Source organism: Phyllostomus discolor, chromosome 7 (assembly GCF_004126475.2).
Source record: "Phyllostomus discolor isolate MPI-MPIP mPhyDis1 chromosome 7, mPhyDis1.pri.v3, whole genome shotgun sequence".
Lineage (NCBI taxonomy): Eukaryota > Metazoa > Chordata > Mammalia > Chiroptera > Phyllostomidae > Phyllostomus > Phyllostomus discolor.
In genome coordinates, this window is record NC_040909.2 from 70,328,715 (window position 1) to 70,472,893 (window position 144,179).

Sequence of the window (144,179 nt, forward strand, 5' to 3'; positions counted from 1 at the left end):
CCATCTTGACCTCAACCATTGTTATTATACCAAGAACTGTTTGCACAAAATTGATGTAACCTGGCAGCCAAGGAGAGTGCACTAGAATGTACATTTGTAAACAATGATGACTTTACTGTATGAGTCACTGGGGGCAGTAAATGCCATTGAGTGAGCATGTGTACTGTGTGGCCATTGCATTCAAAATGACTGAGCAAGTAGAGCAACAAATCTACAACAAATTTTACATTAAATTGAATATTCCTCCACATAAACCATTTGGATAATTGAGAAGGCCACAGCTATGGGCAACTGGTGATTGGCAGCCTCATCATGACAACATACCCACTTACACATCTCGTGCAGAGTTTTCTGGCAAAACATCAAATTACCCAGGTGACTCAGCCCCGCTATAGCTCAGATTTGGTGGCTTGCAACTTCTGGCTTTTCCCAAAACTACAATCACCTTTGAAAGGGAAGTGATCTCAGACCTTCTATGAGATTCAGAAAAATGCGACAGGGCAGCTGATGATGATTGGGAGAACTATGTGAGGTCCCAAGGTACCTACTTTGAAGGGTACTGAGGCATCATTCTCTTGTGTACAATGTTTCTTGTATTTTGTATCTTCTTCAGTAAATGTCTCTATTTTTCATATTATAGGGATGTATAAATTGTGAACAGATCTCATTGTATTTGCACAAATTATTTAGAATTCAGTACTGAGAGACAAAAAAGTTGAGGCAATACTTTTAAGGGAAAAGAAAAGGCCAAGAATTTCCAGAACGGCTAAAAGAGACCAACCTGAACTGATACAAGAAAAATAAAATAGTAAGATATTTTTTAAAAAATCATATATAGGCACAATATAGGAAACTACAGATAATTAAAAATGCCAAGACATGAATATTAACAATGTTAAGACAAATTCTTTAAAGCAGAGATAAAAGACAGATAACCTTCAAAGGAATATATCTGTTGAGTTTACTTTTCTAGCTACAATGAAAGCTAAAATGTAAACAAGTAACACCATTTTTCAAGAGAATACCATTTATCTAAAAGTATGTAACCAGTGGAGATATTTTTCAGACAGACAAAACTAAAAGTTAACTACAAACAGTCTTTCATTTAAAAATATTCAAAAGGATGTACTACAGGCAAAAGATTATTGAGATGATACATGATTAAAGAAGGAATAATGAGCAGAAAAAAGTATAAATGTGGGAGTAAAGCTAATTAAGCAATGATTTGATCAATAGTAACAATGCATTATAGGGGCTTAAAAATTAGAAGTAAAACACATGATTCACTAACAAATAATTTTGAGGTGATGACTTCAGGGGTCAAGTATTCTAAAGCGCCTTGTATCACTTAGGAAGAAGATAGTGTGAACAACTTTAGACTTGGATAAGTTGGGTGAATGTATTAAAATGTTGAGAATAACCAATAAAATAACAAAAAAAAAGAGTAATGACCAAAAAAAGGGAGAAAAAATAATGAATCTGTTAAAAAAGAAAGCAAAGATCGAAAAAGATGTATAACAAAATATGATTCTGTAGTAATATTTAAAATGGATGTATATGAATGTAATGCTTCAGGTAAAATTTAAACACTGTCAAAAATGTTTCAAGAAACTCAGCTATGTCATTAATAAGAAACACATCTAAAACTTAAGGATACAGAAAAGCTTGAAAATAAACACAGAAAAAGGTACAGTAGATGACTACTAACCATATGAAAACTACAGTAAGCAAAGAATATAAAGAGGGTCTCTACATGTCAAAGGTTCAAAGCACCAGACATAGCAAACCTAAAATATAATATCACTACATCAAAATAAACAGCAAAAATTGAAAGAACTACAAAAAATTGACTTTCCATCTTCAAAGCAAGAGATTTTGCTAAAAACTGATATAGTGTAAGCACACACACAGAAAGATTTTCAGACCACATTAGATTTAAAAATATAATTAAAAACTTGATTCAGTAAACATTTACAGAACATTACACTGAACTGTAGGATATTTATACTTTTTAAGGACACCAAGCCTTTTATTAAAAATGGCTATATAGGGGCAATAAAACAAGAAATAAAGCTGCTCTTCCTGTTCATCATTTCCAGTCAGCACTATACTGGAGGCCCCAACAAACACGCCTAGAAAAATAAAAGGAAAAGATAAACTGTCTCTATTTAAATGTGACTTGATTGTCCATGTAGGAAACTTATAAGAATCATAAGACAGTGTTATATTTAAGTAATGTATAAAAATCAATGAGAGAATATTTTAATAAATACAAAGCACTGAAAAATACAAATAAATCTAACAAAATATATTAGAGACAAAATTGTATAATCTTATTAAGATATTTAATAAGACTTAAATAAAAGCATAGTAGTACCATATTCATGGATTGTAGAACTCCATACCATAAACATGTTAATTGGCACAGAAATTGATCTATAAATTCAATATTATTTCAAAGGAAACCCCAAAATGATTATGTGCATGTGTAATCTGAGAGGTTGACTCTAAAATTTCTATCAAAGTCTAATGGTCCAAGAATAGCCAAGAAATTCCTGAAATGTAAATTGAAGGGACTTGTCTTACTAAATCAAGATATACTGTAAACTTACAGTACATAACATAGGACAGTGTTAGTACAGGAATCCAAAAATTGACTAATAAAAAAGAAAGCCTAAATATATAGAGTAGAAATGTATGAAAACTTAATTTATAACAATGTTAATACTGAGGATCAGAGGAAGAAAACAGAACTTTTCAAAAAATGGTGCTAACAATTTACAATAGTCAAGTGTTGGAAGAAATCTAAGTGCCCATCAGTAAATGAGTGGATCAAAAAACTATGGTATATTTACACAGTGGAATACTACACAGCAGAGAGAAAGGAGCTCCTCCCCTTTGTGACAGTATGCATAGAGCTGGAGAACATTGTGCGAAGTGAAATAAGCCAGGCAATGAGGGGAAAATACCATATGATCTCACCTTTAACTGGAACATAATTAACAAAAGAAAAAAGCAAACAAAATATTACCAGAGACATTGAAATTAAGAATAATTTAACAATAACCAAAGGGGAGGGGGGAGGAGACAATGGGGGTAAGGGTTTTCAAGAACTGCTATAAAGGACACATGGACAAAATCAAGGAGGAGGGTGGAAGAAAGGGAGGGAGGTGGGTTTGGCTGGGGTTGGGGGGATTGGTGGGGGAAAAATGCAGACAAGTGTAATTGAACAATAAAATAACTTTTTAAAATGGTGCTAAAACAATTGGTCAAAAGGTGAAATTAAAAAAACTGAACTATTACTTCTCACCTTACATGAAGATCAATAGCAGGTATACTATAGACTTAAATGTGAAAGACAGAAATCATATGACTTTTGTAAGAAAATATAAGCTGTTTTTTCATGATTTGGGAACTGAGGGTATGGGAAGATAAATCAGACACAATTAAAATTGAAAATGCAATTCATCAATACACCAAAACAGAATAAGAACACCACAAATTGAGAAAAAATATCTGCAATACATGTAACTCACAAAGGATTAATATATTCAGACTACAAAAGAAACTCCTACAAGATAATTTTTAAAAGAAGCTATATAATAAAAACTTTATAAAATACTTGAAATGAAACTTTGCAGAAAGAAAACCAAAAAACACTGCAAAAAAATTTTAAAAACACCATTCATAAGTCAATAAATTTGATTCACCACAAAAACAAAAGGATAAAAAACACATGATTATATCAATAGATGCAGAGAAACTTTTGATAAAATTCAGCACCCAGTTATAATAAAAACTCTCAGCAAAGTGGGAATAGAGGGAACACACCTAAACATAATAAAGGCTATATATGGCAAACGCACTACCAGCATTGTACTAAATGGGTGAAAACTACAAGCACTTCTTTTAAGAATGGGAACAAGGCAGGGATATCCACTTTCACCTCTCCTATTCAACATACTACTGGAAACCCTAGCCACAGCAATCTGACAAGAAGAAGAAATAAAAGGCATCCAAATTGGAAAGGAGTAAAATTAATATTCAGAAATCAGTTGCATTTTTATATGCCAATAATGAACTAACAGAAATGGAAATTAAGGAAACAATCTCATTCACAATTACTTCAAAAAGAATGAAATACCTAGGAATAAACCTAACCAAGTATATAAAAGACCTGTATTCAGAAAATTATATGACACTGAAGGAAGAAATTGAAGAAGATACAAATAAGTGAAAGCACATACTGTGTTCATGGACAGTATTTAACATCATTAAAGTGTCCATACTTCCCAAAGCAATCTATAGATTCAATGCAATTACTATTAAGATTCCAATGATATATTTCACAGAATTAAAACAAATATTTCAAACATTTATATGCAACCACAAAAGGCCCCACATAGTAACAGCTATCCTAAGAACAACAAAGTTGAAGGAATCATGCTACCTAATATTAAACTACACTATAAGGCTATAGTAATCGAAGCAGTCTGGTACTGGCATAAAAACAGACTCAGATCAATGATACAGAATAGACAGCAGATAAATAAATCCATACCTATACAGTTAATAGTGGACAGAGGAAGCAAGCACATACAATGGGCTAAAGATAGTTTATTCAAAAAAGTGTTGAGGAAATTGGACAAATACATGCAGAAAAATGAAGCTAGACCACCTTAGTACACCACACACAAGAATAAATTCAAAGTGAATCAAAGACAAACATTAGACCCCAAACCATAAAAATCCTAGAAGAAATCACGGGCAGGAAAATCTCAGCCATTGCTTGTAGAAATTTTTATTGGACATATCTCCCCAGGCAAGGGAAACAAAAAATAGTAATAAACAGATGGGACTTCATCAAACTAGAAAGTTTTTACACAGCAAAGGGAATCATCAACAAAATAAAAAGACAACCCACAGACTGGAAATACATGTTTTTGCCAATACATCTGATGTGGGGTTAATATCCAAAATTCATAAAGTACTTATAAAACTCAACACCAAAAAAAAAAAAAACAACCCAATAAAATAATGGGCAAAAAACAAAAGGCTAGTAGGCTTCTGGCCAAGATTGATGAGTAGGTAGATATGCTTAGCTTCCTCACACAGCCAAAAGAAGGATAACAACCAATTAAAACAAAACAAAACAAAAAAAAAAAACCCAGAAGTGCCAGAAGTCTCACAGCCAAGGACTTAAACTTTCATCCAGACTGGTAGGAGAGGCAGAGACGAGAAGCCTAGGCAGCAAGGACACCCAACAAGGTGACTTATAGAAGCCTGAGTCAGACAAGACCATGGCTGGCAGACTAAGAGGTCCCACATTTGTGAGTAGATCAGCCAGGAGGAACAACTTGGGATCAAGACAGACCACACAAAACAGGGCTCCAGTGCAGGGAAATAAAGCTTCAAAACCTCTGGCTGTAAAAACCCGTAGGGGTTGAGGCAGCAGGAGAAACTCCTGGTCTCACAGGAGAGTCCGTGCAGGGGTCCACAGAATCCTAGAATGTACACAGGCCCACCCACCCAGAAAATAGCACCAGAAAGGGCACAATCTGCTTGTGGAAAACTAGGGAAGAGACTGAAGGCAGGGTAAGAGCCAAGCAAGTGGCATTGTTCTCTAACTCCTCTCCCACATACGGTGCCACAATGCAACAAAGTGGGTTGCCCTTCCCTTGTGAATACCTAAGGCTCCACCCCTTACAACATAACAGATGTGTCAAGACAAAGAAATATGGCCCAAATGAAAGAACAGAGCAAAACTCCAGAAAAATAACTAAGAGATGAGGAGATAGCCAACCTATCAGATACAGAGTTCAAAACACTGGTGGTAATCTGATCACAGAAATAATTAAGTACGGTCACAAAATACAGGAAGAAGGGAAGGCTATGAAAAATTAAATAAAGGAAAACATACAGGGAACCAACAGTGAAGGGAAGGAAACCAGTACTCAACAATTTGGAACAAAAGGAAGAAACAGACATTTAACAGGAACAGAAGGAAGAATCAAGAATTCAGAAAAATGGAGAAGCTTAGCAACCTCTGGGGCAACTTTAAATATTCCAACATCCAAATTATAGGCGTTCCAGAAGTAGAAGAGGAAGAGAAACAAGTGGGAAAGTTATCTGAACAAATAATAAAGGAAAACTTTCCCAATCTGGAGAAGGAACTAGACATGCAAGATCAGGAAGCTCAGAGAGTCCCAAAGAGGATACATCCAAGGAAGAACACATCAAGACACATCATGATTAAATTACCCAAGATGAAAGATAAGGAGATATACTTAAAAAATAAAGTAGATGGTAAATATAAAGAAAAAAATAAAAAACAAAGGACCTGAATAGACACGTCTACAAAGAGGACATACATCACTAATCACCAGGAAAATACAAATAAAAACCACAATGAGATATCATCTCACACCTGTCAGAATGGCCATCATCAATAAATCAACAAACAACATGCTGGGGCAGATGTAGAGAAAGGGGAACCCTTTTGCACTGTTGGTGGGAATGCAGACAGGTGCAACCACTGTGGAAAGCAGTATAGAGATGCCTACAAAAATTAGAAATGAATCTGCCACCCTGGCTGGTGTGGCTCAGTGGATTGAGCATTGGCCTGTGAACCAACGGGTCACCAGTTTGATACCCAATCAGGGTACATGCCTAGGTTTCAGTCCAGGTCCCCAGTGGGGGGCCCTTGAGGGACAACCACACATTGATATTTCTCTCTTTTTTTCTTCCCTTCCCCTCTGCATAAATAAAATCTTTTTTTAAAAAAATGGATCTCCTTTTTGACCCAGCAGTCCCACTTCCGGGAATATATCCAAAGAAACTGAAAACACTAACTTGAAAGAACATCAGCACCCCTATGTTCATTGCAGCATTATTTGTAATTGCCAAGATATGGAAGTAGCCCAAGTGTCCATCAATAGATGAGTGGATAAAACAACTACGGGCTATTTACACAATGAAATTCTACTCAGCTATAAAAATGAAAATTTTACCCTTTGCAACAGTATGGGTGGAACATTATGCTAAGTGGAATAAGCCAGTAAGAGAAATACAAATACCATAGGACTTCACTCACATGTGGAATCTAACAAACTGAACTGTGGAAAACAGAGATAGACTCATAGATGGAGAAGAGATGACAGCCAGTGGAGGGGAGGTTAGGCAATGGAGGGATTGAGCACAAAAAGGACTAAGGACATGGACAATAGGGTGGTGATTGCTGGTGGGCAGGAGGGTATAAGGGACTAAATGGTAATATAAAAATGTAATAATTACATATATTTTTTAAAAATCTTAGTAAGCCCCTATCAAATAGGTAAAAATCACTACCAACTATAGGGTAAGGAGATGGAAAAACTGGAATATGGAATATTTAAACATTGCTAGAAGGAATATATATTGTTATACTATTTTGGGAAACAAATTTACACCATCTACTAAACATGTTTCATGGCCCAGTAATTCTCCTACGTATGTACAATAAGACTTGCTCACAGTTCCAAAACACGATGGAGAATGTTCACAACTGAGCTGAGGGCACAACACGTCCATCAATGTAGAATTAAAATATAAACTGTGAATGAAACTAACCTAACTATATACAACATGGTCTAATGTCAGAAGGGTAATGTGAGTGGAAAATTGCATTTTAAAAGGATACACATAGCATAATTCCACTTAAAAAGTTAAGCATGCATGAAGTTAAATACTGGGTTAGCCAAAAAGTTTTTTTCCTGTAAGATGGCTCTAGTAGCACTTAGTTGTCTTTTAACTTCATTTGAAATAATTTTGTTAGATTGTATAGTGAGAGCTGTCGTACCAGGGTGCATTTTAAGAAACTTACCAGAATTGGTGAATTTTTATGTAACCACTTTATTGTTGAAGATGGAAGAAAATACGCAACATTTTCAGCATATTACATTTTATTATTCCAGGAAAGGTAAAAACACAAGTGAACCAAAAGATTTGTACAGTGTATGGAGAAAGTGCTGTGACTGACTGAACATGTCTGAAGTGGTTTGAGAAGTTTCATGCTTGAGATTCTCACTGGACAATGCTCCAGTCAGGTAGGCTGGTTGACGTTGATAGCGATCAAACTGAGACATTATGTGAGATTACAACGTTATAGCATGCAGGAGATACTTACATACTCAAAATACTCAAATCAATGTGTTATTGGTGAAAATGAAAAATGTGTCTTTAATCTTATGGAAAAATCTCTATGGACTTTTTAGGCAACCCAGTAATATAATTTACAGATATGGGCACATGTCATAAAACTACTATAGCAAAAATAAGGCCATGATAAACACAAAAGGGTTACCCATGCGAGCAGAGGGATCAAGATTCGGAAGGTACACGCAGATAATCATAAATCAAGTAGTCAAACCTAACAGTAGATACACACACAGGTCCTTGAATAACATCATTTCCTTCAACATCATTTCATGAGGTTAATGAGAAAAAAAAAGGTTCCTGGCAAGGCCAGTCTGTGTACTTGTTATGCTCTTCCCATGTCCATGTAGGTTTTCTCTGGGTACTCTTGTTTTTTTTCTCCACATCCCAAAGACAAGCACCAGGTGAAATGGCATGTCTACATTATCCCTGTGTGTGTGCATGCACATGTGTATGCACAATGGAAGGGCATCCTGACCTTGGCTCTGGGCTGCCTGACTACCCACAGCCCTGAACTGCTTTTATTCATCTTTCTTAAATGTATGTATAACTCACATTTGTTTCAATGCTCAACATTAAAATGTTTTGGGGTTTTTATTTAGAAGTTTACTGATGTTTTTGTGACCAGAAATATAAAGTAGAAACTGTTGTTTTTATCAATTAGCCTAAGGTAAAATTGGTTTCATTATACCTCATTTACCTCAGTTTCAAAGAATCTATCAGTGATGTTAGTGAATCAGTGATGTTAGTGAAGACTTGCTGTATTTACACATACACTGAATTATCCTTGTGCTTTACATATATAAGTATCCTTCATATCTACTGAATACTTTAAAAAATATTTTTTTAAAACCAAAGCCTTCAGATGTGGCAATAGCCGAAAGGAAATTAGATGTCCAAATACAGACAACCATAACTCAGCACATAGCTATAGGTGTATTGAATTTTTCTAAATAAATAAAAAAAAAAAGCCAGGCCATTGAAAAATGTTTAATTATATGCAATTGTTTATTTAAAATAATTTCCAAGTCTTTACATAATTTAACAGATATTTTTCACTTTTTTCCCCCCAGACAGCTAGAAACCAACCTTTACATTTTTTGTCTTTTCTTTTAATCACCATATATGCCATTTTAGCAACAATATCCTTTATCATTACTAGAACCAATATATTAACCAATAAGCAGTATAGATTTAATTATTTTGTTAGTAGTTATGGTGCCATTGACAAATCTCTTGGGATTTACCAGATGCTGGATGCTATTTTGAGCCATCTTCAACTAGCTGATTTAGGAAAATCATGCTACTTCCCCAGGCCTACTTTCTCTTGCAAAATAATTGACTGGATTAGAGTATTTCTATAGTTTCATCTGGCTATAAAATCACATCAATATATTCCTCATCATTTTCAATTGAGTTTACTTGCTACTTCTCCAATTATAAAGCATGATTACCTATACTCAAGTAAATATGAAAGCATTAAAAAATAAATACAAGCCTAACATATTCTTAATCACTCTAATATACAGTGGAATCTTGGTTCTTGAACTTAATTCATTCTGGAACGCTGTTCAAGAAGTGATTTGTTCAAAAACATTATCTCCTTTATTTGTCATCTGAGAGACATGTGACTGATTATACCAGTATCAGCATGAAAGGATTGTCAGGTAGAGAATTGGGACTCAAAGTTTGTTCAACAACTGAGACATTTTTTTCTGTGAACAACTTGGTTAAGAATCAAAGTGTTCAAGAACCGAGATGTTTGAGAACTGAGGTCTGACTATATTCCCATTAATACATAAAAGGTCTTTCACTTGAATTTTCCTTTTTTATTTCTACTGTTTATTTAAAGTCACGAATGTAAAATGAATGCTTTTAAAAACAAAAGATACATTTAAATGACAAAAATAAGCAATCATGAAGATCTACAGTATACTTTGCCAAGGTTGACAGAATAAAAGATGTAAGTCAATCTTCAAATTTAGCCTTAACAAAAATTCTCTCCTGATTGTAAAATTATTTAAGAATATGTACATTTACATATCTGAACATCTGCTCCCAAAATGAGTGTGTGTGCGGGTGCTAGATAAAAATACATGGGCACCAGGAACTCAAGATTAAACTTCTAAAACTAATATTCAATTCAAAATAAGATGAACATTTCTAACAGATGACAATTGTATGAAACCATTTTTCTCTATAGAAATGAGATGTGGCATTTCCTTACAATAACAGCTTAGTAATCATCTGAGATAAATTGTGGAGTAACCCCAGTCTCCAATCACTGGTATAAAAACAAACACTGTCCATGAAATTATCTTTTATGTGACAAAAATATTCTAATTTATTTGGGGTAATTTATGCTTAGATTTTTAAACACTGGTTTTAGATATCTGGAATTACTAGAACTGAGTTTTTTGAGATACGTATGTATTACTAATAGTCGACTACTTACAGAGATAAGAAACCTTTCACTCTACACTGATTGGGTTTCTTCAAGCCTATCTGATCAACTGTTAGCAGTGATGCTGGTGGGAATAAGTGATATTCTCAATTTTTCCTTTCAAAAAATACATAATCCTTGTAACAGTAATTACTAAATATGTTACATTATATAATTTCTTAATAAGGAATGACTGTTTTCAGGCCCCAGTATGATGAAAAGACACTAAAAATCTCATCTACTACCTGTATTATCACTGAGAAGCTACAACTAACACAAATGATAGTTTTAAGTATGTGACATTAAGCAAAAAATGAAAATCATTATAAATTTATCAAAAGAAACAACAGACAATAGGAAGAAATTAAATAAGCACAAAGTAGGTCCAAAAGATTATGCTGTGACTCTGAACTAGATTTTCAAAGCAGAAGGCATCTAAACATAATTCCTGTGAATATTTCTTATACTATGAAAGTAAATCTCAAAGCAGATATAGCCTTGCTCAGTCAAAGATAAATACTCAGATGAACTAGAAGTTCCATTTGCAAAAGTGCACCAGCTAACCAAATCTGCTCTGGTCCTGCTAAGCATGGTCCAGAATTGGCCATCACTCATGCCTATTCATTCACTCACTGTGCTATCAACAGTCATATAGAACAACCGATTTTTTAAAACCAAATTCTTTATACAGTGGACTATAGAAACAACAATCCTAAATATACTATCTTTTAAAACTCCAGAGAGTAATGTAACTTCATTGTTTTTAAATACTGAAAATGTAAAGGGTCCATACAAATTAAGAATTGTATTAAGCATATACTTTTTACTTTAATGTTCACTTGATGTGTGCTCTTAAAATCTCTATGAAAAGCAGGTATTTTCCCCATGTCTTTTGGCAATAGATTCAAAAGCAAAAGTAGCAGTGCTGTTGAATTCCATGGAACTTTTCTTAAAGCTAAATTATTCAATATCTGTATTGTTATTGCACTCATAATCTGCCCGGAATACATCTACAGTAACTCAGCAACAGTGAATGCAAAAAAAGTAAGGTAAGTGGGTCTACAAAGCATTTAATTTCTTTATTAGATAAGAAAGTTTCATAAAGGAAAGGCAAGTAACTGCAATTCAAATATGATTATATATGCTTAATAATTATTTAACCTTATATAAAATGAAGTCTAACTCTCACTACTACAAATCTGTAATGATCAGAAAAAGATTTACAGTACACAATGCCTTGACTATTGTTGCATTCCACTCTTGAAGTCACTCTGAGTTAAAACAGCAATTTTTCCAAGATTTAAAGAAAAATATATTTTATAAAAGGGATTCTTTTTAATCACTGAATACATCATTTTTATTACTAAGACAGAAACAACTTATATTTTTTTCCCTCCACTATAATTCACTCTGATGAAAGAAAGATCTCTCTCTCTTTTAACTTCTAACAAAAGCTACTTTCAAGACTAAAGGAATTATCAGTAGGCATTCTTTCTTTGTGATTTAAGTTATTTATCTCTAAAATATGTCAAGTAAGCTTTTAAAGATTCAGGGAGGGGGAGCTTCATGATTTTTTCTCTCAGTAAATTCTGAGGTGGCTCCTCTGGCTTCATGGCTTCACTGTGATCTTTCTCTTCCTCTTCTTTGTTATCTTCTTCCATTTTTTCATCCTCTTCACTGTCTAGAGGCTGAGGAATAAGCTGATTACCAACAAATACATAAGTGTTAATTCTCTGTTTAACTCTCTTTCTTTTCCTTTTGGGTGGAGCCCTCTGAGGAATCCCCTTGGCTTGCATCTCATCATTTATGAAATTTCTAAGTGTGCGTCGAATGTAAATACGAGCCAAGTCCTGCAGATTCCTTACTGCACAGGGGGCTATAAAACACACACACACACAAAAAAAACATAAAAAGAAAAACATATTATTAATTTCTTCACAGAATAAAACATGTATTTCCTGGGGATGTTAGAAAACAGCAGGTATAAAAACTCTGACTTTCAAACTAACAAAAGATTTCAAGGTGTTTACTATGCCAAGCACCATTCTAAGCACTGAGGACAGTGGACAGTGCAGAAGTTTATATGTATAGATTTGGGTGTGATCCTTTGTATCTTAATAAAAATTCTTTGGAAGGGAAAAATAAGAACTTATAAACAGATTACATGAGAATTAACTAGGTAGGTGACAAGAATAGAGAGATTTTACCCTACATATGTTTTATATTTTTTGATGTTGAAATAAATCTATTTAGAAAACCCAAATAAAGGCATATTTGAACAGATGCCCATCTATAAGCTCTAAAGCTGGTATGTGCATGTACACAAAGAGTTTCTATCTTTCTGTAAATCAATAATTAGAACTGGTTCATATGGAAAGGGCCACCAGAAATGCTGTAAAAAAACACCTGTTAACTCGAAGTAACATTAAAGATTTCTGTAAGTTATTGATGTTTACTTCTACCAAACGAATCAGAATTGGAACATACCCTTTCTGCTTCACTCTTATCTCCCACAGATCTATAAATGCATAAGCTCTAGACCTATATATTCTTCTTGGAAGCCTGCTCCAACATCTTATACATAAATAAATTCTCTAGTCCCCACCTAAAATTCATTTCTCCTAGTCTCCATTACTGTAAAAATAAAACTATTATCAAGTACACTTCTCAAATAGCTAAACTAAATAAAACACAATCCTCCACAGTTGCACAGCATTAAAAAATCTTCATCATTCATTTTTCATTTCTTTACTTCTGGTTCTCTTTTTTCAATGCCTCCCGTCCAAACCTTTTTGTTATAACATTTGAAATCCTGCCATGTTTAGTTATTCATATATGATCTGTCTTTGTCGTTATTCTGTGAGCTCTAGGAGGGGAGGAGCTCCGGCATTTCCTCTTTGTGGCCCCCAAGGGGCCCTGTAGGACCAGCTTTGTATAGTACATCATCCTATACACAGCTCACAGTGTGCTTACTGTGTTCTTATGCCCTTATACACCATGCCCTCATGCCCTGGCCTATGCCCAATGACCAACTAGATACACCCTGTAATAGCAGATACGTTTTTTCAAAAAACCCAAAGGTAGGAGACCTAACTGATTCAAAGATCCCTTAGCACATATCTATTATATGTGAAGAAATAAACAATATTTTAAAAATTTGTCTTTTTTCAACTCTACTGAAACCTGAAATGAAAAAGAATTCCAGAGAGCCATATTGGGTATGTTCAGCTAGAAACCTTTTTTTTACTTTTCCTCTTCCTGTTTGGACCTGCCACCAACTATGTGAGGTAAAATCCGAAACAATATAAAATTTTTGAGTTCAAGTCCTATTTCTGCCAATGATTAGTTTTGTGAACCTGGTTAAGTACCAACAGGTATGAAATATGCTCCCTTATATGTTAAAATGTGTAAAATACCACCTACTCTACCTCCCCAAACTGTTTATCAAGTTACTTAATATTCAGGCAACAACTATGTGTTAAAATATATGCCAAGTATTGGTAAAGAATTCATTTATTCATCATTTAATACATAAGAGAAGATGATTTAGACTATTGAAACTCCTTAGTCTTATGGAGAGTATATATTTGGGGGAGAGGTAGATTAAAAATAATTACTAAAAACAAAGCCTAGGAAATATGAAAAAAAACACCAATGATGTAGAAAATAATATGGGGTATAGCTACTTCCAACTACACAGTCCAAACAGTCTCCCTGTGGAAGACATGTCTGAGCTAGGATCTAAATGACATGAGGAAACAGCCATGTAAATATCTTAAGGCAAAGCAAACATGCTAAGCTCATTTGCCCTAAGAGGGAAATGAGCTTAGCATGTTCAAAGAGCTGAAAAAAGGCTAGTGTAGATAAAGTTTGGAGCAGGAAGAAAAGAGTAAGAGATACGATCATGCATGGTCTTGAAGGCCTTGGTAAAGAATGTGCGTTGTACTTGCCATGCAGCTATTGAAGGGTTTTAAGAAGGCAAAAGTTATAATGCAATGAAAATGACACTATGGCTTCTCTGTGGAGTAGACTGTACAGAGAGGGGGCAGGAGGTCATCTGAAACACTCCTATAATCCAGTGAAATGTGACCACACTTCAATGGACACGGGAGTACCAGAGAGTGGCAATAAAGATGGAGAGAAGTGGACAAATTTAAAATACATTTTGAAGATAGGATGAACAGAGACTGACTGTGGGAGATTTTTGACCAACTAGCAGATGCTAATGCCAATTATTAACATAACAAAGAGGAAGAATAATTTGGGAAGAAGAAAATAAAAGATTTATTTTGTTTTTGTTAAATCTGAAATCCAAAATGGAAATTTTTGGAATAGTAACAACAGTGACATACCAGTCACCATTTCAATGTTTTATATGTAATAACTCAAGGCTAAATGAGGAAAGTGAAGTAGAGAAGAGGTTAAATAACTTGCTCAAGATCATGGAGATCTTAAGTGACATGAGTTAGAATCTGAATGCAAGCATTTGACTGAGAAATCTATGCTCCTTTCCTACCACCACTGATTCAAAAGAGCATAAGCACCCCTATGTTCATTGCAGCATTATTTACAATCGCCAAGATATGGAAGCAGCCTGAGTGTCCATCAGTAGGTGAGTTGATAAAACAACTATAGGGAATTTACACAATGGAATACTACTCAGCATGGACGAACCTGGAGAACATTATTATGCTAAGTGAAATAAGCCAGTTAGAGAAAGACAAACACCATATGATTTCATTCACGTGTGAAATCTAATAAACTAAACTAAACTAACAAGCAAAACAGTGACAGATTCATAGAGAGCAGGATGACATCTAAGTGAATGGAACGGACAGAAAGAATGAGGAAAAAAGGACTCAGGGTGATTGCGAGGATAGTGGAATATAAGAGGACTAAATGGTAATGGAAAAGATACAATTAAAAAAAAAAGATGACTGTGGGACTCAGGGGGAAGGTCAGGGCTGGAGACAGAAGTGTGGGAGTCATCAGCCCACCATGACAGACAATGTCAGATAGCACCTAAGAGATTGCATAAACAGAAAAGAAAGGCATAAGCTCGAGTGAGCTCTGCAGAGGGCGAGGATGGAAAAAAATCTCTAAGAGTTTTGGACACTATAAAGGAGCTAAGAAATAGAAGCTATAATTAGTCTTCTCAGCTGGTCTTCACTATTCAACCTCTCTCACATTACGAATGATGTTCTCTTTTGACACCTTAATTTTGTTCTTCCTCTGCCAACACTAGCTACTATTCCAGGGACATTCTTACAATGATGAACCTTTCAATCCTAAACTGTCAGAATACCTGAACTTTATAAAGAAACAACTAGACCTAGAGCAGAAAAGGATTCAGATTTAACTTTAACAGTTTTTAAAACTCAGAAGTATTAAAATAGCATCCACATTGGCTTCATCTCCAAGTTATTCTGCATGATAACAGTAGCTTATAAGTAACTTTCAACCTTACCTATTCAAAAATCCCCAACATTTTCTACTCTCTGACACTCCCTTGTTTCTAATGCTTCCAGTTATAGATAAGGATTTAATGAACCGAACAATACTAATCCTGAGTGCCATAAAATCTTATTTTGAATTGAAGTTTTCACTCTAGAATCACAATTAAGGTTATCGCTAATATTCACAAGAACTCTCCACTTGTTTCCCAAAAGACATTCTCTCTACAGATTTTATAAGAACTTAGCAGTCAGCACTTTCATCTTCATGGGTAAGCAAAGAGTGAAAAAGGCATTTTATTTAGGTCAAACCCCAAAACCAATTACTTTTGCCATTTTCCACCTATAAAAACAACTTCTATAGCTCAATGTGGTATAGCGCCATAATTTACAAAGTCAATTTTGTGCCTTGTGATACTGTGATTTATAAGAAATGTACATTTAGTTTTCCATTCCTGACACAATTGAAGTTTCCTAAATGATAATATCATAAAGGTGAAAAAAGTATCTTTTGTTGTACATAAAAAGTTCCACCTGAGTTTACATTTATAAGGTAAACCTTATAATAGGTTTATAAGGTTCCTTATAAGGTATTATAGTAGGTTCCTTATAATAGGTTTACCTTATAAATGTAAAAAAAAGCCTTTTGGTAAACCCCTAAAGATGCTGAGCTGGTTGCCAGGGGAAACCAACTATGTAGAAAGCTTCTAGGCTGATGAACATGTGAAGGTGCTAGGAGGGTGGCATACTCTGAGAAGGCATGCTCTTAGTCATTCTCAACATACCTTGCCCTATACACCGATTCCATCTGGCTGTTTCTGAGTTGGATCTTCTTATAATAAGCTAATAATCTCATAAGTAAACTGTTTTCCTGGGCTCTGGGAGCCACTCTAACAAATGATCAAACTCTAGGAGGGGGTCATGGGAACTTAATTTATAGCCAGGCTGTCAGAAACACAGGTGACAACCTGGAGCTGCAATTGGTGTCTGAAGATAGAGGAGTAAAATGTTGTGTGACAAAGCCCTTATTAACCTGTGGGGTCTGTGTGAACACTGGTTAGTGTCAGAACTACAATAGATCATAAGGAACACCCTGCTGGTGTCCGCAAAGAACTGGAGAATTGCTCAGTGTGGAAAATTTCCACATCTGGAGTACAGAAGGATTGGTAGGTGGTAATATAGAGAAAATAGGGTTTTCCTTTAGCTGGCTGGTGTACCATTTTCTCCTTTACCTCTTCTAATGGGCCTGCCCTGAACCTTAAGTGGTGTATCATTATTCATAGAATATCTTACACCAAAATATATATATATATTTGCATATATAAAAATATATATTAAATGTATATACAACAACCCAAAACTTATGGGACACAGCCAAGGCAGTCCTGAGGGAAGTTCATAGCGATACAGGCCCACCTAAAAAAGTTAGAAACATTTCAAACAAACAACCTAACCCTATGTCTACAAGAACTCGAGGAACAACAACAAAGACAGCCCAGAGCAAGCAGAAGGAAGGAAATAACCAAGATCAGAGCAGAATTAAATGACATAGACACTAAAAGCACAATTCTAAAGATCAATGAATCCAAGAGTTGGTTCTTTGAAAAGATAAACAAAATCGACAAGCCTTTAAGCAGACTCATCAAGAAAAAAAGAGAGAAAACCCAAATAAACACAATCAGAAATGAAAGAGGAGAGATTACAACAGATACCACAGAAATACAAAGGATTGTAAGAAATTACTACAAAGAGCTGTATGCCAAGAAATTTGAAAACCTAGATGAAATGGACAAATTTCTAGAAAAATATAATCTTCCAAAACTCAATAAAATGGAAACAGAAAGCCTGAACAAACCAATGACAGCAAAAGAAATTGAAGCAGTAATCAAAAAACTCCCAACACACAAAAGCCCTGGACCAGATGGTTTCACAGGAGAATTCTACAAAGCATTTAAGGAAGAACTAACACCTATCCTTCACAGACTATTCCAAAAAATCCAAAAAGATGGAAGACTCCCAAATTCTTTTTATGAGGCCAACATCATCTTAATTCCAAAACCAGATAAAGACACAACAAAGAAAGAAAACTACAGGCCAATATCACTGATGAACATTGACGCTAAAATCCTCAACAAGATACTGGCAAACCGCATCCAACAGTACATTAAGAAGATCATACACCATGACCAAGTGGGATTCATTCCAGGGATGCAAGGATGGTACAATATTCGCAAATCAGTAAATGTAATACATCACATAAACAAAAGCAAAGACAAAAACCACATGATCATATCAATTGATGCAGAAAAAGCATTTGATAAGGTACAGCACCCATTTATGATAAAAACACTCAGTAAAGTGGGAATAGAGGGTGCATTCCTCAACATAATAAAGGCCATATATGAGAAACCTACAGCCAACATTATACTCAATGGGCAAAAATTAAAATCTTTTCCACGAAGAACAGGAACAAGACAAGGATGTCCACTTTCACCACTTCTATTCAATATAGTACTGGAAGTTCTAGCCACAGCAATCAGACAAGAAAAAGAAATAAAAGGCATCCAAATCGGAAAGGAGGAAACAAAACTGTCACTCTTTGCAGATGACATGATAGTGTACATAGAAAATCCTGTAGACTCCACCAAAAAACTGCTTGACCTAATAAATGAATTTGGTAAAACAGCGGGATACAAAGTCAATATCCAGAAATCAAAGGCATTTCTGTACACCAACAATGAAACAGCAGAAGCAGAAATCAAGAAAAAAATCCCATTTGAAATAGCAAAAAGAAAAATAAAATACCTAGGAATAAACCTAACCAAAGAGGTAAAAGACCTGTATTCAGAAAACTACATAACACTGAGGAGAGAAATCAAGGAAGACACAAACAAATGGAAACATATGCCGTGTTCATGGATTGGAAGAATTAATATCATCAAAATGTCCATACTACCAAAGGCAATTTACACATTCAATGCAATTCCTATTAAAGTACCAATGGCATATTTCACAGACATAGAACAAACACTTCAACAATTTATATGGAACCATAAATGACCCCGAATAGCTGCTGCAATTTTGAGAAAGAAGTGTCAAGTAGGAGGGATCACAATACCTGACACTAAACTATACTACAAGGCCACTGTAATCAAAACTGCCTGGTACTGGCATAAAAACAGGCACATGGACCAATGGAACAGAACAGAGAGCCCAGAAATAAACCCAAGCCTCTACGGTCAATTAATATTTGACAAAGGAAGCAGCAACATAAAATGGAATAAAAATAGCCTCTTCAACAAATGGTGTTGGGAGAACTGGACAGCTACGTGAAAAAACATGAAACTCGAGCACCAACTTACACCTTATACAAAAATAGATTCAAGGTGGATAAAAGACTTAAATATAAAGCGTGACACCATTAAAGTCCTAGAAGAGAACATAGGTAGGAAAATCTCAGATATTTCACGAAGAAACTTTTTTACTGACTTGTCTCCTAGAGCAAGGGACATAAAGGAAAGAATATACAAATGGGACCTCATCAAAATTAAAAGCTTTTGCACAGCTAAAGAAAACAGTATCAAAATAAAAAGAGAACCAACTGTATGGGAAAACATATTTGCCAATGATACCTCAGACAAGGGTTTAATCTCCAAAATATATAAAGAACTTACACGACTCCACTCTAAGAAGACAAGTAACCCAATTAAAAAATGGGCAAAGGACTTGAACAGACACTTCTCCAAGGAGGACATACAGAGGATCCAAAGACACATGAAATGATGCTCAATATCGCTAGCCATCAGAGAGATGCAGATTAAAACCACAATGAGATACCACTTCACACCAGTCAGAATGGCCATCATAAACAAAGCAACAAACAAGTGTTGGAGAGGCTGTGGAGAAAGGGGGTCCCTAGTGCACTGTTGGTGGGACTACAGACTGGTACAACCACTATGGAAAGCAGTTTGGAACTTCCTCAGAAAACTAAAAATGGATCTGCCTTTTGACCCAGCAATTCCATTGCTGGGACTCTATCCTAAGAATACTAAAACACCAATTCAAAAGAACCTTTGCACTCCGATGTTCATAGCAGCACAATTCACAATAGCTAGGTGCTGGAAGCAACCTAGATGCCCATCAGTAAATGAATGGATCAAAAAACTATGGTACATTTACACAGCGGAATTCTATGCAGCAGAAAGAAAGAAGGAGTTCATACCCTTTGCAACAGCATGGATGGAGCTAGAAAGCATTATGCTAAGCGAAACAAGCCAGGCAGTGAAAGACAAATACCACATGATATCACCTTTAACAGGAATCTAAACAACAAAACAAAAAAAAAACTAGCAAAATATAACCAAAGACACTGAAATAGGGGATAGTCTGACAGTGGCCAGAGGGGAGAGAAGAGGGAATTTCAGGGGGGAATGGGTAGGGTTTACAGGAGCAAATTTGGAGGACACATGGACAAAAACTAGGGGTCGGGGGTAATGGGGGGGAAGAGGGGAGGGTTGGGTGGGTGGGCTGGAATGGGAGTAGGGGGGAGAAAGCTGTACTTGAACAATGATGAAAATAAAAAAAATTTTTAAAAAATGTATATATAATGTGTAATATATATAAATTTAATGTGTATTTTATACATATTATACACTAAATATGTAGTATGTATATTAAAACATTTTATATATTTGTATACATAAAATACATATTAAATGTATATATCTGATTTTAATTTGAATAAAAATCAGTGATGAAACTGAGGAACAGTTGTAACTACATTTTAGTTAGCTGTTCATATGAGCAGTTTCATAGCTATAAAATATATTTGGTAAAGAATTTGCACATGTATTTTTTTAAGTTTTTCTGTTTGTACTAACATTTTTTCATAATTTAACTCCCTATAATTATGAAATGTTCTCTGAACAGAAAGCTATTTATTTATTTTTATCCTCACCGGAGGATATTTTTTCATTGTGTTTGGAGAAGAGAGGAAGGGAGAGACAAACACAGATGCTACAGAAAAGCACTGATTGGTTGCCTCACACATGCACCCAGACCAGAGATCATACACTCTGGGATGGGTGACCAAACTCACAATGCAGGGTACATACCCTCACTAGGAATCAAACCCACAGCCCTTTGGTTCAGAGCATTGAGCCACACCATTCAATGTCAGAAGCTATTTAAACAAAAGGAAAACTTGTTCTTATTCTCCATATATCCTATTAAACTTTGATAAATAATTTTCTTTTTTTTTCATTCTGTGAACATTACTATATGAAGTTTTTTATTTCTGATTCATTTTTATAAGTTGCTCTTGGTACCAATGATTTTTTTCTCTTTATTTTAGACTTTCAAGTATATATAAAAAGAGAGGCAATTGTATAATGAACCCCACATACCTGGACAGTCAGCTTCAACAATTATCCTTTATGGCTGATCTTGCTGCATCATCCATTTCCTCTTCCCATCCCCACCCAGATTATTTTTATAAAAAATTTATGCAGATCATTTATACAAACATATTTCAGAAGTATGATGGATTTTTTAAAAATTTACACTCTTCCCCCATTTTATTGTTTTCCATCAAAGTTATTCCTACTTTACATTCGTAGTTACAAATGTGAATCAACCCAACCAGTAGATCTTATCAACTATATTGATCTATTTGTGTTGATAACCTTAAAAATGAAGAACAAAATTGCTCATTTAAAGAATATCATCATCTATGCATTTATAAAATATGTTACTATAAAAACACATTTACAACCAAGACTCTTTTAAAGGAAACTAAACTAGAAAAACTGTCAGATAAAAACAGAAATACTGAGGGTTATAGTATTGTCAGTTACAAAGTAAAACACTTATATAGTTGTAGATTTACAATAGCCAAGTGCTGGAAGCAACCTACATGCCCATCAGTAAATAATGGATCAAAAAACTATAGTACATTTACATGATGAAATACTACACAGCAGGAAGAAAAGAAAGGCACTCCTACCGTTTGCGACAGCATGGATGGATCTGGAGAGCATTATACTAAGTGAAATAAGCCAGGTAGTGAAAGACAAATACCATATGATCTCATCTATAAGTGGAACCTACTCAACAAGACAAACAAGCAAGCAAAATAGAACCAGAAAACACTGAAATTAAGAACAAACTGACAGTAACCAGAGGGGAGATGGGAGGGGAAAAAGGGGGGAAAAGTGAGGAGGGTTTTCAGGAACATGTATAAAGGACACATGGACAAAGCCAAAGTGAAAGCGGGGTAGGATCGAGGGTAGAAGGTAAGGATGGCTGGAGTGCAGGGAACAGTGGGAGGAAAATGGAGACAACTATACTTGAACAACAATAAAAAAAAATTGTTGCAGAAATCTACTGGTAACTATGTAAGTATAGTCATATATGATGCACATTGGGTTTATTGTTAGGCCACTGTAAAACCAAATTATGTCAGAGAATTCTTTCATTACTTCCCTTTACAACTCTCTGAATAGTTACCGTAGGTTACACAAAACTTACAAACTGTAATTCCAAAGTTTGAAAAACAGGATGGAAAAAATAGTTTTATTTTGTTATTATTGTTGCTCTTAGCAAGGAGTTTAAGTTTTCAATAATTATAGTCTACTATAAACTACAATAGTATATATTATACATATATGTGTACATATATGTACATGCATGTGTGTGTGTATAGAGAGGGGTATATACAGTCAACAAGAAATGAAGACTTCAGTGAAATAACTGTGTAATGCATGTGAATATAAGTGACAATTATTTGATTCTGGTGCTAGAAAGAAAGAAGTCCCTTTTGGTGTTAGAGCACATCTAAAATGTATCTCTTTTTGATTAGACTGGGGTGAAATTTAAATTTAACATCCCAGTAAAGTAACTTCATATTTCTAACAGAATGAGTCTTTTTGATAATCCTTTTTTTATTCTTAAATCATGCTTATTTTATTTTAAATTTTCCATATATAACTGTTTAATGCAATTTGCTGTGTAAGTTGACTCAAATCCTTTTTTAAGTAGAATATGTTAAGAATTATATTTGAAAAAAAAGTCGATAACTTTCTGAATTATAAAAAATTTAGTTTTTTAGAACTGAGTACCTAATTTCTTTCTAAATCAGATCAAAATAGGAGTGAGCACTGTGTCAGAATTTATGAATCTTACAACTCCATAAAGTGTTCAATGTGCCTCCTCTGTTGGCAACTCCTGTTGCAGTAGAATGCTGATAAGCCCTCTCCCAGAAGAGACCCCCATGCCAGTGACACTCCCAGAATGTGACACCACAGAGCTATGTGGGTCTCTCTGTACCACCACACTCATTCCTCCCCAGGACAGGAGGAGTGGCTTGTATATAGTTTGTAAGTGTGTAAGAAGCAGCTGGCCATATGTGGCTCCATCCTTTACCTTCCCTTTCCCATTAGGATATGAACTTATAAGTAAAAACATTGGGCTCTGCTCACCCACCTATTTACAGGGTAAGCTCACTTGGTGGAGGTTTGGCCAGTGCTGCCTATAACCGAAAGGATAAGTCTGTCTCTTATTTGAGGGGTCAGACCAAAGCCATATCTTCCAAATACTTTGGTTGGTAATAAAGCTGGCATTTCAATTCTTAGCTATCTGACGTGAAGTTCATCTCTCCATTGGTAAAAACTTGAGCAGGAAAAAAATGGGTAATTTACTGACCCTCCCGAACTCCCAACACTACTCTTTATTACACAATTATTACATGTCAAGCCCTTTATAAAGACTACTTCGTGTAAGTCTTAAAACCAACTCAAAGGGCCACAAAAATCACATAGCTCAAAAGACGGTAAAATACACACTGAAAATAAAATTGAACCTCTCTATAAAACCAGATTCCTATGGAATAAATTCATTTAAAAGCCAAATTAAAGCAATAAGTTTACTATGATAAAGTTCATTTACAATAAAAAACTTTATTTAATGGTGCCTTCTTCTTTCTCAAGGTCTCAGTAACCTTCACCATGTTGATCATTCCCTCCTTTTTGAAACACTTTGCTTTCTTGGTTTTCAACACAAGGTGCTTACCATGTCCTCCCATCCCTTTGGTCCCTCCTTTGCCAATACATCTTTTTCTGTTTTATGTCTGAATTTGGGGGACACAGATCTAATCTTAACACCTCCTCTCTATATTTCCACTCCCCTTAACTTTTCTCATCCATTCTCATAGCTTAAAATGTCATCTTTATGTTCAGGATACTCAACTCATACCTCCCTCATGCAGTAGGTATACACCCAATTGACTATCTGACACTTATAATGCTAAGAGAAACTCAGACATGGCCAAAATAAAATGTCTGATCTTCCTACACCTAGTTCCAAATTATTCTATCTCCAGTTTTCCAAACACCAATAAATGGTATTATCACTCAGCTAGCTGCTCAAGTAAAACTTTATTATCTTTTTTCTTCACCAACATCTATATAACATATTATTTTTCTACCTTCAAATCACCAACTCTAACCACATCAACACTGACTCTCTCCTCAAGTACAAAAGCCTTGTATATAACCAGTCTTTGGTTATATTTCGCTTGCTTGTTCATTTTGTTGATTAGGTTCCTGTTAAAGGTGAGGTCATATGGTATTTGTCTTCCACTGCCTGACTTATTTCACTTAGCATAATGCTTCTCCAGTTCCATTAATGCTGTTGCAAAGGGTAGGAGCTCCTTCTTTCTTTCTGCTATGTAGAATTCCATTGTGTAAATGTACCCTAGTTTTTTAATCCATTCATTTACTAAGGGGCACTTAGTTATTGTACATAGCACTTAGCTGTTCCAGCACTTGGCTATTATAAATTGTGCTGCTATGAACATTGGGGTGCAAAGGTTCTTTTGGATTGGTGTTTTAGGGTTCTTAGAATATAATCCTAGCTGTGGAATTGCTGGGTCAAAAGGCAGTTCCATTTTCAGTTTTCTGAGTAAATTCCATACTGTTTTCCATAGTTGGAAACTATTCCACAGTGGTTGCACCAGTGTGCAATCACACCAACAGCGTACTAGAGTTCCCTTTACTCCACAACCTCTCCAACACTTGTTGTTGTCATTGAAAGAGACCAGAGAGGAGAGGGTAGGGGATTATAGGGAAAAAGGGTGAAGGGTTTGCAGGAACAATTATAAAGGACACATGGACAATAACAAGGGTGGGTGGAAACAGGGGAGGGAGGTGGGGAGGGTTGGGATGGTAGGGAGGAGTAGAGGGGAAAAAGCAGAAAACTATACTTGAACAACAATAAAAACGTTTAAAATAATAAATAAATAAATAAATAAAGTATACACACATGAAAAGAGCAAAAAGAAAAGTGAACATTAGCACCTACCTCCATCTCTGACTTGAAGATAAAAGCAACATAGCAGTATTGGGTAAAAAAAGCTCAATATGCTTTTGTACATTAATTAAGAGATTGTTTTGCTACACTCCCCAAAAAAAGTCTTGTATAATCTATCTTCTACAGCAGTGATTTTCAATCTTTTTCATCTCATGGCACACATAAACTAGTAACCAAAATTCTGCAGCACACCAAAAAATATATTTTTCCTAATCTGACAAAAAATATTAGGTGTAATTCTGAGTGATTCACAACAGATGGCAATTGTGTTGGCTCTTGTTATTTTTTTTTATTTGACAATCTAAGGGATAAGAGGCCAGTGCCCCTGAATAAATAGTCAAGTTTTACATGTTTTAAAAATTCTTGCAGCACATTGGTTGAAAATCACCACTCTATAGCATAGCCAATGAGCTTTAACTAAAACTTACTTCTGGTCTTAATATGACCAAGCTCTTTTTAGTCTAAATAAAGGCTCCTATGTTTGCTGTCCCTCTGCCTGGAAAAGAATGCCACTAAATAAATTATAATTAATAATTTTACAACTAAGATTAAAAAATTCATTTGTCTGACTTGCCCTTTTTCATGTTTTCATGAAGGCAGCTAACAGTGTCTGATACAAGGTAGGGCCTTTATTTAAAAAAAGTGGGCCAAATGGAAGAACAAGTCACAGCTCCAGAAAAAATACAACTAAGCAATGAAGAGACAGCCAACCTATCAGATGCAGAATCCAAAATACTGGTAATCAGGATGCTCACAGAACTGGTTGAGTGTGGTCACAAAATAGAGGAAAAAGTGAAAATTGTGAAAAGTGAAATAAAGAAAAATGTACAGGGAAGCAAGAGGGAAGGAAACCAACAGGAAGGAAACTGGGACTCCAATCAATGGACTGGACCAGAGGGAAGAAATAAACATTCAGCCAGAACAGAAGAAACAAGAATTCAAAAAAATGAGGAGGGGCTGAGGAACCCCCAGGACATCTTTAAACATTCCAACATCCGAATCATAGGGGTGCCAGAAGGAGAGGAAGAGCAAGAAATTGAAAACTTATTTGAAAACATAATGAAGGAGAACTTCCCCAACCTGGCAAAGGAAATGGACTTCTAGGAGGTCCAGGAAGCTCAGAGAGTCCCAAACAAGTTGGACCCAAGGAGGAACACACCAAGGCACATCATAATTATATTACCCAAGACTAAAGATAAAGAGAGAATCTTAAAAGCAACAAGAGAAAGGAGACAGTTACCTACAAAGGAGTTCCCATCAGACTGTCAGTTGATTTCTCAAAAGAAACCTTGCAGGCAAGATGGGGCTGGAAAGAAGTATTCCAAGTCATGAAAGGCAAGGACCTATATCCAAGATTACTCTATCCAGCAAAGCTAACATTTAGAATGGAAGGGAAGATAAAGTGCTTCCCATATAAGGTCAAGTTAAAGGAGTTCATCATCACCAAGCCTTTATTATGTGAATGTTAAAGGGATTTACCTAAGAAAAAGATAAAAAATATGAACAGTAAAATGGCAACAAACTCACAACTATCAACAAATGAACCTAAAATCAAAAACAAACTAAGCAAACAATCAGAATAGGGACAGAATCACAGAAATGGAGATCACATGGAGGGTTGTCAACTGGGGAAAAGGAGGGGGAGAAAGGGGGAATGGTATAGGGAATAAGAAGCATAAATGGTAGTTACAAAATAGACAGGAGGAGGTTAAGAACAGTATAGGAAATATACAAGCCAAAGAACTTATATGTATGACCCATGGACATAAACTAAAATGGGGGGATTGCAAGTGGGAGGGGAGTGCAGGGCAGAGGGGAATGAAGGAACGGGAAATGGGGTAAGAGCATAATCAATAAAATATATTAAAAAATAAAAGTTCAAAAAGTGAATAAATCCACTGAATCCATTATTGTGTATCTATTTAATTCTTAAGCACCAGAGTGGAAGTCACAGTTCAATTTGAAAAGAATAACAGTTACTTACGGAGTCCCACAGAATCTGGTTTGCCATTATCATTCTTACTTGGCTGCACAAGTGGAGCAAATGAAACAGCAAGAATATTTTTACTTTCCCAAGTATTCTGTCCAGTTCGCATAATTTGTGTTAACTATTTAGAGGAAAGAAGAAACAAAATAGCTTAATTCGATAAATGTGATTGCCTTACAGTCACAATTTTCTTTTAAATAATTGCCAATGACTGCTATATAATCACTTTATATAAATGAAACCAAATTACTTTCATTTAAATATTTACTATAAAATAATAGAGAAGGAATCACAAATATTGGCTGTTTAAGATAGATATTTCAATGAAAATGGAATATCCAAATTGGCCAGGTGTCTATGCATATTACATCTGGGGTCTCATGGTTTCTAGATGTATAATTCCAATCCACACTTGCCATTGGCTCCCAAAATACAATGTCTGGAAAAAGTCCAGCCATTGTTAATATAACAAGAACACACCTACACAACATCAACATAAACTGGCAGCCAAGGAGAGTGGGCTGGAAGGAGCATACATGAACAATGATGACTTCACTCTACTAGTCAGTAGGGAGGGGTGGAAGATACCATTGAGCGAGAATGTATACTGTGTGGCCAACACATTCAAAATGACTGAGTGAGTATAGCAATGAATCTGCAGCAAATTTTGTTTTAAATTTTCTTCTGCAGAAACTATTTGGGTGATTCAGAAGGCCACAGGTATGGGTAACTGGTGACTGGCAGCTTCATCATGAGGCAATGCACCTGCTCACGCATCACGTTCTATGCAGAGATTTTTGGCAAAACATCAAATCACCCAGGTGACTCAGCCCCCCTACAATCCAGATTTGGTGGCCTGCAACTTCTGGCTTTTCCCAAAACTAAAATCACCTTTGAAATGGAAGAAATTTCAGACTATCAATGAGATTCAGGAAACTAGGACAGGCAGCTGATGGCAACTGAGAACTGTGTGAGGTCCCAAGGTGCCTACCTTGAAGGGGACTGAGATATTATTGTTCTATGTACAATGTTTCTTGATTCTTGTATCTTCCTCAATAAATATCTTTTTCATATTACATGGCTAGATACCTTCTGGACAGACCTCATATGTCTAACATAGGTTCAGTTGTTTGGTTAAGGCATTATATTAATAAAACTATGTTTTGATTACTGTACCAAAGAGTCAACTTCATGATCTTCTATGATGGTAATAAAAATATAAATTCTAATGCTAATCTCAACTTGGTATTTCACTAGTAAATGTAATTAGTCATAAAGGGATTAGAAGTCGTAACCCCTCAGGAAACACCCATCACCATTCCTTGGCAAAGTATTAGCCCAGTACATAGCTTGATCAACTTAGTGGCATAGGAGACAGACACATTAGTTTAAGAATTGATATTATAAGAATCATTTTATATTAGTATAATAGTATATAATAAATATTTGATAAAACACCAATGGGAAGCAATAATTTAAATGTCTGAAAATGTAGCTTTAAGGGAAAGGAGAAAAAGTTTGTTCATCTGGGAGTCTCAATTCTGGAAACATTCAAGTAACAACATTTTCCCAGGAATACTTTTCAATATATGTTTTCATATTATCTCTTAATAACTGACAAAAATTTGCATAGTGCATATTATTGGAAAATCCATTAATGGATTTGCATACTAAGATGCAAATAATAAAGAACCTAAAAGACACATAAACTTCAAAATGTCATGCTAAGTCCTAATCATCTTAGACAATCTATCTTCTATCATACAAACCACATAATGTTTTAAACATTTCAGATTTGGGTTAATCTATGAATTTTTTTTGAAATGCATTTTTATAAATTTTTAAAGTAATTGAAAATGTATGAAGATTTGAAAGATCCAGCTATTTTCTAAGTAAGTTAGTATTTCATATATTTGTTTTACCTAATAATTCCAAATTACAGGCAGGCAAAGAGCTGAAAATATATATTAAAATGAGTCTATGTAGTGCTAAATGAAAATTTAAAGATTTATTTGTTTCTTTGAGTTAAGCAGTCCAAACCAAACCCTCAATAGGATTTCTTTTATTAGATGTTCAAATAATTTAAAAAAACACTAGAAACTGAGCAGCTAGTAGAAAGCATCACATTCAATTGAACACCTCCAGGTGAGAAAAGTAAAGGAGGGGGCAGCTTGGCAAATGCCATAGTCCCCCCTTATCCACAGGGGATATTCCCAGAGGATGCTTGAAACCACAGATAGTATTAAACTCATACACACTATTTTTTCCTATACATACATAACTATGACAAAGTTTAATTTATAGTCACAGTAACAGATTAACAATAATAAAACAGAATTATAACAACATACTGTAATAAGAGTTATATAAATGTGGTCTTTCTTCCAAAGTACCTTTTTATACTGTACTCACCCTTATTCTTGTGATACTATGAGATAATACATTTTATTAAGTTGAGAACCTTTACCTTTATACTTAAAGGAAGTACTTTATGGCTTCTCTTTGGCGTATCAAAATCACCAGCAGCACTGCCTTACATTCAGGAGCCATTATTAAGTAAAATAAGTTGAACACAGGCATGCAATACCTCAACAGTTAATCTGATAACTGAGATGGCTACAAAGTGATTCAAGGGTAGGTAGTGTCTACAGTGAGAATATGCTGGACAAAGGGATGATTCATGTCCCAGGCAGGACAGAGTGGGAAGGCTCAAGATTTCCTCATGCTACTCAGAATGTGACACAACTTAAAAACTTAGGCATTATCTATTTCCAGAAACTTCCATTTAATATTTTGAGACCATGGTTGACCACAGGTAACTGAGACTATGAAGAGTGAAACCAAGTTTAAGGGGGACTACTGTATCACAGATAATAGCTAAGCTTGGGTGAAAGACCAAGTCTCTTCTAATACTAGTACAGGAATCTTTCCTGTATCTGTTTTGGCTAAATAGTTGACTCCATTTCACTTTTTTTTTCTATGCATATAGATCTATAAAGAGTATTTCTTCCTTTTTTTAAGATTTTATTTATTTATTTTTATAGAGGGAATGGAGAGGGAGAGAGAGAGAGAGAGAAACATCAATATGCGGTTGCTGGGGGTCATGGCCTGCAACCCAGGCATGTACCCTGACTGGGAATCTAACCTATGACACTTTGGTTCGCAGCCCACGCTCAATCCACTGAGCTACGCCAGCCAGGGCTGAGTATTTCTTCTTCTTCTTTTTTTTCTTTTTTGAGTATTTCTTCTTTAAAAATTATATGTACCTTTGCTGGTATTACATTTCCCATCTTAAACTAATGTGTCTGTCTCCTATGCCATTAAGCAAAAAGACAGTAAAGTTACCTGATCTTCTATAGGCATGACTAGAATGCCTCCAACTTTGAGCAATATTTTCATGTAGTTTTCATGGTCTTTCTGGACTCCAGCTCCACAATAAATTCGATCATACTGATGACTGTCAGATGCTATCTGGAGGCAATTGCCAACCACAAATGCAGGTTCACAGAACTCAAATCTGCATGAAAAAACAAATGTGTTTTAATTCATTTAAACAAAAAAAATAGATCTAAAATATTTAACATTATCTAGTTCTTTGAAATAGTGAAATTATCAAAATTAATTCTAAGGATAAAATATTATTATAAAATTCGATTTAAATATAACTTATGAAATTTAACACTGATTATATATATTATTTTATTATCAATGTAGTATAAATACAATATTTTAAAAACATTATTCTATTTTTTTTGCCACACTGAAACAAAGCTTAAGGTTTAAAAAATGAATATAATGAAAAGCCCATCACAACACCAATCTTGTGACACCACACAAATGATATATGATAAGCATAAGAATCACAAAGATCAAAAATGAAAAAAGAATGAGAAAAAGCTTCACTTTCCACTGCCCTTAAAAAAAAAACTGGAAATGGGAAGTGCTGGTGCAGTATTCCATCTGTGTGCGACATTTTTGTTGCAGTTAACAGCAGCAAAGCTTTGTTAGGACACCAGTGTGACCATATACCCTTGCAAGAGAGATTTTCCTAATTTTAGCAGAGCTATGTCACAGGACTGGGACAGAGAGCAGAATAAATAGTAATTTTTCTTACTGCTGCTTTGGCTCCCATGATCTCCCTGTGCAACAAAATAAGAGAGATGGTTTCAAAGCAAAGGCATTTTTACCCTGGCCACTTGTTCCTGGTTACAGTGTTGGTTCATGGTATACACACACACACACACACACACACACACATAAATATGTATTTATATGTGTGTATAGATGTGTGTGTGTGTCTATATATATATATATAGTTGTGATTTTTACAAACTTTCCTATTTCAACTTCTGCTTTATTCCTTAAATTCTGACAAACCTGAAAACCATCCCTAACAAATAATTAAAACCTAATAAGACATGCAATCATTTGTTAAATTAATTAATGAAATATCCTTTCACTTTTACATTGATTAAAGTTAATATGACCACACAGCAAAATCAGGCTATCATTTGAGGACAAAATAATTTGCATTAATGTTGAAGCACACAGTGAAAAAAATGACACTGATTGAATCACAATCATTTATGCTTGTAAAACATTTCCTTCCTTTGGTAATTAACAGACTTATTACACAGTAAGTTTCCATTAAAATTTGTTAAAACACAGACACATTATAATCCCTGTCAGTTAAATAAGAGTTTACCAGAATCACACCCTATCCTCAATTTCCTGTCTTCTTGGTGGGAGCAGGTGAGAGTTGGATGCGAAGGGCTGAGGAGGTTGGAATGGGAGTGAGTAAACAGTGTGTGCCCTACATATATAATCTCTTCTCCATTTCTCCACACTAAGGTAGACTGTGTTCCATTATTTCTTTCACTCTAACTGCCACCTCACTGCTCATATTTTTCAAGTCTCCTTTCCATTATTTTGCTTCTTACAAGGTACTTAGGTTGAAGCTCCTTAAAATGTCATGTGGGCTCTTTATTCTACTGTCAAGTTGTCCTTCCCAACTCATTTCCTGGCTCTGCCCTTACCCACAGAGACAATACTAAGTTGTAGCCAGATTGCATTATCTGCTTCTAATTGCTAGAGGAACTATTATAAAGTGTGTTGAAATACTGTACCTTTGGATGTGCTTGCTGTTCTTTTGATAAATGCATACTATCCCTTCAAGATAGAGTTCACAGCTTTGCAATGAAACCTTACCCAACTTTTTAATAGTATCTCATTTTCTCCACTTGCACACCACATGAAAGTGTAAATTTACCTACATTAGGCACCATGTTTAATTTCTCTTTTATATTCAAGACTATGGTATAACTTACCACTATCTAAAATACGGCCAAAATGTAATTTCTTGGCTTTTAAGTAATGAGATACTGCAGACCAGGTGGTTTAATAATTTTATCAAACACACAGTAAGCATTCTTTAAAAAGAAAAGGTTAAATTATTTTCCATGAAGTCTATCTAAAAATCTTCATTTTAAAATTTTGTAATAATTTAAGTAGGTCATAATTTTCAGGATAAATGTGAACAGGAAATAAAAATTTGACTTAGTAAACCCTTTTTTACCATCAAGTCTATTAAATCAACTTGAAAATATTCTTAATTTTAAAAACTTTCTACTATTTAAAAATACATGATAGCTTATAGAAAAACTCTCACCCAGAAAAACACCATTATAAGTGAACTACTTACAATTAAAATGACTTCTCATATTAATGATATGTTATATATTTTCATCCCAGCAAAATCAATTAGCAATAATTTAGTGCCTGATCTAAAATGAAATGTGCAACTATGGTCAACTTACCTTATTCTAGTAATTAGCAAAATTCATCCTGTCAAATACTACTTATTGAGCACGAGTTGTATACAAAGACAGGAAATACATTGGGAAGCCACCATGCCTACATTTGTGGAAGAGACTAGCACCAAATAATCTAAGTAAAGGTTAATTTACAACTGTGGTAAATGCTCTAAAGCAAAGACGTATGATTCTGTTAAGACTGAGGATGAAAGGAAACAGACCTGGGGAATCAGAGAAGGGTTCCCTGAGAAATGAGAAGCTATTATCTTAACAATGAGACAGGACAGTCTAGAGCCACAATATCCAAGGTGGTACCACTAGCGACATGTGGATATTGAGCCCTTAAAGTGTGAGGTATACTATAAGAATAAAATTAACCTGAGATTTCAAAGATTCAATACAAAAAAGGTAAAATATCTCATTTCTTTTATGTGTGTATATGTATTTATATATGACATATATGTTTGAATAGCCACATAAATTTAAGCAACTGCCATTCTACTTATCACATGTAAATAGGAGCTTCAAAGATTTTCTCCTTAATGCATTCACCCCTTCAAAACATAATCCTGGTTCTCCTGCTATCTTTGAATAGTTCTTCTAAATTAATTGATTTCTATCACCTATTCCAGTCCTTAAAAAACATTTACTGAATAAGCAAACCATGTAAAAAGCATAAATGTTTTGTCAACTTTCCACTTACCAAAGCTGAATGCTAACCCAAAGTTGACAAATTAAATATGTTAATCACAAAAATCTCAGGACTAGAGAGAAACTTGCCCAGAAGTAGATACAGAGAAAAATTATGTGCCTATAGCACTCTCTGTGAAGCAACATGATGATCTTTTTTCTTTTACTAAATTGGTTACTATAGATAACTATAGCTTCCTATTACAGAACGCATGTTTGTTTTCCAAAAATACCAAAAAGAAAAAAAAAGCAAAACTCAAATAGTAAAACAAAACAAACCCTTTCCTTTTATGAATGAATCAACTATTCTGCGTAACTGAAAGGCACTTTTTGGATGCCTTTCTTAAGATTTTAAATAAGCCACCTTTATTCTAGGAAGCAGCTTAAAGTTTTCACTTATAGCACAGATGAAAACAAGTATATTTGCTTCAAAGTAGAAAGTATTACAAAGGATCATTAGAGAAAAACTAGAGCTCTAAATTTATAAATAACTTCTACTAGAGCAAGTGGAACATATACTTCTAACATATACATATGGGGTCTTTAGACTTTCATTTGACATATTTACATTAATTCCTTTACCATAATACTCAAGTTTGAAAGTTTAATTAAATACAAGTAGATATTTCAAAAGGATTGAACTACTGGGTTGGCCAAAAGGTTCATTTGTTTTTTTTCTCTGTAAGATTGGCTATAGCAGCGCTTAAATTGTCTTTATCCTCATTTGAAACAATTTTTGTTAGATTGTATTGTGACAGCATATCAGTTTGCATTTTAAAAATTACCAAAATTAGTGAATATTTGTGTAGCCATTTTAATATTGAAGATGAAAGAAAATATGCAACATTTTCTGCATATTATGCTTTTTTATTTCAAGAAAAGTAAAAACATAAAAAATGCAACAAAAAAAAGATTTGTATAGTGTATGGTGAAAATGCTGTGACTGATCAAATGTGTCAAAAGTGTTTTGCAAAGACTTATGCTAGAGATTTCTCACGGGACAATGTTCCACAGTCGGCTAGACCAGATGAAGTTGGTAGCAATCAAATTGAGACATTAACTGAGAACAATCAATGTTATAACACGCGGGGGATAGCCTGCATACTCAAAATATCCTAATCAATAAAGTTATTGGTGAAAATGAAAAACTGTGTCTTTTATTTTATGGGGAAAAAAACACACGGACTTTTTGGCCAACCCAATATTTCTAGGTCCAACGTAGTAAAAATTCAAGGACAGTAAAATTGGGTAGAAAAGTGTATTATTTTTAAATGTTGGCACTAAAATATCTAGAATATAGTAAGGAATTCGTACACCAAACACCTTACAAAAGAAATGTAACACTATCAATTCAGTAGTTATTTAAAAAGTATCTACCAGAGAGTATCCTTATATAGGAATTATTTATTATACTTACAACTATGACCTTTTCCACCAAATAATACAAAAATCCTTCACATTAGTAAAGAAAACAACTCTCAAATTGTACATATTTACAACATTATCTTTTCCATATATAAATGAGCTATGGATCATCCTTCCCAATAAAACTTTTAGATGAGCTTTGTATTTTTGATGAGGTATATAGTTGAAAATATTGTTTAGATGTTTTGTATTCTGATACTAAAATCATGGTTTATTTTTATAATAGCATTTAATATAAATTCATACCAATTAAACATTTTTTCAAAAAGTCTATGATGAAAACTTCTTAGACAAATGATTAAAGATGTGCACATGTCCATATCATATGTTCATACCATATATATATGTGAAGAATCAATGATTCTTTTAGGACACAGATGATGATTACCATGTTATCAGAGCAAATTGCAACTCCTATTGATTTTTTAATGTACAGAAGAAAATAAATGTTTTCTTCCTTAGGCTTTTACTATCTTCTCAAAGCTGCATCTTACCTAAGTTTCAACAGACATCTATAGGCAAAGGACATAGTTTAAACTACAAATACATTTTCTGTATAATCTGGAAAACTAGCAATAAACTAACCAGAAGTTTCCAGTTCATTACAAAATAGTACTACATTATTTATACAGTTACACATGAAATCTAAGCTAAAAATAGTGAGAAAAAATCCAAATTCCACCTTTTTACATCAACCACACACTAAATGAAACCTAAGCAAGAGAAAAAGAAAAAAACAAAAATGGCAAGAGATCTACCAAAATGACATTCCCTGTGTGGTTCTAATTTTACTCATAAAAGTATGGTTTATACATTCTCTCCCTAGTTTATGTTTAATTAAGAGGAGTTCATTAAAATTTTAAATGTTATTAAAATTAAAAGCAGCAATCATTTTTCATTCTTTGAAGAACATTTCTAAAACAAAGTTTTCCAGACAGAGATGGCTCACACTTCTAAATTACATTAAATTATTTCTCCCAACGAAGTTATCAGTATTAAAAAAACAGTCCTCAAGTGTGTATAACTACAAATTCACTTAATTTAGACATTGATTTATATCTTAAAAATCTAATGAAAGCTTTTTAGACATTCTTATGCAAAGATGGAAAAATATTTGACATACTCTTACTAAAATGTACACTGAAAATCTTTTGTGAGAAAACAGAGAACACACATATATCTAGGTTTACAACATGAATACTTGCCCAAAATAACACCAGGATTCTAATCACTTACCTCGGCAGTGGTTTTCTTTATAGGTGCACACTGGAGTATCTTCATCTTGAGATGGACAGATGACTTCGTTCACAGCAGGGACCTTGCCAACTTGCCCATATAATTCTTTTGATAAGCTGCTAGGAGATCAGGGTGACCTAGCCTTGCCCTGTAGCTTCCCTCTTAGACGGATAGTCTAGGTCTAGGAGCTGACTGAGAGTAGAAAAAACAACATTCCCCTTCAATACACTGTTGACTGGGGGCTGACAATTTGCACACCTAGTTTATCATGTGCCACAGGATGCTGTCATTGAAGTTTTAGACAATTATTCCAATGGCATATAGGATATAAAGGATATAGGAAAAATCCTACCTTGTTCTCATACCTCATCCAAAACAACCTGCCAAATGAATCACAGAAACTTCTTTGTTGTAAAAACACTATGTCAAAGTATACATTTTGAGTTTTAAGAGCTATGACTATTTCATTAAAATATGATAAAACTTCAGAACTTTCCATTGAGAAGAAAAACCAGGGAAATATTAATCTTTTGATCTCCAAATGCAGTTAAACCATTCAAAATCTCTTACATCAATAATTAAGCCATTAAATTTTTAGACTTAAAAAAATCAAGACTTTACCTTTTTGAGTGTTTCCCTTCCAACTGCATCAAACTCACCTCAGAATAATTTAAACATTTTGTAAAGCAAAGTATTAAAAGTAAATACCATAATTTTTCATTAAATGAAGATTTAAGTTCAAAAATAATCTTTAAACTTTTTATAGGAAATATGACAGGTACCTCATACAAACATGAGCCTTCATGTATTTCAACAAAAACTTTTTCTCCTAATAATGTGTTTGAAGCCATTCAACTTTTCTCCATGCCATTTCTAACTGATGTTTAAATATGTAACTGACAGCCCTGAGGACTTGTTAACAATTTCTGTCACACCATATGAAGGTTTATCATGATTAAAAACTGTTTACAATCTATAATAATTGTTATAAAGGTACCATCTGAATATTATTGACATATAAAAATCTTCAAATATCTGAAATATTTTGAAATAATGTTGAATACATATTTACAGATAGCAAAACAACTTCGAGTATGCTATAAATCTCTTAAAGGCAAAGCAAGACTACTCTAGTGATACAGCTGACAAAATACAAAATTTAATTTTTCCAATGCAAATCAAATCACATGAAAATAAAAACCTATCATTAAAAACAAAATCAGGATACCACACATTGCCATAAGTCAACTAAGTCTACCATAATACAAGAGTATATACTACCTCTAAATTTAATTTAAAACTTACATCTCAACCAAGTTTGAAGAATGCATTTTCTCTTCCATTCATCTCTGCCCCCAATAGTAATTCACACCATAAGTCTCATTAATGAACAGGGGAGGTGTGCTTTGGAATAAATATACTACGGTGCCTTTAACCACGTAACAGCATTCCTTAATTCTAATCTGAAGGACATAGATGATGAAAATTAAAGTGCTGCTTCACCATTTTATCTGGGGCTAAGTTGCCAGGTTATAACTCATTAGTAGCAGCTTACTGCTAGGAAAAATATGGGAATAAATCAGTGCTTACACAGTCACAGCTAAATCAGAACTAAATAAAAAGTGGACCAGCTGAGGTTACCATTTGTCTAACTCTATTCCACTTTGGCAAATGTGTGCACTAATACTGCTTCTAGGATTGTGTATAAAGCAGTTAGAATGGTACCTGGTACTTAATGAATAGATAGTACATAATTAGGCACTATTATTTTTCTCATTTCATTATTGTTTCAGTACTCAAATCATAACTCATTTATATGACAAACTATATCAAAACAAATCTGTTCAAATAGAAAGAAAATCTTCAATAAATCAAACTATGCTGTACTCATTTGGATACTGATATTAAAATACTTCCAAATCAGCTACAGTATCCTTGGGGAAGAGAGGTAATAGGATGTATCACCTTATAAAAAAATGGCACTCTCCAAAGCATGAGATCTAGGAAGTCAAGTACACACACGTTTACTTATTATATAAATACACAGAGGTAACTATAAATAAATTTAATGCTGATTCATAACTCATCTGCAAAATATTTACACAGTAAAGGTTTATAATTTAGGCTTCTCTAACTGCCTTACTCTTTCAAGTCCACAGCTGGAGAGATCCTTTTGCTTACTATACATGTACATAAGTCATAAAATTTGACCTTTCCCAAACTTCTCCTTCCCTCATGAAAGTCAGACACCTAAGGGTCATTAAAGCCCAGGCCCAAAGACTTGTCTAGACCAGAAAGGGTTAAAATAAAGGTGTTCTGGAACGCCTGTGAGAAGGGTACAGTGGGGTCAGTGAACTATGAGTAAGAGGCCAAATCCTGCCTTCCACTTTTTTATATAAATAAAGTGCCTGCACTAGATATCCTGGACCACCATAAAGATGAACAAGTGGGTCCTAGATCAAATTAAGCCTGAAACACTGATGGAGGAAAAAAATGACAAAACTGAAGCTGTCCCACTTTGGGCACATCATGAGAAGGCAAGGTTCTTTTGGAAAGACAATAAAATAATGCTGGGACAAATAGATGGCAGGAGGAAAAGAGCAAGACCATATATGAGATGGACTAACTTTGTAGAAGAAGCCATAGGCTGTTTACAGGAACTGAGCAGGCTCTTTACAACACGACATTGTGGACGTCAGTGATTCAGAGGGTTGCCAGGAGTGGGGACTGATTCAACAGCCCATTATACACCAAGAATGTCCCTTGCCCATTTCTTTCCACAGTGTCTATGCCTGCTTATGATCTGTAACAGAACTGAGCAACTACAACAGAGACCATTTAGTCCAGGAAACCTAAATTTTGACAAGGTAGTCCATCCTCTACTGGAAAAGTTTGCCAATGTTTAAAAAGATGCCTGAAATCAAATGTCAGTTTTATAAGAAAATTTCAGTGACTCTGGGTAAACCTTAGATGGAGCAAAGGAATAAACCATACAAGAGATCCCTGCCATCCCTCCCATCTCCAAATACAGTAAATTCAGACTGGCTTGTTCAAATCATTTCATCTGCTGATAGAGGACTAAGGTATAGGAAAAAAGTTTGGAAATGCATGATTATAAGGTTACTTGTTTCTAAAAGAAGGAATATTACTTCCAAGACTCAGGAACCAAGCTTGCTTTATAGAACACACATAAAAACACACACCTGTGTCTTTTAAAAGGTCATCTGACATTATATATTCTAATGTTGAGTAGTTTGCTGATTTCTTCTCACCTATTATATTTGGAAGTTTACTATGAACTCCAAAAGATGTATGTAAGAGAACTTTAAAGATGCAGCTTAGGACTTCCGGCAAGATGGAGGAATAGGTGGACGCACCGTACCTCCTCGTACAACCAAGAATAGAACAACAATAATTTATAGGCATAATTTCACCCAGAACTGTCAGAGGATTTATCTGAATGGAAGTCGGACAGCCAAGAAGTTGAAGTAGACCCCTACATCCAGACTGGTAGGGGACGACGAGCCGGGCGGGCGCGGGGCTGGCGCGGGTTGGCGGCGAGCGGAGGTCGGGGGAAATTTGGCGCAAAATCGGCGCGACAGCCATCCGGGGCACAAGAACGCAGCGGTGATCCCTGAGTATGCAAGCTGCAGCTGGCAGACCCAGAGGGGCAGCGATTGTGGACCAGGGCAGACCTCGCAGCCCAGGATCCCAAGCAAGGAAGTGTCTGAGCCCAGGAGAACGGAATTGCTGCCATCCTTCCCGCCCGTCCCCGCTCCCGCCCCTGCCCCCACATATAACGTCACAATCTAGTGACTGGGGTGCCCAGCCCCGGTGAACACCTAAGGCTCCGCCCCCCACCATAACAAGAGCGACCAGATCGGAAAAGAAAAAAAAAAAAATAATAATAGGAGAGACAGGGAAAGACATAAGACATGTTTCCAGAAGAACAGATAAGTCCCCCAGGACTCATCCTTTTGAGCGACCAAGAAATAGCCAATCTATCAGATGCACAGTTCAAAACACTGGTGATCAGAAAGCTCACGGAACTGGTTGACTTTGGGCGCAATTTATATGAAAGGACGGAGGTTACCATAAAAGAGATGCAGGAAGATATGCGGAGGAGAGCCAATAGTGAAAGGAAGGGATCTGAGTCTCAAAACAATAGTGGACCAGAAGGAAGACAGAATCAACCAAGCAGGAAAGCATGATGAAATAAGAATTCAAAAAATCGAGGAAAAGCTTAAGAGCATCGAGGACACCTTTAAACGTTCCAACATCCGAATTATAGGGGTACCAGAAGGGGAGGAGCAAGAAGTGGAAAAGTTATTTGAACAAATAATAAAGGAGAACTTCCCCAATCTGGCAAAGGGAACAGTCTCCCAAGAAATCCAAGAAGCTCAGAGAGCCCCAAAGAAGTTGGACCCAAGAAGAAACACACCAAGGCACATCATAATTACATTAGCCAAGGTAAAAACTAAGGAGAGAATCCTAGAAGCAGCAAGAGATAAGGGGACAGTCACCTACAAAGGAGTTCCCATCAGACTGTCAGCTGATTTCTCCAAAGAGACCTTACAGGCAAGAAGGGGCTGGAAAGAAATATTCCAAGTCATGAAAGACATGGACCTACATCCCAGATTGCTCTATCCAGCAAAGCTCTCATTTAGAATGGAAGGGAAGATAAAGTGCTTTTCAGATAAGGTCAAATTAAAGGAGTTCATTCATCATCACCAAGCCCTTATTTTATGAAATGCTAAAGGGACTTATCTAAGAAAAGAAGATAAAGAAAAGACATGTATAGTAAAAGGACAGCAAACTCACAATTATTAACAACCACACCTAAAGCAAAACCAAAAGAAACTAAGTAAACAACTAGAACAGGAATAGAACCACAGAAATGGAGGGCACATGGAGGGCTAGCAGTAGGGGGGAGGAAGGAGGAGAGAGGGGGGAAAAGGTACAGAGAATAAGTAGCATAGAATGTAGGTTGAAAATAGATAGGGGGAGGGCAAGAATAGTACGGGAAATGTAGAAGGTAAAGAACTCACAAGTATGACACATGGACATGAACTAAAGGGGAGGAACGTGGGTGGGAGAGGGGGTACAGGGTGGAGGGGAGTGAAGGGGGAAATGGGACAACTGTAATAGAATAATCAATAAAATATATTTAAAAAAAGATGCAGCTTAGATCATAAGTGACATGACAATACTTTCGAAAAGGGAACTGATAAAAAAGATTCAAACCAACAGGATAAACAAGATTGGAAGACTAGTCTTATGTTTGAGCTACCTATTCTCTCTGTGTTACACATAATCAAGGGTAATCTGGTACTAAGGAATACATAAATAGCAATTAACTTTCCTGAGCTACTTTAATTTTTTTAAATAAAATATGTACTTTGATGACCAGGTCACAATTAAATATAATAAAACTGCTTAAAAATGAGATTTCTAAAATCACTTTGCATGGCAAGCTTTTTTAATTAAAAAAATTAAAGCAAGAATTATTATCCACAAACATCATGAAAAACTGCAAGGAAATCATCAAATACAAATTAGATAGGAAAACTACTATATCTTTATATCACTAAACTACTATATCTTTCTGTCACTAAAATCAAGTGACATAAAAAGAGGAAAAGCTAATGAATGACTCAGTAACTCTTGTTTATTTAACCTCTAACTACTTTATGCAAAATAAAACATTTTCCCAGTACCTACTATTCTTTGTAGGAAAGATACTTTTATAATCAGAAATACGTAACTAATATTTCAGAAAACTACTTGAAAACCAAAACAGATAACATTTCCAGAATTTTTTCAGACCAGTTTATTTACATAAGAATCTGTTTTAAAAAATCATGGGAACACTTCAGAAACAACTATTATTATAAAATCTGACTGGTTATTTTAATTAAAATAACTAGCCCTTAAAAATTATAAAGAAACATTAAGATCAGTCACATTACCATACTTTAATTCCTCATTTTATGAATAACAAATCTGGATAATGTAGTAATATGAAATACCAAGGAAATTTCATTGTTTTACAATTACATAAAAATATTAGAAAATTTTAAAAAATTGAGACACAAATACAGAGTCTTCAAACTTATCTATGTTATGGATTACTTAATATTCAAATTACACCAACATAGAAAAATGCTTTAAATAATGACATATTTTACTCTTTCCTAGGACCACGCCTACTTGTCAGCAATCAAATCAAGCCCCCACAGATCCAATATAAAGGCACTTCAATGATTCAAGATACTTCCTTGAGTATGTTTTGCTTAATAACCCAAAACTGAATTATGCTTGCCATCATGTACTGATACATAAAATGTATTACTATCTTACATACATATAATAAAACACCTTGTAATAATAGACTTTAAACATTTAGTTTTACTAAAACATTCCTTATTTTCTAAGTTCAAATGTATTGAAAAGGTCCTCACGTATACAGTTTCAACATCAAAAACTTAGAATAGATGTTCAATTAAATATAACAAAATTCTATAGTTCTAATAAATAATATAAAATTATCCCCACAGATTAAGCACTTAACATGCTACTAATCTAATCATAAAACAGAAATGTGAAAGGATGCTGAAATTGAACCCCAATTTTTTATAAAATTACTTGGGCTAAAAGCAATTTTGTTTTAAACAATGTTATTCTTGGAAATAGAATATGAACCAACACAGTAAGCACTTGAGAAATAATTCAAAATGTGAATTAAATGTTAATTATTTATGAAGACAAGCATAAGCTAAAGAGTGCTATTCGGCAAACTGATGCAGAAAATCCAAGTGGCTTGCTCAAATCCATTAAATTACAGAACAAAATAAAACCTGAGCATTTCCTAACTCTCTCAAGCTTGCCTGATTGAAGTCTTTAATAATCAAGTTACGATCACAGCTAAGGAGACCCAAAACCTCCCTTTCCTCTACAACAGTGAGGTTTTGACTTCAGCATATCAGTTTTCTGTTCTTCAATCAAATGCATCTTGCCAGATTATAAATGCCAAGGGGAATGAAAAGAAAAAGGACAAAGAGAAGGGGAGGAGGGGCACAGAAAGGGAAGAGAAAGAAAAATACACTCTAGCAGACAACCAAAGGGCCTTCTTGTCTTCCTTCTTGGAGCTTTCCCCAACCTAAACTCTAAAGAAGAAAGCTCCTCCAAGTTTCTCACCTCCATAGTCATGGGCAGGGGCTGGAGAAGAGTGAGGAAGGCTCACTCCCAACAAGCCAAGTTGGAACTCTGAATGGTTTTGCATTAAAACTTAGTTGTATAAAATGACTAAGTCATTGGGATTCAACAAGCTTGTGATTCTTACCCTTTTAAAAGCATTCTCTGAAAATATTACTAGTTGAGAGATATACATGCTCTCCAAATTTTACATTTTAAAGTTCATAGATTTTAGCATAAGAAGCCCTTGCTCCATGGTATTATCACAGCTGAATTTTAGAAATATTACACACCAAAAAGACTTCCCTGCCAGCTGAGAACCAAAGACTGCAGTGTTTCTTCAAAGGGAAAGTATGAGTTCAAAACAATGGTTTTATAAACAAATTTTTCAAACACAACCCTATCGCAAGATATATCAATGTATTTCTTGCATAATTCCCTCCAGATATATTACAAAGTAATTGAATGCTTTAAAGAAAAGTCCCTTGTATGCTAACAGGTATCATTCTTATGTTACAAAAGAGGGTAGAACTAATAAATGAATATCCCAAAGGTATATAAATCCTAGTTCCAGAAAAGTATTCTAATACAAGCATCTTTATATCTTCAGAAAAGATACTTGTGTTTAATGAATAAGCCATTACCCTATTAATAAAGTGACAGAAGCATAAAATTAAAAAATAAGTTATTTCATTGATTTATAATTTACTACAGGCTTACATGGAATAAATATTATACCATAGAATAATTATGTTAATTTTTCTCTTATACCACAATGATTTTTGCTACATTCAATTGAGCAATTCAGGGTCAATAAACTAATATTACTGAGGAAGAGACATGCCACATACCTATTTATCAAATGCTTTAAAACCAAAACTGTTGATATAAATACTTACTTATCAAAGCTATCACTATTTTTGATGAAGCTCTCCAGTTTTTCCTTGGCATATTCGACCACATCTGAATGAAGTTCAATCCCATGATTTATTCCAAAAGGACCTGCAATCGTAGCAGCATTTTTATAAAAAAAAATAGTAAGTCATTACAGAGCTTATTTAATTTTTGCTAATTCATCACAGGAACATTTAAAGAGGGCTTGAAATATGTGAATATCTGCTAGCTACAGATTTAAAAAGCTAAATGGAAATCTCAGAATTACCACTGCTTTAAAAAAAAAGTTCATCTGCCAAGACAATGCTGCCAAAGAAATAGTCATACACTACACGAAGTTTTAGTTCTTCACTATTATATCACTGGTTAAAAATGTGGTTTAGAATCCAGAAGCTATATAAAGTTTAAGTTCTTTATTAGATTTTATCATTGGTTAAAAATGGTAATTCTGAAATGTTGAAACCATGGGGCTGACGTAAGTATTATGTATCTCACACCACCTCACCACTACCTAGTAAATGCTAACTTCAAGGACCAAGACCACATTCTATGCCTTTGAGAGCTCCATTGTCTAGCAGAATGTGGCTATCAGTCACTTTTGGCAGGGCTGATTTTATACTCTCGTGTTCCACCATACTTCACACTCTGACTTAGTGTATCTTTTTACACAAAGCCAAGGATAAGTAACATATCAGGAATGAGTAAAACTGGAGGGAGAGCCTTCTTAGCTCCAGATGATTCTGGGATGGCTCCTTTCCCCCACTCCAGTACCAACTTACTGACAGTATCATAACAATTTCATCTAGCTATTATAGTTCCTTTCAAATTTCTGAAATTGAGTCAACCGGGTTTTCTTCTCTATGATTTTGTTTTACTTTGAGAGATCAGTCCCCTAAGAAAAAAGTGTGCATCCTTGTGTTATTTATTTTTTGTATCTTTTATGGGCTTATTTACTGTCTTATATCTATTTCTGAACTGCTTAACCAGATATACCCCCTAATGAATATCATTAAAAATACAATATATATTGGAATTTTAAAGTAACAACAAAAAAATCAGTTCAGATGTTCAAAGGTCATATTAATGGTTTGTGACCTAGAAACTAAACTACAAAAATTAAACCAAAAGATTCAGGTGCTATCTTCAAGCCAAAATAAGATAAAGATAATGCTTTAGCTTACTATATTTCTACCATATTATATTTGATTATTTAAGAAAAATTCATTCTATTTTTAAAATATATTCAGGTAAAAATATTAAATAAAAAGTACTTGATCCAATAAACCACAACAGATAGAATTTCCTTTGCAATGTTTTTATAGTTTTAAAAATAAATTATTCTAGCCTTGGCTGATATAGCTAAGTGGACTGAGCACTGGCCTGAGAACCAAAAATAAATTATTCTGATAGGTGCAAACTTAAACATTTTACTTTTCTTTGTTTCCTTACTACCAAACTGTTTGTTGGTCTTATCTGAAAACTGGAATAGCCATCCAATATCATTTGACGCTTCTTGCAATTCCTTATTATTACCATAGATAAACTGACTAAAAATAAAATTTCCTTTTATGAAAAGATAAAGTGGCAACAAATTAAATTTAAAGCACAGTAATGTCACTTTGATTTAGTATTGAATCTAATTTTAAAAACTTGAATTTCCATTAAAAAGTATGTTAGGAAAAACTGAATAAAGTTTTCTTCATTTAAATACTCATATTAAACTACAATTACTTAACATTAGGTACACAGTAAGGAAAATACTGTTCTATGAAATTAACCTATTTTTCCTTTCATCCTTTTTAAGGTGACTCATTGAAAGTAAAACATAACAGAGACTGAGATAAATAACAAAGGTCAACAGTGTTGAAATTTCAAGTTTCCTGTTAGACCAAATGCATAATCACTATACTAAAGGTATCAAGTAAAGAATCCAAAAAGCACGGTTCCTATCCAATTTTTCAAACTGCCTTATTAACAGAGTTCTAGGTCAAAAGGGACTACACAGGCTATTCATAACTTAAAGACACCAATGGTCTCTTTTTTTCTTTTCTTGCTTTCTGCTTGTTGCCTAAAAGCAAAATGGGCCCTGGCTGGTGTGGCTCAGTAGATTGAGTGCTAGCCTGCAAACCAATGGGGTTGATGGCTCGATTTCCAGTCAGGACACATGCCTAGGTTGTGGGCCAGGTCCCCAGTAGGGGGCACATGAGAGGCAACCACACATTGATGGTTCTCTCCCTCTCTTTCTCCTTCCCTTCCCCTCTCTCTAAAAGTAAAATCTTTAAAAACAATTTTAAGAACAAAATGGCAACTTTTGGAAATAAGGTTTAAAATTTGTTAAAATATCTTAAGAATGTTTTCATAAAACTTTTCCACATCACTGTAATGCAGGATAAAGCCAAGTTCATTAACATACAAAATATCTGACAATACCGTAAACACAAACATAAAATATATTATGCATTAATCTGTAATGCAAACACCATTTATGATTTTAATGGATATAATAGTTTAATTTTAAAACAACATGGATATATATCTATAATTACCACTAATAAACCTACAATTAATATACTGAAAATTAAGATGTATTAATAAAAGGCAGAACTACAAATGCCACCAATATATCATTTATTGAGAAATGCAATATACAACTAAACACATCAAATGTATGATAAAAATGTAGTGTAGTTAATTACAACTCATATTTGACATCTGTATTCAACAGAACAGAAATCAGACATAGAAATGTAAAAAAAGTATATACGGCTGCTTCAGAGGGAGGGGACTAGGAGGTCTAGGGTGGGAAGGGGACATTTTCATCATTACACCCTTTGTCTAAAGTGTGTCTTAACTGTGCATGTATAACTTTTCAACCAAAAAAATTAGCCAAAGTGAAAAAAGTAAAATATTTTAAAATAAACAATATAAAATGATTCTAATAGAAAGTACAAACTATCAAGAGAAAAAAATGAAATGGCATCCAAAAGTGTTAACACTTTCTAACATCATCTAACAGATGAAGCACAAACTTGACTTTCTATTCAATAGATCCCAATGTTATTTTGTATTTGCCAATGTAAAGCATTTTTTTTCTATGAAAGAGTATGCTTATTTTTTGTAATGCATATTTAAAAAAAAAAATGAAACTTGTAACAGTTGACCACTACCTTTAAGGCTAATATTGAAGAAAAAACAGAAACACAACAAAAGTCTAAGTTTATTAAGACAAATACATTTACTAGAAAGACTTAGATATCTTATGTTAGAAATGATTTTTAAGACTGGCAATAGCCCATTCCTTAAGAGCAACAACAAATATAATAGAATTCCAATATAATAAAATTTAGTGATTGTTTTTCTTTTGTAGTAGTTGGATCTAATCTAACTCATTTATATCACCTACCAGTTAGTCAATAGTCAAAGCTTATACATAAAGGTCAGTAATTATTAGGTATAGGTGTGAAGTATTTATGGTATATTTACATTTCTTATTTACATCTATGTTGACCCAAAGTAACACAAAATATGCCAACTTCCCCCTACTCTGAAGTAACCTGAAAGGCTGTTGAAGAGTGTGGTGTTCAGAGTAAAAAAGTCTTCATGAGGCAGGCCAAGTAATCTGAGAGTTTCATAGGACATTTGAAAGCAGTTCTTAGTATCTTCAGAATTCTGTGTCAAGCTAATTTACAGAACACATAGCCACAATTTAAAAAGTATTCCATAATACATAATTAGAAGAGCACTACAGATGAACTAATTCAAGATCCACCAGTTCAACTGAGGACTCAAATCTAAACAGAGAGGCAGATGTCTTAGTGTCCAGCCTTGGTTCCTCCTCTTAACGGGTGCATAATCTGAGATCAGCACTTACTTTAGTCTTCCCTACTACATAAAATGGGTCCCTAGGAAAATCATGTAAATTATGTCAAAGAGTTTCACATATTATAAAGTACAAGATGGGTATAGATCATTGAAACTTACAACGTGTCCTCTCCTTGCATAGAGAACTGGTAAACTATAGAACCAAAACCGTAACCTGTAAAAGTGGTTCTCGACCCTGATTTTATATTAGAACAACCTAGGAATTATTAAATTAAATTTAAAAGAAGATTAAATTTAATTTGATTTAAACTGTAAGTGCTTGGGTCCCACCCCGAACAGGAAGGAGAAATCTCTCAGAGTGTGGCCCAGGCTCTGGTGGTAACTGGATCACAACTGTTATACCCTTCTAATTATAAAACTCAATCTAAAAGACTTATAAAGTATCTCTGGACTACCCAAATCTCTGTTCTCATTGGTAAAGTGTAAATCAAAAGTTAGTCACTATAAATTAAATCATTTTGGATAAAAACTAAATTTTTTACCACAAGAGGGAGTAGGTCAATCAATTATTTGGTTTCTATGAATGCAACACAAAGCTTTTTAGTAAAAACTAAAATACATATGTAAAAGTAACAATGATTTTATTACTAATTTTAGTTGTATAGTTAATTATGTTTGGGAAGATTTATAAATAACAGGAATTCAGAGACAAGTTAATAGATAAAAATTGGACAAGAACAGGTTTGACTCTTTTTTTCCCATGAATACCCTGGAGTAAAATGTAGAAACAAAACAGTACAAAGGCAGACAAAGGAAAGGTGAGAACTAGGAACTGACAGATTAAGTATAATCATTAATGAGATAAAGATAAATTGATCTAATGTAGTGCCACTTATTAAGATATAATTAATATATTATGGTTTCTCTATCCTATTATATCAAACTAAAAATACATTATTACAGAAAGGCAAACACTGCCAAATCATTACTGAATCTTGCCATGTCAGCTTAACCATTCTGAAGCTGGTTGGAAAGACTTAAGACTAGAAACTTGTTCTCTTCTCTGCAGGTTTAGGAAAGGCCTCATGAAGCAAGTCTTGAAATTTACCTGCAAGTTCAGGTCCCATTCCCTAGAGCTCCTCTCAACTTATGGATACATAAGTGCTATTTTTAATATAGCTGAATCTTAGAAATATGTTTACACAAAATCTAAAAGTGTTAAACAGCTACAAAGAATGGATCCAAACCCCTATGTAAACTAAATGTCGAAAATGCTGAAATATCAGGAACAGACATCACAATCAATTAATCTACTTATTTCCACCCAACAGGCTGAAAATAAATACTCAACCACTATGTCAGAGCAACTTATGACTATCTCACACACATACACTAGACTTTATTAAAGGGATTAAGTCTCATCTCACACAACTACATTGGAACTTTAATAAAGATTAAGTCTCTACCAAGTAAATTCAATAAAATGAGAAGAAAAATGTGCTCAACTATAATATAATAGAGAATAGTTTTTAAAAGCTGATTTAAACATTTTAAAGCAATCATTTCCCCTGGAAGCCATTTTTATCAGCTTTTTCATTTTATTGCATATTTATTTGTGAGGTACCTGAAGAGCCTCTGGGGCCAGCAGAGTGATCAATTCCTATAATACTCAATAACTATTTACTGAACTAAATGACGAACCACCAATATAATTGATGCAACACTTCTGCTGCTAGTTCAGAAAAGACATACACAATTTCAAGGGTATGGGATATATCTTTATGCAATTACTTCAGCAACAATTACTTTTTCAAAGAATAATAAAGTATATAAGTGTAGCAATGTTCCCAAGTTTAAAAGACTCACAAGACTGAGACAAATCATACATGAAAGCATAACAATGTACATTCATGTCTTGATTTAAAAATACAGTATAGTAGCAAAGTCATTAAGTATATGTCAAATCTATTTTATCTAATATTATCATGAAATAAGGTATTCCACAGAAGTAAATCTTACAGATTAGGATATTACATTAAAAATAAATTTACTAATTTTAGCTGTTTAACAGAAATCTTCTAAAATGTAATACGTATTTTCCTTTATGTACCTAAGATAATTCTTCTGACTTCAAGGATCATCATGTACCACTGATCCTTGAAAAACACGGGGTTGAACTGTATGGGTCCAGTTACACATGGATTTTTAAAAATAAACACACACTCAGCCTTCTCTATCCCTGGGTTTCACATGTGTGGATTCGATCAACCCCAAATTGGAAGCAGTATTTTCAATCCGAAGTTGGAAATCCTGAGATGAGGAAGGCCAACTGTTTGTATTGTTCTATACCATTTTATAAGGGTCTTTGAGCATCCACAGACTTTGGTCTCTGTGGGGTCCTGGAACCAACTGCCTGCAGATACCCAGGACTACAGTTAAGTTTTGGGGAAGTCAAAAGTTATATGTAGGTTTTCGACTGCATAGGGGTTAGTGTTCCTGTTACTGTGTTGTTCAAAGAGTCAATTGCATTATGCAAAAACGAAGGCATTCTTAGGGCTCTATGAAGTTACTCTTGAAATGGAAAGGCAACTTGATAAAATGGAAGAGGGAAAAAGAAGAAAAATCTTTCTAAGTATGCCTCTTGATTCTTTTTCATTTCTTTAACCCTATGAATATATTACATATTCCACAAAATATAATTAAAGAAAAAGAAGAAGAAAACTGATGTTTAAGCTTCTCCCTTAAGTAATTTTTAGATAAAAAAATACCATTCACTAAAAATGGGAAACACAGGAGGAAGTAGAAAATCTGAACTGCTTTGTCTTCTGTCGGATAAGGTAAGGACAGGTAACTTGAACTGCAAACAGGATGAACTTTCAGAATCTTGTGTACACTGAAGAACTATGCAGTTAAGCTTCACACATTTAAATACCCAGTTTGTTAGTGCAGCTTGGAAGAGTCAAGAGTGTCCAGAGCTCGGCAGTCAGACCTTGGTGCTAGAAACCTGTGAATCCTCTGCATGAAGACAAAAGAAAGATCCACCCTTCACTACAGGCTAAAACCAAAGAAGCTTCTATAAAAGAGCAGAGAAACTGTTTACAAACACAGCACAGAGAGATTCGAAATCCTGGAAAAGAATCTTTGAAAGTCAAAGGTGTGGGATCGTAGATGGGCTAACCTAACCCTTTAGGAGCCACATAAAGAGAATGTAAAGGCAGATTTCAGAAGGGACCAAGAACCCCAGGAGGCCTGCAGACTCAAGTCAACCTCTGGCTTTTATCTGAGGCATTCAGTTCAATATTCAAGCCAGCACAGGTAAGACTGTATGAGAAGAAAAAGAAAATTCTGTAGGCACCAGCTCTTACACTGGGAGATAGAGAATCACAAATTATTTTACACATAGACAATTTCAGAAGGAGTCAATAATTTTATAAAATATACAACTGATACTCATTATCTGTGATATTTCATATTCTATAAAGTCCAGCAAATAACCAGCAAATGCTAAATCATTGCTACTAGGGGAATATGTACATGTATACATACTAGGGGAATATGCATGTGTATAACTGAAACAGACCGTAATCTTAAGTCCTAAAACCTCATCTTGGTAGTCTATATTCTTTACTTTAAAGAAGAGAAAATGGCCCTGGCTGGTGTAGCTCAGTGGATTGAGCGCAGGCTGCAAACCAAAGTGTCGCAAGTTCGATTCCCAGTCAGGGTACATGCCTGGGTTGCAGGCCATGACCTCCAGCAACTGCACATTGATGTTTCTCTCCCTCTCCCTCCCCGCCCCCCCCCCCCGTCCCCTCTCTAAAAATAAATAAATAAAATCTTAAAAAAAAAAGAAGAGAAAATGAATGTCAGGAGTGTTAAGTGACTGCCATAAGGTCGTCCCAATAACAGGTCCAGAATGGACCCCAGAGCCAGAGTTGCTTACACTGCACTGCTCACTCCCTTTCTACCCTGTGACTATCTCTGTAAGAGATAGGCCGAGAAGAGGGCCAAGCTTCACCCTGTACCACTCCTGCTAGGAAAAAATGTGCTCACAGAGACTCAAACTATTCACTCTTTTGTGAATGTGCGTCAAAAGCCCCACCAGTATCAACTTGAGTATTACAAATCAGTTTTAGAGAGTGGGCAAATTCACAAATACTGATCAACTGTATTTGGTACGTGGATAATCCAAGTTGGGGAGAGTTAACCTAAAAACTCAAGATGCACAGAGAACTATTCAAGAATTTTTACATCATTGAGGGGGAATGCCTTAGAACTTCTAAGAATAGTACGTGGAAATATCACCAGAAAAAATTACTATGAAAACTTTGAAAAATTTCTAAAACATATACTGTTTCCTAATATGCTTACATTTACTATGTTTTTGCTCTGCAATAATTGGCAATAATATCCACAAACACAAAATCATCTTGGTACTGACTTTCAGTAGTAACAGCAATGAAGGAGCTGGTTGAGGTCAGTGATTTCCACTCCACAACCAACAGTGAAGAGAGGAAAAAACCCTTAAGATACAGAATAGTGGTGGCAATTCAATATAGGGTACACAAGCAGAAAACAGATGCACAAAGACCTAACTAGGACTGAAGAGTAATAGTTTAAACGGTAAGGAACTTACTGATTTCCAAAAATGTTGAGTAGCTCAAATGAAGTTTTTTTTTTTAAGATTTTATTTACTTTTTTAGAGAGAGGAGAAGGGAAGGAGAAAGAGAGAGAGAATCATCAATGTGCAGTTGCCTGTCATGCGTCCCCCATTGGGAACCTCGCCTACAAACCAGGCATGTGCCCTGACTGGAAATTGAACCAGCGATTCTTTGGTTCGCAGCCTGGGCTCAATCCACTGAGCTACATCAGCCAGGCTGAAAACGTTCTTTTTAAAACAGATGAGCTCAGAGCCCCAAATAAAGTGCATACCAAGAACAGCATTTGTAATTCCAAAATTTAAAAAATGAAATAAAGTAAAAACAAAATAAAAATAAAATCACTTTTCCCTCCACCCCCAAAAAGGAGGATAAAGGGAAAAACTTAGATTTCATTTAATGTAGAAAATATAATCTACCTTAAGGAAAGCCCTGTAAACTTGCAGAATGTGTTTTGTCTTACCAATAAAAATGGATATCCCTGATTCTCCAGCCTAAAGTGAGCCAGGAGAGCTTTCCAAAAGAGCATGGGTATTTGAAAATTATGTTTCTGGTAGGAGATTATATTCAAAATATTTAAGAACACTTACAACTCAATAATATTAACAATTTTTAAAAATGAGGGAAATTTTACCCTTTGTGACAGCACAGATGGACCTAGAGAGCATTTGCTAAGTGAAGACAAAGACAGACAAGTACCACAAGATTTCACTCATATATAGAAGAATCTAACGAGCAAAACAGACTATCAAGCACAACAGAAACAGACTCACAGAGAACAGACTGACAGTTGTCAGAGGAGAGGAGGGTTGTGGGGCTGGGTAAAAAAAAGGTAAAGCGATTGAGAACAAAAACTTGCTGAATTGATTGGGGCTAAGAAGAAAGAGAAAACATGAGTACTTGAGGTCAAGGGCAATATAGGGGTAGCTGAAGGAAGACCACGTAAAGTCCTGTGGTTAAAAAAAGAAAAGAGTATAGAGACCAAACATAATGGCAACATTAACTCAACTGATTAGCTGTTTTGGATTTATATGATTTGGCAATAAGTTTCCTGTTCAGGACATAAGCTTATCAATTGTTTCCCCTTTTGGAACTAATGTTGTAGTGCTGAGGTGGTGAAATCTAGTGTTGGAACGATTCCGGCAGTCTATCCATAGTCACTTCTATTAGCAACTAGGCAAGAGATTAATAAAGTCATTAAGTTGGATGAACTTTGATATCACAGTGAATCCCTAAGCAAAAAAGATCAGAATGGAGAACCACACCTACCTGAGTCAGAAAGATTATTAGAATAACTTGCCTTCATGGCTCTGATATTTAACTCAACTCTGGGAAGTAGAGAACTTGGGAGGCTTCTTTTCTTGTATTCTATTTTTCAATAGGATTCCCTAGGTATGACAAGATAGTACTGAAAGGATCAATCAAATACAAGATTCTTTGTGAAATTCCTTAGTTCTGGACTAAGACTCTCAATGAGAAGTGGAAATAAAAAGAATTTACCTTCAATTTGCAACTAAACAAGCTGTCAAAATGAGGGGATCCATTCTCCAGATCTGGGGCAAAAATAAATCCATTTATGAATAATTCCATTCATGCCATTAAATGAAATTTAAGCACAAGAAAGTTCCATAACTTAAGATAAACCTTTCCCTCACTGAACAACAAAAGCTCTCTGAAGATGGTAACTCAGTCTCTACAGGTGTATTTCTGGGGTGCCAATGGAAATTCCTCAAGGGATCTTTTCCTCATCTGCACTATCAAAGCACAAATGTCCTGCTCTCCCTGCCCATCCAGGATTCCTCCAGATTACAAGAGTATGCACACCCTCAGATACAGATGACTGCCGATGGTGAGCACTTGTTACCCCCATCTTGTGACTCAGAGAGAAACATGGCTGAAAGACATGGTGTTAATAAGGAGAGAACTTCTGTTAATAAGGTTAACTATGAAGCAAGAGAGCCCAATATGATTCACTATACTCAGATATAATTATAAGCAGCTCAAAGGGATCCTTCTTTGGATCTAGTTCTAAGTGATTTTTATGGATATATCTTCCCATCCTTGACTTAAATGATCTCAAAAAAATACAAACCCCACAGAAAGTGGGATGGGGTTAAAAAAGATGAAGCTTCCTCAGAAGCTGGGTTGATCTAAGATTTATTTGCTGTAATCATAGTTTTACAGACTTTTTTTCATCCTTTCTTTAAAATGCTTTTATTTCCTCTTTCTTGCAAAATAAAATTATTTCCCATTCAAAGGAGAGAAACCATTTCTTGGTCTTGTCTGTGCAGGATCACACTCAGTAAATCACAGAATATCTATGAACCATATTCATACATGTAACCAAAGACCTGGAGTCTTGTAACAGGAGAAAAATATCTAGTGCATTGCAAATCATTCACACAAGGGTCTGTTTCCCCATTAAGGTCTCTAGTACAGATTAAAACACATTCAAGATAGAATGAAGTTCAAGGCTGCCCTACGAATGCCCCGGCCACCAGTTTCTAATCTCTTGGAGACTGGGACTAAGAAATGGAGTTTAAAAAGGCCACCTTACTCCTAGCAAGGTTGCTAACGATTAAACCCTCTCCCTAGCCAGGCCTTCTTCTATACTGACCTCCCTCAGAAGGAGCCAACTGACAGGGTTGGAGGAGTGAAAGGATAAAAAGTACTTCAAGGCTGGCAGGACACAGTATGAGGCCTGGACTCCAGCTTAAAGTTGCCACATATAATTAAGAAATGCACTGATTCAAGAAAAGTAACTTCTGAAAAGAAGCTCTACCTACTCTCCCCATTAACTTCCTCTGATTTGGAGACTGTCTCAAACCCAGGAGATTCCTTTTTCAAAAAAGCACTTGTAGTAGGAGTGAAAGATACCTGATGTTCCCAACCTGCTGAGGAACTCCTGTCTCAGGACAGCAGGAGAACCAAATTAAATGTAAGCTGCTAAATTTCTTTCTTGGTAAAAATTATTAATTTGCTATCATTTTTGAGCAATTAAGAAATCAAGGACCTAGGAAGTATGTAGCCAAGGGAAATTTCAGGACAAAAATATGCCTTAAATGTTATGTGTGACCACACAATTTCCTGTTGAAACTGGGATACTTTGGGAAAAGAGATTATTAATACTGATTCTAGGACCACAGGGATAAATTAGGACTGTCCCAGCATACTGGGGCATACTTACCCTTGAGAATAGTCAAAGATTCTCTATTTAAAATCTTCCAATGATTCGCCATCACTTTAGAGTAAATTTTATTTTATTCATTTTTTAAAGAATTTTATTTATTTATTTTTAGAGAGAGGGTAAGGAAGAGAGAAAGAAAGGGAGTGAAACATCAATGTATTGTTGTCCCTTACATGCCCCCTACTGGAGACCTGGCCTGCAACCCCGGCCCGTGACTGGGAATCGAACTTGGCTCAATCCAGAGCCACACTCGCCAGTCAATTTTAAACCAGTTTTCTCCCTATAACTTGGGCATATACCTCAACTATAAAATATATCATATTGGATGAGAAGTACTGGTTTTTTCTCTCCACCCCAACCAGTGTGTGAATTAGGCCTTCATGCTCTACCTTAATTCTTGCCATACAGCAGTACTCAGCAAATACTAAATGCCTTAGTAAAATTCATGGTGGTTCACTCTCATCCAACATCATAATGTCTTAGAGATTTTCTTCTAGTCATGCTTCTTCCACCCACATTCCATATCATCCAACTGGCACTTCCCAGCTATGTGACTTTAGGCAAGTGATTTAATCTCTCTGTGATTCGGTTTAACTTAGCTATATACATGGAAACTATCATAGTTAACATTTCACAAGATTATTAGGGATACTAAATGAGTTAACTGTGCATAAGGTGCTTTAGACAATATCTAGCCCTCATAGTAAGCACCCAGTAGATTTCTTGAAGGAAAAGATATTTGTTCCTTTTCATCACTGCTATATACTCACACCGGAAATAACTCCTGGCAGAACAGATGCTTACTTAGTAAGTATGCTGAAAGCTTACTGACATATACTACTTCTGTGTTTTTTTCCCCAATCCTTGGCTTTGCCCCCCCAGTGCCACATCCTCTGTATCCCTCACACTACTGTATCTTTAACAAAACCTGGCACAATTCCCTTTAAAATGGGACACTGATAAGTATCAAACTCTATGCCAGCAGTCAGAACAATTTACCTGAAATAGATTACATTATACTCTTCAGTCTCCAGCCTACCAGTTGTTCAATTTTAAGTACAGAGAATGACTGGGGTTGGAAAATGATTCTAAGAGCTTTTTAAGACTAGGACTAAATGCAGAAGCTAACTATCAGAGTCAGGACTAAGAATAAGAAAAGATTACTATTACTTTGTGTTTCCATTTAAAGACAATTAACTACTTTGAGTATATACATTCAAATATACACTATATACAAAGTTACAAACCCTGTTAAGTCATAAACAGTAATGCAAATTCAGCTTACTTTTTAAAAAGAATTTTACAAAAATAAAATTACCTAAAATTAAGCCCACCATTGTACTTAGATATCCGGTTCCACTTCCCAAGTTAAGAAAAGATAATCCTGGTTGAAGTTTCAATGCTTCCATAACTTCAGAATAAATGCAAGGTGCTGACAAGTGTATGTTCCCATGCTTCCAGGCTAAATCTTTGTAAGCATTGTCTCGGTAGCCTTCCAAATAGTAATCTCCGCGATCAATAGCTCTGAAGGCTTGCTCCACTCTTTCAGTGCGGATATACTGAGCTTCTTTTAAGTTATCAATTAAGTCATCATTATCTTCCCCAGCACTCACAGCTCCTCCCATGATAGTATTCAAATCAAATCATAAATTTTAAAATGTAATAAAATTAGCAGAAATGGCTTCCAATAACGTTCAGTATGGTTTGTTTTCCTTTTAATATTGCACTTGATTTCCAAAAATAAGTTAATCCTGAAAGGGAAAAATAAAAATAAACAGATTTAAATTAATACTCAAAAGGAAAGCAATTCTAGTTTATTAGACATGTAATTGTCATTACAACTACCATTTCTCAAGGACACATTCTGTTTTAAGTATAGTTTTAAGCTCCCTAAAAACATTATTTTACTTATTCTTGTAACAACCACAAAAGGTACCTTAAGTATGACCTCATCTGTACAGACAGGAAATTGGGAACACTGCAAAGTTAAGTCACCTCATACTATGAGGCCCAATATGGTAGGCACTAGTCACATGTGGCTACCTAGACCTAAATTAATTGAAGTTAAATACAATTTAAAATTCAGTCAGTCATACCAGCCACATTTCAAGTGTATAATAGCTACATGCGACCAGCAGCTGCCATACTAGACAATGCTACTCTATAAAGAGACACTGCTGGGACACAATCCCAGGTCTTTCAGAATCCAGAAACCATGCACTTAATCACCAAGCCATGTTGCCTTCTTTACAGTATTGTAAGTCTACTCTAATATGCATGCATTGCTTGACTGATATAAAATTCCAAAACTTAAAAATCTGCTAACAATTCCCAAACGTACCACATAAATTCAAAATGTTGAGAAAAAAAAATAACATATTACCAAAATACTAATTATAAAATGTAAAAACAAAAACAGACGCATATTTTTAAAGTGTGTGTGTGTACGTAAAGATTATTTTGTTTGGTAACCTTGTTGTGATAAATAGCACAAGAAATTTTATTAACAACTTTAATAGTTTAAGAACTAGTACATTTTACACACACACAATGAAATTCTTTAACAAGTCAAACTCAGCATCTTTTAATGAACATAAGTGCACCTGATAAACTAAACAGACTGTCAATACATAATACTAAATATACAATTTAAGCTTTATGCCACCATAATTAATAATTCATATGTCGATTTCCAAATTAAAGAATCAGGAGACAGGGAAAGCAAGAAATGAAATACTGCATCATGACCAAAAACTTAAAAGTTATGATGGTCAAGTCTATGATGCACCCCTACTCTTGACTGACTTTAGAGAAGAAAAGCAAACAGGTCTCAAACTTCCTCAGTATCCTCAGACCCCTGGTACCAGGCAGCTCCAACACTCATGGGGCAGCTTCCTCACTGGAGCTTGTCTATGTCTTCTTTTGTATTTTTTATGATTTCCTTAAACGTTTTAAGTAGAAGAAATACTGTGAATTCACATCACAGTTCTATTTAACTTATTTAACTCACACAAACTTGTCTGACTCCAATAACCCCCACAACCAAAGAAAGAATTTTAATAGTATAAGAATTTATAGCACCATTCTGCTCCATGAGTGTTATTTCACAGTATGTAGTGTAATGGGAGACATCAATCTGCTGTTCCTTCAAGGGGCTTAGTTTTGGCATCCTTTTATAAGTCAAGCATGTCAACTCACTGAGTGCAATTCTGGCATTTAAAGATTTTTTTTTTTAATGACATGGCCTCTAAGCACAAGCTAACTTTTTCATCTGGTACTCAAACAATGACTGTCTTCCCAAGGAGAAAGAAAAAGAGGCTACATTAGATTGATTCCTGTCAATCTCCAGAGTGGCACATGCCTGAGGATTTTATAACAGTAATTCTGACTATGCATAGACAGTAAACAAATGGCTCTACTGGAAATGCCATAATTACTAGTTTAAAAAATTATCCTCTTTGGTTCTAAGGCTCAAGAATGATCTGACCGTTCTCAGGTCCTACTGAACTCTAACCAATCTAAAAGTATCACAGCAAAACAAACAACATTGACTTTACTACACAGAAGCTCACACTCCTGGTGAGAAAGGTAAAAGGAAGAATCAAGCAAACAAGAACTACCACCATTTGCCGACAGACACTATACTAAGCCTATAAAGGGAAGTACTCTCATGTCAACTTTCAACTGAGAAATCATCTGTAAGGGGATGGAGTGCTACAATGCATGTAACCATTGCTACAGGAGCCCAGAGAAACCCAAAGTGGAAACTAAATACAGGGACCAAGAAAAACTTTCTTAAAGGCATGATTTGTATAATACTATTAAGCAGAAAGCAAATGATAGGCTCAGGAAGCAACTGGTAATAAAGCAAAGAGAGTGGATGATACTTTTGAGAAATTACATGCAGTTGGGTATTTTTCAGCACCGTTAAGACCTTTATCCTGTAGGCCTGTTATTTATTTATTTGTTTTTGGTCTGGACCCTTTCAAGAATCTGATATTTATGGCCCCTCTATTAAAAAATAAACAAATCAGAAGTCCTGCATATAATTTCTGAAGGTTCCTGAGTTCTTAGAGACCAAGAGTCCATTCTAATTTAAGAACATCCACTATGGGCAACAGAGAGTCAGTCACAGATATTAACAAGGGAGGGAATTACATTTCTATTTAAGAAAATGCAGTGTTATATTGGTTTTAGACCTACTGCCACAGACCTGATACTAGATATTCAGATGACTGGAAAAAAACATCACTTCGTCAACAAGGAACAGTGCAAAACCAGTTTTCCCGGACTCCTTTCTCTCCAGTCTGATAGGAAAGACAAACAGAAAGCTGTAAGGACATCCAAGAAGGTGGGTGGTCAGGAAAGGTTTCCTGGAATAGGCTACAATGCATGTTTCTTTAACAGGAATTAGCTCATACATTTAGTATTTAGAGTATTGATCTACAGATAATGAGAAAGTTGTGGTTCACAATACATGTTCATGTGTTGAAATGATAGAAAGGTATAAGCTTCCACTACTAAAGAGATACCATAGCAGCTTATGAAGACTTCAAGGAAAAAAAAAATGTATGTGTGTGGGAGGGGGTCAATTATATGGTACAGTGTCTTTGAGTGATCTGGAGAAGCTGTGAATGAAAATTTGAAAAAAAATGCTAAGACATCTTCCCTGAATTAAAACAGACTAATGAAGGTTATATCCAGGTTCAGATTTTTTAATTTTGTAAAAACGACAATCATTTGCAAGTAAAATGATACTCATAGTGAAGCAGAAGACAGCATAGGGAGAACTCGGAGACTGCAATACTGTCACTGGCCAGCATTTAGCTCCCTGGCTGCCAGGAAACACCTTTTACAAATTAGGTAGAATAAAGAGAAACCGAGGCAGGGAGGAGACAAGTCTCACATGCTAACTCAGCAGTCCTAAGCCTGTTCTGATGGTAATGCCAGGTGTTTCAATATCACAAGACACACTGTATTAGCAAACAAGCAAGAAAGTCCTTGAAATTCTATGTGACATTTCCACTATCTGGGAAAGAAAGCTTTTGAAACTGCTTTCATCCCAAGGCTTGAATATGGGAGAGGACCTCAAGACCCAAAGAAAGAGCCCATAAATAACTTTGGTTAATTGCCTACCTCTGGTCACTATCTATTTTAGGAGGGAGTCCCTGATGCTCACAGATAGAACCAATATATAACATTGGAAATAGCCCCAATTTTAATTAACTGTCAGGTATTTGTTTTACAAGATGACCAAATGGAGTCTGGTGCAAGACAGAATTTGGGCTAACAGACCCCTATACATACCTAAGTTTGGGTAGTCACATCCTCCCAGGAAAGCTGGCGCCACATTTACCCATTAATCAATATGTAACTTTTTTCCCCCCTATCCCACCAACTATATAAGTCTGGAGAACAAAGGTGTGTGTGTGTGTCTGTCTGTCTGTCTCTCTCTCTCTGACTCTTAGCTCTCGGGCCATAGGGCCTCTGGCCTCAGGCTGCTCAGGGGCTTCCCACCCTGGTCTCTAGCCTCTCTTGCTTTTCTCACCCTGCTTTACTCTGAAACGTTCCCTTTCACCCCCTAATCTACCCAGTCCTATTCTCTTCCATGGAATCGGACCACTAATAAACTGATTACATACTACTAGATTTGCTGATATGTAATTCTTTACATGCGTCAGCAAGAAGAACCAGGTCTCTCCCATCAACAGTAGGCAAACTGTATTACAGGGCCTATATCTTACTTGAGAAAAACTAACCTAAGGTTTAAGGCTGTGAAGGACTGACTGACTGTGGAATACCCAGCAAATCCCGTAGCTATGCCAAAAGTTTCATTAGGCTTGCTACCTTTTGCTGCTAAACTGGTTACACAGATGCACAGGTTTTGAGTGGTATGCCTCAAGGCTTTTTTCCCCACAAGCCCTAATGTTTTACAAAACATTAGTTGTTTTCAGATGTTACACTATAAGAACCCAGTACTTGACCTCTTTTATTTTAGAAGTTCTCAGGGATCCCAGACCACATCTGAATAACAGCAGAAACAATTATAAAATCGGAGGAGCCTTGGGAGAATTATATATGGGTGTTATGGGGCACCTAGCCCAGGCCTGTTGGGAGTGGGAATGAAAGGACTGAAAGACTTCCCTAGAGAAGATGAAGTCTTGGTAAGCACTGAAAGCAGAAAGAAAGAAAAATGTTCAGGGATGTAGAAAAGTCATGCAGGAAACAGGCAATGTTCCCATTCAAGACACCACAAATAGTACCACAGAGTTAAGCACAAGCATAGAAATCAGTGTTTGGCAAGGCTAGAAGAATGAAGAGAAGCCAGGTAAGTTCACAGGCCTCACACATATTGAACTTGGACTCCCTCCTGCAGACAACGGGAACCAGGGAAGGCTTTTATAGAGAATGAGAGGCATACCATATGACTAATCTTAATGTAAAATAAAGGAAATAGAATTACATTATTTGGTCGGGGTGGGGTAATGTTTACATAGTTGTAATAGTAAAATTACAATTGCTTCATATTTTTTGAAGATTTTTTATTTATTTTGATTTTCAGAGAGAGGGGCAGGGAGGGAGAAAGAGAGTGGGAGAAACACTGATGTGTAAGAGAAATGTTTGGCAACCAAACATTTTATTGGTTGCCTCTCACACACTTCCAACCTGGGACCTGGCCTGCGACCCCAGCATGTGCACTGACCAGGAACTGAACTGTGACTCTTCAGGCCTGTGTTCAATCCACTGAGCCACACCAGCCAAGGCCACAATTGCTTTAAAGTAGAATAATCATCCAACCACACTGGGAGGAGGAGAGGGAAGAAGTAAAGAAAGGGAATGAAAGATAACACCTCATCTGTGATAACACAAAGTAAATGCTATCTAAAATTAATAATTGAAATAGTTAATAATTAAAAAAACAAATAATCAAAAGAAATTAGTAACAATAGAAGCATCTAATTCTAACAATTGAGGGTAACTTCCCTACGAAATAGCTAAAGGTATTCAATTTCCTCTGGAGTGTGAACTACAGGGTAGAAAACAGTGAATACAGGAACTGTTATACTTTGTCTTCAAGGATTGACTTTCTAAACTGTGTACATGCATTATTTGAACAAAACTGACATGGTAAATTTAAGGGGGATATATATCAAGTACAATAAAGACACATGGAGAATAATTTCCCAAGAAATAAAAATATATTTTACAAATAAAATAGCCTATAGTACAAAAACCAAGGAAGAGAAAGAGATAACATAATCTATACTACAAAACTTCAAAGATATGCCATTTTACCATGCCATGGTATTCCTAATTCCATGCTGTTCCTAAAATTACATGGAAAGTTATAAATTACATATGCATAATACTCACTGATTTGAATATCAAAATAGTATGTATATTTGTAGGAAATTTGAAAACTCAATAAAATAAAAATTATTCATAATCCTGACATTCAAAGAGCCACTGTTAACTTTCTATGCTTGTTTTTTTTTAATCTCAATATTGGTATTATACTGTACAAAACTTCCACTTTTAATGTTACATGCATTCTTTCATGCCATCAAAAATTCTTCCAAAATCCAGAGTCATGATATCCTACCACATGGATGCACCAGAATCATATAACCAGTCCCCTGACTGCTAGACAATGAGAGTTTGCGTTGATATAATCAGTGTACATGAGGAGTTTGCAAGTGAAAATCCACAGGGAATACTTTGACAATTCAACAATCCCCCACCTTGAAACGCACTTCATTTTCTATGAAAGTAAAGCAAACAGTTATGTAAAGAGCAATCACAGCATTAGGACATGAAAGTGTTTGCCATTTGTGAATTCTGAGATAATGCACCTCAATCACAGAAAAGTACCAAATAAAGACAAGAGATCCAGGTCTAGCTTTGTTCCCACTGATAACTTTACTGTTTGGCTCTAGGCAACTCTCCAAAATGTCATTTCCAACTCTGTGAAATGAAGACGCAAAATTCTGACTCTTTAGGTTCCCCAGAGCACTAATTTACCAGATATTTCAGCATTAGCCAAACCCACATTTGAATACAGCTGAGTTTTAGTTATCTAAGAACAGCACTGGTATTTCTATTATTTCTGCCACAATTTTTTCTGCCCCACTCCCACCATTTTCTATAACAGAAAAGAAGAAACTTTCAGGGGTGTTTAAGTCCTGTATTAAGCAATAAATGTAAAATAAAGAATCCAAAAAACAAGAAAAGGTAAAGCCAGAACAAGAAAAAGTATCAGAATAAAGGACTAAAAAGCTTAAGCAGTTGCATCCAAGAAGGACGCTGTCATATTTATTCATAGAGCACAATTTCATACCATGGCATTTTCTCTCTTGTAAGTGTATTTGGGATGGGGATGTCAAACAAAGGGCATTCACATAAGCTCACCTGAAATGATGTGACGTGCTCCAAAAACTGCTTGCTATTCTTTGAAAATGAGATGTGTGGCTTTAATGTATTTGATATAGGGGAAGAACTACTGAAGGCCCAGTTCAATATGATGATGTCTTTCCAGCAGCTTAGGGATGTTATGGAAGGTTAAAGACAAGTGAAAGAACTTGGGAAGCACACAGATGGCAGAGAGGTGTCGCAGAATAAAAGAACAGAATAAATGCTGATTCACTTTCCTTACCTACTAGCAACCAGTGGCAAGCAGCCAATTGCTTCTGGCTGCTCCTCTTTCTCCAGAGGTAAGAACAAAACTCACCCAGCTCTGGGGGGAAGAAATGAGTGAAACCAAGGAGTACACACCATTAAAGGGCATGAACAAAAGGACCTTTCCTTCTCATCCCTCAATGACTTTTGTTGTTGGGAACCACCCTGCCTGGTTTCAGAAGCAGTAACCCCCATGGCCAAAGCTGAGTGAGAGACCTTGGGACCCTAAGCCACTAAGGAGACAAAGCTTATCTCCCTGGCAGGGGCACCACCTCTGCCCCCTTTACTTTACCCTGCTTGGCCCCAGGTGGATGACCAGTTAGCCAATGACAGGTAAGATTCCTCAAGGGAGGGACAACCTAAGACAGGCATGGTCATGAGGGGGCCCTCAAGGAAGGACTTGGGGGGCTACAGAAAAAGGGGGTGATGGACCCTCGCCCCTTGGCTTTGACACAGCCTGAGTCCTCATTCTGTCTGAAAGAAGTATCCTACTCTCTTGGCTGCCTTACTTAACCCTGCCTGACTTAAGCCTGAAACAATGCAGGAGGGTGGTACAGCCCTGGGCAAGAACAGGCAGTTCCCTGGGGCAATCAGGCCTAAGAAAGAATACATAAAATCCTGTGAAACCTGCTTTGCTAAGAATGCCCTCAATTTTCTGATAAGGGTCTAAACATGAAATGAGTTTGTTTCCCAAAGTTTTATAGCCCTTCAGCTAACTGACCCTGACTCAGAATAAGCCTTCATAGTTCTCTGTATGTTATGCACAGTATCCTTACTGCCTGACAATGACTGATGAGCTTTACGTGTATTCCTGTGCAAGTTGAACCCAATAAAAGCCCACTGAGGAAGAGACTCAAGTCCCTTCTCCTTTGAGAGATTGGCCACCTATCCTCCCCAAGCAGATCATGTCTTGGTAGACTTATTCTCATCTGTGGTGGATGGGGGGGGGCTCTGCAGTCAGAGCCCCCCCCCCCACATACACTTTGTCATGGGAGTCATGGACCAAGGCTACACTGAGTACAAAGGTAACTACAGTAGGGAAAATTCTCAATGATGACAAATAGGTATGATGAAATATAAATACAGCTGACTCTTTAACAACACAGGGGCTAGGGGTGTTGACACCGACCCCCCCCCCCACTAGCTCCCACAGTCAAAAATCCATGTATAACTTTGGCTTCCTCCCAAATTAACTGCTAATAGCTAACTGTTGACCAGAAGACTTATCAATAACAATCAATTAACACATATTTTGTATGTTATGTGTATTATATACTATATTCTTATAAGGGGAGACTGAGAAAAAATGTTATTTAGAAAATCATAAGAGAAAATACATTTACAACATTATACACAGTTACTGAAAAAATATCTGTATATAAGTGGACCCACACACTTCAAACCCATTTTGTTCAAGGGTCATCTGTATAGAATAATCAAAGGAAAGAAAAGAAGAGGCTAAGCTAAGGTTCACTACTCATGAGCCAAAAGCTGCCAAGACTTCTTACTTATAGTCAAGATGGTAGCGCAGGTAAATGCAGTACTCAAATCTTCTCAACAGCACACTAAAATTACTGCAGTGGAACATTGGATCTCAAAATTAATCATTCCAGAAGCTGTTTAAGAAGTGATTTGTTCAAAAACCAAATCATACACGTGATTGACCATACATATTTACTGGAAAAGTTGTCAGGTCGAGAACCAAAGTTTTGTCTGAAAACTAAGATACTTTTTTCTGTGAAGAACTTGGGTCAGGAACCAAATTGTTCAAGATAGGAAATGTTCAAGAACCACAGTTTGACTATAAACTACAAGTTGGCCATCATTCATGATTTAGAACAGACTGAAATCCAGTAAAAGAAAAGTCCTACAACTAGAGATTTAAAGAAAAAGCCACACGCAGGCTGGTAGGAGGGGTGGAGACTCAAAACAGGCTGTTCCCATACACACATGTGGCAGATAAAAATCAGGAGCAAGGGGTCGCAGCCCCACACCAGGCCCCCCTGCCCAGGGTTCCAATGCCAGAAAGAGATATGCCAAAAACTTCTGGCTGTCAAAACTGGAGGGAATTGTGGCTGAGTGAGACTGAGGGCTTCTAGAGTCCCAGGCAGTTCATCTTAAAGGCTGGCCCACAAACTTACATTTAGTGCCTCTGAGCTCCAGCAATGGGGCAGCAGCTTGAAAGGAACCAGGGGCAAATGGAAAGAAACCAAACTGTGTAAACATCAGGATGAAAGCTCAGGAAACAGCTTTCTGCCAGACAAAAGTGATGGCAGATGCCATTGTTCCTTTTCTAAGACTGGTCCCCCACCCCACCCTTGGCCAGTAGGCAGGCACCACATCTGAGTCTCCACCAAACCTGGCTCACACTGTTCACCCTGCCCTAGGGATTCCCTGAGACCTTGCCACACCCAGCTTGCGGACCCACCCAAACTGTTTCCAGTGGCTTTTCAACATGAATGGCTTGTCTTAGCTCATGCTCCAGACTCTGCTAGAATCACTCAAATAAGCAGCATTTGGTCTCAGCATGCCCCATATCTCTGGCTAAGTGGCCCCAGGCCCAGCACTAGCAGATGCCAAACTTGGTTTGCAGCTCAGCTTTGGCTGGACACCTCCAAGCCCAGCACAAGTAGCAGCCATCTGCAGATCACCTGTAGCTCATGTCAGGTGGCCATAGGCAGAATACAGGTGGCAGCTGACATTGGTTTGCACTTCCCAGAAGGCCCCAGAGACAACACACCAAGAGGACAGCTTCAAACTATATTGAAGCACCATCCAATGCCCTCCACAAGCAACACACTCAAGGGGCAAACTCAGCAGGCATGAGAGCCCCACCAAAATAAATATGCTCTGTGGGACTGCCCCTACACAGCTGATTCTCCACAGTGGTCAGTAGCTACCACCAATCCTTGCAACTGATTGGCATGGGGGTAAATACCTCTTATTGACGTGCCAACAGCAATCAAGGCTCAACTACAACAGGAGGGTGTACGCAGCCAACATGGCAGGGAATTGGGAGTGGAGGAAATGAGATACTTGGAGTGCCCAGATTGTGTGATTAGTGCCACTGGACCCTACAGAACACCCACTACATAAGGAGGCAGTGCTACTGCACCCTACAGAACACCCACTACATAAGGCCACTCTACCAAGCCCCGAGACATGGCAGCTGTACCTAACACACAGAAACAAACACAGGGCAGATACTAAAATGAGAAGACAAACATGTCCCAAACGAAAGAACAGAACTCCAGTAAAGAACTAAGTAGAATGGAAACAAGCAATCTACTAGATATAGAATTCAAAACACTGGTTACAAAGACATTCAATAAATTTAGAGCTTCAACAGCAAAAAATAATATGAAAACCATAAAAAAGAACCAGTCAGAAATGAAAGATACACTAACTGAAATGAAGAGTAATTTAAAAACTTCAAATTTATCAATATTCACATCGTGGGGATGCCAGGAGGTAAGAGAGATCAAGAAATTGAAAATGTATTTGAAAAAAATAATGACAAAATACTTCCCTTATCGGGTGAGGGAAACAGACATACGAGGCCAGGAAGTAGAGAGTCCCAAACAAGATGAACCCAAAGATGCCCACATCAAGACACATCATAATTAAAATGCAAAAGGTTAAAGACAAAGAGAATATCTTATAAGCAGTAAGAAAAAAGCAGTTAATTACCTACAGGGGAGCTCCCATAAGACTGTCATCTGATTTCTCAATAGAAACTTTGCAGGCCAGAAGAGATTGGCAAGAAATATTCAAAGTGATGAAAAGCAAGGACCTACAACCAAGATTGTTCTACATAGAAATGCTATCATTTAGAATCAAAGGACATATAAAAAGTTTCCCAGATAGAAAAAGCTAAAAGAATTCATTACCACCAAAGGAATATTATATGTTAGTCTTCTTTAAGATAAAAAATATGAACAGTAAAATGGTAATAAATACATATCTGTCAATAATTGAATCTGAAAAACAAAATAAACAAGCAGAACAGAAACAGATTTGCAACACAGAAATTTTGACAGTTGCCAGATAGGAGGGGGGGGTTGGGGAGATGTGTTATAAAATGAGATTAAGAAGTACATATTAGTCGTTATAGAATAATGATGGGAATATAAAGTACAGTATAGAAAATATAGTCAATAATATTCTTGTAAGTATGTATGGCAGGGGTGTCCAACCGTTTGGCATCTCTGTGCCACAATGGAAGAAGTGCTGCCTTGGGCCACACATTAAATACACAAACAGTACAAAAACTGATAAGCAAAGAAAAGGACTATGCATAATTTTCGTGATATCCACCACCACAGATAAGCAAAAAAGTCCTCACATAATAACCCTACGTATGCCGTGGCCCTTTTGAAAATCTTTTAAAATCATCAAGCAGGTGCCAAGTTTGTGATCATGAATATAGAGAAAATGTACATACCTAAGTAGTAAAACATCATTGACTTTTTAAAATATTTTTCATTACAAAAGTAAAAGAAAAGAAGGCAACATCAAACTAGTGAGATGTCTAACACTGTATTTGAGAAAACTGTGCATCAATATCTGGTTTGATAGTAGTTGCAGTGAGTTCTAAAGGCGCTCATCAGATATCTGGGTTCTACTTTTACTCTTAATGTGTTTCATTCTTTGAAAATAGTTGCTCACAAATGTAGGTCCTGCCAAATAGTAATGACATGAATAAGGCATGATTGTGACTCAAGGGATGTTTGTCTCTGGAAAGATAGGATGTTTGTCTCTGGAAAGATAAGACCTATAAAATTCCAGTAAAGAGACATGATAATTTTTTTTAAGGTGAGTGTAGACTGCAGCTCTGTGAATTCCACTTGAAAACCAGCAGGTAACATATTTATGTCAACTGAAAATGCAGTCACAAATATAGCAAAATACTGATTATTTTCCCAGAAATCTTTAAACCTGTTTTCAAATTCTTGTATCAAATCAAAAAGCAAGGCTGCATACTTTTCAGGATTGACTGTCTTTAGCCCACATGTCAAATTCATAAAATTATCTGCCTTAATTTGAGCTTGCCAGAATTTCAGTTTCAATTGGAAAACTGTTATGGTTTGAAATACAGTGTTTGATAAGTTGGTTTTCACCTTAAAGACACATGTTTAATTCATTTAAATGAGCGGTTAAATCCACTAAAAATGTTAAATCTGTACATCAGTTTGCATCATCAAGTTCTAGCTCAAATTTGTTTTTTGATACAACAGCTTGATAACATGTCACAAACCATAAAATTTTTTCAACATTTGGCCTCAACTTAGCTTACTTCCGAAAAGTAAATGATGTCACCACAGTCAGTATGAATACTTTTGAATTCCTGGAATTGGCAATAATTCAATCCCTTGGCTATTATGAAATGCACAATCTCGATGATGACTGTATGATGTTCTCCATTTTTAAAGCTTCTGTGCATAAATTTTCTTCATGTACTATGCAATGACACTTCATCACATGTGAGTTTTGGGTGGCAATTGCATCATCTTTTATTAATTTTACAAGTCTCTCTCTTTCACCTACCATTCCCAAGGCACCATCAGTAATGATAACAGATATGCTGACAATGGACAAAGAAAATCACTGTAACATATTTTTTACTGCTTCTTCTAATCTCTTGATTTAATTTTGTCTTTTATATGGCACTGAAGAAGTCATTTCTTCAGTGACATTTGATTTGTCATCAATATCTCTAATAAAAATAGCAAGTTGAGCCATATTGGTAGCATCAGTACTATCATCCATCACCAAAGCATAAAATTTTAAATTAGCAGCTTTACTGTCCAACTTCTTTCGACAGATTTTCCAATTTCTTCAATTCACCTGGCTATAGTCTGGTGAAACAAACTGATTTTAGAAATATCCCCCCTTTTTTCAGGGCAAATTATACCTGACACACTTTCTATACATTGTGTAGTAAACTCACCATCAGTAAATGGTTTTGAATTTTTGCTATTAAATATGCTACCACATAACTAGGATTTACGATGGAAACCACCTGAGTTAAAAATTTTTGTTGAGAAGACAAACTTTTCTCAGTTCTGCTATTTTGTCCTTACAACACAATCATTCACACAGTTTGAATTTGGCAGCATGTTTTTGTATATAATGCCTTTTCAAATTATAGTCTTTGGAACTTGCACAAATTCCCTATAAATTAAGCAGAGTACCTTACTATTTGCCTTGACAAAGAAGTACTCATCTACTTTTCATTGAACAATCTTCCTTCATTCCCAATTTTTGTGTTTTTGGAGTCTTTTTTCTTTTGAAATATTGTAGAAGCCATGATGGGATTAAAAAAATAATAATAGATAAGGAACTTTATTTACTTTTATTATGAAAGTTAATTGACAGGGAAATAGAAAGCAAGGCTTAGGCCCTTCCACAGTCCTCTCAGCTGCCAGTGCAGGCCAAGGCAGAGGGCTGATTACAGAGAGTGGTGTGTGATGTGTGAAGTGCTGCTAAGATGTGGAAGCAGCCTTAATAATCAAATAATAATGCTTACCTGACTGCTTAATAACATTAAACACCTAATGTCCCAAAGGTAGGCTGAAATATTATTGATAATTGCTGTCTCACTAAGTCACCATGAGCACATGTAATGTCTGATGGTGTCAATTCTACTGCCTGTGTCTGGAAGATAACACACTGGAAACTGCACACTGCCATAAAACTGAAGCCACACGTGCGGAGAAATAGCGAGAGCGGACCTACGTGACACTGGGACACGTAATCACAAAAACATCTCATAATGTTTTAGGTAAATTTATGATTTTGTGTTGGGCCACATGTAAGTCTTCGGCTGCAAGTTGGCTAGCCCTGATGTATGGTGTCAGACCAGTATGAGATTTATTGGGATGATCACTTAATAAGTTATATAATGTCCAATCATTGCAGTATATACCTGAAACTAATTTAAATTGTATGTCAACTCTAATTCAAAAATAAAAACATTATTTAAAAAATAAATAAAAAGATTTCCAAAGGAAAAATAAGCTGCCAAGGCTCTAATTAATTCCACATCTAATTATAGAAACAAACATTTTTTTAAAGTAGTCATAACATATACATGCAATTTCCTACATACCTACTCTACTGCACACCGGGCACTAGACTCCATACCCCTGTCAAAATGCACTCATTTTACGGAAGAGATTACCAAAGTTCAGAGAGACTGTAAGAACCTCACAGTGCATGAATAGCTAAGGCACAACTCAAATCAAGTCTGCCAAGCCTTAAAATCTTCAGAAACAAAACAATCTGCACAGAAGCTCCTGGCCCATAATTAAAAGGTAAACTTTTGCCCTGACTGGCTAGGTCAGTTGGTTGGAGCGTTATCCTGATACACCAACATTGCGGGTTCAATCCCCAGTCAGGGCACATACAAGAATCAACCAATGAATGCAGCCTAAGTGGAACAACAAATCAATGGTTTTACTCTAAAACCAGTAAATATAAATTTAAACAGGTAAACCTTTCATTTTCTTAGTTGAAAAGATGTTCAATTCAGATCTCTTTTCTTCCCTCTCAACCTCTTATTTCTCCTTTTGTTCTCCCTTTTGGTACTCTCAGTTGCAAAGAAAGAATGGAATAGTGGGAAATAAAGCATCTGATGTCATTTACTGATGGTACAGTCTCACACAAATAACTTAATCTATGATCTTAAGTTTCCTCATCTATAAACTGGGGGAAAAAAACATTATAAATTTGTGAAGAGGAAATAATGCACTGCATATAAAGCTCCTGACATACACATATCCAATACTTTCTTTCACCTCTAGGACAGAAAAAAATGCATCTTCAAAATTTTCATTTTTAAACACAGAAGACACTAAAAAGGGAAAACAAAGACATGCGCAAGATACTAAAAAAGGGAAACAAAGACGTGCTCATTCTAAAATTTAGTGAAGTCATCACCTAGTGAACTCCTTAAGACAGAACTATACAGTAAAAGCATAAACTTCGAAGTTAGGGGTGTCAAGAAAAACAAAGGAAGCCAAACAGAACAAGACACACATTTACAGAGCAGTTGACAGAAATAGAGAGAATAATAAGAACAAAAGAATAATGCAGTGCCTTCTGTCATGCTCTGAGCTGTAACTAGTCTGAGAAGCTTTGATCAGGACCAGATGCCCCTTCTTTGCTCACTTACCTGGGTTCAGGCAGCAGTGAGGGACTGAATCTCTCTTTAGTAGCTCACCAGCTAACTTCTGCCCATGCTAATTTTCTCTAATGAAGCACCTGTCATATCATTTAGCAAAAATTATGTCTTATATAGTTTTCTTTGGTTCAACACATCTTTTATGTCCAAATTATAAACTCAATAATAAAGATAAAATAAAGTTTTATATTTAAAACATTCATCACAGTTGTAAAGGTCTTAGCAAGCACTGAAAAAATGGTGACTAAACAAAAAACACTGTGAGAGTTAACTTCTAGCTTTCTACTTTAGAAAATCCTTTCAAATTTGAAAATACCTAACCTAATGGCTACAGCAAAGTGAGGTATATTTTTTCCTCTATACTCCCTTGAACTCCAGAATCTTCATCGGATCAGACAATTGATAAACTGATACAGGGTACAGCTAGGAGGCCCCCAAATACGGATTTGTAATGGGGTCTAGAACTCAGGGTGTACAGGAAACACACACACACACACACACACACACACACACATATATGATGTCCTCACACTCACAAGTCTGAATTGGGTGATGGGACACATAGGGCAGGGTCATTAAGAGCTGTTTTGCATAACAACAGTTTTGCAGCTAATGTCTGGCATGGTCATTTAACATATCTATAACTTTTAACTGGTTTCATGGATATGTTAAATAGCTGTGGTCATGCTCTGAGCCAGGGAGATGGGAGTGACTTCAATCCATGATGCAACTGGGAGCCAAATCCCTCTGGTTACAGTGCCTGTGTGCAAGCTTGGAGATGACTGGCTCCATGCCATGGAGTCACACCTGCCTGGACTTGCTATGGCAGCCCAGTAAAGCTGGAAGAATACGAGAATGCTGGCAGGTGTAACTGATTGTGGGAGGAGTTGGAAATGGGGCTACAGGGGAAGATTGGCACTGGGATTTAAACCCAGGCGTGGCAGCCATGAAAAGTTGGGACCACATGGCTTTGGGGTACTCCTTTTTGCCACGTGGCTTAGGAAGCAGGAGAGACCTTGCTGGGAAGAAAAGGGGTGAAAGGACTCTTGCTGGTTGTTGGGAACCGCCCTGCCTGGTATCAGAAGCTGTAACCCCCGCCAAGGCTAAGGCTGAGGGAATGATCTTGGACCATAAGCCACCGAGGAGACAAAAGCTTATCTCCCTGGCAGGAGCACAACTTCTCCTTTTATTTCACCATGCCTGGCCCCCAATGGTTGGTCAGTTAGCCAATGAGGGGTAAGATTCCCCAAGGGGGGGACAACTTAAGACAGGCATGATCACGTGGGAAGCCCCCAAGGAAGGACTTTGGGGGCTATAGCAAAAGGGGGTGATAGACCCTCGCCCCTCAGCTTTGACATAGTCTGAGTCCTCAATGTCTGCGAGAAAATCTCCTAATCTCTTGGCTGCCTTACTTCCCTTGCTCCACCTAAGCCTGAAACAATGACAGAGGGTGGTGCAGCCCTGTGCTAGAAAGGGCAGGTTCCCCAGGTGATCAAGCCTAAGAAAGAATACATAAAATCCTGTGAAACCTGCTTTGTTTAGAATGCTCTCAGTTGAATGATAAGGGTCCAGGGAAGAAGTAAATTTGTTCCTTAAAGATTTACAGCTCTTTGACGGACTCAAAACAGGCCCTCAGAGTTCCTTGTTATCTATTGTTGGCAATGAGTAATAAGCTTTACCTGAATTCTTATGCAAACAAACCCAATAAAAGCCATTGAGGAAAAGGCTCTTGGTCCTTCTCCTGTTAGAGTTCGGCCATCTTTCCTCCCCAAGCAGATCGTGTCTTGGTAGACTTATTCTCATCCGTGGTGGCCGGAGGGGGGGAGCCCTGTGAGCAGAGCCCCCCCACAGCTGGTGGGACATGAGAAGGTGCCACATGGTTTTGGATTAACTGAAGATTGTGATGGTGACACAGCTGATGGTGCCAGGAACTGGGGGGCTACCTGAACCACGGACTTCTTCTTTTCCTGAGATATGGTACTCCAGACTGCTCGGGAGAAGGAAGGACTGTGTGCATGTCTGGGCATTCTAAAAGACTTTAGTATTTTAATGAAGACATTAAGTCATTACTCTAAGTCTGTATAACTTTTTGAATAAATAATTCCTTTCCTTTTCACCAATCTCGGGCACTGGGAGGTGTCATTCCCTGGTGGTGGGCAAGGCAAACCTAGTATGGGAGGATGGAGGGGGAGGACCCGGGAGCAGAAAGGTGGGTGCATTCGGTAATAGTATATCGTTCACTCCCATTCTGGGTCCATTCTGCAATAAAACCACTGTCTCAAAATAATTCAAGATTGTCTCCTCCCCTAAACTTTCAATTCACTACTACATGTAATTTGAAGTAACAAAAGAAAGTTCTATTTTGATTACATATTTTGGTAGTTTGTAAGTTTTAAGATACCTATATTCACAGATGCAGACTTTTCAGTTATATTCTCAATTCTACTATTCCAGTGTTGCTCCGTATGCCTTTTTTTCCCTCTGTACCTTCCCCCTCATCCTTTTCACTTTCCTAGTCTCCTCACCTGGAGCAGTGAAGAACAGCATGAACTCAAAGAAGATGGAGACCCAGTGGGTGGTAGTTCTATGTGAGTTCAAAGTATAGAATATAAGGAGATAAAGGAATATAAACATTTTTAAAAGAACAAGATATGAAGCAAATCAATCTGAAGTTTTATTTTGAAAGTTTGTAAGATTTCAGTTACTTCTCAAAAGTCTCTCCTCTTCTTTATTCAAAGATCTAAACATATGACCTCTTTAAACTTGTATCTCACTACACAGGGAGTGTGCATGCATGGGTATTCCTAAACCCAACCCCAACAATATACTACAAATGCCCTCAATATACAAAGTTCCTATATCTTTGAGCTTACAAAATTAATCCCCAAACAGGATTCCTGCTCAACATCTATTAACTTCCCAAGAAATATATATAAGAAGTGCTATACTAACCATCCTTAACACATTTTTTAAAAAAAAAATGTTTTCGTAAAAGTCACAGCCTAGAAAAGCCTATAAAATAGGAAAGCTGCTTACCTCCTCTCACTCATGAAAAGTCTGAACCTAAACACTTAAATGGCTGCTGAGATCTTTGGCTTCATCTGTTAAGTGACAATGTTCTTAGGACATAAAGAGGTCAACTGGGAAACATGAGAAAAAACTGAACATATTTGCAGTTCCTCCTGGGTCAGGCTTTCAAAGTGGGGCTTATTTGAAAAATTATGAACTCACACAGAATAATATTTAAGTAAAAACTGTAAAATATTCCAAAGCAAATTCACACAATTTAGAAGCTACTCCTCAGTTCAGATGATTTGTTCTCTTCCCCCAGTATGTCATAAAGTAAATGAAAACATGAGCTCACATCAATAATTTTCTTCCTATCATCGCACTTTGAAATGCAAAGATTGGCCTTGTCACACTATGTAATTTTGAGCAAGTTGTTATGTTTTCTAACTTTGTTTTTTTTCCCACCCAAAAGGGTCACTAAGTCGTATTAATCTGAGGGCACCTTTAGAAACTTTCAGAAAATATAAGCATATATATTATACAAAAATAAAAATCATTTTATCTATGGACAGACACTAGTAAAAAGCTGCATAAAATAACTAGTTACATATCAATCTTAATTTTTCCAAGTGCTTCAATACAATCTCATATAATTTCATAATTAACCTAGGGTACTTACACAGCACAGGTGGTATTTCCTGCACCACACAAATGAAGAAAAAGATTAAGAAACAGTAAATTATTTGTTCTAGATTTCCACTGTAATACTGAGCTATTGTGAACTTATTCAGAGATCTTCTGCCATGCACAACTAGTATTCACATTATCAGAAATAAGAAAATACAACAACTAGAATTTTACCTCTGAGATCCCTGAGAAATGCATGTGTGTGCATGTATACACACACATTGATACTATAGTTTCATTTCATTTACTAGGACAAATAATTTTTATCCTTATTTTACTCACGAGCCAAAGAAAATTTAAGAAATCCTTAAAAATGATCTGTCACCATAAGATCATCATAATACTATAGGTTCTACAGTAAGTATTGGGTGGCTTAAGTTGACATGATTTATCATCAATGGCTCCTTGAGTCAATAAAACTCATTTGGTGAAAACAGCATGAATTGAATAACCAAAATGTGAAAGCTTTTTAAACTATAGCTCAGAACCTCCCACCAGCCTGCATTTAACAACTTCACCACTGGCCCAGCAGGGAGTAGGGCACAGGCACATTGGGGAGAGAATGCCAATAGATGGCTTCAGTTCACACAGTCTTTATTCAAGGAAATTAGTCTCTTAAATGGTTAGTGTATTTTCAGACACGTGTTTAAAAATTACTTTGAATTTGGCTAAATAAATTCATAGGACTAAAGATCTTCAGTAACATAAGGAATTATTTCATGTTAATTAGATTGGTCTTCAAATTATAGCTGAACTGCATAAGTAAAATTATGTTTACTAACAACAGTCACTTTAAAGTAATGAATATTCTCTCAACAAAAGTTACTCAAAGTCAGTCCTGGCTGGTGTAGCTTAGTGAATTGAGTGCTTGCCTGTGAACCAAAAGTTACTCAAAGTAATTAGAATTGGCTAAATATTTGGATGTTTGGATATTTTAATTTTAAAGTGTTTCTGCACAAAGACTTATCTGATAATTCAGTAAATAAAAACAGATCACTTATTTATGACTCAAGAACAATAAAAGCATGCAGAATTTAAGAGACCATATCCATAAGATAAACTCAATTTAAAAAGCTTTCTTCATGAGCTAAGAATTGCAGAAGAGTTCACTCCATTTCATGGATAAAGAACTGGGCCCCAGCACTTGCCTTGTCTAGCCAAGATCATACAAGTTGGAAAGCAACCCAAGTTTTGCAAGTCATATAATAATTTTGAACAAAAGAAATTCTATTCCAACATTAAAACATATGAATATAATTGCAAAAGACCTAATCTACTATTTTGTTTAGATTTCTTAAAATAAGTGAACATGTTTTTTTAATTAAATTTTTTAATTTCAATATTTTAGAGATAGTAAATACTAGTACTGTAACCTAATTTACGACAGCTTGTGGAGACTGTAAGAAAAAATACCAATAATTGAACTATTACCATACATTAAACATAATACTTAAAAGTTAGATAGCTAAAATCATAGTTTTACTATTTGACTATTTTATTTTTATTCTTGTTATTCACTTTCTTCACTGGAAAGTTCATGAATTATCAATCTCCAGTCATAAATTATGTAACAATGTATTAAATATATCTAGACTAAATCCACATAAATTATGATGGTGAGTCACAATATAAATATTCAGCAATGTGAAATTTTGGTCAGAAGTCAACAGAATTTGTATCAATACACTACAATTTAATTTTACTTACTCATTTTCTATTCTTAGAAGGATCATTTATAAACTGAATATTAGTAAATCAAATTATAATTTTATATAAAGTTTTAGGTTCATTATGAGTCATATTCTAACAGAATATGTTCTTTCAACATAAACAGAAATATACTTAAAGGACTGCTGTGGGTTCTAGAATGGAATCCTAATTGTACAACTTCCTACTATGTGACCTCAGGAAACATAATTCACCTCTCTAGGCCTCAGCTGCTACATGGTAAAAATGGTACTAATATAATAATTACCTTACAGGATTAGTATCAAAAGTATATAATATATATAAATACCCTATAATAGTACCTTTACTTGTTTCCATTATTTAATGCAAACCTACTTAATCCTCTCACATTCCCATTTCAAGACATATTTATCAAATGTCTAAAAATCTGTAACTGATAATAATAGGTAATACATGTAAAATACTTTGGATTTTATGTGGTAATTTTCCATGAGATCTCAAGAGCTTCATGGTGCTTCTAAAGGAAACCAATGCATGTAAAGATTAGGGAAAGAATTCAGGAAAATAAATATCTTGTGATATTAGATAGAACTGGAGGAATCCATGTGAACTCATGATTTGGGTAAGGAGAAAAATCAACATGTACACAAATACATATACACATATGTACATTTATACAAAGAAAGTAGTTACAGAAAACACATATACGTACATACTTTTTCTTGTTTATGAAGCCCTAAAAGGTTGATAATTTAAAAAAAAACTATTTGGAAAAGATGTAGGAAAACATGTTTTACATCATTATTTCTTATTGCATTTTACCTATCAATCAACAAAAATCTCCCCAGCCTCCATCCTGAGGAAATTCAAATATCAGCTCCTCCAATTTTTTAAAGATTTTATTTACTTATTTTTAGAGAGGGAAGGGAGGGAGAAAGAGAGAGAGAGAGAAACATCAATGTGCAGTTAGTTGCTGGGGGTCATGGCCTGCAACCCAGGCATGTACCCTGACTGGGAATTGAACCTGCGACACTGTTTCACAGACCACACTCAATCCACTGAGCTACGCCAGCCAGTGCGTTGTTTGTTTGTTTGTTGTTTTTTTAGCTCCTCCATTTTTAAAAGGGGACGACTCTGGCACCTCAACTATAGTCTTTTCTGCTTCCCAACTCCTAGCATCATCCTAGGCTTCTTCAACAACTATTCAAGCTTCAAAAATTAATAACTGCAACTCCTTAAATTCTGAGGATTGCTTACCCAACTGTCCAATTTCTAAATACTTATTTTATTCTACAATCACGTCTTACATCTAACTTGGTCATTCTTTTTCTACCACTACATTTAATCTTCAGTGTTACTAGGCCTCCAGCAATCTTTCTTTGTATAAGGACAGGCAGTAAATATTTTAGGATTTGCAGGCCATATTTCTGTTACAATTACTGAACTCTGTACCCGTGAAAGCAAAAGCAGCCACAAACATGTAAAAGAGTATAGCTGTATTACAAATTTTTTTTTATTTATGGACACTAAAACCTGAATTACATATAATTTTCACATCATAATATATTACTCTTCCTTTTAGTTTTTGTTCCAACCAAAACACCATTAAGAATATAAACACCATTCTTAGTTTGTAGGCTATGCAAAAATAAACAGTAGGCCAGGTTTGGAACATGGGCCTTAACTTGCTGACACCTACCTGTACCACTTTCTTCCCAAAGCAAATAGGGTCCATGAACATGGCTTCTTTCACTAACTCTCCATTATTCTCAACACCTCATTCTAACTTTCTGCCTCACTCCCCTGCAAACTCCTGACCTTGACCAATCCAAAAATCTTCCTGCTCTACGGAAGGAAGTGTTTTATACTGTGTAGTGTTACCGAGGAAATAAATCCACTACCTGGACTGGCACCACTAAAGATTCATGTTCCTCGATCTCAACTGGAATTTCAGTAGCACCCAGCAATACCTTAGCACCCAGCAATACCTATGTAATGGCTAACTCATTACCACGGCCACTATCCTTTCAAGATGGATCTTCACATTTAACAAATAGCTGCATTTTATATTCCACAGAAAAATGTCATGAGACAAAAGCCCCAACTTCCCAGACTGTCAGGATAATAACCCCACCCACTTGATAATAGTATTACAAATATGGCTGCATTTGTACATGACTCCACAGGCAGAGTGTATGAGTTAACCTCTGGAATGACAGACCTGGTTTTGTCTACTTTATTATTGGGTTGGCCAAAAAGTTCATTTAGTTTTTTCCATAAGATGGTTCTGGTAGCATTTAGTTGTCTTTAACTTCATTTGAAACAATTTTGTTAGACTGTTGTGATTAACTGCTTATCAGTGTGCATTTTAAAAAACTTAGCAAAATTGGTGAAATTTTGTGTAGCCATTTTAATATTGAAGATGGAAGAAAATAAGCAACATTTTCAGCATGTTATGCTTTATTATTTCAAGAAAGGTAAAAATGCAACTGAAACACAAAGATTTGTGCAGTGTATGGAGAAGGTGCCGTGACTGATCGAACATGTCAAAAGTGGTTTGCAAAGTTTCACACTGGAGATTTCTTGCTGGATGATGCTCCACAGTCACACATACCAGTTCAAGTTGTTAGCAAGCAAATCAAAATATTAATTGACAATAATCAATGTTATACCATGCAGGAGAAATAGCCAACATACTGAAAATATTCAAATCAATAAAGTTACTGGTGAAAATAAAAAATCTTTTATTTTATGGAAAAAACCCACACACATTTTGGCTATCCCAACAGAATTTAAGTACTTTACTAAATGTTAAAATAACTACATATATTAGAAGCCTACTACTCAACCAAGTGTTTTACAATTATCTATCATTCTAAGGGAAGGAAGCGCCTTGTCCCAGAAATCTTCTAGACTACCTCCAGAACATTTAGGTGCTTATCTTAGTCAGCTCAGGATGCCATATCAAAATACCACAGACCAGATGGCTTAAACAACAGAATTTATTTTCTCACAGTTCTAGAGGTTGGAAATTCAAAATCAAGGTGCCAGCACATTCAATTTCTGGTGAGGATGCTCTTCCTACCTTGTAGATGGCCGCCTTCTCGCTGTGTCTTCTTCACACAGCCTTTTTTCAGTGTGTGCAGAGAGAGAATTCTCTGGTGTCTCTAACAAAGACACCAATGAATCGAAGCCCCACTCTTCTGATCACACTTTACCTTCATTACTTCCCTAGAAGCCCCACTGCCAAAACCAGCTACATTCGGGGTTAGGACTCCCACCTATAAATTTGCAGGAACATAACAGTGATCTCAAAACACCTTAGATATATCTCTGTATCACCTCTCCACAGGTTATTATTCTGTTTCCCACACACTCAACTGTGGATTCTTCAAGAGAATGACTTATGTAAACAGGTGAATACCTGTTTATTTCAACCACTTAGTGGAGGGCCTAACATCCAGAAAGCAATCAGTAAATGATGAAAGAGAGGCTGAATGAATGAGTTAAGCCTTTGGCATAAAATTCATTTAATCCAAATGAAAGAGTGAGATTAGTACTTAAGTTACACAGAACCCATAGGCTAATTGTTTTGCCATGAGACTGGTATGCCTATAATAAAGAAGAGATCCTTCAAGATGCCCCACTAATGAATAGTTCAGTTTAGTTTCCCAGTTATTTAAGATATGGGGGAAAAACCAAATGCAGCTATGCACTAGACACTTTATATACTCTACAGCATATTAAGATAGCCTGCTTTGGGGAATATTTCTTTGAAGAAGAGACAAAAGTCTTAAGACTTTTTAAGACTTTTAAGGAGCTTACAAGTTAGTTGGTAATCTATACTTTTAAAAAAAGGAGGACAAGGTAAACACCTCAAAATAAAAGTAAATACCGAGAACTGTAACAAAGAGTGATAAACCTGTGATACCAAAATGTATTATCACATAATATTAAAACTTACATGGAATTTTCAATGGTTTAAATTAATGTCACTATGGTTAAGTTGGGAAGCAGAGAAGACAGCAGTAGAGATGCCATAGTCCCCAATAAAGGTAGAAGAGTTGATTCTTCAGTGTCTTCCTGATGGGAAGTGGGGAGATTACTATTAGGAAGAAAATCAGATACACACAAAAAAACAGGGGATTGATAGATAAACAGAGAGACAGGAACACCCAGACAGACAGACATACAAACACAGGGAGAGAAAAGAAATTCAACAGACTCTCTTGTGAATTATTAATGCAATATTAAGCCACAGTAAATTTCACAGAAGAGCAAATATTTTAAAACAGTTTTGCAAATATTCTAAGTATAAGGAGGTACACAAAGGATGGTAAAATGCTCAAGAGATTTAAAAAATGGGTTCAGAAAGTCAACCTAAAAGCAAAGTAGGCGTGTATACATTTTCTAAATCATTCCCTTGATCTACAGACTACAAGAGGTTTTCTGGGCATCTTAATTCCAGTTGCAGTACTGTGGCAACTGCGGAAAAATGAGGTAAGTCAGAAATAAACTATATTGTTGACATTTGAAATCTCATTCCAGAACTTTAAAAGTATGTATCCATTACAGCAAAGGCACAATCCATATTGTTTCCTGTGCATATAAACACAAACAGAATACAGCACTTAAATACCTGTGAAAAGCCAATTAGAAAAATAATAAAGTTCTAAAGAAAAAAAAAAACTGGAATTACCTGGTTGACCCTGCCATCCAAAGGGCGTAACTACTTGTTCGAGGTCATACTGACACAATTCAAGGCTCCAGTGTCTTAGTTATGTTTCTTTCCAACACATTATAAAAGATCAAAAAGTGACCCTTTCTGAGATAAAATGACTATCTGCTGTTTTTAAAACAACAAAATCCTTCTATTGTTAAAATAAAACAGGGAAGAGTAAAGTATCTCCTAAAATTGTAGACAGAGCCACTAATCTCAGTCAGTGTATTAAAAAGCAATCCTCAAATACTTGGGGCAGGGACTATGACTTCATATTGACTAAATGTAAGAAAATACAAGAGGCAAGCAAGAAATAGCAGACTGGAAACAAAACACAAAAGTCGGAACTAGCCTCTAAGTCAAAAGGAATCTATCTTTTCAGCTAGAAAAAAGTTTCTGAATGACAAAAGGAGCAAAACCAATGGAGATGTTTTAAGAAAAGCACATAGCAGCAGTATGTTACACTGATTCTACCGGAGATTAACTACAAATCAGGAATATTCTACTTCCGGAGAGTAAAACAGTGGTTACCAGGGAATAGGGGGTGGGGGAATTAGATTCATTTTAAGGGTACGAACTTGCAACAAGTAGGAAACAAGCAACAGAGCTCTGATATACACTATAATGAATATCGGCAATACTGTACTATAATTATATAGTAAGTATCATTACAGAGGCAAATGTTACAATGTATAAATGTATCCAAGTAATGCATTACAGACCTTACATTTACACAATGTTATAGATCACATTTATTCAATGAAAAAAAATTCCACTTCCTTTATCAATTCCAACTGACCAGTAAATGTTCCACCAGTGTGAACAAATGGTGCCAAAGAGACACTTCAGGAGCAAAGGGCTTTGATTCCTAGAGGGCTGCAATGTTTGGCAGGTTCCTACAGAGCACGGGGTTCCCTAGCACTAGGCTCCCACAGCGCCCTCCCTTGGGCAATTTGTGGAAGACAGCCTGTGGTGAAACCTCTATGAACATCTTTCCCTGGTACCCAAGAGAGCAGATTTCTGGGGAATTCCATCAAGGAGGCACCACAGCAAGTTCACAGCCATCCAATGAGCCACACACCCTCTCGACAAGGTCTGGATCTCAGCCTTGGATGGGCCTCTTCCTTGGGTGCTCACTTACAGAGCTAGAGGAATTGGCTGCTCCTTACATCTATTTTTATACTCTTTAGAGATCTCTTTACTTACTAGCAATACTATTTTTGTTAATTTTGTAAACTTTCCTCATTCAAACTACTGTATGATTTCTCTTTCCTGTTTGGACTAGAGTAATACAATCCTGAAAGCTAAAAAAGACAATCCTCACATCAAATGGGGATTGAAGGACAAGCAGTTAGGCTATAAAATGAACTGAGAATACAATGATCCTGATACCTTGCCAGCCAAAATATTCACAATACCCTGGATTTGACTTAGCCTGCTATGTCCTACAAACACACCCCTCCTTTATTTTTAACTTCTAAATATTTGGGTTTATTTCATCTCAGTTTCTCAGCAAAATGTTAAATACTTGTCACTAGCTTTTGTTATGAGAACTGTCCATCCTGATCAGAGGAAAGGTGGGTAGCTAATACCAACTTAAGTACTGAGGGCAGCAGTTGCCAATTTGGCCATTTAAAAGTCCTGTTCAGGAAATCCATCACAGTCAAACTTTCAGACAGAAGAATGCTTTAGTGGCCTCATCTACTGGAAGTCAGCTTAAACACGCGCTTGCTAACTGAAGCACATGATCTTTCTGGTGCCTCCTTTCCCCTTCCATGACTATTAGCAAGCCTGAAAAAGAACAAAATAAAACCACCGAAAAACAAGTTAAATTTGATGTAGGCATGGTAGGCAGGCTAAAAATAGAATCCTACATTATCAAGGACCAGGGAAACAGCAAATTCTTTAAACAAATGGCAAAAACAAGTAAGAGTAAGGGTTACTTTTTCTTGTTTGTGGAATCTCAAATTGAAAGAAGAAAAAGACCATCAAAAAACATTTGTTGCAATAAAGCCATTCTAGCCCTGTTAGAACACAAAGGAAAAACTAAATATATACACAAGCAATAAAAAATTCAATAAGCTTGTTATATCACTCTTTTAGAAAACAATTCTAGAAGAAAGCAACAGTAAATGACCAACTTTGCTACTGTATTAAAATGAAATACACGAAACACCAAAAAACAGTTGTAATTACCAGAAAGACAGCCTTATGTTTCTATAATGCATTTGTTTTATTTTAATGTGGGTTGGGGAGAGGGATATGTGTTTTATAGAAACAAAAAAAACTTTCAAAGATAGCAATTTTTAGTAATTTGTCTTATCCAATACTTAAACTGTAATTTCTCCAAATATTTTAAAAAAGATTTTACTTACTTATTTTTAGAAAAAGGGGAAGGGATGGAGAAAGAGAGGGAGAGAAACATCAATCAATGTGTGGTTGACCCTAGAGTACATCTCCCTACTGGTGACCTGGTCTGCAACCCAGGCATGCACGGCTCGACTGGGAAACAAACCGGCAACCCTTTGGTTTCCAGGCAAGTACTCAATCCACTGAGTCACACCAGCCAGGGACTCTTTTGTGTATGTTTGTTTTATAGCTTGTGAGTCTAGAGTGGAAATTCATTTTTGGGTTTAGAGTGAATGCATAGGGATAGTCTTCCTTTCCTGAGAACAAAGGTTAATGCACAATTTCAAGTACAGGATTCTTTCCCCAAAGACTCCATGTAGCAAATGCACAAGGACTTCAACAACTTCCCTTTGCCAGAAAAGCAATTTAAATAGCTCTTAATTTTATCCCTGATTTCCTTTTGGGAACCGCCTGCCTGGTTTCAGAAGCAGTAACCCCCATGGCCAAAGCTGAGTGAGAGACCTTGGGACCCTAAGCCACTAAGGAGACAAAGCTTATCTCCCTGGCAGGGGCACCACCTCTGCCCCCTTTACTTTACCCTGCTTGGCCCCAGGTGGATGACCAGTTAGCCAATGACAGGTAAGATTCCTCAAGGGAGGGACAACCTAAGACAGGCATGGTCATGAGGGGGCCCTCAAGGAAGGACTTGGGGGGCTACAGAAAAAGGGGGTGATGGACCCTCGCCCCTTGGCTTTGACACAGCCTGAGTCCTCATTCTGTCTGAAAGAAGTATCCTACTCTCTTGGCTGCCTTACTTAACCCTGCCTGACTTAAGCCTGAAACAATGCAGGAGGGTGGTACAGCCCTGGGCAAGAACAGGCAGTTCCCTGGGGCAATCAGGCCTAAGAAAGAATACATAAAATCCTGTGAAACCTGCTTTGCTAAGAATGCCCTCAATTTTCTGATAAGGGTCTAAACATGAAATGAGTTTGTTTCCCAAAGTTTTATAGCCCTTCAGCTAACTGACCCTGACTCAGAATAAGCCTTCATAGTTCTCTGTATGTTATGCACAGTATCTTTACTGCCTGACAATGATTGATGAGCTTTACATGTATTCCTGTGCAAGCTGAACCCAATAAAAGCCCACTGAGGAAGAGACTCAAGTCCCTTCTCCTTTGAGAGATTGGCCACCTTTCCTCCCCAAGCAAATTATGTCTTGGTAGACTTATTCTCATCTGTTGTGGATGGGGGGCTCTGCAGGCAAAGCTTCCCCACATTTTCCTCCAACAAATTGCCTCAGGGACTTTAGGGCAAGTGTATTTGTCCTTTCTCCTGCTCTGATTCAAAGTCATCCCCCTTTCGTACAAAATTTCCAGGGCATTTAGTAAATTTCCAGACTAAATTTCAGAGGGGAGGAGGTTCCCAAAACCACTTCAAATGTAGTATGTCTGAAACCAAAACCTTCTACATAGCCCCCCACTTTTCAAATTAGTTAGTCTCTATAATTATTTCCCTTCCTCTTAGTGAAAAATCCCATTCTGTCACTATCTTTATCAATTTTAACTAGGTCATTATAACTATAACAAACTTCGTGATGGTATTCATATCTGTGGTTCTTTGAATTTCCATAGCATTCCTTATACCACAGATGGCAAACTCAAGGCCCACAGGCTGAATCTGACCCTCCACCTTGTTTTATGCATCCCAGCACCTGGTTTCTACCTGGCGGCAGTGCCAAACTCTCGCTTAACTGTTAAGGAGTAGTTACATTTATACAGTCCTAAAATTACATTCAGCCCTCTGAAGGCAACTGCAAGGTTGATGTGGCCCCTGGTGAAAATAGCTTTGACACCCCTGCTTCATACCATTTGGATTCATCTGCCTACTACACCACTTTTATTATGAAATAAGAAGCCTCCAAAATTTAAAGATACCTTGAGGATGCTGCAAAAAAGGAGAGGAAATTCTACCTGGCAGTGTTCATGGCCACCCTTTTTTAAACTCAGTATCACTAATTTTATCAATTTTGTAAATGTCACCTTAATATTATTTTGTTGGGTCAAGGGGTTGCTTAGCAATCATTTCCCTAAGCAATCAAATGGTCACAATACACTTACCTGTATTAGTTTTCTATCACTGCCATAATAAATTAATATAATTGTTAATGGCTCAAAACCACAGAAGTTTAGAATTATACAGTTCTGGGGATCAGAAGTCTAATACAAGTCTCAGTAAGCTAAGATTAAGGTATAGACAGATCTGAGTTCCTTTCTGGAGGCTTGGGTGGGGGTTGTTCTCTTGCATTTTGGAGCATCTAGTGTCCATCTTTCTTTGGTTCATGACCCACTCCAACATTTTCAAAGCCAGCAACATCCAGCTGAGTTCTCTTTCCACTTGTAAGGAAACTTGTGATTACATTGAGCTCATCGGGATAATCCAGGAGGCTTCCTATCTTAAAGTCAGCTGATTAGCAACCTTAATTTCTTCCTGCTTTATAAGGCAAAATATTCACAGGTTCCAGAAATTAAAACATAAACATCTTTGGGTGGGGCATTATTTGTCTACTACACTGCCCACACTTTATTCCCTAGTAGAATGCTGCTCCATGTGGAATCAAATAAATCCAAATTAAATGTGTTAATTTGTGGCCCAAATCAATCCCATCTCTCCTATTTCTCATCCAAGATACAGTAAAGAAGTAAGAGATCACAATGGCCTAAATATAAACATCAAGGTTAAAAATACTTAGGGCTCAGTCCTGCTTAATTCCCGACCTTACTTTTAGGGTAGTGGAAAGCTACTACACAGTTTATTCTCAGTACTTACAAAATCCAATTCAGCATCAGTAAAATTCTGTACATGATAGTCCAGAAGTTTCCTTATTTTGATATTTGTAGCAGATTCAGAGTTGTCCAAATTTTAATGGAGTGCGCTTCCAGGATGGCCTCAAGAGTCTATTTTGAAAATAGCCCTACAGATAAACGCTTTTCGTGTATCACTAAAAATGAATGGAAAGACACACTAGCCAGAAGAATATTAAGAACCTAGGAGCAGAATTTGATTTGAATAATGCTCTACACAAGAGATGGCACTAACAGATATAAAAGAAAGAAAGCAGATATTGGACTTTGTTAATAAACGTTGAGCTAAGTGAGAAAAGGCCAAGAATCACACATATTATGGAGGTCAGAACTGGCCCTTAACAGTGACCATTAACCTCACCACAAGCCATTAACCTTACTGTTAACCATACCTCAGCTTTAAGAATCAAATGAAATAATGTACATAGTCAAGTATAGTAAAATGTTGTTTATCTAGCACTATAAAGAGTAAAAACAGAGCCCTGGCTGGCGTAGTTCAGTGGATGGAGTGCGGGCTGGGAACCAAAATGTCTCAGGTTCGATTCCCAGCCAGGGTACATGCATGGGTTGCAGGCCATAACCCCCAGCAACCACACATTGATGTTTCTCTCGCTCTCTCTCTCTCTATCTCTGTCCCTTCCCTCTCTAAAAAAAAATAAATAAATTTAAAAAATTATTAAAAAAAAAAGAGTAAAAACAATGTTACAGATATCCAAAAAGAGATCTGTTTCTAAAGTTAAAAACAAATTAATGAAAGTCTTTCTATAGTGTAACAGTTTTAGTCTTAGATAATATCCAGTATAATTCAACCATTTCTTGGTGGCTCCAAATCATTATGAGGAACATTAGTGATAACGGTGTGTCAGGAACATGTCCGGGGCAATGACTTCAGTATAAATCTTCCACAGTTTAGAATTTTGTCTTTCCCTTTCAGTGCAGTAATTTCTCATTTCTTATTGTGTGACCACGATTCAAATCTAGTTTATTTTACATACAACTATGTTGGGCCTAACATACTTCCACAGCCAGTCCTTGACTATACTGCAACCATTGTCCTTGCTATAGTATTTTTTTTTTTTTTACTCCTGGTTCTCCCTGTCTACTATATTGATGGCAAGACTGTATTAGGCCCCTCACTCTCTCCCAAGTGTTGACTCACAAAATAATATTGCCTTTATTATCAGTGCAACTATCATCTGTTGAGTACTTAATGCACATAAATCTCTAGCCTGTGTTAAATACATTAATTGAATCTTAACAAAATTCTAACAGTGTTATTTACAAGGATGGGAAATTAAGGGAAGAGATTAAATAACTTGCTTAGGAGGCAGAACTAAGGTTAAGTTCTAGGCCTATCTCACACCAAACCGTGTGTTCTTTAACACTATAAATCATTTTACAGAAAAGAAAGCTGATTTAGGAAATGAATGTAATTTTGAGTTAGTTCATGCATCTATAAAATGGAAATAATGATATTTACCTGCCTCTTTGACAAGATTGTGAAGATTAAATGGAAAGCTATAAGAAAATGTTGAAGCAACTAGAGGTATTAGTATTTCATATTGTACAATTCCAGGAAGCACCATTTACACAAACAGTGTTAGTTTTCCTGCAGCAGTATAGGGAATGCCAATTATATTGTATTCGATGTAAACACAGCCTTCCGGAGCTGTGCATTGCAGATGTCCATATATATATATGTATATATATGTGGGTAGATCCATATATATATATATATATATATATATGTATATATATAAATTATTAGTGTGAACTGCATTCATTTTCTTATCAAGATACGATAAAACAAGGGATTATTAAAATAGTGATAATTGAACAGGTTCTTAACAAGAAAAAAAAGAAAACTTATAAAGTTTGTTTGTTTGTTTTGCCATAAACAACCACAAGCCCACAGTGATTTCCCTCTTTTCTTTACAACCAAATCAATTTCATGAGTGGTTACAATACATATTTATATAAATCACTATAGAAAAACGTGAAAATCTTTCTTTTTCCATTTCTAATTTCTGTGGTTCACAAATGAAGGATTCAACTCATTTTATTTGCGGGGAAAAAAAAGCCCAAGTCCATTAAAATGGTTTAGAACTACTTCAAGTAATTATTTTAGGAAGAAACTTACAATACATGTTAATGTCACTACAGACCACTGCCAGGTAGTAAAACTAAAATTATAGTGACTACCATCATGCAATCCAAGATTTGCTCTTATATTTGAGTATCAAGGTGAACAAGAATTTAAAAGTCCACTCTAGTCATCAAGAGACTATGATAAAACACAAGAACAGAGTAGGAGAACATATAGGAGTCACAGGGGTAAAATAAACCATCTTTCTAAATACTGTAAACGAAAAATTGATTTGTGTTTATGTTACAGAACAAACAAGGGGGGCCTGGGACGATATACTATTACTAAGAGAAGCCCCCAGGTCCGTTATGTCCACCGCCAGAGGAAAGATGTCTCTCAATGCCAGAGATTTGTGAAAAGGAAAGGAAATGTTTATTTAATGCTATACAAACTTAAAGAAGTTACCTAATGTCTTCATCAAAATCTTAGAGTCCCTTAAAACACCCACAAACACACACAGTCCTTCCTTCCTTCCCCCTTTGCCCAGTCCAGAGTACCGTATCTCAGGAAAGGAAATAGAAGTCCATGGCTCAGGCAGTCTTCTGGTTATTCCCAGTTAGTACTCCATCTCGACTGGGAGACCTCCCTGGGTTCCCAGCACCCTCAGCTGTGTCGCAGGGATCTCTGCTAAAACCAGGTGTTGGTACCCCCTTCTAAAGCTGCAGGGGTCCCCACTCTGGCAAAGGCACATGGTCCTCTCTCCCAGGGCCACGGGAGTCCCCACTCTGTCAAGGTCGCATGGTTCTCCCCCTCAGAGCTGTGGGAGTCTCCACTCTGTCAAGGCTGCGTGGTTCTCCCCTCAATGGCTGTTGTGTCTGGATTTAAATCCCCACGCCAATCTTCTTCTGCAGCCCCATTTCCGACTCCTCCTACACTCGGGCACACTTGCCCTCAATCTGCTGTCTTCTCCAGCTTTTCTGGTCGCCATCGTGGGTCTGGGGTCTGGGCAGGTGACCCCATGTCATGGAGCCAATATTCTCTGAGCTCCCATGCAGGTGCTGTAACTCGGGGGACCTGCCCCCCAGTCACATCTTGGGGGGAGGTCCCTTCCCATTTCCCTGGCCTTGAGCACGGCCATGGCTATTTAGCATATCTAAGTGACCAGCCAAAGGCTATAGGTATGTTAAATGACCATGCCATGGATTACATGCAAAGCTGCCCTGCATGTTCTTGCTCTGTGTGCCCCTTCCCCCAACTCACACCTGTGGGTTGAAGGGGTGAAGACACCTTAAAATCTCCTGGACACCTTGAGTTCTGGACCCCATTTCAAATGCCTATTTGGGGTCCCTCCTCTTGGCTGCACCCTGTAACATTTATTTGCTAAGCTATGGCATTCCTAAACATTTCTAACAACCTTAAGGTCAGTATTTTAAAGATGGACTACAAAACTACAATGATACATAATCAGGAACAAAAGCTCTAAACTATAAATCCAGGAGCAAGGAGTGATGCCCTAACCGATCCATGCACCAACATTCTTGTAGCTCCCAACACCACCAGCTCATTCATCAAGCGCCTGGCTGTACCTGTGCCCGAGTCACCATAGCCTTGGTTACCTAGCAAAGTATACAGGTCAGAGAAAACTCAAGCACTCACATTTTCCATGCCTCTATCACCAAATCCATTTGCCTTATATGGCAATAGGATTTATATAGCTAGCCTTTTCTAGCAGGTGTTCTCATTAGCACAGAAACCTCTCAGAACTAACTAGAGTATATACTGGGTTGGCCAAGAATTTTGTCACTTTTTAGCTGTATAATAGCTCCAGTAGTGCTTAGTTGCCTTTAACTTTATTGGAAATAATTTTGTTAGACTGTATTGTGCCAGCTGTCATGTTAGCATGCATTTAAAAAAAGAAACATCAAAACTGGTGAAGTTCTGTACAGTCATTTTAATATTAAAGATGGAAGAAAATAAAGCATTTTCAGTGTATTATGCTTTATTTCAAGAAAGGTAAAAACAACTGAAATGCAAAAAAAAAATTGTGCAGTGTATGAAGAAGATGCTGTGACTGATCGAACATGTCAAAAGTGGTTTTTCAAAGTTTCTTGGTACTACTGATATTCTGGACAAATAATTATTTGCTGTGGGACTGTCTTATTTGCTGTGGGTAGCAGCCACCCTGGCCTCTACCCACTAGAAGCCAATTTAGGAAATAGCTGACATACTCAAAAATACCCGAATTAATCAAGTTATTGGTGAAAATGAAACATCTGTCTGATTTTACAGAAAAAAACATAATGGACGTTTTGGCTAACCCAATAGCACCCCTTGGTGATAACATTCCTGATACTGTTTCTTCATCATCCATATTTTCTAGTCTTTCTACAATGAATTTCTACTATTATTATATGTGGAAAGAAGCAAAAACAAATAACCTTTTACTTATTACTTCTACAGTAACTAGTAAAGTCTGTATAAATGACCAAAAGTGAATCATAGGTGTTCAGAAGCGAGTCAGTACCAATAACCCAGTGTAAGAAAATACCTACACTACATGGACCTAAGCAGCATATACAGTACCACCATAAAAAGAAATGACATGGCTATCAAATATCTAAAAACTATGTTTTGATGCCTATCAAAAAAAAAACCCCAAATCCCATATAAAGGACTGACTGACTGAAAAATGACAAAGATAACATAATACATCACTATAGAACTGCTTTTAAAAAAGCATAGCTTGGGAAATCTGAAATGACTTGCTAAGAATAACCTGACAGACCAGGTCCAGGACCTAAGTAGTTGTTACACTTCACACAATACTCTGTTTGGAGCACTCTAGTCTGAAGGAATCAAAGAGCATTCACTATCTGCCTTGTATCCCATCATCACCTACTCACTGCATAAAATTCTTTTATCATCTTTACCATATATTACTGTTGTTCATGTATAAAAGTCTGAAAGGACATTGTTAAAAAACCGTTAACCAAGAAAACCATGAGGAACAGATGTGGATGGGGGAGGTCTGCCAAAGGAAGACTTTGCTTAGTTTCATTTATTTCATAGTTTAAATCATATCTTTGAACATACACTATAAAAATTAATTAACAGAAAATATATTAAATTGTAGGTCATGACATATTTTCCTAGATGATACTTAGGGATCTTAGTTCCTCCCTTGAAAAGATTTCCTAGATTAATTATACTATTATATTATAAACTATAGTCCCAGAAACCAATTTCCAGATAACTAGTATCCCTTCTAAGCACAGAACTTCTAAACACATGCGGGCCTGACCCTTGCCCAGAACAGATGACTAGTTACAGGAGGTATTACCAACCACATGGCCATCCCCCTACTCTTCCAATTCAACTGCCAACTATGGATTCTAGCAAGCATCTTCCATTCTTCTCTTTGTTCACTTCCCATTAATCATCAGGCCAGAAAAGGAATTCATTCCATTCCCCACCAAGAAATATCCATTTCTGCTTTAAATTTTGTTTTCCTTTACAAGGAAAGATCTCCTTTTTATTTCTCTACCTTCATAGTGTTGCCTCAATGGATATAATTGTAAAAAAAAAAAAAAAAAAAAAAAAACTGGAAACAATCTAAATGACCACCAACAGAGAATATGGTTAAATATATTATATATGGCAGATATATAATATATAATGTATAGTGTATAGTGTATAACATATAATAAATATGTAATATATAGTATATAATATATAATAATATATATAGCCGCTACTTTGAGGCTACAAAATTTTTTCAAACAATGAATTTCTTTATCTCATATGGAATATTACAGACACAGTGAGTGGCAAATGCAAGTGAAAAACTGTTTGCAGTGTACTTCAACTTTACATAAGTATAAAAAGGATATTTATTAATATTTACTTGTATACAAATAAATAGTTTCTTTTCTATCACTCCAGAGATGAATGGCTACATCCCTGTGAAGAAAGTTGGAGACTAAGGAGGAGACATTTTCAGTTTATAAAACATTTTGTACCACTTTAACCTCATTACCTGTTTTTAAATATTACCAATTATAAAACCAATGAATTATTTTAAACTTGCTTAAAACTTTTATGTTCAGAAGTATGTGATTACTTTAATACTTTATAAAGTTAAGAGCAAATAGACAAATTCATTAGTTTGGGAATCAATCTCACTCCTTTATAATCATGCATTTAACATTACAAAAAGAAACCTCCAATGTCTCCCTCATCACCAAGATATCCTACATTCCCAATTCCTAACAGCAAGGATTATATTTTTATTTAATAAAGCAAGAATTTTAAGTGGCTAACCTGTAACAGAATACAAGCTGCAAAGGCAGATATAAGAGAAATACATAATTGTAGCTTCTGTAGGGTAACCATTAACTTTTATAGATTCAAATAAGTCCAAAATTTAACATGAATCTTTAGGAAGCAGAGTTACATGTAATCTGTATGAGGGCATTATGGGTGACCATATAGTTGGAGCTTCCTGATATCACCAAAAAGAATAAAATGACACTGCAGTATAGGCATACTTTTATTCTTTAAAGTTCATATAAGCAGAGAAGAAACTGAGACTAGAGGGCTTATGACAATACTGTAGTTCACGTAAAAATGTGTCTAGCTCAACAGCATGGAAAAGAATTCAATGTCAAACATTCATATTAAAAATGTTTATATATAATAACTCAAGATATGCATATAGAAAAATAAAACTGAATTTTTAAATAAACTTATCATAATTACTTAGTAATCATTCTCAAAATAAAGAACTCGTCTGATAACCTACAACAAAAAAATCCAATTTTGTTACATATATACACAATTAAAAACACCAACAAACAACTGTGTGTCATCTAGCAACTAAAATCAAATACTACTTAAATGCCATTAAAGGGGAAGTTGACCAGTGATTATTTTCATATCTGTTCACATATATTTCCTGAGCATCCACTGGGAGACAAAAGAACAGTAAGACATGGTTTCTGTTTTCAAGCATTTTATAATTCAATTACTACTGTTAGAAGCTCTCAAAAACAAATCCAGAGTAGAAAGTTATCAAGAGGTTAAACTACACAAGAGGAAACAGAAGAGGGAGCTCTAAGAAAATATGGAACAGAAGCTAGCTCTTTACATATGTAAACTTAAGTCTGAATAAAATAAGAAAGAAATTTGAAAAGGAGTGCTGGGGCAAAATTATGCTGTTTTGAAAGTCAACACTGAGGAACAAGGACTTTATTCCACAGCAGATCTGAAGCTACTCAGTGCAAGTACAATGGTCAAGAACACAGTTGGAAGTTAAGACATGCTTGGAATTCACTTGCCACTTCTTGTACTTATCAGCAATGTCTTTATGCTCATGAAGTCTTAATTTTTCCCTGTAAAGTGGGGTAACGGTATTTACAACATCAAATTATTATGAGGATCAAATGAGAACAAAGCATTCAAAATGGCTGTCATAAGAAACAATTAGTGTTGGAGTTTTTCTGTTTTGTTGGTTTCTGTTTAGCAGGGAGAACATGATCAAAGTTGCATTTAGAACAATTAATTTGATAACAGTATGCGTGATGAATAGGAAAACCTAGAAATTAGGGATGTCTCCTGTTAATGGCAATTGAGGCAAAGAGATTAAAAGTACTTAGTTGATGGGAAAATGGAGAAGAAGAAGGAGAATCAGGTACCACAATGAAATAAATGACAAAATACTATTTCTGAGAAAAAGGGAGAGTGGAAAAGTAAATATCATCTTTGATTTTTAGCCTCAGAAAATATTTAAGGTCATTAATATGAACAAGGAAATGAGGGAAGAATTATTAAATTTGCAAAGTAAACAGTTTAATTTTGAATCTATTGATTCAGGATAACAAAATGATGAAGACCTCTTAGTTTATCAAAGAGACTAACAACAAAAGGCAATTCTAAAGCAGAGTGACTAAAGTAACACAATCCTCCATCTTCTTGGTTGATGGCATCAGCTCAAGGAATTTAATATTTTAGTAATACACCACCAGAAACCTCATCTAAAAGGATTATTTGAGTTTCACACTATCCTTTGGATTCTTTTTCAATGTGTATGATTATACTCATGTCTCTATTTAGTAACGAACATTTCCAACCAAAAACAAGAAACTTTCTAAGGTAGTCTTCATTAATGGGAAATAGCATGGCGGAGCAGAACACAGGATTAAGTATGCCTCAATGTAGTGCAGTCACCACCATTAAAAAGGCAATGGAATCTTGAGCAGTTTAATCTCTCAGAGCCTCAGTTAGTTAATCCGTAGAATAGGGAGAATATCCCCTACGATGTTGTGAAAATATAAAAGGAAAAGCACATTACCAGCAACAATAACTAAAATTCCATGGATGTTTTTGATTCCTTTTAAAAACAGTTTCCCAAATAATAAAATGCTACACAAATCAGCCTAAGAGTTCAGGCTATACATGTTTAGAACAAGACTGCTCTGCGTGATGATCTTACTCAGTTCTATGTTTTCCCTGGAAACTAGTACCAAGATGAACACAGAGTACATTTTTAATAAATACAATTCTATGATTCAATTAACAAAGAACCTCCAGCTCTTTTGCACGGAGAAATACAAAATGTAATAGGGAGTTCTAGCTTTCTATCTACTTAATAGTAAGCAGTGTAGTTATCATTCTTCCATTTACAGCTTACTCCCTGAGGTTTACTATAAAATATTTAATCCCTGGCTGTTTTCTGAGTTTCTTTTTAACTTGCATGAAATAACAAACTTCTCTGGCCTTCCACTTTACCTCTTCCTTCACAAATGAGCCAGTTCATGTTTAAGGAATTAAATCTGTTTTCAACTGACCATATGAGACTTAAATTTACTTTGAAAAATATACTTAAAAACAAAAGGTAAACTATTTTAGTAACCTGCTCAACAAAGTCATCCAAGCCTCACATAAACTACCATTAAGTTCTGTGGCAACATATTACTCAACTTGCCTAATATGTACAATAGTATCCCCATCTGGCCTTAGACATTCTGCAAGTTTTACCACATTATGTTTCAAAACACTGGTTTGTAGCCCTCTTCCAAAGCTACTTAAAAGCTAAAATATTAGAGAAAAATTGGAGACAATGTCCAGCAATTAAAAAAAAATACATACTTACGTAGCTTTTCAAAAGAACGAAGTTACGTAATAAAATGGAAGAATATCTGCGAATACTGTTGGCTAATAAAAACCACATACTATACATGTTCTCAATTTTGCTTGTAAAATATTATGTACACAGAAAATCCTGTATGGCTAAACGGTACACTTGAAGACCGGTTATCTTCAGTAAAAGGTGGAAGCGATGTCTTCATTGTTAGGCTGCTTAAGTTTTTTTTCTTAAAAAAACACACACACACGGAACTTCTGTAACTTAAAGAACAATAATAATAATTGGGCTAAAATAAATACTGGTAAAACCACACTTTCTCCTCTGTATCCAAATTCTTCTAATTTGTTTTTAAAATATAGTTATGATTTCTTAACTTTAAAACAAGGACATACAAAAACAATACTACAAGTTACAATATGTATTAGATTTGCAAAATTACTCCCTCTGGCTTTTCTACTCTCGTATCCTCTCTATGCCTGTGTTCGAAATACCCTAAGGACCAGCACCATACTTAAACAGTAGTGAACGCTCTAGCAAACAAACAAAACAGAAAGTAAGAAAACGCCGGTGCCTGCTCTAAATGCCTTCTCAGCTCCAGCCCCTCAAGGCTTCCCCAGCCTACGAGCCTACGTAGACTGGATTCTCTCCCTTCAAAATCAAAACAACAGTGAGTCACAGGGTGGCTCTGAAAAGGCCCTAAAGGGCCCGTGGGTGTGTGAGAACCGCAGCAACGAGGAGCCTCGTCCGAAGCCAGTCAGAGCCACAGGACCGTCCCACCCCCACACCCCTGACCTCCCAGCCCCTTCGAACCCCAAGACTCTTCTCGACACTACCCCCGCAACTCTCCTGCCTCCGAACTCTCTCCAACACCCCGCAGCCCACCCCACCGGAGCACTTGAGAGAAGCCAAACCTCATGACCCCGCGCCCACGGGCGGCGGTGTTACCTGTGCAGTGGGGGTAGTACAGCCAGCAGCAGCAGAGCATAGGATCAGCCACTACGACTTGGTCAGCTAACTGCCTCCACCGCCACAACACCTCCCCAGACACGCAGCCGGGTTAAGGGGCGGCGCCAGGATCAAGAACAGAGGAAGCCCGACAGACCCGGACAGAGGAGCCGTGTGAGACCTGGGCATGCGCGAAGAAACGCTGCCGCTCAGGCTGCTCAGAGAGGACACCGAAGTCAACAAGGCCTGGGGACGCCCCATTCCAGCTCCGCCCACTCTGGAATAGCTCCGCCCACAGCACCAAACAACGCGAGGTCTTGATAGGGATCGTTGGGGACCCCGCGAGAGCCGGAACTTACTCTCTGTGTCCTCTTCCCTGAGTTTGTAAGTTCTCTGCAATATGGCCAGCTGCCTCCCACGATGGCAGAGCGAGAGGTGGGGGTGGAGTCCTTGCCTTGGAGAGGTCATTTTTGCTGCGCTCCTGAACGTGGTTTCTCTCAGTGTTGGAGCGGCTTCGAGGGTCCTTTCCTGTGGATTAACTCTATGGAGGCAGTTATGAAGACTGCTCACCAATTTACGTGAAAAGCCAAGGATTTTTCTCAAAATCGTATCGAGCGATTTTCTCCACCACGGTTATTGCTTTCGCCGCCGGGCCCGCGCGTTTCCCTCTGTGGCCTTAGCTTTTGAGCTGCCTTCCTGAATATCTGCTCTCAGAGCCCGCGTTCTCGGCCTAACTCGAGATTTGGGCTTGTTGGTCCCACAGCAAATACGTGTTCATCCACAAATAGAGTACTTATGACTGGTGAAAACGGTGTGTACCAAGGAAGTTTCTCTTGGCTTCAGTAAACATCTCATAGACCATGACCAGACGGAAAGGTTTTTGAGGAACAGGGATAGAAAATTGAGGAGAGGGAAAGAGACAAAGGGTCAGGAGAGCTGAGAAATTGTTGCCCCGGTGAATCTAGTCAGTAAACAAGCTGTTCATATATTTAAGAGTGAGTCGTAATATACATAAAAGACAATGTGTGTTCTCATAATTACTGTAATTTTTGTGCCAGTGTTCTGGGGCTTTCCTATTCACTACTCTTTCTGTGTGTCTCTCCAGCGACTGGTAGGGTTGTATTACTTGAATTCTATTCAGTTTTGATTTTCAGATGTGTTAGCAGTGATGGTAAGCTACCTGAGCTTATAGGTTACAAAAGGTAAATTAGAATTGGTTACAACATCCTTGAAGCCCAGGTTAGATTCCCATCATAGTTAATTACGTGGAAGTGTTGAATATATCCATGAAAGAACATGCAAGCAATGTCAAAGCTGAAATAACAAAATAATTTGCAAACAAGACAAAATTGCTGCTAAGGTGGAGTGCCATTCAACTCAACAACTTTATCTGGGTTTAAAATATAAATGCATATCCAATGGACATTTAGTTGTTAACTGCAAAATCTCTATTCATCTGCCTTCTGGATTACAGCTGGTGGTCATGGATTCTTTGGCTCCCTGCCTGGTCCCAGGGCACCCCTGTTATGCAGTCACATAACAATTTTACAGGACTAGCTTTCAATTATTCCAAGCAGAAATTTTAGCATAAGAAAATATCTTACCATAAGCAAAATAAGTGTGAATGGTTAAGTGAGGAAAACAGTTTAAACAACTGCTACAGCCTTTTTTGTTTTCTTCATTAATGTCTTTATTTCCTCCACTCTGCTATAGGAATTTTTCAGAGTTCTGAGGCTTTTTTCCTCTTCTCCCTCTGCATTAAAGTTGACCACTGGTCACTTTTAATAAGGTTCTTTTAATAAGTACTTTGTTAATAAACAGGACCAAGTGCTATTCTTGTGGGGAAATGGCTGAACAGCAAAAATACCATTAATCATGTATCTTCCTGTGCCGCACATGTCTCATGGTTACCACCCCATCTCCAACTTCAGACCATTTATGATTATGCCTATATTTAACATCTCTCATGTATAATTTACTTGTGTTGACTGTGTATCTCTTAATAATTTATAATCCACAAAGTCTGGACATGTGTTCACTGTTGTTCTCCAGTGCCTAGTACAGTGTCTGCTACTATGTTGGTACTCTGCATTTGTTGAATGAAAATTATTCCATCATCTAGAATTATTGAGAGATATAGTTAGACCTTAATTTAGACAGCCCACAGACAATTTGCTCCTAGGGTTCTTGGTTCATCATTGCAGCAAGTCTGGTCCTTGCAACAGCAATAAGACAACTTGCTGTAATAACTTCTTCATTATCAGATCTCTTAAATTTTAATATTAAACAGAAAACACATAAAGTGAATACTTCATGAATACCGAATACTGTGTAGGCAGGAGCCTTGTAATATGGAAATGCTCTGTTATGTCATTGCATAAGTCAGTAACAAGTGCTGATTAAAGTAAATCAAATTCATACAAACTACTGTCACCATCCTAGGATTTTACATTTCCCACAGGCATGATAGAGTTGTTGCATGCTTTCTTCAGCCTCAGCCTTGGAGGTTTCCATGTATTGCCCAGATTAACCTTAGATTACCTATTTATAGTTATTTGCAAACAGGTGTGTTGCATAATAGGCCTTGGTATGGTTTATAGCGCCAAGTCTGGTCTGTGAGGCTTGAAAGAATTTCCTTATACCTTTCATTTGACCTGCTATGTCTGGGGAAAACCCAGAACTAAATCCTACTATATATGCAACTATTTTGTTCTGCGATTTTATTTCCTTGTACTATTGTCAGTACAGTTATAAGTCCACCATCTCCTGTCCTGCCCACCAGCAAACCAAATATGTCCTCTCTAAAAGAGAATTCATTTCACTGTACTTACTTTTCTCTGTTTAAAAAACAAAAACAACACATCAGCATTTCCTTTAAAAAACAAATTTAGTTTGTTGGGAATATGGTAATATTTCTGGGGTAGGGCTAGAATTTGAAAATGAAGGAGAAATCTTAAGACCCTGCATTCCAGAGAAGTGGTATCTTCTCTGGCAGAGAAGTATAAATTATATAATTTAAAAATTGAGAAAATATAAAACAGTCTTAGAGGTCACAAGGAATCTTCTAACTTATAACCTTTGTCTATAACCATAAGTACTTTTTTAAATTACAAGATACCTCCTTGTATTGTGTTCCTCTATTGCCAATTATAATTCACATATTGAGAACAGTTATAGTCAAAATTAAGGATTGAGAGCTCTATGACAACATTAAAGTATTTTTCCCCTAGAGAAAAGTGAAAAAAGCTTTGTTTAAACCAGTGATTCTCAAAATGTTTTCTAGGACCAGAGGCATCAAACTTATTAGAGGACAAATTCATGAGGCTCCATTCCAAATTAACAAGTCCTCTGGGCAATACTGATGAATGCTAAAGTTTAAGAACCATTGGTTCAAACCATGAAATACACTTTTTCAGTACATACATTTATTTTCTAAAATACGTATAATTTATAGATATGGCATTAGGTAGAAAATAGGCTTTGCTCAGGCCAACTTGCTCAGTTGGTTGGAGTGTTGTCCTATGCACCAAAAGATTGTGAGTTCAATTCCTGGGTAGGGCACATTTCTAGGTTGTGGGTTTGATCCCTGGTCAGGATGTGTGCGGAAGTCAACTGATCATTTTGTCTTTTGCACATCGATGTCCCTCTCTCTTTGTCTGTCTCTCTCTCCCTCTCTCTCCCTCTCTATCTAAAATCAGTGAACATATCCTTGGATGAAGATTTTGTAAAAAAGAAAATAGGCTTTTCTTAGGGAAAATACCTCATTCCTGGTATTTCCAATGTCTATAATAGTCTCCTATCTAAAGACATTACACTCATTGTTTATGGATCTACCCCAGTATTTATTCCTTTATAAGCCTTTCTCAATCCTTTGATCCACAAAATGATATTGTTTATTTGTTGTCATTGTTCATATTCAAAGATGCTATTTGTGATTGTGGATACAACCAAAAGACTGCTCAAGCTTGAAATCATTTCCACATTGGAAATTTTCCCAGAATTATGCACCACTGCTGTTTTAGTGGGCTTTAACCTTTAGCAATTGATCTCTATTTCTTCCCCTCTGAAACTACCCAGCCAGAATACCAAATTAATCAGTAGACTCTAGTAGTTTCCCAGTGTCTCAAAGCTATTGTATATTTTCTTAAACTTCCTAATAAGTTTTAGAAAACTTCCTAATAAGTTTTTTTAAAAAACTATGACAAAATTTATATAAAGTTATTTTACAATCTAAATATCAATGTGGAACATCAAAGTGTTCAACTCTTATGAGCCAGCAAATGTAAATGCACATAACTTGCTATGTCCTACTACTTCCCTCCATGAAAAGTATTCATAACAAAATACTGAAAAATAGAGAAGTTGCTTTTAGCTTCTCATATTTAGTAACCATTAAAATCTAAGTAATAGAAGATTGTATGTACAATTAAAAATAAAATTATACTTTTCCCAAATCATTTACCCTATTCTTTAAGTGGACATTTCTGAAATTCCTATACTATTTAATATTAAAAGTGAAACCTGTTGTTCTGACTATACCCAATTAGAAATGAATTTTAGTTAGAAATTTAATCTCTTTAATAATTTTAAACCATAATATATGTCTATATGTGTTATATTGTTTTATTTATATAGGTCCTTATTTTATCTGACATTATAAAAGAATCAAAGGCATTTAAATGACTGTTTTAAGCCTTATTGTTCCCTTTTTTAGGATTTACTTAAAAATAGCTTATTTGATAATGGACTACTGATTCCTACATCAACTCTTTCTCTTTTCTGCTATCTTAGCAGAAGTTATTATACTCAAAGAAAGCTATACAGATAGCCCCTTTGATTCCTAAGCTGAGGAGTCTTGAGGTTACTTATCTTGTTGCATTTGTCTAACACTATACTTGTATACTATTGCCATATTGGCCAAATAGTATTTAAAGTGCTGTATAATACCCATTATACTCATAAGTAAATTGATAGACACTTCGTGAAAATAAGAGAAAGGCGTGTCAGTCTTATTAAAGAGAAATTTTTATTTATAAAATGATTTGAAAGATTGGTTTTTTTAACGTGTAATTATGTTTACATGTTTTCATGTCAGGAGTCTAAGAAGTTGATCAATTAGATAATTAATTGCTATGTACATTTAAGTATATGAAATAACCATATGGAAGTGATGGCATTATAATCTTAATTGCTTCATCTTAAACAATTGAAATAATTGTATCTTTGCCTCCTTTTTTTCTTTCCCAAGGACCTTTACATATCAGATATTTCCTCCCTCCCTAGTAGATCAAAGGTACAATAAGTTAAAAATCATGTTTCTATAATGAATATTTATATCTTAGTTTCAAACTTTGTAAAACAGACTGGCTTTATGGAACTCAAATATGATTATGTATTTTTTTCTATTCATTAAAGTAACAGTTTAAGAAGGAAATTGCCCTAATTAGCTAACTATGTATCATAGGTACATATATTTTAAGCTACTAAAATAGTAGATATAATAACAATGTTACTTTATTGACAAAATTAGCATTTAAGATATTCTAGCAAGATATGCTTCCTCTTTTTTTCCCAAGTTTTGATTATCTCTTTTCTACCATGGGTATTCACATAAAAAAATTGTAAGTTACTCCATTTTCAAAGATCAGTAATATTTAAGAGGACAGAAATGTAACCTTCATGTTGCATCTGGATTCAGATTCATTTTAGGTGTGTTTTTTTTTTTTCCACACTAAGGCTTATTCCAGAGAGCTGCATATAAACAAACTTCTGTTATAAACTTGAAAAGTAATGGCATGTAACTTTCATATTGATAAGATTAATCTTTTACAAATGAATTAGTGGTGGAAAAGTATTGAAGGTGTACCCATTTCTATACATCCGATTCTATGGTGTTATGAGAATTGTATTCTAAAAATACATCTACGAAGAAGAAGGAAAAGAAGAGGGAGGGAAGGAGAGAGGAAAGGACAGAGAGAAAGAAAATTAAACGCTGTCTATGCCTCCCATTCTCCATTTAATAAAGCTTGTATAGGCCAAATTAATTGAGTTTTCCTAACCTTTTGTATTACTTTCCCCAAGTTACAGCTGTGTTTATATTTATTTGTGCTATTCAGAGGCCTGTCCAAATAGATTGTGAGACACTTAATAGAGTCCTAGGGCCTAGTTTGGTGGCCTGCTCCTGGTAGGGTCTCCACAAAAAATGTATTGGCCTGGCTGGCGTAGCTCAGTGGATTGAGCGCAGGCTGCGAACCTAAGTGTCACAGGTTTGATTCCCAGCCAGGGTACATGCCTGGGTTTCAGGCCATGACCCCCAGCAGCCGCACATTGAGGTTTCTCTCTCTCTCTTTCTCCCTCCCTTCCCTCTCTAAAAATAAATAAATAAAATCTTTTAAAAAAAGTATGGGTAGAATTTTCATAATATAGAAACCTCTGGGCAAGGGAAGACAGCACCATCCTTAACTGGTTGATTTAGTTATTCATTCAACAACTATTAGGTTGTATAATATGCAGGCCATGGCAGATACAGCAGGTAGTAAGTAAGAAAAGACCTTCTTGGAGCCTAGATTTTAGTGCAGCATGTTTAAAACAAGCTTAGATTATGGAATATTCATATAGAGAATTTCAAAACTAAACATTACCTTAGATGTCATTTGGTAAGCTCCTGGTGTTTTGCAGATGCATTAGGTATTAATTGTAGCTTGGCAATTATGGTAGAATTAATATTGATAGAATACTCAACTTGTTTCAGTAAAAGGAAACATAAAAATTATCAACAAAAGGAACTTATGAAAATAAGCAGTTCTAATTTATTGTCTGCTGGAAATACTGAATGACTTTAACTCTAAAATTAATATAGTTTTTAACCTATATAGATGCTTTTCCTTCATTAAAATTCTCTGTAAATTAGATGCCTTGAAACTATAGATAAACTTTTAAACTTGCCTACATGTAACTAAATTTTTTAAATGTATAAAAAGTTTAATGAATATTTTCTTAAAAACTGCAATAAACATTGAAGATATAAAGCAATATGTGACACAGTTGCTTCCTTAATAAATTGTATTCAAATAATACAAGAAAGAAAGTGACTCATGACATAATAAAAAGGGTACAAATAAGATGCAGTTGATTCATAGATGTGCTTCATGGCACATCTAAAATTAAATTTGAATCAAGATCGGAAATTTAGAATTTTTGCATTACTAAGATGATGAGGATGGTAATTTTAGGATAAGGAATAACATAAAGAGTAACATTGAAATAGCTATTTCATGATGTGTTTTCAAAGAGCAGAGATTAATCTCATTTATCTAGAATATAGAGTGCAAAAGGGATAATAGGAACTAAGTCTACAAAGGTAAACTGCAACCAGATTTTGGCAGTCATTTGATTTCATGCAGCAGACATTGAGGAACTGTGTTCATTTTTATGTCTAATTGGCTCTAGTGTCTTATTTCAGAACTAAAATTGTACTATACACAACTATTGCTATAAGATCAAACCATCTGAAAGTTTGCCTCAGTGTGCATATGTGTGTGTATTTTTAGAGCTATGGCATTTGAATTCTGAAGTGAAGATGATACATTTCTTGGCCAATAAGCCTGTCGTTATTGGTCAGATACTGAACCAAAGTAATGAGTCCAAGTACTGATGTGATAACTAGCATTTGTAGGCTGTTCCTGCTCTAAATAGGTTAAAATAATCTTCAACACAGTAATTATGAGAAATTGACTAGACCCAACTGGTCTTCAAATAGAGTGTCTTAAAAAATTTCACTAAATGGAATAGTTTGCCAAAAATAGTATTAAAAATGCAGGTTATGACAACAAATCCATTATTAGGGAAAAACAATGACTTTTAAATGAAAAACCCTAAAACAAAACCTTGGCATAAATAATCAACACTATTCCTTTTAGAAAAATGCTGGATAAATCAGAATATGATTTGGGACTTCCAGCAAAGTCAGAGGTATAGATAGACACACACTGTTCCTCCTCCTACAACCAAACAAGGACAACAACAAATTTAAAAACAACCAGAACTGACAGAAAATCAAACTGTATGAAAGTCCAACACCAAGGAGTTAAAGAAGAAACATTCATCCAGACTGGTAGGAGGAGCAGAGATGGGCAGCCAGGCAGAGAGGACTCATGGCAAGGCTACAGCTAGAGGACCAGGGCAGGCAAGGCTGCAGCTGGCAGGCAAGGCAGCAGATTTCAGGCTGGGTAGTCCCACATTCATATACAGATAAACCGGGAGGAACAAGTGGGAAGCAAGACAGACCACACAACCCAGAGTTTCAGTGCAGGGAAATAAAGCCTCAGACCTCTGACTGAAAACACCTGTGGGAGTTGAGGCACTAGGAGAAACTCCCAGTCTTGCAAAAGATTTTGTTGGAGAGATCAATAGGGTCCTAGAATGTACACAAACCCACCCACCCAGGAATCAGCACCAGAAGGGCCCAATTTGCTTGTGGATATCTGGGGAAGTGACTGAAAACTGATAGAGAGTTGAGCAAGCGGCATTGTTCCCTCTCCAACCCCTCCCCCATATACAGCACCACAATGCAGAGACATGGGTTGCCTGCCCCGGTGAACACTAAGGCTCCATCCCTTACAGGCATGGATGAGAAAAAAAAAAAGGCCAAATGAAGAAGAGATTAAAGCTCCAAAAAAAAAAAATACAACTAAGTGACAAAGAGCTAGCCAACCTGTCAGATGCACAGTTCAAAATACTGGTAATCAGTATGCTCACAGAATTGGTTGAGTATGGCTGCAAATTAGATGAAAATGAAGGCTATGCTAAGTGAAATAAAGGAAATGTACAGGGAACCAACAGTGATGGGAAGGAAACTTGGACTCAAATCAACAGTGTGGACCAGAAGGAAGAAATAAACATTCAACCAGAACAGAGTGAAGAAATAAGAATTCCAAAAAATGAGGAGAGGATGAGGAACCTCCAGGACATCTTTAAACATTCCAACATCCAAATCATAGGGCTACCAGAAGGAGAAGAACAAGAAATTGAAAGCTTATTTTGAAAACATAATGAAGGAGAACTTCCCCAATCTGGCCAAGGAAATAGAGTTCCAGGAAGTCCAGGAAGCTCAGAGAGTCCCAGAGAAGTTGGACTCAAGGAGGAACACACCAAGGCACATTGTAATTACATTACCCAAGATTAAAATGAAGGAGAGAATTCTAGAAGCAGCAAGAGATAAGGGGATAGTCACCTACAAAGGAATTTCCATCAGACTGTCAGTTGATTTCTCAAAAGAGACCTTACAGGCAAGAAGGGGCTGGAAAGAAGTATTCCAAGTCATGAAAGGCAAGGACCTACCTCCAAGATTACTCTATCCAGCAAAGCTCTCATTTAGAATAGAAGGGCAGATAAAGTGTTTCCCAGATAAGGTCAAGTTAAAGGAGTTCATCATTACCAAGCCTTCATTGTATGAAATGTTAAAGGGACTTATCTAAGAAAAAGAAGATGATCAAAACCATGGACATTAAATGACAACAAATTCACAACTATCAACCATTGAACCTAAAGAAAATACAAAAGCAAAAGGAAACTAAGCAAACAATTAGAACAGGAATAGAATAACAGAAATGAAGATCACATGGAGGGTTATCAGTGCAGGAGTGGAAGGAGGAGAAAGGAGGAAAAGGTGCAGAGAATAAGTAGCATAAATGTTAGGTAGAAAATAGACAGGGGGAGGTTAAGAACAGTATAGGAAATGTAGAAGCCAAAGAACTTAAATGTATGACCCCATGGACATGAACTAAAGCAGGTGAATGTGGGTGGGAGGATGGTGTGGAGCGCAGAGCGGAATTAAAGGGGGGGAAATGGGACAACTGTAATAGCATAATCAATATTTTTAAAAAGAAGGTGATTTGAAGTCTATGTCTTTTTAAAGAGATATTTACAGAGGCTGGTTCACACCAAACACTCTGAAAAAGTGTTCACTGTTGCCTAATTTGAAGGTCATGGCTAAGTGATAAAGGCAATCCAAAAAGCACAAATGGTTGGATCGCACAGCTTCCAATCCCTCCCTGCTGCCAGGACTAGCTGTAATTCAATGTGTAACATGAGCAGTGTGTACTGCAGCTTTCCTCTTTTGTGCTAACCTCAGTTAACAGTGCCCTCGTGTTCCTCCTGTGCTGTGTAGGTACCCTCATAGTCACATCCACATGTTCCCCATTTGCATTGTCCTATGACCCCACATTTTCTTTGCTTCTCTACATGCATCCTGTTTGACCCAGTACTCAGCTAGAACAACTCTGGAAAGATCATATGATGTGATAAAGGAATCACACCAAGATGCATCATGGATAGAATCAGCTTGATTTCCCCCAGGAGTGTTTTTATTTAGACAACTCTTAAAAATCTAGAATTCTTATGAAGGAATTAAATAATGACATTTTACTAATTATAGAGAATTTTGGTCTCCAGTAGTAGGCAATAGCCAGATTGTTATAGGCAGGAGGACTTTTGTTTACTTAGCTTCCTTAAATTTCTAGTTAAATGGCCTAAAAGATAAAATGTATCTCTAAGATCACTAGTTTATCTTTTTATTCCACAGCTTTTCCTTTTCCCGTAATCTGTTTTAGCAGATAGCCAAGCACATGTTCCTTGCCTTATTGAAGAGATGAAGTTATTGGCAGGGCAGAAAATGGACCTTGCTTGCATAACAGCAACTCCTGAAGGTCTCACCATAATGGGGATGAAACAGACAACCCTGGGTCCAATGAGCAGAAAAATAAAACAAAAACTGTTTATTAAGCAGTGCCCCAAGCAGCGGAAAAACTTCAGAGGAAGTGGATGCATGGTTCATTTAGAGGCTGCATTTTTAGACTTGGAGTTTCCAGCCTCACCGCATCTTCCCATGCTCCAAAGGAGAATGGAATCAGTTGAACCCCCAAAAGTGAAGGGGCTATGCCAGCTTCAGGAAAATGGGCATTTCAGCAGTAATCACTGTGAACTGATGGCTGATGGCCAGCAGAGCCTCAATGATTTGACTTTATGTAAGAACTGAGAATTTTTTAAATCATCTTGGAGATAAAACCTGAAAATATTCAAATTAAAATTTCGCATTGATTTCATAGAATATGAGCTCAAACTCAAAGTTAATTTGACTATAATGACTTATGATCTAAAACTTGTACAGTCTGCTGTGGTTTAAACTCCATTCCAACATGCCACTATAAAATATTATTGAAAAGCTGTCTGGTGGTCAGATGTTCTGAACACTTACATTTACTTACCACAAACTTAAGGTGGCCATACATCCTGGTTTGCTCAGGGCAGTTCCAGTTATAGATGTTGTTCTATTGTGAATATTAATAGTGTACCTATTTACCCTCAAAATTGTTCAGGTTTGGATGACAAGTTATATGGCTTCTTAATACATAACTCATTCAACTATCAATATGCATAAGTTACATTATAGTGTTCTAACAAATAACACAAAATTTCAGTGGCTTAGAACTACAAACATCTATCGGGTGAAATTCTAGGTAGCTGTCCTCCATGGATTAGATTAGCATTCCAGACACCACTATATTAACCTATGCATTCCACAATTGTTACAGTGGGAAAAGAGAGCTCCTGGAAATTCTTATGCCAGCAAATAAAAGATCTAGCCTGGAAGTGACATCATTTCTGCCTACCTCCCCTTAGCCAAAACTATTCATAAGGTTCACTCTATCTGCAGAAGTCTGGGTAATTTTTCCCACTTTCCAAAAAAGAAAAAGAAAAGAATGTGAGCATGAAAAAGTCTGACCATTAAATTTCAAACAAGTAGTCAAGTACTGAGGGTCCTATTATAATTGGTATTATTAAACTGAAAAATATCCTCTCACATGGGCACATAAGTTCCTTTGCCACTACATTCATGCTTAGTCACAATCTTGGTAACAGTACCTCTCTGACAACTCTAGTCCGTTCTTCAGTTAAGGTAACAGGATCTGAAGTTTTATCAATAAACAGAGACTCAATAGCAGACATGACACCAAAAATATGATTCACGATCTTTTAGTTGATAACATCAACAATAAAAATAAAAGTCAAAATCAGAAATATACACTTCATAAAATATGGGTATTGGATAGCCCCTTAACTTAAATAGTACTCTCGAGTAAAAACCATAAGCTGATTCATGAATATGCATTAATGGTCTATTAGCATGTCTGTTGTGAAAATTAACCATTTGTTTTGACTATAGAGAGAAATTTTATGTTTCAGTATAAAACTATAGGATACCCTTTTGGGTTATTAGATTATAGTACTGTTCATTATTGTTGAGCTATTTTAGCCTCTATAACATACATGGTTTTGTTATCGACCTGTGAATTAGGCTGGATCCTGCTATTTTGCATGTTGTCAGTCTTTACCAAATTTTCATATCTTCATGTTGATTTATTTGTTTTTCTACCATCACTGTGATGTTGGGAATCTTGCCAAGGATCTTTGGCTGTTGTCTGATGATGCAGAAGATTACTATCTCAGTCCATTTATTACTAGGGCCTATGCAATATTGCTCACTGCAGAAATATTGTACCATTCAAAAGAAATGTTTAAATTCATGCTTCTTCATTGTAGTCTACCATTTTCTCAAAATCATTCCATGTTTTCATTGTGCTTTATTACAATTTTTTGTGTCATTTTTCTTTTGAAGACTACTTTTATTTTACAAGAAAAAATGCAGGTTTAGTAAAAAAATAGCTTAACAATTGTGAGTACATAAAACACAGCTTATTCTTGTATTATTTTCCATACTAACAACTGTCAACCTACTTTGCCCCATCCTTTATTCCTTCAATATATTTCTGTTCTTTTAAGATTCTTAATCAGTCTGTCATTTGAATATATTTCAGCCTGTTTCTTTTTTTAAGTTCTGATTTTGAAATAATTATAGATTCACAGGAAACTGCAAAAATATACAAAAAGTTCCCATGTACCTTTTACCTATTTTAATGTTTTATGTATTTATAATATTATATCTAAACCAGGAACTTAACACTGGTGCAATATTCATGTATAACTCTTCTGCTTCTGCTTGATCGAGTCTACTGTTGAAGTTCTCTATTGCATTTTTCATTTCATTCATTGTAATCTTCTGCTCCAGAATTTTTGTTTGGTCCCTTTTATTTTATGATTTCTATTTCTTTATTGACCTCCTTATTTTATTCATGTATTGCTTTACTGATTTTATTGTTTATTGTTCTCTTAAGCTCACTGAGCTTCTTTAAAATACTTATTTTGAATTTAATCAGGCAATTTGTAGATCTCCATTACTTTGGAGTTGGTTCTGGAAATTTACTGGGTTTCTTTGGTAATGCCCTGTTTCTTTGTTTGTTTTTTCTATTTCTTGTAGCCTTGAGTTGGAACAAAGGCACAGAAACCTCTTCCAGGCTTCACCACAGCTGGGTTTAGTGGGGAAAGACCATTTTCTGCAGTAGGTGTGAGGTTGCTTGCTGGATGGGGTACACAGGCATGACAAGCCAGCACCAGTTTTCAGGAATATAAGGGGACACCAGAGCTTAGGGACCATTGGAGTACTGGTTCTGGAGGATAGATGTGGTCACACTGAGTATGGAAGAAGCACAGTGGTACCAGGGCTGGGAAGTGTGTGCAGTGGCTCCAGCCCTGGCAAGAGGGTTTCAGTGGCAGCTTCATCTGGGCAGGGGCAGCAGGTGCAAAGACAGCTCTGGCTGGGGAAGGTGCAGCACAGCAGCATGATTGTTGGGAAGCTTCATCAGCATCACACAGACTAAGGGGCTCCTCAGTGGCAAAAGTGGTGGGGTCTGCTGCAATGGCAAGGACTGCTGGTGTCCTCCTACTCTCCTTTTCCCACAGGGAGAAGTTGCAGCTGAAGGGATCATTCTCAGTATTAAGAGTTATGCCAGTCTGGGGGATGAGGCTCATGCAGGTAAAATTCTTTATACACTTTTCCATGTGGCTGTCTTTCGTTTTATGCTCTACTGGATTACTGCAGCTTCTTAACTGTGGCCTGGAACTTTTCTAGAGCTATTTTCTTCCATAAGCAGTTGTTTAATCATTTTTTTATGTGTGGCGGGTGGTGTTGGTAGTGGAAGCTCATCATTTCTCAATGTATAACAATATAATTTCATTACATGTGTAGATTCCTGTAACCCACGCTGCATTCAAGACATAGAACTATATTATCATCACAAATATCTTTCCATCTACCACCATTTATAATCACAATCACCCCTCCCCACTAACCCTAATCCCTGACAATTACTAATCTGTCTTCCATGTCTATAATTTTGCCATGTAAAGAAAGTTATAAAAATGGAATCACACAATAGGTAACAATTTGAGGTTGGCCTTTTTCACTTAGGATAATGTCTTTGATATTCACCCAAATTGTTGCATATATCAATAGTTTGTCCCTTTTGTTGCCAAGTAGTATTCTCTGGTACAGATAGATGTACCACAGTTAAGTGAATAGTCATTTACTGAGGAATGCTTTAGTTGTTTTCAGCCAGGGGCTATGACAAATAACACCACTATGAACAATTGTGTACAGGTTTTTGGGGTTTTTTTTGTTTTTGTTTTTTTTTTTTTTTTTTACACAAGCTTTCATTTCATTGGTATTATTACCTGGAATGCAATTGCTGGGCCATACATGGTAAGTGTATGTGCAGTTTTCTTCTTTGGTTAAGAGTGTCCCAAGCTGTTTTCCAAGAGTGGCTATACATTCTCACCAGCAATGTGTAAGAGAACCAGATTCCCCACATCTCCCTAGTCTTTACTATTGTCACTATGTTTATTTTAGCTGTTCATATAATAGTGACATTGAACATTTTTATGTGCTTACTTTTACCATTGCTATATGAGGGAAGACAACCCCCCAAAATGGAATTATCTTCTAAAGGGTGGACCCCCTGTAGTACAGGCTACCCCTGCTAAGTGTTTTAGGAACCCATCTGTATCAGTGTACCATATGGTGTTATTGTGAGAGGCTACATCAGCTGTCCAATGGCAGGATGGTGGTATTCTGATGTGGTCTGTAGCTGTCCTCTGACTGTGCTGGCCCTGGGATTTCCCTAATGGTGCAGACTAAGGTTAGCCCAACCTGTGGCTTTTGCCTGGGGCACCCTGCCTGGGCTATAAAGCAATCTGAAATGGCTGCTACTTGTGCTGGGTGTGGAGATTCCCAGGTGGAGCCAAGTTATGGATCTAGGCTGACTGCTGCTAGTCAGTCTAGCAGCAGTCAATCTAGTGTTGGGCCTGGGGTTCACTGAGACTAGCTGTGCTTGTTTGAGAGAATTTAGGAAGTTGTAAAGCATAAGCAAAGACCAGACATTCAAATGGAAAAGCAGCTTGGGTGAGCCCATAAGTTGGGTGGGGGCAGAGGTCTCTGGGATCTTCAAGCAGGTCAAACACTGTTGGCCAGGTTGATGGAGTCTCAGATATGGCACCAGCTTACCAACTCTGTGGGACAAGGGTTTAGAAAAGGGACAATGGCCTCTGCTTGCCTTGATGACAGACATTACAGTTCCTCCCTGTATGCCCACTGGTGCCTTTCACACTACTACTCTGATGTTGAATCTCAGAGGGAGTGAGTCTGAGTAGGTGAGTCTGTGTGTGGATTCTTTAAGAGGAATTACTTGGGCTCAGAAGTTCCTTCCACTGACACAATCCCTGCTGGATTTTTTAGCCAGAAGTTGTTGGGACTTAACCTTCCTGGCACTGGAACCCTGGGCTAGGGGGCCTGGTATTAGGCTGGGACTCTTATTTCTGAGATATCCCTCCTGAATTTCATCCGCCACACATGTGTGAGGGACAGCCCATTCTGCATCTCTGCTCCTCCCACCAGTCTGGATAGATGTGATCTCTCCAATTCCACAGTAGTTGTCAGACATCCATTCAACTAAATTTCTGACAATCTGAGTGATGGTTCTTCTATACATTAGTTGTAACTTGATGTGGTTGTGCAAAGAGGTGGGCCATGTCTGCTTATGCTGCCATCTTGACCAGAAATTCTCATTTCATTTTTTTGATGATTATAAATTGTATTAAAGGTTTAATTTTGATTTCTACATATTAATTGCTAGTATATAAAATTCAGTTGATGTTTTTATGTTGACTTTGTATCCTGTGACATTGTTGAACTCACTTATTAGATTTAGGGGTTTTTTGTGTATGAGTCAATTTCTTGGGATTTTTATGTGCAGGGGTGTCCAACTGGTGAGTTCGCATGGGGCCCAGAATGGCTATGAATGCAGCCCAACACAAAATCATAAATTTACTTAAAACTTTTTTTTTTTGCTAATCATTTTTCATTAGTGTTTATGTATGTAATGTGTGGCCCAAGACAACTCTTCTTCTTGCAGTGTGGCCCAGAGACGCCAAAAGGTTGGACACCCCTGATAGAGTATCATGGTATCTGCAAATAGGGCAGTGTATTTCTTCCCTTTGATTTGTATGCCTTTATTTCCTTTTCTTTTCTTGTGCTGCTTAAAACCCCCAGTACTATGTGGATTACAAGTGGTTAGAGTACATATTCTTTATTGCTCCTGATCTTAGGATCAGGAAAGGATTTCCTAGGAAAAGGATTCAGTCTTTTAAAATAATTATAATGTTATCTGTGGGTTTTTCATGAATGCTTTTTATGATGTTGAAGAAATTCCCCTTTGGCTTCTAGTTTTCTGAGTGGTTTTAAATCATGAAAGGTGTTGGATTTTTGTTAAATGATTTTTTTGTGTGTCAGTTGACATGATCATGTGGGTGTTTTCCTTTATTCTGTTACTGTAGTGTTATGACAGTGATTTTTTTATCTTGAACCACCCCTGTGTTCCAGAGTTAAATTTCACTTTGTCCTGGTGTATAATCATTTTCATTTGCTGCTGAATTCAGCTCTCTGTTTCCTTTGTTGAGAAATTTAAATTTATATTCTGAAGGGTTAGTCTCTATTTTTATTTTCTTGTGGTTATCTTTATCTGACTTTGATATCAGTATAATACCGGCCTCATAAAATGAGTTAGAAAATTTTTCTTACTCTTATTTTTTGCAAGAGTTTGAGAAGGATTGATGCTAATTGTTTAAACATTCAGTAGAATTCAACAGTAAAGCAATTTATCCATATACTTTTCTTTTGTTGTTAGATATTTGATTACTGATTCAATTTCTTTACTTGTTATAGGGTAACTTTAGATAGTCTTTTTCTTCCTGATTCAGTTTTGGTAATTTTGTGTATTTCTAAAAATTTGTTCATTTCATTCAGATTATCTGCTTATTAGTATAATTTGATTATAGTATCTCTTATCCTTTCTATTTCTGTAAGGTCATAAGAATTCTGTACTTCCATTTCTGATATTAATTATTTCCACCTTCACTCTTTTATTTCATTATCAGTCTGGCTACATGTTTTTCAATGTTGTTGATGTTTCAAATAACTAATTTTTAGTTGTATTGATTCTATTGTTTTTCTTTTTTAAAAGAACTTTTATTGCTCAATTACAGTTGTCTGCATTTCCCCCCGCCCATGACTCTCCCCCACCCCAACCAAACTCACCCTCCCTCCTTTGCTTCCACCCTCCCCCTTGGTTTTGTCCATGCCTCCCTTCAGAGTGGTTCCTGAAAACCCTTCTTCTCCCTGTCCCCTCCCCTCTCCCCTCTGGCTATTGTTAGATTGTTCTTATTTCAATGTCTCTGGTTATATTTTGTTTGCATTTTTCTTTCGTTCATTATGTTCCAGTTAAAGGTGAAAATCATATGGTATTTGTCCCTCATTGCCTGGATTATTTTACTTAGCATAATGCTCTCCAGGTTCCATCCATGCTGTCACAAAGGGTAGGAGCTCCTTCTTCCTTTCTGCTGTGTAGAATTCCATTGTGTAAGTGTACCATCGTTTATTGATCCATTCATTTACTGATGGGCACCTAGGTTGCTTCCAGCACTGAGCTATTGTAAATCATGCTGCTATGAACACTGGGTGCATAAATTCTTTTGGATTGGTATTTCACAGCTCTTAGGATATAATCCCGGCAGTGGAATTGCTGGGTCAAAGGCAGTTCCATTTTTAGTTTTCTGAGGAAATTCCATACTGCTTTCCACAGTGGCTACACCAGTCGGCATTCCCACCAACAATGTACTAGTGTTCCTTTTCTCCACAACCTCTCCAAAACTTGTTTTCTTGATTTGTTTATGATACCCATTCTGACCAGTGTGAGGTGGTATCTCATTGCGGTTTTTAATTTGCATCTCTCTGATGGCTAGTGATGCTGAGCATCTTTTTATGTGTTTCTGGACCCTCTGTATGTCCTCCTTGGAGAAGTGTCTGTTCAAGTCTTTTGCCTATTTTTTAAATTTTTTTGTCTTCTGGAGTGTAGTCATATGAGTTTTTCATATATTTTGGAGATCAAACCCTTGTCTGAGGTATCATTGGCAATTATGCTTTCCCATATAGTTGCTTCTCTTTTCATTTTAATGCTGTTTTCTTTGGCCATGCTGAAGCTTTTTAATTTGATGAGGTCCCATTTGTTTTTTTCTTTCCTTATGTCTCTTGCTCTAAGGGACATATCAGTGAAGATGTTGCTGTGTGGAATGTCTGTGATTTCCTGCCTATAATTTTCCCCTAGGACTTTTATGTGTCATAACTTATATTTAAGTCTTGATCCACCTTGAATTTATTTTTGTGTATGGTGTAAGTTGGTGATCAAGTTTCTTTTTTTTTCCATGTAGCTGTCCAGCTCTACCAACACCATTTGTTGAAGAGGCTATTTTTACTCCAATTTATGCTTCTTCCCCTTTGTCAAATATTAATTGACCCTAGAGACTTGGGTTTTATTCTGGGCTCTCTGTTCTGTTCCATTGGTCTATGTGCCTGTTTTTATGCTAGTGCCAAGCTGTTCTGATTACAGTGGTCTTGTAATACAGTTTGATATCAGGTATTGTGATCCCTCCTGCTTTGTTCTTCTTTCTCAAAATTTCTGCAGTTATTTGGGGTCATTTATGGTTCCATATAAATTTCTGAATATTGTTCTATATCTGTAAAATATACCATTGATACTTTAATAGGATTGCATTGAATCTATAAATTGCTTTGGGTAGTATGAACATTTTGATGATGTTAATTTTCCAATCCATGAGCATAGTACATGCTTCCATCTCATTGTGTCTTCCTTAATCTTTGTTCAGTGTAGTTTTCCCTGTACAGGTATAATTTTCCCTGTACAGGTCTTTTACCTCCTTGGTTAGGTTTATTCCTAGGTATTTTATTTTTCTTGTTGCTATATCTGATGGGATTTTTTTTCCTGATTTCTGTTTCTGATATTTCATTGTTGGTGTACAAAATGCCTTTGAGTTCTGAGTATTGACTTTGTATCCAACTGTTTTGTCAAATCATTGTTAGGTCAGGTAGTTTTTTGGTGGAGTCTATAGGATTTTCTATGTACACTATCATGTCATCTGCAAACAATGACAGTTTCATTTCCTCCTTTCCAATTTGGATGCCTTTTATTTCTTTTTCTTGTCTGATAGCTGTGACTAGGACTTCCAGTACCATGTTGAATAGGAGTGGTAAAAGCAGGCATCCTGGACTTGTTCCTATTCTATTGCTTTTCTATTGTCTATTTCATTTACTGCCACTCCATCATTTATTATTTTCTTTATCTTCTTATTATTTTCTTGTTTTTGCTTGATTTATGTTTTAGTTTGCTCATTATATTCAACAAGGATTTCCAGAGAAGCAGACGGGCTGACCCAAAACCTTCATTCCTGAAAGATCTGGGACATTTGTACTCCTGCTTGTGTTGGGTTATTGTAGTTTTCCACTGAGTTTATTATAAATCATTGTAGTAGTAAGAGATGCCCTAAAGGATCTTCTGTATTCTAGACTTACTTTTCCTTACATTCATCATGCAAGATCAGCCCAGTTTCCCCTTTGTTATAAGCATCAATCACTCTAGCCAGTAGAGTAACTTCCTTGTTTGGATACTTATTTAGAGGCATGAGGTTCTTAAAGTGGTGAGTGGAAATCTCACAGTTCATTTCATTTCAGATATTGTATTTTCAGCTTTAGAATTTCTATTTAGCTTCTTTTATAATTTCTATGTTTCTATGGATATTCTTTCTCTAACATCATTTCACTGGTTTCCTTTGGATGTTTGAGCAAATTTAAGACAGTTGGCTAATGCTGTTTTCCATTAAGTCCTAATCTTTACTCCCGTGGGGATAGTTTCTGTTAATTTCTTCTGTAAATGGTCATGCTTTCTTGTTTTATTTTCTTTCATGCTTCATAATTTCTTATAGGAAACTGGACATTTTGAACATTATAATATAGGAAGTATGTAAATCAATTTTTCCTCCTCCTCAGCATTTGTTTTTTGTTGTATGCTGTTGTTTAGTAACTCTTCTAAACTATTGGGTTGGCCAAGAGATCCATATGTTTTTTTCCATAAAATAAAAGATACATTTTTCATTTTCACCATTAACCTTATTGATTTGGATATTTTTAAGTATATCAGCTATCTCCCACATGGTAGAACATTGATTGTTTCTCAATTAATGTCTTGGTTTGAGCACTATCAACTTCAACTGGTCTACCTGACTGTGGAACATCATCAAGCTAGAAATCTCTAGCATGAAACTTTGAAAACTACTTTTAACACTTTCGATCAGTTACAGCACTTTCTCCATACACTGCACAAATCTTTTTTTTTTTTGCATTTCATATTTCATTTGCATTTTTACTCTTCTTGAAATGATAAAGAAGAACATACCAAAATGTTGCTTACTTCTTTCCATCTTCAATATTTAAATGACTATACAAAAATTCACCCCTTTTGATGACTTTTTAAAATGCACATGGATATATGGCTGTCACAATGCAATCTAACAAAATTCTTTTTGAATGAAGTTAAAGACAGCTAAGCACTTTTAGAGCCATCTTATGGAAAAAAAACAAATGAACTTTTTTGGTCAACCCAATATTTTTGCTAAAATATGTATTCTTCATCATGTGTGGTCTCTGAAGCCTCTGTTTCTTTAGCTCGCATTCAGCTAGAGTATTGAGAGTGCTTTCCTTGAACACTGGGAATCAAGAAAAAATACCAGAAAGGAAAGGATAAAGAAGGAGAGAAAGAAGAAGGGAGAGGAGGAAAATGAAAAGGAGAAAAAAAGAAACAACAAAAAACACAAAAATCCTCTTCTAGGCTATGCAGATTGGTCCTTTCATAGTGTACTCCTTCAACACTTAGGCCATTTACAACACTGTCTTATTCTCTTCCTACCTGCACTGAGCCCAGAAATCAGCTGGAAGTGAAAACTCATGTTCTTTTCACTTATTTTGTGAGCCTGCATCCTGTCTTGGACATGTGCATGAATTTCTTAATTTTCTTAGTGCACATGAGCTTTTGAATTCTCTAATTTCTTAATGAAATTCCCCAGCTTTTCCTCCTAGTTTTTGGCACTCTATCATACACCTCAACTTGAATCTTTTGTTCTAGGTGACTACAAGTTTTTAGTTCATCTTGCAATGTTTTGAGGAATTCCTGCTGCTTTTCTAACCTAAGTGAGTTCTGAGGTGAAATAAAACAGATACTTGTGTCAGTTCTTCACATAGCTCCCAGACAGATTAGAACAGGTATATACATTCTTTGCAAATAAGGTCTGCTCTGCTTCTTCCAGAGTGAGGGACCAGGGTGCCACCCTGGGAATGCAGGATGCCATTCAAAACTATTGTGAAATGGAGAGGAGCATGGCAAGGGCAAGTAACAGTGCCACAAAGCTTTATTATTTTTAATTTGGCTTTTCCTCCATTCAGCATTTAATTGAGGCTATTTTCCAGAGCTCTGGAAAAGTTGGTTCTGATAGTTCCCATTTGATATTTTTTATGTTTCTGTGGAGCCACAAGTGCTTGGAGTTGCCTACTCCCTCATTTTGGCTGACCTCATTTTTTAAAAAGTTTTTGTTTTTTAAAAGGTGATTCTAGTTAGTTCCTTAGATAAGAACCACTGAAGCCATTGTCTTCCTCTCCATAGTTCTTTATCACAATCTCTCCAGTTCTATTAAACTACTTGTCGATTCAGAGTCTGCTGGTCAATTCACTGTCCTCTTTGAACTGTCCATTCAAAGTACACCAACCTTTTTGACTCTTTCAGAGAGTCTTACTACCAACCCATCACTTTCATAATTTGTTTACTTGTTTGCTTTTCTAACTTGAATCTTTGAGAGCAACCATATTCTCTTATTTGTTTTGTGGTTAAATGAACCACAAACTGTGTTTGATAAGTGCTTGCTAAAATGACAGATTTTCATTTAAAATATTTTCTGTATCTGGGCAAAAGAATAAAACACTGACCATCTCTTTCTTTATGGAATATCCTTTTTCCCCTCAAGCAACACCAGCCCCAGCAAAGACAATCAAAGACTTTAAGTACAAAATACTTGTGGTAAGAGAAATAGTGTTTAGGCTCCCAGATTCCCAGACCATTTTAATAACCAGAGGTCCTACCTCATTTCCAAATATTCATCTTCACTTGTCTTAATGTGAATGCCTCTGATATCCACCTGCTACAACCCTGGTGCCACCTTCTTTCTTGTCATCTCTTGACCTTACCTGTTGCTGCTCTTGCTCTTGCAGATTAGAAATGTGTCCCTTTTTCCTGTCACTGTCCATGTAGTACTGAGTGCCATATTTTTCATTTCACTGTTAACCCAGGGGCTCTGGGAGCTACAAATTTTAGTAGCTATGGAATAAAGCATTAACTCTAGCCTATATATTTAAAAAAAAACTTGTTGCTTTATGAAGTATCATGTATCCAGAACAGAAGTGGCTTTGTCACCTCATATTTTTGTAGAATATATTATTTAAAAATACTCCAAAGAATTAGTCTTCTGACTCATTCTTGAATGTGAGGTTTGAGCCTCTAATGTTGAAAATGCTGATTCTCAGCATCCTCCCCTCTCTTCATTCCAGTTGATGTTTCTGAGTTGGGCTCAGAGATTGGTGATACATGCCCCATGTGATCCTGATGCAAGATGTTCTCAGGGAGCACATTAATAATCAGTGTCACAAAGGGTGTTGCTTATCTGTTGTGAGCATCTAAACAACAGGACAGTACTTAAAGTCTATTATCACATTCCACCAATCTAGACATTTATTTATAATGATGTCTGGGAAGACTTTTTAAAAATTTATGTTTTTAAATTGTATCAAAGTAAAGTGTGTCATGGTTAATAAAAAACAAATCTTGCTGTAGAACTTAACACATCCTCCTTTACCACTGGCCCATTCTTATCAGAGGACACCACACCTAAACATTCCTTTTAAAATCCTTGTGGTGCTCATGTTGTCATTCTAAAATGACAGGTGAGCTGCTGTTTATTATCTAAACTGCTATTTATTGATTGTCATAGTTAGACATTATCATCCTCTTCCAATAATAAATATGGGTATTATTCACTTACTTCACTATTGCTACTCTATTTTTTTTCTTCCTTTGAATTTATTTTTTTCTCCTGTATCTTCCATTTTTAGAAAAGTTTACATTTCCTGCTCTGTGAGCATAGATAGTTGTCCTTGATTGCTCACTTTGTAAGATGATGGCATTAACTCCCCTCCATGTTCAGTTCTTCCCTTTCCAGCTTCTACTCTCTGTGAGTTCTCAAGGTCAATATCACTTTTATTATTTGCAATAAAATTATTATTATAATTAAATTAGAGGTGTTCTTCCGCCTGGGACTTTATAAATGTAGATAGTAAAAAGGATTTAATGAGAAGGATTAATACAGAATGAGAATTGTGTAGTTTAGTTTAGGTATACATACTTTTATGCAACAAATCATTAATAGCATATATTAGTGTTCTTAAATTGGCTTCCTAAATTAGCTTTTAATATTTCTTCACTTAGAGCTAGTAAAAACTTTAGCCAGCTAGGCTTACGTGTTACAGATTTTTCTTCTCCAGTTGCATGCGTTCTGTTGACCCTCTTCAACAGGTTTTAGCTTCATGCTTATCTGCAATGAATGCCTAATGCTTCTTTATAACTGAACATCAAGTGGTAAATTAAGCATTTCTCAGTGTCTGCACCCCTAAATGCTCTAGATTTTAATTTCTATTAATAAATTCCATTCAATCTCTAGTACTGTCTTGCTTCCACAGGAGGGAAGGTAAAATACCTAATTTTTGTTTTACATAATCCAGAAAGCCTTCATTTTCTAATTATGTGTATTTGCCCTCCTGAATCTTAATAATCACAATTCTTGTAGATATATAGCATAATACATGTTAAGCAGTTTACATTTTATTATCTCTTATTTGCTATCTCTTATTTCTCATCTGAAATGTCACTTCCTCAGAGAATTTTGTCTCTCGTCTCAGCCCCAGTCACTCTCTATCCTGTGCCCCCATTTTATGTTATGGCACTCATCCCTTGTGAAATTGTGCCATTTATGCATTTATGACTCTCGCCCTACTAAAATGTGAGCTGGGTGAGCAGACACTTTTTTCCTCCGTCTCTCATTGCTATATTCTGAAAGCCAGAGTAGTGCCTGGCTCAGCCTGGCTTAGTGAAGATTGTGAGATGTGTAACAAAATCTATTCTCTCTTCCTCCTGGCATAGGTCCAGATTACATTTTGCAACAAGCTGCACAGTGAAGTTTGGTCAAATAACTAAATGTTGATTAGTGAAACATAAGCAGTGGTGATTTGTGCCCTTCTGGGACGAGGCCTTACCACAGTGTCAGTGCAGAGGCAAGGCACTGCTTCCTTTCTCATAATAATCCAGCTTCAGCCAGGCAGATGTCGCCAGTACCCAAGGAGAAGTGGGCCAATGGCATGAAAGGAAGCCAGTTTCTGAATGTGAAAGACCAACAAAGTAGAGCTGCTCCACCAACTCCAGACTATTTTCCACAGTGACTGTACCAATTTGCATCCACCAATAGTGCATGAGGGTTCCCTTTCCCCCACATCCTCACCAACACTTGTTCTTTGTTGATTTATTGATAATGGCCCTTCTGACAGGTATGAGGTGATATCTCATTGTGTTTTTAATTTGTATTTCTAAAATAATTAATGATGTTGAACATCTTTTCATATTCCAGTTAGCCATCAGTACGTCCTTTTGGAGGAGTGTTTATTTAGGGCCTTTGCCCATTTTAAATTGGATAGTTTAGGGTTTTGTTGTTGAGTTTTATACGTTTTTATAAATTTTGGATATTAACCCCTTATTAGATGTATCAGAGAATATGTTCTAGCATTCAATGGATTGTCTTTTCATTTTGATGATGGTTTCCTTTGCTGTGCAAAAACAGCACAGTTTGATGTAATCCCAGTTATTTATTTTTCTTTTGTTTCCCTTGCCTGGGGAGGTATATCAGAAAAAATGTTGCTATGCAAAATGTCTGAGATTTTACTGCCTATCTTGTCCTCTCAGATTTTATAGTTATGAGTCTAATATTTGTTTTTAATCCATTTTGAGTTTTCTTGTGTATAGTGTAAGAAGGTGGTCTAGTTTCATTTTTTTGCACATAACCTGTCCAATATTCCCAACATTATTTATTGAATAGAGTATCTTTACCCCATTGTATATTTTGGGCTCACTTGTCACATATTAATTGAGTATAAAGGCATGAGTTTATTAATGGGCTCTCTATTCTGTTTCATTCATCTATGTCTGTTTTATGCCAGTACCATGCTGTTTTGATTACCATGGCTTTGTAGTAGTTTGATGCCAGGTAATGTGATTCCTCTAACTTTATTATTCTTTCTAAGACCATTGTTGCTAGTCAGGGTCGTTTGTGGGTCCATATACATTTTTGAAATATTTGTTTTAGCTTCGTGAAACACACTATGGTATCTCAATGGGAAATTACATTGAATCTATAGATTGCTTTGGGTAGTATGACATTTAATGATGTTAATTCTTCCTATCCAGGAACACGTTATGCTTCCATTTATTTGTATCTTCTCAATTTTTTCTTATTGTCTTATAATTTGCCAAGTGCAGGTCTCTTATATCCTTGGTTAAACTTTTCCCTAGGTATTCTGTTCTTTTTAGAGCAATTGTGAATGGGATTATTTTTTTAGGTTTCTTTCTGATGGTTCATTATTATTTTGTAAAAAATGCAACTGATTTCTGGATATTTACATTAATTCTTATGCAGTACTGAATTCCTGTATCAAGTGTAATAGCTTTTTGGAGGAATCATTAGGGTTCTCTGTATAGTCGTATCATGTTATTTACAAATAAAAACAGTTTTACTTCTTCCTTTCTAATTTAGATACCTTTTATTTTTTCTGTCTCATTCAAATGGCTAGGACTTCCAGTACTATGATGAATAAGAGTGGTAAAATGGGATATCCTTGTCTTGTTCCCAATTCAGGAAAATGTTTGTAGTTTTCACCCATCAAGCATGATGCTGGCTGTGGGTTTGTCATATGTGTACTTTATTTTGTTGAGGATGTATCCCTCTCATTGTTGCTAAGAGTTTTTTTATCATAAATGAGTGCTAGATTTTATTGAATGACTTTCTGCTAGAATTATGATACTACATGTGGGTTTGTATCCTTCATTTTGCTTGTGTGGTGTATATATTTATTGATTTGCGGATGTTATACTAACCTTGCATCCCCAGAATAATTGTTTTGATCATGGTTTATAAGTATTTTAATGTATTGCTGGATCCAGTTTGCTAATATTTTGTTGAGGCTTTTAGCATCTATGATCATCAGGATATTGGCCTATCCTTTTTCTTCTTTTTTTAAAAAATATTGTTGTTTGAGTTGCAATTGTCCCACCTTTTTCCCCGTTGCTCGTTCCCTGCTCCTCCCCCCTGCTCCCAAAAGTTAATCTACAACCCCATTTCCCATGCCCATGAGTCCTCCATTCATGTCTTTGGCTTGCCCCTTCTCCTTCTTTCCCCCCACAGATAACCCCTGCCTCCTCCCCTCAGATAATTGTAAGTTTGTTCTTCATGTCCATGTCTCTGGTTATGTTTGTTTGTTTGTTTGTTTTCTTTATTACATTCTACTTATAGGTGAGATCCTGTGATACTTATCTTTCGCCACATGGCTTATTTCACTTAGCATAACGCTCTACCAGTTTTGTCCATGCTATTGCTACAGGTGGAGTTTCTTTCTTTCTTTCTGCTGAGTAGTATTCCATTGTGTGAATGAACCACAAGTTTTTGATCCACTTAATTACTGATGGGCTAGGCTGCTTTGTTTGCTTTTGGAATTAAGATAATACTGGCCTCATAAAGTAAGTTTGCAGTCTTTTGAATTTTTGGAATAATCTGAGAAGGAGAGTTGTTAGTTCTTCTTTGAATGTTGGTAAAATTCAATGTGAAGCCAGCCAATCCAGGATATTAGCTTTTGGGGGAACTCTTTTGATTACTGCTTCAATCATCTATTACTAGTTGTAATCTTTCTATCCAGATTCTGTGATTCTTTCTGATTTAGTTTTGGAATTTTGTATGTTTCTAGGAATTATCCATTTTATCCATATTGTCTGATTTGTTGGCATATAGTTGTTCATATTTTCTTACAATCTTTTGTTTTTCTTATATGCCAGTTGTTACTTCTCTTTCATTTCTGATTTTATTTACATGGGTCCTCTTTTCTTGACAAGTGTGGTTAAAAGTTTGTCAGTCTTTTATATCTTTTCAAAGAAGCAGCTTTTGGTTTCATTGATCTTTTGTGTTGTCTTTGTCTTATTTTGTTATTTCTGCTCTGATCTTTTCTTCCTTCTAGTCAATTTGAGCTTTGTTTGTTGTCCTCTTTCAAGTTCCTTTAAGTGTACAAATTAGATTGTTTATTTGAGGGGTTTTTGTGTGTGTGTGTCTTGAGATAGGTAGTAATTCTATAAATTTCTCATTAGGATTATTTTTGCTGTGTCCATGCCACTCACCCTGGGCTCCAGAGGAGGGAGAGCAGAGTGTACTAGTGTGTGAGGATAGTCTGGGGTTGTGGTTCTGGAGAGTAAACTAAAGGGACACCCATCAGGATTCCCTTGCTGAGTAACTTTCTCATACCACAGGACACCATTTACTCTCTTGGATGCAGTCTCCCCTCCACTTCTCTCCATGCTGCATCTGCCTGGGGGAAAGCAATAGCCCACACTCTGTACTCTCTCTTTTCCCCCTATGGAGTTTATGCCTTATTGGGGAGTATACCCAGAGACCCTTTCTATGACTAAGCCTATTAGGCAGCTGGCAGGTGGAGGCTTATGGAATCTGATAGGAGACAATCTTTTGGGGGTGCTTTAGGACTTTACTGACCTGCTCCCAGTCCTGGTGCAGATAAAAGCCAGCCTTGGTATACAGCTTGGTCTTTCCTGGATTTTCCCAGGCCCAACAGAGGGATCCACAAATTGTTGACTGATGTACTCCAAACAGTTTGCCAAGGGCCACTCACAGGCAGTGTCTTATATTGGGCTATACCAGAGTCCCTCCAAAGTGGCCCACTGTTGTCTCAGTGGCCACCTTGAGACAACATCAGAGCAGGATCCAGTAAGCTTTACAAGACGCATATCCAATGAGAAATCTCAGAAGGCATTGAAAACTTCTGAGATGAATTCTGCTTCATGCTTTCAGCACCTGTACAGCAGCTCACAGGCTGTGGTTGAGGTTGAACCTCACAGTTGGTCATCCTGAGGTTTGATCCTACACATGAATGAGCCAGTAGCAATTAAGACTCAATGACAACAGAAAGGCCCACATAACCTACACAAAGGATACTCCTGGAGAACTCAGCTCAGGTGATCTATAAGACTGCACCACTGGGCCCCATGGACACCTATACCTAAGGCCATCCCACAAAGATTGTGGTCATAGAATATCTAGCTAATAAATATACATAAGTACAAAGAGACAGCCAAAATGCACAGATAAAGAAACAGGCCCCAAATAAAAGAATAGGAAAAATCTCCAGTAAAGGAGCTAAATGATATGGAGGCAAGAAATTCTTCAGATATTGAGTTTAAGTAATGGTTATCAGAATGCTGAACAGCATGAAAGTGACATTAAAGAAATCATAAAAATGTGCCAGTCAGAAATGAAGAATACAATATCCAATGAAGAATTCACAGGAAGATATAAACAGCAGGTTGGACAAGGCAGAGGAATGAATCAGCAATTTGGAAGACAAGGTAGAAGAAGATACCCAATTAGAGCAACAAAAAGAAAAAGGAATTTTAAAAAATAAGGATAATTTAAGGGAACTTTGAGACAACACGGAGTATAGCCACATCTGCATCATAGGGGTACCAGAGAAAAAAAGAGGGAGAAAAAGATCAAGAACCAGTTTGAGGAAATACTGACCCAAATTTCCCTAACCTGGTGAAGGAAAAAGACACACAAGTCCAGAAAGCATAGAGAGTCCCAAATGATATGGAACAAAAGAGGCTTAAACCAAGACACATCGTAATTAAAATAGCAATGCTTAAAGTCAAAGAGGGGATTTTAAAAGCCACAAAAGAAAGAAAGTTACCTACAAGGGAGCTTCCATAAGACTGTCACTTGATTTCTCCACACAAACACTTCAGGGAAATAGCCAAAGTGCTGGAAAGCAAGGACCTACAACAAAGACTACTTTACCCAGCAAGGAAGGAGAAAAATACAGCTTGAAGAATAAAATGGAAATAAATGCATATCTATCAACAGATACTTTAAATGTAAATGGCTTAATTGCTTCAATCAAAAGACATAAGGTAGCTGAATGGATAAGGAAACAAGACCTGTATGTATATGTTGCCTAAAAGATACCCATCTCAGAATGAAAGATACACACAGAGAGTAAAGGGATGGAGAAAGGTATTTTATGAAAGTGGTAATGGAAAATGTTGGTATAACTATACTTATATCAAACAAAATAGACTTTTACAAAGAGGCTATAATATGAGAAATAAAGGACACTACAAAATGATAAAAGAAGAAAATCCAAGAAGATATAACCTTGTATACATTTATGTACTCAACATAGGAGCACCTACCTATGTAAAGCAAATCTGGATGGACATAAAAGGAGAGATTGACAGTAATACAATCTTAGAAAGGGATTTTAACAACTGATTGACATCAGTGGCTAGATCTCACAGACAGAAATCAGCAAGGAAACTGTGGCCTTAAATGACACACTAGATGAAATAAATTTAACTTATGTCTTCAGAACATTTCACCCCAAAACATCAGAATATACATTCTTTTCAAGTGCGCATGGAACACTTTCTAGGACAGACTACACGTCAGTATACAAAACAAGACTCAATAAATTTAAGGAGATTGTAATCATATCAAGCATGTTCTCTGACTATCATGGTTTAAAACTAGAAGTAAGTCTCAAGAAAAATACTGAAAACCTCACAAAGATATGGAGGCTAAATAACATGTTACTAAATAATGAATGTGTTAACAATGAGATCAAAGAAGAAATCAAAAGGTATTTTGAAATATATGATGGCTATTTTATGTGTCAACTTTGCTCAATGTTGCTAGATCACTGGGCCTAGATAACTAGTCTAGATATTGCTGGGAAGTAATTTTTAAAAAAAGATTAATATTTAAGTCACTAGATTTTTAGGTAAAACAGATTATTCTTTATAATGTGGGTGGGCCTCATTCAATCAGTTGAAGGATTTAAGAGATTAAAGACTGAAGTTCTATGAGAAAGAGGAAATTGTGCTCCAGAGTGTGTTTGGACTTGCACTACCGTATAAATTTTCCCCTGAATCTTCTGCCTGATAGCCTATTTTGCAGATTTTATGCTTGCCAGCCCACACAATAACATGAGCCAATTCTTCAAAATAAATCTCTCTCTCTCCATATATATATATATATATGGAGAGAGAGAAAGAGAGAGAGAGAGAGAGAGAGAGAGGGATATGTGTGTGTGTGTGTAGTTTTCTTAGGGGCCCTATGTTTTATCATATGGGGATTATAAGTAAGATTACATGATTTAAAATGTAATATATATGAGCCAATATGTGAACCTGCACTGACTAATTTTTAAATTGCTCATATCATTTAAAAATAAGGTAAATGTATAATATGATAAACTGTTGGTAGATGTTGTTTCCTTTCCACATCTTACAATCTTCTACTTTCCTACTAAATTTAGGTATTGTAAAGTGTTTTAAAAGAAAAATCTCACACAAATTTGGGTTTTATTTTCAGATAATCTCTTCTATCCAACCAGAATGATCCATCACAAGTTTAGCTTTTGAGGCTGTGTTCTTCTTAAAGGAACTTTCACATGAGGTGTGGCCTTCCTTTACCAATTTGAAGTTCTGATCTATGCAGAACAATTTAAAAAAATACTCAAAATTATTATATTTTACAATTATAAAGGTGAACAGTAGTTTATGTAGATGCAGGGGACTGCCACTCTCTTTTATAACTGTTAATTGCATTAAATTTCAACTCTACCTTTCCTATTTAACAGCACTGAGGGGAGAATTATATATGTTTTTGTAACAAAAATTTAACAAAGTTCCAAGCATACAGATGCTTCAAAGCAAAATATAAAGATAAAGAAACATTTCCAGCTTTTGTTCTCTCCCTATTTTGGAATTTATCTCATGAGACTGGAATAGTACTACCACATGCTCCTTATGGCAGTTTTTCAAGGCCAGATTCTCAGAGGCGAAAGAAACATTGTCACATGGCAGAGGTGCCCAAACTATGGGTACCAAGTATTTCCTGGTACATTTAGAAAATGGGATTTCTGATATACATCTCAGATAATTCTGACACAAGTGGTTTGAGGATCACATTCTGAGAATCATACTTTGAGAAAAACAGATCTTATTAAATTTTAATCAAACATAACTTTTTAAAAAAATTTTAAATTTTAATCTTTGTTCAAGTACAGTCTTCTCCCTTTTACTCCCATTCCAGTCCACCAACCCAACTCTCCCCACTTACCTCCCATTACCACCCTCCCCCTAGTTTTTGTCCATGTGTCCTTTAAATGTGTTCCTGTAAACCCTACCCATTCTCCCCTGAAATTCCCTCTTCTCTCCCCTCTGGTCACTATCAGCCTGTTCTCTATTTCAGTGACTTTGGTTTTATTTTGCTTATTTCTTTGTTTTGTTGTTTAGGTACCTGTTAAAGGTGAGATTATATGGTATTTGTCTTTCACTACCTGGCTTGTTTCACTTAGCATAATGTTTTCCAGCTCCATCCAAGCTGTTGCAAAGGGCAGGAGCTCCTTTCTTTCTGCTGCATAGAATTCCATTGTGTAAATGTACCATAGTTTTTTGATCCATTCATTTACTGATGGGCATCTTGGTTGCTTCCAGCACCTAGCTACTATAAATTGTGCAGCTATGAACATTGGGGTGCCAAGGTTCTTTTGTATTGGTGTTTTAGTGTTCTTAGGATAGACTCCCAGCACTGGAATTGCTGGGTCAAAAGGCAGATCCATTTTTAGTTTTCTGAGGAAGTTCCATACTGTTTTCCATAGTGGTTGTACCAGTCTGCAGTCCCACCATCAGTGAACTAGAGTCCCCTTTTCTACACAACCTGACCAACACTTGTTGTTTGTTGCTTTGTTTATGATGGCCATTCTGACTGGTGTGAAGTGGTATCTCATTGTGGTTTTAATTTGCATCTCTCTGATAGCTAGCGATATTGAACATCGTTTCATGTGTCTTTGGATCTTCTGTATGTCCTCCTTGGAGAAGTTTCTGTTTAAATCCTTTGCCCATTTTTTAATTGGGCTACTTGTCTTCTTAGAGTGGAGTCATGTAAGTTCTTTATACATTTGGAGATTAAACCCTTGTCTGAGATATCATTGGCAAATATGTTTTCCCATACAGTTGGTTCTCTTTTTATTTTGATACTGTTTTCTTTAGCTGTGCAAAAGCCTTTTATTTTGATGAGGTCCCATTTGTTTATTCTTTCCTTTATGTCCCTTACTCTAGGAGACATGTCAGTAAAAAAGATTCTGCGTGAAATATCTGAGATTTTCCTACCTACGTTCTCTTCTAGAACTTTAATTGTGTCACAGTTTATATTTAAGTCTTTTATTCACCTTGAATTTATTTTTGTATAATGTGTAAGTTGGTGCTCGAGTTTCATTTTTTTGCAAGTAGCTGTCCAGTTCTCCCAACACCATTTGTTGAAGAGGCTATTTTTACTCCAATTTATGCTTCTTCCCCCTTTGTCAAATATTAATTGACTGTAGAGATTTGGGTTTATTTCTGGGCTCTCTGTTTTGTTCCATTGGTCCATGTGCCTGTTTTTATGCCAGTACCAGGCTGTTTTGATTACAGTGGCCTTGTAGTATAGTTTAGTGTCAGGTATTGTGATCCCTCCTACTTTACTCTTCTTTCTCAAAATTGCAACAGGTATTCGGGGTCGTTTATGGTTCCATATAAATTTTTGAAGTGTTTGTTTGTTCTATGTCTGTGAAATATGCCATTGGTACTTTAATAGGAATTGCATTGAATGTGTAAATTGCTTTTGGTAGTATGGACATTTTGATAATATTAATTCTTCCAATCCATGAACACAGTATATGTTTTCCATTTGTTTCTGTCTTCCTTGATTTCTTTCCTCAGTGTTATGTAGTTTTCTGAATACAGGTCTTTTACCTCTTTGGTCAGGTTTATTCCTAGGTATTTTATTTTTCTTTTTGCCATTTCAAATGGGATTTTTTTCTTGATTTCTGCTTCTGCTGTTTCATTGTTGGTGTACAGAAATGCCTTTGATTTCTGGATATTGACTTTGTATCCTGCTGTTTTGCCAAATTCATTTATTAGGTCAAGCAGTTTTTTGGTGGAGCCTACAGGATTTTCTATATACACTATCATGTCATCTGCAAAGAGTGACAGTTTTGTTTCCTCCTTTCTGGTTTTGGATGCTTTTTATTTCTTTTTCTTGTCTGATCACTGTGGCTAAAACTTCCAGTACTATATTGAATAGAAGTGGTGAAAGTGGACAGCCTTGTCTTGTTCCTGATCTTAGTGGAAAAGATTTTAATTTTTGCCCATTGAGTATGATGTTGGCTGTAGGTCTCTCATATATGGCCTTTATTATGTTGAGGAATGCTCCCTGTATTCCCACTTTGCCGAGTGTTTTTATCATAAATGGGTGCTGTACCTCATCAAATGCTTTTTCCACATCTATTGATATGATCATGTGGTTTTTGTCTTTGCTTTTGTTTATGTGATGTATTACATTTACTGATTTGCGAATATTGTACCATCCTTGCATCCCTGGGATGAATCCCACTTGGTTATAGTGTATGATCTTTTTAATGTATTGTTGGATGTGGTTTGCCAGTATTTTGTTGAGGATTTTAGCATCAATGTTCATCAGCGATATTGGCCTGAAGTTTTCTTTCTTTGTTGTGTCTTTATCTGGTTTCAGAATTAGGATGATGTTGGCCTCATAAAAAGAGTTTGGGAGTCTTCCATCTTTTTGGATTTTTTGGAATAGTCTGTGAAGGATAGCAGTTAGCTCTTCTTTAAATGCTTTGTAGAATTCTCCTGTGAAACCATCTGGTCCAGGGCTTTTGTGTGTTGGGAGTTTTTTGATTACTAATTCAATTATTTAGCTGTTATTGGTTTGTGCAGGCTTTCTGCTTCTTTTTCATTGAGATTTGGAAGATTATATTTTTCTAGAAATTTGTCCATTTCATCCAGGTTTTCCAATTTGTTGGCATACAGTTCTTCATAGTAATTTCTTACAATGCTTTGTATTTCTGTGGTATCTTGGTATCTGTTGTAATCTCTCCTCTTTCATTTCTCATTGTGTTTATTTAGGTTTTCTCTCTTTTTTCTTGATGAGTCTGCTTAAAGGCTTGTCGATTTTGTTTATCTTTTCAAAGGACCAGCTCTTGGATTTGTTGATCCTTAGAATTGTGCTTTTAGTCTCTATTTCATTTAAGTCTGCCCTTATCTTGGTTATTTCCCTCCTTCTGCTTTCTCTAGGCTGTCTTTGTTGTTGTTCCTCAAGTTCTTATAGATGTAGGGTTAGGTTGTTTGTTTGAAATGTTTCTAACTTTTTTAGGTGGGCCTGTATCGCTATGAACTTCCCTCTGAGGACTGCCTTCACTGTGTCCCATAAGTTTTGGGTTGTTGTGAATTCATTGTCATTTGTTTCCAGAAACTGTTTGATTTCTTCCCTAATATCATTCTTGACCCATTCATTGTTTAATAGCATGCTATTTAATCTCCATGAATTTGAGTGTTTTGGGTTTTTTTTCCTTGGGTTGGTTTCTAGCTTCAGTCCCTTGTGATCCGAGAAAATGCTTGGTATGGTTTCAATTTTCTTGTAATTGTTGAGGCTTGTTTTGTGTCCTATCATGTGGTCTATCTTTGAAACTGTTCCGTGTACATTTGAAAAGAATGTGTATTTAGCTTCTTTTGGGTGGAGGGCTCCGTATATATCAGTAAAGCCCATTTCATCTGGGGTATTGCTCAGTGCCACAATATCTCTGTTGATATTTTGTTTAGAAGATCTGTCCATTTTTGATGGTGGGGTGTTAAAATCCCTCACAATAATTGTGTTGCTGTCAATATCTTTGTTGAAGTCCTCTAACATTTTCTTTATGTATTGGGTGCTCCTATGTTGGGTGCATATATATTTACAATATTTATGTCTTCTTGGTGGATTCTTCCCTTGAGTATTATGAAATGACCTTCTGGGTCTCTCTGTATGGCCCTTTTTGGAAGTCTATTTTGTCTGATATGAGTATTACTACTCCGGCTTTTTTTTTCCTGTCCATTTGCTTGGAAAATTTGTTTCCAGCCTTTCACTTTCAGCCTGTGCAGGTCTTTTATTCTGAGGTGAGTCTCTTGCAGGCAGCATGTGTGTGGGTCATGATTTCTTATCCAATCAGCTATTCTATGTCTTTTGATGAGATCATTTAATCCATTTACGTTTAAGGTTATTATTGATAGGTACTTATTCATTGTCTTTTATGTACATGTCTTCCTCTTTCTCTCTCTCTTTTTCTTCCTTTCCTTAAAGCAATCCCTTTAGCATCTCTTGCAGAGCTGGTTTGGTGGAGGTTTATTCTTTTAGACTTCTTTTGTCTGAGAAGCTTCTTATTTGGCCTTCTGTCTTGATTGAGAGCCTTGCTGGGTAATATAGCCTTGGTTGCAGACCTTTGGTTCTCATTACTTGGAATATTTCGTCCCATTCTTTTCTGGCTTAGAGTGTTTCTATTGAGAAGTCAGCTGTTGCCTTATTGGAGCTCCCTTGTATGTTACTTCCTGTTTTTCCCTTGCTGCCTTTAACATTCTCTCTTTATCTTGAAATTTTGCCATTTTAATTATGATGTGTCTTGAGACGGGCCTCTTTGGGTTCCTCTTGATTGGGACTCTCTGTGTTTCCTGGATTTGTGTGACTTTTTCCCCCATCGAATTAGGGAAGTTTTCCATCATTATTTTTTCAAATAGGTTTTCTATCCCTTGTTCTTCTTCTTCTCCTTCTGTTATCCCTATTATACGGATATTATTACGTTTCATATTGTCTTGCATTTCTCTTAATCCCTCTTCATTCTTTCTGAGCCTTTATCCTTGTCTTTCTCTCTCTGGGTGTTGTTTCTACTTTGTCCTCTAGCTCACTGATCTGATCTTCTGCTTCATTGATCCTGATATTCATTGCTTCTGCTGTGTTCTTCAGTTCAGAAATTGTATTCTTCATTTCCTCTTGGCCCTTGTTGAGAGTTTCTATTTCCTTTTTCATGCTGATGTAATTTTCATTGAGTTTCATTGTAGCTTCCCTGTAGTTTCTGGTGGCTCATTGTGAGCTCATTGAGCTTCCTGACAATCACTGCTTTGAATTCAATATCCGATAGTTGAATTGCCTCTATTTAATTTAGCATTCTTTCTGAGGCTTCCTCCTTTCCTTTCATTTGGGGATTGTTTCTTTGTCTTCCCATTGTTTGTGAGACTCTTCTTGTTAGCCTCAGCTTCTTAAATTAATCTGTTCTGGATCCCTGGGTTTGTGGTGTGAACTTCTTTAGTAAAATAGCAGTGAGTTTCAGTGGTGCTGTTTCCTTGATCTCCAAGCTCACTGGTCTTGGGCTGTCATTTAAGTTGGCTTTGTGTTTGCCTTTGGGTTTTGATTGTTGTTGAGTCTTTCTTTGGTGGTTCCTTCCCACCAGCTGGCTAAATGAGGATTACTCTGTCCACCACCTCTTGTATTTTGTTGTTCTGGTGAGGGCAGGTTTTGTTGAAGCTGGTTCTTCTATGTGTAAAGGTTTTAAGGATTCTCTTTTGCTCTTGTTCAGTTGTTTGTATTGGGTACTGTCTCTACTGTTTAGTTGTATTTCCAGATAGGTCCTGGATTGAGGTTTGTGTGGTTACCACTCCCTCCTTCACCTTCTTCTGTTGTTATCTGTTAGTGGTTCCTTTGTTGTTGGGTTTCCTCTTCCAGTGGGTATTCTGGTGTTCACCAGTTCCACCTACTCTTTTTTGTGATCAGTTGGAGGGGGAGGCAAAACGGTTTAAGACAGCAAGATAGTATTCTGTGATATTTACAGTAGCAGCCAGTAGAGAAGAGATTGGAGATCTTTTGACTATGTATAGTGTTAACCATGATCTTCCACCCAGCTAGCTGATTTTTAGAAACGATGGAAAGAAGATAAGACTCTTGTTGGGGAAGGAAGGATTGTGAGTTGGATCTAGAAAGCAGTGAGGTTGTGGAGGTCAGATTCTAAGGTAAGGTGAGAGTAAAAGATAGTAAATGGGTGTAGTGTGTGAGAGAATATAGTTAACCACTACAGTAGTAGAGTTCAGGAAACTTTGAAATGGGCTAAGTTCCAGGAGGGGTGTTGTGAAGTAATTACAATTGCATGGAACAGCAATTATTTACAATAATATTCCGTCAACAATCATATGACAGAATCTATGAGATCTAGGTAACAAGAATAGAGAGTACAGAACCTCGAGTAGTGTGCTAATGGGACCCAGGTAAATTAAAGGACAGTAGATTAGCAATACACTATGAAAGAGATATCAGGGGAAAGTTGTCAGGTCATACAATATAACCAGCCTAGAAAAGCAGACTATACAAAAAGAAGAGGGATACAGAAATACTATTTTAAAAAGATGTAGGAATACTGGAAAAATAATAATAATACAAATATGCAATAACTTGCAGGTTGTCTGTAATAGCAGAGTGAAATTTGTCTCAGTGTCCCAGCTGTTGTGATGCCCCTTCTTTGGGTTCAACTTTGGTCTTGTCACAGATCCAGGGTTTTGTCTCACTTGTAGGTATTAAAAAAAATAAAAATAAAAAAGGCAAAGGAAGGAAGAAGAGATAAAATTGGAGGAAAGAAAGGAAGAAGGAATAAAACAAGAAAGCAGGAAAGAGAGGAAAAAGAAATTAAAAGAGAATAAAAATAATAAAAATTAAAAAATTAAGAATTGTTAAAAAAATATAATCAATTTAAAAAGTCTCTTGGTTTCCAAGTGGCCAAACCGGTTTTTCTGCTCTTGCTGGCTGCAGCAGACTGAGGGGTGATTGGTATGGCTTTTCCTCCTGGGTCAGCAGTGGGCAGTGTCTGGGAAGCTAACATGGCTCCTCAGCCTTTCCCCCTGGGTGTGGGAATCAGGTCTTTCCCAGGGTTACTGCTGTGGACTGGGGTGCGGGGCTGCTCTCCCCATGCTCCTGTGCCTGTGTGCCCTTGGTTGGGTGGCAAAGAGGCTGGAGCGACTGATCATTTTAGGAGAATTCCCCAAATAGTGTCTGTCTATTCACTCCTTCCTCTTGAGAAATTCCTCCTGTTCAAGCCTGCCACTCCACACAGTGGCCTAGCTTCTCCCACCACCAAACTCTGCAACCAGACCAGTGACTGTGGGGGTCAGGGCCTACTGCATGACACAGCCTCTCCTGGTGTCCACAGCCTCCAAAGATGCTCACAGCCCTTGTGTGTTTGCTAGCACCTGGATTCCTCCCAGTGCCGCTCAGACCTTGTTTGGCTGGGGAGGGAGCAGTTGTCCTGGCTCTCTCCCAAAGACTCTGTGGCAAACCCAGCAGCGGGCACTGGGCCTAGGGCTGCAGCCCCCGGACCACACGCTGGTCCCCATGCCCCTACCTTGTTGCAGCACTCTTCTTAGGGTCTGGTTTTTCGGTTCCACCAAAATCCTTGGTCCCTTATTTTCACATATGCTGAAGTATGTTGGTTGCTTGCTTCTCTACTCCATAGATCGATCAGTCAGGATTTTCTCCCCTGAGCAGAGGGAAGCCAAATATGTTCCTTCCTACTCTGATGCCATCTTAGATCCCCCTAAACATAACTTTTAAAATGTCATAATTTAATTGAATAAACTATCTGAGGTTCTCCATCTTTTGTAATTTTAGATGAGATGAGGATAAGGGACTTAGTAAGAATTATGCTGGATTCTTACATGCAGAATGCATGTTTTTCTTTTTTTCGAAAAGGAGTAGGTTTTTTTTATTTAAACATTTCTGACCTAATCCTTAATATCATGTTAGAGGCCTTAATAAGTTTTCTTTTTTAAACTGTGAAGTAATCAAGTGGTTCAAACAACCTATGTGCATGTATTCCAAAACTATCATTTGTCTGTATGTGAACATGGTATCTATGCAATGAGTAAAATTTTATATTTTGATATTTTAATCAGTGCTTTTGCAATGCACCACAAGAGAAAGCTCAACAATGTTTGAACTAGTTATATCAAAAATAAGGAAACATTCATGATGGGTTATGTGATTAAAATAAGTAGTCTTTTAGCTATAGTATATATTAAAGTGCATAAAAGTGTGTTTTTGTTGTTGTTGTTTGAGTTGATAAATGTGGGGATATTTGTAGGTGAATTTTATCAGAGGCTCAATTTATAACTTTTTCCTTATGTAGTTATTACAAAATTGCTCATGTTTGACAATTAAAAAAATAATGCCATACATAGATGCACAGAGCAAACTCAGGGCTGGTGGCTGGGATGGGGCCATTGAGGGTGGGTAAAAAGGAGGTGAAAGGATTAAGCAAATGTATGTGCATGTGTGTATGTGTGTATATATACATATATATATAAATATAAACTATAAATATATTTATAGTTTATAAATAAATAAATAAATAAATATATATATATATATATATATATATATATATGAACACAGACAACAGTATGATTATAGCCAGAGGGAAAGGAGGCTGGGGTAGGTAAAGGTGGGCAAAGAGGAGATAATTGAGGAAGGAAATAGACTACTTTGTGTTATGGATGCACAATGAAGTATGCAGATGATATTTTGTTGAGTTGTACACTTGAAACCTATATGGTTTTGTTAACCAATGTCACTCCAATAACTCAATTACAATTTTGCAAAATCAATACTTAAAAATTTGAGATGATGGATGGACTTGGAGAGCATTATGCTAAATGAACTAAGCCAGTCAATGGAAGATAAGTACCACATTATTTCATTCATATGAGGAATCTAGCAAACAAATGAACTAACAAGCAAAATAGAGTCAGATTCATAGACAGAGAGCAGGATGACAGCTCTCAGTGGAGAGGGCTGGGCAGTGGAAGGATTCAACAAAATAGAAAAAAAAGAAAAAATATTCATGGACATGGACAATAGTGTGGTGATGGCCAGGAGAAAGGTGGTGTGGGGAGGTGAAGGAGTGTATAGGGAGATAAAAGGTGATGGAAGACACTTGACTTGGGTGGTAAACATACAATACAGGGTACAGATGATGTGTTATAGAGTCATGAACCTGAAACCTGTGTAATTTTGTTAACCAATGTCACCCCAATAAATTCAATAAAAAAGAAAAAATAAATTTGGACAAAAAACTAGTGCAACTAGTTTTTGAGTAATTTTCAAGACACATGAAAACTTAACTCTGTGTCTTAGCCCTTGATTTGAAATGTTAATTTATAAATTATGCCATTATGTCACCATGACTTTTAGGAGAGAAAATGGTTATCTTTAAACCTGTTCAATTACTTCTGTGTTGGCAAAATTATATTAGCAATTGGTTGGAAATAGTACTATTTATACCATTTGTGGCTATGGGAGATATGGGGAAAACTTATGGCCCGATATCTACTTTTAATAATTTTTTAAATGAGATAAATTTTTTAAAGGGATAAATAAGTATCAAATCTCATAGAAATCATGGTTTTCCAAAAAATGAAAATTACAGGAAATAGGATTGCTGAATTCTAGGAAGCTGTATACCAAGGACAATGGCCTTTAAAATTTTGACATTCCAGCCCTGGCTGGCGTAGCTCAGTGGACTGAGCGTGGCTGGGAACCAAAGTGTCCCAGGTTCGATTCCCAGCCAGGGTACATTCCTGGGTTGCAGGCCATAACCCCCAGCAACTGCACATTGATGTTTCTCTCTCTCTCTCTCCCTCCCTTCCCTCTCTAAAAATAAATAAATAAAATATTAAAAAATTTTTTTTGACATTCCTTCTATGTCAAGCCTTTTCAGATAATCATGTGAAACAGTAGGTGGTTATATATAAGGAGTTTTGGTTATGTTGACATTATTATGAAAGTTCTGTTTTTCTTCCAAAATGCTCAAATTTACCATGTTATATCCCAGCACCCAACTTATGTCTTAGATGGAAATAAGAGGGAAAAAATATTTGACTACTAACAAAAAATCAGCATTTTTAAAAATATTTCTTTCCAAAGAAAAGGAATGACATTTAGTTTTTTTAAAAAGGAAAAGAAATCATAGGAAAGTTCCAGCCAAGATGGAGGCATAGTTAAAAACACTTTGCATCTTTGCCCAACCAAAAGAAGGATGACAACCAATTTAAGAACAATAAATAACAGAAGTGCCAGAAAATCAAACTACATGGAACTCAGACAACCAAGGAGTAGAGAAACATTTACCCAGGCTGGTAGGAGAGGCAAAGACAGGCAGCTCAGCAGAGAGGACACACAAGGCGGCAGACCATATGGGCAAGGCTGAGCTGACTGAATGGGAAACTAAAGACTCAAAACCTCTAGTTGTAAAACACTGTGGGGGTTGCAAAAATGGGAGAAACTCCCGTCTCACAGGAGAGTTTGATGGAAAAAGGGCCTAGAGCAGAGTGAGCAAACAGCATTGTTCCCTCTCTGATCCCTCCCCCGCAGACAGTACCACAATGCAGCAAAGAGGACTGTGTCGCCCTGACAAATACCTAAGGTTCTGCCCACTTACAACATAACAGGTGTGCCAAGACAAAGAAATATGTCCCAAATGAAAGAACAGATCAAAGCTCCAGAAAAAGGGCTAAGCAACGAGGAGACAGACAACCTATATGATGCAGAGTCCAAAATACTGGTGATCATGATGATCACAGACTTGATTGAACTCAGTCACAAAATGAAGGAAGAAATGAAGGCTACATAAAATGAAATAAGGCAAAATATACAGGGAAGCAGTAGTGAAGGAAAGGAAAACGGGACTTAAATCAATGATTTGGAAGAAAAGGAAGAAATAAACATCCAACCAGAGCAGAATGAAGAAACAAAAATTCAAAAAAAATAAGAGGAGGCTTAGGAACCTATGGGACAACTTTAAGCATTCCAACATCTGAATCATAGGGGTACCAGAAGGAGAAGAATGAGAACAAGAAATGGAAAACTTACTTGAACAAGCAATGAAGGAAAACTTCGCCAGTCTGGTGAAGGAACTAACTTCCAGGAAGTCCAGAAAGCCCAGAGAGGCTCAAAGAAATTGAACCCAAGGAGGAATATACCAAGGTACATCATAATTAAGATACCCAAAATTAAACATAAAGAGAGAATATTAAAAGCAGCAAGAGGAAAGGAAAGAGTTACCTACAAAGGAATTTCCATAAGACTATCGGCTGATTTCTCAAAAGAAAACTTACAGGCAAGAAGGGGTTGGAAAGACGTATTTGAAGCCATGAAAAGCGAGGACTTGTATCCAAGATTACTCAATCCAGCAAAGCTATCATTTTGAATGGAAGGGCAGATACAGTTATTCCCAGATAAGGTAAAGTTAAAATTCATCATTACCAAGCCCTTGTTATATGAAATGCTAAAGGGACTTATATAAGAAATAGAAGAAAATCAAAAACTATGAATAATAAAATGACAACAAATTCATAACTATCAAAACTGAACCTAAAAAACAAAACTAGGCAAACAACTAGAACAAAATTAGAGAAATGGAGATCACATGGAGGGTTATCAATGGGGAAGGGGAGGGGAAGAATTGTGGGGGAAGGTACAGGGAATAAGAAGCATAATTGGTTGGCATAAAGTAGACAGGGGGCAGCTAAAAATAGTATAGAAAACAGAGAAGCCAAAGAGCTTATGTATGGACATGAACTAAGTGGTGTGGGGAGGGTGGTGATGAGGAAAGGTGGGAGGTGCAGGGCAGAGTGGGACTACAGGGGAGAAAAAAATTTGGGACAACTCTAATAGCATAATCAGTAAAATATAGCAAAAAAAGGAAAGAAAAGGAAATCATCTTTCTGTTTTCCAATATAAAAACAGAGCCTTAGGTGAAACCAGCATTCCATAGTTAGAATGATTAATTCATGGAATAAACAGATGATAAAGAGTATGTGCGAAAGATAGGAACTCTAGAGAAACCATACTGTCACATTGCGTGGGAGAGAAAAGAGACATTAATACCCTTATTTAAAATAAACTGAAGGAGAGACAGAAAAACCCCTCAGAAAATGCACAGATGAAGTAAGTGATTAGTGGCTGTTAAAAGGCAGATTATATGTGAAACAGTTTAAGGACTAAGAATATATGAATTCATATAGGCTTTGAGTGATTGTATTGAGGGTGATATTCATGTCTAAGTGTAAAATAATTATATTGAAAAAGTTCCCAGAGTTGACTCACCATACTTGTCATAGGCAAGGTCATCATCTTTCTTACTAAGCTTTCCCCACAACTTCTGAAGTGGTCACTCTGGCCTCATTCTCTTCCATCCTGCCCACCTTCCATACAGCCACCAAGGTAACCACTTTCATCAATGCCTCCGTATTTTCACCATTGGAGAAAAAAATCACACTTCTTAAGAATTTAACTCATAACTGTTTGGAACCAAAAGATGTAGGTAATATTGGGCAATTTCATAGCCTGTGGAAAGCAATAACTTTGAAAGGTAAATGGGAATTTTGGGTTCTGTTCTGCATCTACAGTTCTATTTGTACAATAGCTGTCTCTGGGTAACACCAACTTGTCATACACATAAAACCTGACTTTATTATGAAACTACACACACACACACACACACACACAATAATGATAATTAAATTATACAAACCATGGATCTACTCAGGAATGTGCAGCACTGCTGAAGGCCTGTGGTCCTTGGGGAAAAGCTCTAACTGCCTACAGCACACACAGATTCTCTCCCCTTCTCATCCTGTCCCTCTCTTCACATTCTTCCTCCCTCTCCCACTCTGGGGTTGTGGGTAACCATTCTGCATGGCGTGGGTCCAGCTCCCACGCAGAGTTGCACAGGACCCATGCCCATTGATAGGTTGTCCTGTGGGGAATCAGGCCTGCAATGTGCCTAGGCCACTTTGAGTCTGGCTCTTGCTAAAAAACTCCCTCACCCTGAATTGAGGACATTTACTGCAAAGTAACTTTCTAAAATCCATGCTAAACTTTCCAAGGATGAGTATAACCGGTTCAACCACTTTTGCCTTTTCATTTGCAAGTATCCCTTTTTCTGTGATGTGATTAGTGGCGTTGGCTCCTTTGTTTTCTGTACAAGGCAACCACCTAAAGCGTGCATAGTAAAGGAGGACCATCATGCAATGTGCTGAGAAACCTGATGAAATCCAGTCATGGCAAGGGCCAAGGCTTTTGCTCCCCTTGAGAGAAAAGCCATGCTGTCCTTTTTCCTCCACTAGACTCGGTAGTCCATGTGAATGTCTCATTTCATCCATAATGACACAGACACTGTGGGCTGGTGTCTGAATCATGGTGTAATATGAAACTTCTTTCATTGCTTCTTGTAGAGGTATTTAATGATGAGAAATCCATCTCAAGGTGCTCATTGAAGCATTTTTTCCACTAAAGAGACTTCTCTGGAGGATATCTCCTCATTATCTCTCAGAATTTTCTCTCTGTCCTGCTCCATGGCCCAGGCAGCCTGTGGATGACATCAGCAAAAATGCTTCATCTTACACTGCCATTTAGATTCAGCTAATGGATGGCAGTGAAGATGGCAGGAGCTGGGGGAGGTAAGATCTGGGCATGCTTTCCCTGGCTGCCACTGGGCAGGTCCCAGGGTTGGCTGTGTGCCTGTGTCACAAGTGTGCACAGGTAACCAGGTTCTTAGTGATCAAGGACAAAGAATTAAACCAAACACACAAAGTTTATAGCATAAAGAAAGAGGGAAGATTTATTAAGTGATAGTACACTCCACAGGACATAGGAGTGGGCCAACTCTGAGCAGAGAAGGAACACATGGGCTGGGGGGATTCTATTCTTATAGGGCAGAAGCTCCCTGGCTAGTCTTTGGTGGGCTTTTCCTGTGCAGGTACAAGGAGTTGGATTTCAAAGCTACT

At 36.4% G+C, this 144,179-nt stretch overlaps 1 protein-coding gene across 3 annotated transcripts; it reads right to left on the minus strand.

The window, feature by feature from the left end:
- Positions 1 to 9,186: 9,186 nt before the first annotated feature.
- PCMTD1 (protein-L-isoaspartate (D-aspartate) O-methyltransferase domain containing 1) lies at positions 9,187 to 98,993 on the minus strand. 3 transcript variants are annotated; one of them, XM_028517956.2, is made up of 6 exons: positions 98,710 to 98,993; positions 57,677 to 58,109; positions 44,700 to 44,802; positions 30,788 to 30,959; positions 27,440 to 27,563; positions 9,187 to 12,512 (listed from the first exon to the last, which is right to left on the minus strand). In XM_028517956.2, exons 2-6 carry the CDS (start codon positions 57,981 to 57,983, stop codon positions 12,145 to 12,147), a joined length of 1,074 nt encoding a protein of 357 aa, XP_028373757.1. In that variant the 5' UTR covers positions 57,984 to 58,109; positions 98,710 to 98,993; the 3' UTR covers positions 9,187 to 12,144. The 3 variants fall into 3 exon arrangements, with proteins under 3 accessions (XP_028373757.1, XP_035886906.1, XP_028373759.1); XM_036031013.1 differs by lacking the exon at positions 98,710 to 98,993 and adding an exon at positions 98,171 to 98,194 and having other exon boundaries at positions 9,290 to 12,512; XM_028517958.2 differs by lacking the exons at positions 57,677 to 58,109; positions 98,710 to 98,993 and adding an exon at positions 36,607 to 36,798 and having other exon boundaries at positions 9,290 to 12,512.
- Between the last annotated feature and the right edge of the window lie 45,186 nt (positions 98,994 to 144,179).

Excerpts from the sequence above, each read along its gene's own strand:
- PCMTD1 (XM_028517956.2), bottom strand. The coding sequence starts at position 57,983 with ATGGGAGGAGCTGTGAGTGCTGGGGAAGATAATGATGACTTAATTGAT. Across the intron at positions 44,803-57,676 it reads AATGGTGGGCTTAATTTTAG|GTCCTTTTGGAATAAATCAT; the intron begins GTAATTTTATTT and ends CTACGATTGCAG. Across the intron at positions 12,513-27,439 it reads ACCAGATTCTGTGGGACTCC|CCCCCTGTGCAGTAAGGAAT; the intron begins GTAAGTAACTGT and ends TGTGTTTTATAG.